This window comes from Varroa destructor, unplaced genomic scaffold, assembly GCF_002443255.2.
Source record: "Varroa destructor unplaced genomic scaffold, Vdes_3.0 BEIS01000004.1, whole genome shotgun sequence".
In the NCBI taxonomy this organism is placed as follows: domain Eukaryota; kingdom Metazoa; phylum Arthropoda; class Arachnida; order Mesostigmata; family Varroidae; genus Varroa; species Varroa destructor.
This window is the reverse complement of record NW_019211457.1, coordinates 47,338,029-47,443,945: the sequence shown is the minus strand read 5'-3', so window position 1 is coordinate 47,443,945 and position 105,917 is coordinate 47,338,029. Positions and strand designations below refer to the sequence as shown.

The window sequence follows — 105,917 nt, the reverse complement described above, 5'->3', positions numbered from 1 at the left end:
TTCGCCGTTGTTGTCGCCGTTGTCGTTGTTGTTGCGGTTGTTGTTGTTGTCGTTGTCGTCGCCCTTGTTGTCGCCGTTGTCGTTGTCGTCGTCGTCATTATCAAGTGATCGTGTGTGAACGCCGTGGCCCTTGCCGTCCTGAACGAACTTCCTGTTGCCGATACGAATGTTGCCGCCATCATCAATAGAGATCGTTGTCTACGCCTAGCCGCTGATATTTTCTAGTACGTTTAGCTCCATTCAAGAAAAGTTAGTCTACTGGCAATCAACTGTTGTAGTACGAAAATGAGTAACTGTCGCCTGCGCGCAGGGCGGCCATCAGGCCCACAGCCACTGCGATATGGAGAACGACGTAAACCTAAAAAAAAAACTGATGACCGAGACATTTTCATTGCGTACTATTTCCTCCCTGTACGACTGACTCAATGTCCGCGTGTCCGCAGTTACACCGTTGTGTGCGCGAACACTCTGCTGCTGCTGCGTTGCTTTACACCAGTATGGATAGACAACATATCTCCTTTCACAGAACTGGATGGAATGTCCGATAGGACGTTAAGCGTCGGCGGAAACATAACAGCTAGAGCAATACGTCTTGCAGAAAAGAAAGTTGTACCAAACATTGTATAAACTCTCACACAGACACGCCCACACACACATAAACACAAACACTTATACAAAGATCAATTGCACTCAGTACTTGCGTTTTTTTTTCTGAAATAGTTGTAACAGCAAATAGTTGCTAATAAATTATTTGCTCTGTACAACGTAATAATAATACATAACTGTAATACGTATTAGAATAACAGCAGGATTTTTCAATGGTTTATCTCTTAGAGTATCAAGAAAGCAATCCATGTGATTTTCGTCTTCCACTTTCAAATTATACTAACACAAAAACAAAAGAAAAGAAAGACTGTAGAAGTGTTGGATGGATAACCATGTTTCGTTAGCAGAGGTCTATCGATAGACCCTCCGCTTGCCAAGGACTGGAATACCCTATCGATGCAATACGGTTGGCTTTAACGACAGGCCAAACGTATGATACGTTCATACACACACAGTATATAACTCTTATCTTTACTTTTGTAACTTAGCGCCATCGGCTACTCTGTGCGGCAATTCGTTATATGCGCCCTGATGCTAATGTAACAAGGTGCTGGCCTAGGGAAGCCGCTGCAGAGGATTGAGATTGAAGAGGGAGACGAGCAGCGGGAAGCATTACTCTGCTGCGATTCAATTGCAGCGTGATAACGCCTTGTTGGCAGAGGCATCGTTGTCGTAACTAGCATTATCCTGTGGAGAATAGCTAAGTAAAAATGTCCCTTTACATGCTGCTACCGTATTTATTCTATGTTTTCTGAGGTAGGGGTGTGGAATGAGGTATTAGAATAAGATGTTTTGATTACTTGTGTTCTCAGCGTTCTGCGGTTTTGGAAATCTCGTATATATACACGTATATATCGTGTATATATCGTGATATATATACACGACTTACCCGATAGCAGTGTTAGTTTAATGTAGCAGTCTGATATTGGAATTGTTCAAGTTAAGATGATGAGTTGAAGTCATCTAAAGTGAAGTTCACTAACGAGTTTTACTAACCATTGTCTTCTGTATAACGTATGTGTAATCGAAACCCGTAAAAAACTTAGCCAGTCTACGTGAGGACATGAAAGGACAACCAACCGGCCGATAGTGGCTTGAAGGTTAACGCAAAACGAACTATTCATTGGTAGATATAAAAATTTCTTCGTAAAACAAAAGTATCTTAACCATGTTATCTGTGTAGTTGATATAAATGTTCGATACGAAGTAAACATCATACACAAATTTCAGTAGCCCTAACGCTGTCATATCAAAATATTTGCCTACCTACATAACCACAATTTCACTATTTGTGATTATTGATAACATGCGCCTGAAATGTACACGAATGGAGAACTATCGGCGCAGCGTATAAGTGTATTCCAACTATTAGATTGTAGAAATCAAAGAATTCATTCGATTCACGTGTTGCAAGCGCCAACAAGTTTTAAAATAAATAGCTCGAGTCCGTCACTGATACTTTGCGAGTGATACGAGTGACACCCCAAAGAGAAACTATGGACCTTAAGTCGGCGTGTTTCTCCCTGTATACGCTGGCCTAGGTGGCTGTCCTTATACATGTATTCACCCTTCTCTGGACAATTCTACAGAACAACAAAATAATAATCGACGACGGCATGGTCTAATTTTTGCCCTTCACAGAGACAGCTAGCTTGACTCAGGGGGATAATCCAAGCCCAATCCGAATGCCGAAGGATTTCCCTGAGCAAATACGAGGGCTGAGAAAATCAGTCGACGTCATGTTGTGTGTTGACGATTTAGTGATATACAGACTGAACAGGCTCCGAGCCCAGCAAGCTCTAGTCCAGCTCCACGCGGCAGTATATGAGACTGATCGTAAACCTAACGAGGACGGAGACGATGAAGTTTAGAAGGAGAGACAAAACAGAGGCCATTGGCTTTCTGTACCTCACCAGATTGCCTCTTGCAACGTGAGCCGGTTTCCGTACTTGGGGTTGCTGTTTTTCACGAATGGCAAAGATTTCGCTACCTTTTTTACTAAAAGAGGCGGGAAGATAGAGTTGGCCGCATAAGCGATCAGATCACCTCATCGCTTCTCTCTTGCAAGCGCTCTCAGCTTATTCGGTTTCAGAGTAGCTCCAATTGCAACGTACAGGACGCACGTTCTTTAAAAAGGTCTTATAGCGGAGAAGCTCGAATAGTCAGGTTGCGTCAAAGCCTCCTTATTCAAAAGAGTGCCGAGTTTACACGTAATGATCCGAAATCGTCTGACGTATTTTCTGGCCAATTCGTTTCTTCTGTGCGAGGGTTTACGTCGTAGCTTGAAACTTCCAGAACTGGAAGCCTTTAAAACGAACCATAAAAACCGAATGAAGAAATTCGTCAATATTAATGGCGGTTTCTTTGCTTCGGGTGCGATGAAAAATCACGGGTGTCAAGGGGCAAAATGGCTAGACAGACATGTACTTACTCGCCCTGCCGTGCATGGCCTCCACGAACCAGGTGATACATGTAAGTGTTCCAGATGCAAAGGAAATTGTGATAGTTATTATGCCGCGCATTGCCTTTTGGCATCATCTTATTATTAGGAGATCTGGCAGGTCCTTCAAATTAGTTTTATAAACACGGTAAAACTCGCATAATCCATATGACGCAAGTGTTTTAAATCGCTTTCTTTCTGATATTATATGTTGACCTGTATTTGTGATGCTTTTGGGTATTACTAACGAAGGTGAATAAATAAAATTTGATTAATTGTTCCTTTTATATACGCTCCTTGAGTAAAAAGCTTTCTCGCTGCCGATGGTAATAATAACAGTGTATTTGATTAACAGGAACACGCGCACAGATTTCTATGCTTGAGGCAGAGTTTCAACTGGACACCTTAGACTGCCAAGTGTCAGGGTCTTCTGCCGCTTAAGTTATCTCACTGAGCCCGTTTGTCCATTGCTGTATCTTTCGAGCGTCGAACTTTAGTCTGTTAGTGTCTTACGTTGGTACTAAAAGCTTGCCATCTATTACCATTTCATATTTCTCGTTTTATATTAAAGATAAGAACAACTCACATGACACAAGCTTGGTGAAGATCGTGCTTTTTACGATGGTCCTTAATTATCAAAAAAATGGATGAGCACTACAGACTTAGACTGCGGCGCCCTATCAATAGCGAAAGCTGATTATAGGCCTCGACTACAACATGAATCGATTCTCCTAGAATATATCTGGGAATCACGATCAATAAGTTGGTAGGTTTAGAGAAGTTAGTTCGGAGAGAAGGTGACATTCGTTAACAGAGCCAATGACGTCGTTGACAATACGCCGTAACACCACTTCTGCATCCGTTCACATGAGCGAGCAGTTACAAGCAGTCATTTTTTGAAAAATCACCTGCTCACGTAGTAAACACGACGCCAGTGTACATGTCGTGTACGGTTACGTACACCTTCAATATATCAGTGCAGTATTGTTCCGCTTATTCGGCCTGTTCAATCGCTGATTGTCATAGGGTGTGCCCTCGTCGGTTTACAATCGAACTCGTTATTTGACTGTTGACAAAGCGCGAAATGCGCTCTTCTATAGATACATTGAGGAGAAGATCGCTCACCCGTGTCGTTTACCTGTAGTCTCTATTCTGTTTCCACATCTAGCCTTGGCCTCTCCAAGCTATAGGTCCGCATTCTAGCGTACGCCTCCCAAAAGGTTCAACTCGGGTGCGGTAGGCCCAGTAGAACAGCCAGAACGAATGTTTCCGTTGATCAAAACCAATAGTGAAGATTAACTATACGAGACATCCGCAAAAATAATGCCAATAAATAATAGTAAGATCAATTAAAGCAGTGCAGATTTATTGAATTGAACTTGCAAAAGTTAGTCTGGTTGATTGACAAAAACGTTTAATTACACCCACTGAAATGTAGCATACCGAATCTGCCAGCCAAACGTATCGTAGAGGATGTAAAATAGAGTGGGGCCAAAGCCTCTTGACGAACTGGAAAAAACTAACTAAGTAGTTGAACCTTTATTTTACTGTTCTTTTTTTACTACATTTTTTCCCCTTCTGCGATTCTGAAGGAAACAAGTAGAGGAGTTCAGAAGCTTTTCATCCACCCTGTATATTTAGGAGGCATGCGCCGATCCTCGGTGTCCTGTTAGTCGGATTCCGTTGGCCGATTTCGCCGGGCAAAATCCTATAAATTCACATGAGTCGACCTCAGACAAAATCCATTGGTTGAATTAATGCGTTCGTCTTTAGCTGTTGACGTGCCGGTAGTCGGTCGAATGTCAGAACGCCGGCGCGAAAAGAGTATTCGGTCGTCGTCATGTCGGGTCAACCTGAAAACCACCTGCTTTCCCCCGCTAGTGGCCGCTCACACGGTGCGATCCTGCCTGTCACTGTGTTAGAAGTGCAGTAATATTTCAGCCCTTTGTAGCACAGGCAAATGATGACGTTGTTTATTTAAGTCATCAAACGATCCCTCACTTCAGAAACGCCCTTCAGACGACTTACAAATAACTGAACGCAATCCTTAACTTCGTGATTTAGTGCGTGTAGGAGTCCAAGGAGAATAGAAGTACTTGGCTCGATTATTTAAATGACGTAATGCGCGAATTTTCCTTTAGGTTGAACATATATCGATTATTGCATTTTCATTTCATAACAGTGTTCGCTATACACGAAATCCATCCATAATTAGTGTTGTCCCGTTCAGTGTAGGGCAGTTGGTGGAAACCATCGATTTTAAACCGAAGAAAAAGCTTCACATCATATGTATAGATCTGACATTAGGAGTGAACGCCCTTCGCCGGAGCATCCTTATCATGCGTTTCTTACTAGATAAATTAATAAAAATAAGAGCTTATTACACCAGTGCGCTGGGCTTCAGTTATTCGATGACTTAATAGATAAGTCAATAAGTCTCGTTTTAAGGACTTACTTAATCTTTTCGTTTATCGCCTCTAGTCATCCTTATACTTTATGAAATAGAACTATTGCTCGTTATCTTTCCCGTAAGAATTATCTTTCGCATTCAGTTATTTGTAGTTATCGCCCGGTGTACTTTGATACGTCTACAGACCAGAAGAGACGTAGCAAATAACCCGGACCTATGAACTTCACTCGTTTTAATACACACGAGCGAAAATATGCGCTCCCACAGGCACACTAGAGTCGGAAAGGTCTTAAAAATCCCACACCCATTCTGCCACAGCGTTGCGACTCTAATGGCGTACTCCAACCCGTCATTTTCTAAGCATACCAATGGCGTAGAGCGCATTACACCATATATTATTACGGCAAGGCGATGATGCTGATCATGTTTACGCTATAAAACTCCACTGAAACACTTTCGGTTCGACCCAATAGATTGCGGTGACTTGCGATTGATTTTAATCGTCCGATTTTATCTACGCAGACCAACCAACAGGCTGCATTTTGTAGTGGGACCTATCCTCCATGTTGTCCTATCCTATCCTATCCTATCTCGATCAAGTCGGGCTGAGTCCGTAGTTATAGAATGGATAACAAATTTGCGGATGGATAAAATGGGTGTTTTTTTATACACCCACACAGATACACTACTAGACAACTACTCTCATACTCACTTCCAGATTCCCTCTAGACCAGGAAAACAGTTCGTGAGTGGCTGACTGTCGTTACGAGTGTCCGGTACTACTCATGGCTTGTTCCCAAGCTTAACAACCTTTCCCTTCAAACCCCCTATCGGCCATAGGCCTTAACAGTAAAGTGTGACCGCAGGAGGCAGGCAGCCAGGCACATTACTCAAATCTACGATCAGGGTCACATCCTTCTGGAGCTAAAGGCGCGATATTGTCTATTACAAGTGGCTGCCCATGGATACTTGTAAAAAACACGCTCTCACCGTAATGGAAACGCACACTTTCACATATACACAGATAGTAACACTTAGTGACACACGTTCACACATGACAGTGACATGGAGACGAATTTCGCCTATGTTAATCCCTGGCAAGCAGCGGGCATCACAGCAGCGCTGCAAAAACTAGTGCAACGGAAGCGGCCGGTTTTTTTTCAATCAGTGCAAAAATTCTTGACCATTGGCGTACGAGACGACTGGCGCCTGCGGCATCCGTAAGAGTTCGATGGCCATTCGTAGCGCGCGCTCTTGATGCGACCTTTCCGTGTCATCAGTTTGGTAGAGTCTCCGTGGATGTGTGTGCTCGCATGTTTCTATGTGCGCGAATAGTACAGTGACCACGAGGGGGCAGAGACTCGAGTGACCTACCGAGTGAATCCACATTGCACCGGATGCAACAGTTTTGAGTAAGACGAAAGATGTCGAAGTCGACAAGGGTATAGAAAATAAAACGTGTGGTTCACGGGGAGGTTGTTTCCACTGGCAATGTTTATGTGCGTATGTTTCACGCAAAAGTGCTTAGGCAAAAAAAAAGTTATCAGAGATACCGATACGATTATATAGGTATAACAAAGCATGCGTATGTATATCAATGCCTGAAAATATTAAATTAGTCAAGAGATAAGAACACTCTTGTACGAGTTACCTGTTAAACACTCAAAGCAACTTTAAAACGATTGCGTAATAGGAGGCGCCATTGTTAATTCCACAGCGCGTCCCTAAAATAAATTGCTGTAGTTTTTTTCTTTGTTTCTTTTTCGTACATGCACGTTTTAGGCGAGAGACTGGGGGAAAAAATCATAGGTGAAATCCCTATCGTAAAAATTTACTCTTGTTTGTATGGATGCTGGTGCGTGTGGGTGTTTCTAGCGTGCACAAGAGTAACCAAGAAGGCACAGTGGCTTTCGAGCGGTATGCACAATTATTGCTTTCTGCTAGTATTTCTCACCTTGTCGATCGCTTGTTTGATTCGATGATTTAAAAGTAGGTCGGAGCCAGTTGGAAGTGTCCTCACCACAAGGATAGCTTCGTGCTGTGCCTGCAAGCGGGGGTGTCCACCGCCAGGATGACTGCTATATCATTATTAACCTTTGATCAGCCATCATCTGTAGTGTGCGCGAGCTGGGTGCCAAGGATAGAAATCTAAACAGCATTCACGGTACCGCTAATGTTTATAGAACAGACAAATTTGAATCGCTTCCGTTCCTGGCTTGGCATAAAGCTCAATGGAGCTAACCAGTGCTTCTTGTAATTTCGTAGGGTACTTGATTTTCACGTAGGTCGGCATGAAACGGCCAGTGTTTGCTGGGAAAGACGTAGATTATCAGGTGGCAGCCGCTTAGGCCGCAACTCGATAAATATTTTGTTACCAGGCGTCCGTTTTCTAGAATTCAATATAATCTAGTTTATTGTTTTGTCCTTCAATCAGTATGCGACACACATAGCCGTACACAGTTCAGGCAGTGGTCCCAGTTAATCAAGGATAATTATTTATAGATAGATCCTTGAAGAGTGATCACAAGCGAGATTAGAGGGTATTACTTTTACGTAAGTATTACGTTGTTCTCTAAATCCCCGCCAAGCTAAGAGCAGCTGCAAAAGACTTCGACCCTGTATTTTTATGTCGGAATTTATATTACTATTTTGACAACCACTAGATACACCTGACGTCCATATACCTTTCATACCGGCTAAGAATTGTAATAGTAAACTGAAATCTTTGGGGACAAGTTTCTTCTTAATATAATTATTCTCTGTCCTGTGTTGCAGACCAATGCAAAAGTGTTATGGTTAGGAATAAGATTTATATTGACGATCGCAGTAATTCTAGCGATCTTTCGGCCATTAGTCTGGGTACTCCTGAAAATGGTGCGCAGCTAACCCGGTTAGCGACAGGTTCGACTAGATCTATAGTGACGCGTCAATTAATTTTTACTCATTATTTTTATTATTATTTCTATTAGGTCTGTTTTGCGTTGCCCCGTAACGTCAGCCGGCTGATGTAACGCTAACGTAGTTCGAGTTTGAACACTGAAAACGTTTATCCGTATTAGGGCACGGGAAGTGGGCCTAAGAAGTTCGCAGCTTACCATGGGGATCTATTGCCACTATAAGTGGTATAAGGCCAAGAGGCTAAAATTGTAGTGTAAGCACATTGCCAGTTTTCAGCTATGTCACCGTTCTACCCCCTGTTAAGGCCTCCACTAAAATAGGAAACGTCAAGCTATTAGCCCATTATAATATTCCTACTTTTTTGCAACAAATGATCGTGCATTATATTAATTTATATTCTTACTTTTAGTAGTGATATTTAATTAACGAATTACGTTGCGAGTAGCATATATTGATAGTAGAAACTGTGAATGGTATGGCAGGGACATTGATTGGCGCTTGCACTTACCTCGTGGCAAGCTCCTTTTAGCCAAGATGGCGAACGCCTCTCTTCAATTTAGTTCTCACGGCTCTTTGCAGCGTTGCCTCAAAGCTGCGGAACGAGACTGTACACCGTGCATTACCAGAACAAGACACTGTGTACTACCCTAGTGATGACCGGAGTTGACATTTGGCAAATATTTTCTGAATCGCTTTTTTCTCGTTATCCGTATGCTAGCAAACATTATCGCAACTACCGAAAACGAGTTCGACGAACAGCTGCTACTATACCATCGAAACACAGCGGCAGCAGAAGCATACGGAACGTTATCATCAAAAAATGCTCTTGTTCTTTGCTGTTTGACATCTCATAGAAACAGCGACCCCGACGTTGAGAGTCGACGCCTGCACGATGCCAAGGGCTTCCAGGGACGCATCCAGAAAACCAGCGATTGTCAGTCATCGCCCGTAAGAATTCAGTGGCAATTTCCCTTGATCGGGATGGCTTCAGTATTTGACAGAATGTTTGCAATGGCCTCGAGTCCTGTGGGAAGAAATTTCACAGTTTATGGGTATTACAGGTTCAAGGACAACGATAGAACATTTGGCTAGCTCACTGCAGACTCGGCAAGCAAGATTTTCTCATTGCTTCTTCAGCATCTCGATTAAGGGTACTGTTTATGGCATAGCTTGTTGCTCTCACAGCATAGCTGGCGAATAAGATCATTGTCCAATAAACATTGGGATGTAGTAAAACGTGAAATAACGGATTACCGCATATAAAGGTTACAGGTCCACATGCCCACGTATCTGCTGAAGCGCAGGGGGCTTTATAAAGCTATGTTAAGGCTCTGGAGTGGTTTGAGGCGGCTCTTTCATTAACAGACATTGCGCCCATCTAAACTTTGAGCTTTCTGAACTATCATAAAGAATAACAGTCAAACAGAGACGCTATGCGAGGCGTATGAGTTAAAAACCAAAACTCAGAAAATTACCTAGGATCAAATACACTTCGGCTACTCTTAGGTAGAACGCTTACAAGTCGCTTAAGAACAGGCGGTGTATCTGAACCCGCAAAAATGCGGAAGCACTCTCGAGATCATCTACAAAACTATGCTACCAGAGAGAAAAAAAAAGCCTTCGAAGGTCAGTTTTTCAGCACGAAATTCAATGAGTGGTATATTTCCATATAGTTAACAAAATATATGAAAATCACTTTTATATAGGCGTATATATATATATATAAAGGTACATTTAATCGTGATGCATATGTGGTACAAAGCCGTTTAACTGATGAGTTGTGTTAACGGCAAGAGCATACCACGTGAAATGGGGATTTCGGACATGATTTATTATTAAGTGTGTCTATTTAGTGAAATATAATCAGTTAAAAAAATGAAACACTAATTTACATGATGATGACATACCAATATCTAGTCACCTGTACGCTCTTCTATGTACTCTTGAACCATGGCAGCATCGCTGAAGTGCACTTTCTACGTTGGGCATTATTCTATGCAAGACCCTGTGCTACATCGTACGATACATAAAGAGGTCTAATCTTTAAAGTTAATCGTTTTGAAATGCTCTAAACTACGTAATAATCTTACGTTTCAGTTTAACTTCGCTTACAGCAGGTATAGTGTCGCGTACGGTTTCGAACGCAGGCCCGCTATTTAGCTCTGGTTCATTCTTATTGGTGCGTTCAGCTCTCTCAAGAAAAACAAAAGGCCACTGCTGCGAAGTTTCAAGCAACAAGTGATTCCATGCTGCAGGACAATAACGATAAAGCTGACAACGACCAAAGAACTCGAATGTTATCTACGCCGATTTGATAACACACGCGACATGAGTGAACGGGATCCAGGAGAAGAGTAATGTATGACAGTGGAAAGGACGGCCACTTTAGCAGCAGTATCTATTTATCAGCGAACCGAACCCTACCGAACATAGGTATATCGTATATGGCATGAAGTTAAAGCCTAGCATTTGATTATTTAGGTAATAAGCGAATAGTAACAAAGATATAATAGCAAACATTTGAATGGAGTCCGCAAGCCTCGCCGAAAAATCAACTTTGACCAATTTCGCAGCTATACTTTGTCAGATGTTGCAGAGTAACTTCGTCCCAAGTGGTTTTTGTTCGTTTTCATCAATAATTTCGAACGACGACTTAAAAGAGGGTTGGCAATGCCATTTTTCCTAATTCTTTTTCTGGTTGTAGTAGCAGTGCATAGCTGACGGCAGGATTCCGCGCTGGCCAATGCGGTTCCTTTCACAAAAGGTCATAGGAATTCTCCTATCATTTATAGGATAAAAGCGGTTGATGTTCCTTTTAAAGCTAACGTTACAGTACATGTGACGGTGATTCGTAGAAACACAAACGTTGGTCAGGTTATTATTTTTTTAAGATAGCTAACATCTCTTATGTTGATTCTTTTGCTTAGGGTCAGACTCCAAAAGAATCAAAGTTTGCGTGAAGCGCCTTCCGACAGTAGTTTCGATTCCTGGAGCTCCTTGATTTGTTGGAATATTTATTCGATAACTAGCCTGCTTGACGGAGTCCAAGAAACCGCCAGGATGAGCTGTGGTACTCAATTGCGGACTTCTTCGCGGTTCAGAGATTCTCCTGGTACTAGAACTGAAGGCCATTGAAATGGCAGTAGCAGAAACAGATTCTTCTTTTCCGTGAACAAATACTCAGTTCGTTGCGGGCATAAAAGGTGTTTTTTGAAGCTTGTTCACAGTTAGAATGTCGTAGTAATTAATCCTTGTGTTATTCTCACTTCTTCCGCTCAAGGCTTTCGGCCAGGCCCCATCAGGATAACGAAATAAATAGCTTTAAGGATTACAATACTAACAGTCTATTTAAAAGATTTGCTACATACTAACACATCGATCGATGTGCGGTTGGCCTGATTCTTAATGCAGCCGGCCGACCCATGATTAGAAATACCATGAATCCCGCTCCGACCATTTCTGGCCGATTGAAATAGATCATGTGGATAGTAAAACATACTATCCTAAACTTAAAAATAAGTTAGTAGCAAAAATATTTAAAGCTGCGTCCACCTTGTCCATGTTTCTTATAAGTCCTTCACTATTAAACTGTGCATTGAATCAGATTAAGTCCAACAGCAGTTCCTCGTGTTATACACCAGGTCTAAGAATATTTTTAATGTACTTGATTAATATTACCTTCGATGCGATGTGAGCAAACACGGCGAAGAGCATGCCCTGTCATCCTACCTTTTAATTTCGTTCATGTTCTGTTTTTTTTTTTTTGTATGTAAAAAAAACTGCTTACCGTTTAGTTATTGTTCATTACAACTTCGATTTCTACCAACAACGTATGCTCACTGCAAAGATTTTTAATTTATACTGATTCATGTATACTGATCTCGTCAAACGATCGCCGCAGTAATAAGCCTTCTTGTGTTGATTACATCCCATATGTTGGCCTATCTAAAAGACGACTTATGTCCTTATTCATTCCGTCGTGGCATGCGTAACATATATTAGTTTGTATACCAACATACCGTGACATTTTCTGCCGTATCGAATTTTTCGTCTTGTGGCGACGATTCAAAGCTGGATCGGTTTCCGGCAAAAGCCTATCGTACTGTCACTGCTATCTTCGAGTTAGTTTTTTTTTTCTTTTGAAGAGTCAATTGAACGAGACAGACAGCTTTCCGCCATGGGGTATGGTGTTAAAAATGGGTTGGTTCACCATCAGCCCTGTAACTACCATTCTTATCAAGCTCACACTTCATGCAGATCAGTCGAGCATTCTTTTTTACCTCTAGTCATAAAATTATATAGCGAAAGCTTCCTCTTGGTTTTTCCATGTCAGGGTTTTCGCCTGCGCTGTCCCATCTCGGTCTGGCCCCGTGACCAACAATCGTTTCTGCGTAAACGATTTGGGCTAAATGCATATCAATGGTGATGGGATTGTCCCTGTGATGCATTATAAAATCATTATTATATTAAGAACATGGCATAAATGATTAATTTACTGACTGATACAGGTAGATTAAGGTAGGCGCTACCATTAAATGTGATGCACGCATCGAGATACATGGATCGCTTTTGTGGTAATCGATACGGATCAGCTTGTGGCGGATAATTGAGTCTCATACGCATTGTGAATCTCAACGTTTAATGAGGGGGTTCTTAAAACGTGCGAACTACGACAATTCAGGGTACTGAAAGATGCTAGCAGAGAGAAGAATTATTCTTGAACGAGTACTACCCCAGAAATTCGTGATAACGGTGAGTCGTCTAACGTGATTAAACTCTACTCATTGATCATTATAACGAATAAAATAATAATTAATTTTACCTAATTAAATTTAGGCTAATTACTGTTGACATCTACATAAAAATCTGCTTTTATTGGTGCACAAAAGTGGTGAGAACTTTTTTATTTTAATTTAAAAAGCTCTAGACTACAACCAAAACATGCCTGGGATTTTACATGTGGCAAGGACGCGCGGCACCTTCGCGAGCAGGTACGGCTTCTTTAGAATTACCTTACCACTGTCGTGACCAATCACCGATGGCGAAGGAGGCTGTCGAAGGATACCGTATAGGAGACTCACTTCAAGGAATGAGGTTGTAATTGGTTACGCGCTCTCTTGTCTACCAGTCGAATGTAGACATACTTCGAAAATATATTTGGCGAGTATGAACATTAATCATAGGCCTCGAGCTACTAAGTTGATGATTAGGGGAAAATCAGTGGCTAAATGTATCGAATACTAGTGCATACAGCCTTGTAGGGGAAAACCACCTCGTTCTATCGTTATTACCACATATTCTTCCCTATATTCTTTACTTACCACTGCGGTGATGCCTGTGTTAGGAGAAACAATGAGATTAATGTGCCTTATAGATATTCTTTATACCTGAAAATGATAAAATCTAGATGACGAGCTTTATTAAGTACGCGCGTCCGTCGAATTAATGAATACGCTGGCGTCTTCAATGTAAACTGCTGCCTGGCCATCTACAAAGCTAACGAAATGAAACTTACATATTTATTCGGATACCGAACGCCCAAATACGGATATATCAAAACGTGGAAGCTCATAGATAATAAGTAACAAAGGAATGGAAAAAGCGCCCCATTAATACGATCGATCCAAATTTCCTCTTCTATCCTCATATGTTTCCTACATTCAAACGATATCGAAATTCAAATACAGCAGTAAATGCTTATTTTTTCTCCAGAGTGAATTCGTTATTCTATGTATGACCGCGTGCCTTCTCAGATCTTCTGGCGTAGAACGGCCATGTGCAAAAACGTCTAAAGTGGCCAAAAAATCATTGTCATTATCAGTGTTTCTTGATCCGCCCTTCGTCCATCATTGTCGCTAGTTGTTTTCCTCCAATGCCCTTAAATAGCGCATATATGAAAAGGGTTGCTGCTAAAATCGTTCTCTGCGACAAGCGTGCCCTGAGGTAAGCCCCACCGTGCGCCAGTTGCTCAGTGATTTTGACGGCCGTCCTGCTTACCACTGACTCAGTAACTGATTGGCCACAGCGGACTCATTTGTTGCGAAGCAGATGATCCGGCGAACAGAGGCCGGTCGTGCTATGGCTTCTGAAGCTACTGCAATGGTGTCGGCGGTAGTTGCTATAATATTAAACAATTGGTCGTTTGGTGGAGCATATTTGCAGTTTGCCGACGCTTTTCGAACGCTTTTAGAGACGCTAAATTTCAGCGATTCGTCAACTGACAAACATGCTTTCTTCACATCGTATTAGAATGTCGGCAGCGATGTTGGCGTCTTGATTGCAGTAAAAAAAAAATCCTGCGCATTACGTACGGAACTTTCCACATTATAATCGCACATCGAGGATACACACATAGCCATACACTCATTCAGTGCTTTTGCAGTGCCCGCCAAAGGAAGCTGCCAGCGTAACAGTGCAATAGCTCACAGACACGCTCAAATAAGCCCATACAAAATCATACGTAGATAGAATCTTCTCATACAATCACGATTCTCCGCCTTAATTTTCCGACGCACTTGTTCTTCTCCTTTGGTGTCGTTACTTGTCTCAGTGAATTTTTTTCCACCGTTCATCTGAATCAGATACTTTAGCAAATAGTGAGCATCATCCAGTGTCACAGAAACATCAGCAGCAGACGCGCACTTGCTACACCGCTGCCCTTACGGTCAGTCGTTGACGAAAGCGAAGACGTAAGCATTATAGACATACAACGGCCATTTAAGGTACTTGGCTGGGTGAGAACGAAAAAATGGCGACTTCAATAAAGGAACAGCAGGTTAGAACGGCGAGGAGAGGCTGTTTCTCTTCTTTATTTATCCCGTTCTCCCACTTTATCTATGTATATCTCAATCACTCCTCTCACATTATCAATGATGCGATTGGAACAGTTTTATCCGCCGACGAAAGACGCCAGCGGTTGATTCTATGAACGGAGATCATAAAAGTCTCCGTAAAGTGCTGGCTATAAAATTTACTGACCACTAATGATACGCATGGCCGACCAGCGGTTTGGCTCATCATCGAATCCCCCTGTTGAAACGGCTGGTCCCGTTCGCTGATCTGGTCATCTGGCAGCCATCTATCCGTTCGTTCAACTAGTAGCTGCCGGCTAAGAGCTCTGGAAAAATCTATCGACGACATTATTGTTAACCAAATTGGTAAACTGACGCCAAATGCTCTTGCAAGCCCTGCATGTAAAATACGTTTTGCAGTCCGTTTCCCTTTCGAACGACAATTGCATGAACTGCGAGAGAGAGGCATCAAAAATCGTCGATGCATCAGACAGTCATTATTATCATCAGCGCGAGCTTTACAAAGGAATATTATGATAGTCTTCTTGAGTAACTCCTTCGATAGAGAAGAAAAAAAGGATAATTTTAAATCGACCTCGCAAATTCACCATTATTTGTGTAGGTCTTCTTTTTTCTAATAGGTGATACTACGGCATCAAGTATGCTGAAGAAGCGAGTGTGCATACCCTAGCATATGTCTAATCAATTTATTGTTTCCGTAGACTGTTATCACTTGGGGTAGTAGCAAATCCATCAGACTGCAATTGGCCATTCAGTAGCTTTTTTAAATTGATGACAATTTGTCGGTAAGTGTTTTTTCGGATGACGACATAAGAGAACCGTTATCCTGTGTTGTTAGTCTAAAGAGGATTGTCTTTCCGGAGCGCCTCTCGAACAAATCAATTGTGTTAGATAAGTAATGTGTCTTTTTTTTTTCAATTTTTATACAACGGGGTCTTGAGTTGAAACACGGAGGATAGAACTTCATTCGCATTTATTACAAAATACAAAGCGAACAAATATATATATATATATATAGAGAAATGACAATAAAACGCAAAATTTAGAACCATGTTTTTATAATTAACGCAAAGAGATTCGCTGCAATTTACGACTGTTAGGCTCTAATTAGCAAGAGCTTATTCCTATATAATAGTATGTAACAACAACACAAACCAAAACATTATATAACATAAGCATTACCATATAATCCACCTACTGCATGATTTATGAATGAGTTTCATATTTTGAATCTCGACCTCAATTAAAATATACTCTAGACTTTTGCATCTATGCATATATGTGCTTTTATACTGGATTAAATAACTTTCGGTGCGATGAACCTGTGTGGCGTTTCAATGAAATCAGTGAATCTTCCTTAAATAAGCAACAACAGCCCAAGTGGATTCCATGAGGAAATGCATGTACATGGAACATCTTAGGCATGTTAATGCAGTAGCAAAGCAGCAGTCGCAGTATTAGGTCCGGTGCTACGGAATACCTCCGATTTAGGTTCTTCCGATCACCATACCGCGTTGATGCTAGTTGCTCTCCAGAATGCTGAATATACCCACCACCCCCTATCCGTTCGTATCAGATCTCGGACAGTCGAACCAAATAGTTCAGAATGAACGCGAGCAGAATAACTACACCAGCGGCGTGGCTAGTCTCGCCTGCTTCTCCAGCGTTGCTCTGAGCTGGTTGGATGGCGACTTTGCCCGTGAGAACGTCTGTACTAAACTACCGGCATCACGCATCGTGTAAAGACGGAGTCCGCAGCCGACAAGCCAACAACAGCTTTTCAAGCAAACCTTTCCGCTGACCGCGGGGAGGGAGCTGGCCGCATTTTTTACTTCTCCCGAATTAAATCGCTCTCAGCTCTATAACTTCGACGACGAGGTCGAACAGCAGATCGGACCCGTCACACGCTTTTCCTCGCCCTCGCCACAAAGATCCGACGATCTGACTGATGGAGCAACGTCGTGTCGCTTTAAACGACGCAAGCCTACACACTCCATAACGACAATGCGCAGTACCGGCATCCGAGATCATGAGAATCATCATCATCGCCGTCGCCATCATCATCATCATCGGATAGTAAACAAAAAAAAAAGAGAACCATGTTCCTGGTCACCGCCGACCGCTGCTGGCGTTACATTCACCGCCACTCAACGGTACGTAGAACGTACACGCTGCATCCGACTCTGCCCAGTGCTGAAGTCGGATCGTAGAAAAGAAAGTCCAGTTAGCAGAGCTCCACCACAATCTGTGGCTATAGTGAACCGGGAATTCTCTCGAACGTGGGCCCGAGCAGAAGAGCACGATTAAATGTCCGCGGTGACGGCGGCGTTCTCGTAGTAGCACTCTAAAAATGTAGATAAACACAATTAAAAATTTATTTACTCATAGAATTAAAGGCCTGTTCGTTTATTTAGAATCATAACATGCTGATAGGCGGACGATGGTAGTCAACTCTGCTTCTGGAACATCGAGTGTAAAATGTGTGGTGTTTTATAATGCCTGAAAAATAGCTTGCTTCTTTAATAGTCGTGGCTTTTTGGGGAAGCTTCTTTCCATCATTCGATACAAAAAAAAAGCCCTAGAAAATCACGTATTTCTACATTGTATTACAATGTTACGAATGCTGCAGGGTTTTGATATCGTGTGAAGAAAGCTAACTACGACTATCTAAGCACTGGATGGGAAATATTTAGTTGAATATGACGGGTGCCTATATTATGTTTGTGACAGAGAATGTTACCAAGCGCGCCTTAAACTTCTAGACGCGAATCAGACTCCTGAGTAGAAGACAAGGTATCGGAGCGTTGAACGCATCTTTCATGTGAGCGTGTATAGTGTCTGTGATGGCCGGATAATTCAAGCTAGTGTTCAAGATATGTCTACGGATTACTGTCAAAAATTGTCATCGAACATTCGCCGACATGACGAGAAAGCAACGGAACATACATCCATGTAGATTGTGCAATTAAAGTTTTAAGTTTACTTTTTCATATAAAAGTAAACTAAAAAGTTTCACTAATCATATATCATTCTTTAAAGGCCAAGTACGCTTGTTATACTTAATGATAACTGTTATTATTATTGGTAGTTTGCTTCTTTCTTCTTCTAGCGCTAATAATCGACACACAAACAGTAGCCGTATTACGTTAAGTGGATTGGATAATCTTCGTTTGGCGTGTATTTCCGCTGAACATTATAAAACATTACAGCCGGGATCGTGTCGCGTGTCCTTTATAGGGCGCAAACAAAGGACGCGTACCTTCATTTACAGGTGAATATCATATACCTGACTTCGATAAATCTACAGAGCGAGATAAATAGGACGGCCTGGAAAAGTTTCAGCTGCAGTAGCAACAACAATCATTGCTTTAATGCCATCGTTTTCAGCCGAACCAACGGTATTCGACAAGATAGAGCATAATGCGTATCGTAGTACTTGACCAACTGAAGAAACGAACGGCTATTGGCAATATTGAAGTCACTCTTTTGCGCATCACTTAAGAGGAAAACTCTGCGTTCCCCGTTGGTTGCGTAGCTTTTCGTCGATGGAACCGTTAGGAGTATCTAAGTCAACCACTCAGATGTTAGGACCATGAGTACAGGAAGAAGAGAAACGGATTACTGAAGAGACACCGATCTGTCTGTTTAGTCCTTTGCTATTGACGTGTTTTAATAACAGATTAACGTAAGTTGATCATTTTGAACGGATGGTCGTTCCTGAAGACTCTCGAGGCAGGCAGACACCGAAGGGAGGAGCGAAATAAGCACAATAAAAAAACTAAGTCGATAAACGTTGGTCGCATGGCGGCTCATATCACTTCTTAAACGAAGTCGTGAGTGAAACACGAACGACTTTGCTCATCACCGGTGGTTCTCTGTTTGAAGTATTATTATTACAATAACGTGCGAAGATGAAGTACCTAGAAGGATATGTGCGATTAAGTTGTGTAAATTTCAAAGTTATATCTCTGATATTAACTTGTATTTTTATTTTTTTTTCGGTATTCGTTTTACAGATGCGAACTTGGACAAGTTAGTTTTGCGTCCGTCACCCGCCGAATAGATCATCTCGGCGCATCTACTATAATCTATGTATATCGATGCCGTTCTTCGAAAACACGTCAATGTTCATAATACTGAGACATCAGTCGAGTAAAATGCTCTGCTCGCGTAAGAAGGCATAGACGATCGAAACGGGTAGTAAATATTTGTCGCGCTTCACAACATTAATGGTGGACGCTGATGTATCTCCGAGCCGAGCGCAGAACTCGTGATGAAGCCGCGGAAACAAAATCCTGCCCGGCTTGACTTTGTCGTTAATTTCCTCTGTAGACGCGGTGAGACGCTCCAAATAGAGGCCGGAGCTGAATTAATAGAAAATAGGTGAATACAAGTTGACCCGTGGGAAACTCATCTACCGTTAAGTTTGTTCTATTTAATCACACATTCAGCTTCTATGAAAGCTGGTGGCAACTCGGTCTGTCCTAGGTTGGGGAATATGAGGTCCAGTTTGAGGAACTAGTCGTCCAGCCATTTGGTATGTGCTATAAATTGCAACTTGCGAGGCTTTTTATGTACCACAATCTAACGTTGTTGAATTTGTTTATAAATGGTTTTAGACATTCGACCCATGTGACGATAACGTCGAAAGTGATAATCTTCGTCAATAACCCCAAAATGGACACAAGCCGTGGGGTTCATAGAACAGATTATGGATTTTTTTATTTTTCAACATAGAAATGTCTTTTGTCCGGCGAAAAAAAAGTTGTGCTTCAGTGTTCTTATTAAGTTCTTTTACAGCGAATGCATGGTACATCTACAGATAAGGTAACCAGTAGGTTGCCACTAAGCGCGTCGTTTATTATGTCTATTATTACGATCTTATATTTCCTACCGATGACTTAGCGATATCAATCAAACTAATTATAAATAATCGTACCAGGTAATTATCGTTTGCAAATGACTACTGCCATTGTCTATTCTCGTGCATCGAAATTTTGGCCGATGACTGACTTAACTTGAATGGGTTTGGCTAAACGAGGTAGGATTGACGTTTTACCTACAGTAGAATGGCGCATATCCGGCGAGCACGGAACGAGAACTATATTCATTTATACAGCTGAGCGCATAGGACAACCGCTAGCTTCTCTTAGACATTGGGCAGTGAAACACGGTGTCGCCATACTGGACGTGTATCGGAACGGTTCTGTTTCCTGATAGCAAGCTGTTTGAAAAAAACGTTCATGCTTCATGTGTACCAGTGAAGATTCCTCTGGACTTGGCTGAACCCGAACGACTATATCGTAATGCAGACGACAGAGTGTGTGTTGATGTCTACTGCATTTTGAAGCATGGCGCCTTGTGATTGCCCCTCTCGCCTTTTCCGTACAAAACCTGTCCTAAGGAAATTGTCCATGCACTAAAGGCGCCGCTTGATGAAACTTTGTCAGAGTAACCGACAACGACATAACACAAAATTGCTGAACTAAGCAGGTCAACACGCGAGTCGATCATTTGTAACGCAGTTTGTACCTGACAGCGTCACCGAGTAGAGGCAAACAAGAGGCCATACGTTGGGTAAATATGTGTATGTGTATGTGTATGTGTATGTACGAATTGAATAGGGAGTTCCACTCCAGAAAGCACGCTGCATTGTACTTCATTATAGAAGGAGACAGGTTCTGAGGTTTTTGTGCAATGTGGATCGTACGACGAGATCAGGTTCAAGGATAGGAACGAGGCCGCGTGCGCCATCCATCGCTCGCGTGCACTTAAATGCGTGACAAGAGTCCATTCTGCCTACAGGTATATGGTGAGTACCTCGTTTTCGCTATCTAAAAATTTCGGCGTTAAATCGTGAGGCCTGCACGATCAGCTTCAGTAGTCGATTCGGGAATATTATAGGTTTTGTATGCATATTTCTACTTATTTTTACTCTTGTCCTCTTCTCTTGGGGGAAGCTTTTTAGATCCAGGGCATTATTATGTATCACGTAGTTTATTATTATCGATATTACTAGACAGAGAAACCGTGTCTGACGCGATACATAAAAGGAAATATTAGCGTGTATAGCTTATATTCGACAATTTCGAGCTCGTTTTCTATCTTGGTTATATTTAGCGAGAGATCGTTATTGCTTTGACAAATGTTACAAAGCGCCTGTACACTTAGCAGGTCTACTCGTTAAACCCTAGTCATGACCTTTATATGGTGAATAGTAAAAAATCAATAAAAACGGTTTCGCTATATATACATTCACCTTATCGAAATCATATTTTGTATGAAAAGAAAAATGTTTTTCTATGTATTGTATATATATATATATCTATTCATAGGAGAGATTGGAGTAACTCTAAAAATAGGATAAGTCTTCCTTGCTCCTCTAGCCTCGCCGTTTCACCATTCTGTCAAGTTTGCCTTTTTAATACATAGGTATTGCGACAAACAGGTATATCGACAAGCAACATTACCGATTGCTGGATGATACTAACTAACTACGTAACGATACGGCACTTTTTCGCTCATGCTATTTTCATTTTTCTCCTTTTTTTTTCCAGTTCGAATACTACCATCATTCAAGATAATTATTATTGTATCTAAAGATGAATTGTAGGGCAAATAGCTCGAGATATTTTGTCCATTGCTTCTATGGGTCGACGTTTACCTCCGCGTTAGACGAGCATAGTCAACTGCTGGTATGAGTGTGTAAATATGTTTGTTTACGTAAATCTGTTTGTGTGTTTGTTATTGACTGAAATCGATTTGGCTTTGTCGCTTCAAGCTATTCGCGTCAGACTGCAAAGGTAAACAGCGGCAGTGGGCACAGGCAAACAAAACCGAATATGCAATGCCAAATCCATCTCTTGCCTGCAAGTTTGCCCGATATTGCTGTGGACTTAAACGAAGAACGGCAGCGATAGCAACGGCGGCGGCGGCGACCCAAAGAAATTATGAATGACTTTGCGACGCGGCCAGATCAAGATTAATGACTTGCTTCATTTATCAACCTTATACGGGCGCACCCGAGTAAACCATTCCCCAATCGGTTTCCCGCTTGAGTCAATCTTCCCGAAATGAAATAGCAAAGGGAAGAAGACCCAGAACACGAAGACGGCAATGAGAAATGAAAATTGACGAAAATCGATAACGTAGCAATGACGAAAAAAAAAAAAAAACAACAGCATCAGCAGAGTAATAAGCAGGTAACGAAAAATTGTACAGGTTGATTCACTGGCCTGCAGTGTCTCAGATCGTTTATACCTGTATGCTCTATCGTAGTGGAACGGATGGATGTCGTCATTGTGATGATCGTGTGTCGTATGTGCAGGGGTCGCACGTCCCGTACTCGTTATACTATCGTAACTGATTGGTGAACATATGATCTTTACACCGAATACGCTGTTTTATTATTAAAAAATACGTATAGGGGGACTATACGACGGATTGGACGGAGCATCAGTGAAGTGGTGGCATCTGGTGTGGCCATCGATAGGTGGATTATGGGCCGTATAGCTTCGAAATGAAATAGTATTTTATGTCAATGAAGTTCTGTAATGTTATGAAGACCCATATTCGTAAGCAGTGAATCGGAAAAGGTTATTCATGAGGTTGAGCATCATAAACAGTGAGCACAAAGGACCACTAAACATTTGGCGCTGAGGCGGCCTAGGTTTGAATCCGAACACATATTTCACCAGCAAGAATTAGGAAACTCGTAGAAAAAGCAATAAAAAAAAGTGCGCTCTTTTCGTGCTTAGTGCCTCTTGGTCGCTTATAGTTAGCCCCTGAGACACTCTGAGACAATGCTAAGGCAGCGGTACTAAAGTCCATCTTACGCTGTCGCCAGCAACACGTCATGCGTGAATCGCATATAGAATAAAAGTGTTTACTTTGATTTAATTGTTGATGCAGTTTATAAATTGTTAGATTTATTTCTATAGAGAGAAATAACAAATACGTATAGTACGAGACATAGGCATCAAAAGTCGGCCTTGGTTCACGTGTGATTTCCTATGATTTGAGCCATAGGTAGGCCCTTACAGCTCGTACATTATTCAAATAGACAACACTTGGATAATATACGAATGAATTTGCCTGTTCAATTTTACCCCTGAGCACTCAATACGCCTCAACTTTTACGCATCCTTTACACGTATTTTTTTCTATTACTGCCAAATTGTGCCAAGTCCTAAAACACCAAAACCGGCTTACCTACGAACCCGGTTTCTTAAATCGATGTATGGTATGGTTATCTCATATTCTCGTTTTATAAATTTTAATATTCGTTACGTCGTCACGTACTGATAGATACAAAATCACCAGATCCGTGTGTCTTATAGGCCCCACCAGTACCATTTTATCATACTGACATCTTGCGTCATTCCGAATTGATGCTTAGGAAGTTAGTGGCCTTTCTGAGAATTCAGGCAGGCAGGCAGGCAGGCAGGCAGACAGGCAGGCATCGTCTTTGGATAACCTATAGTCTTTTTGAATTCGACTTGATCATTGATGTGTCGTTCACGTCATCCCGTTCTTAGTCAAACCTACATAAGTGATATTGCTGCTGCTATTGCGGCCCCTGCTATAGCTTCTGTTCAAATTTTCAGCACTGGTTTAGCGAATCGTCAAATGTAGAACGTTGCAGTCGTTGGTCGGCTTACTTTTACAGTTCCGCTAGCACGAGCCCATAGCGATCCCCTATCGTATTCCCGCCATCCTACGAAGTGGCGTCTTTAATGGTGATAGTGATAACCGTTTTTGAGGATTTTTCCTTTTCTTCTATCAGATTATCATCCCGTACTACGATCAAAAGTCTGATGGCTTTCATCGCCACCAACATCACCTTGTTGCCCTTTTCCGATAGGCGACAGGTGGGGTTGGAGTTGCTGTGACACCTCGCCAACCCCATCTCGAAAATATATCCCATTTTTTCGCGCCATTTCGCCGCGTCATCTTTTTGCTTTCTTTTAGTTTTGTCAAGCTGAGCAGAGCGAGACAGGCGAGGATGATGCTGTACCAAAGACTCGGGTGAATTACCAAGGGCTTTCAGGGCCGGCAGCGTGGGCCGTGAACAGTGTCCTTTTGGCTTCATTTTTGTTGTGTCCTGCATATTCAGTACCGTTTCACCTACCCGCGTGACGACTATAGAGCCCACAGAGAGTCAATAGCTTATCTCCAATATACGGCGTGTAACAGCCGCTAGTGAGGATGGCGATCATGTCGAAAACGGTGGAACGTGATCGGGTATATGACGAACTCCGCTTTGCGGTCTACGTTTTACATTGCTTAATTATTGGAAAGGAACGAAGCACACGAAGAAGATAGAAAAAAAAACCGTCGGTAGTCAAAGGGTTATTGTTTTTCTTGCAGCTTCAGTGCTGTTTCCCCGAAGTGAACGCAATGAATTTGCGCTTGGGCATATCGGGAACAACTTTCGAATGGCCGTAAATGTGACCGCGTTGAAGACTACAATCCTGTTAATCACAAAAATTATGATGACGGCTGACTATGCGAAACCGTTGCAAATAACAGCTGTACGGATGATTATCCGACATTGGTTTCAACTAAGAAGAGAGTCGATCAAATAGCGACTAACGCCTTCGTCTTGAGAGCTAGATATGACGTTCACAATGCGAATACGTTTAACTCGTAGAAATCGCGTCACTGTTAAATTAGGAAATGGAATTAGGAAGGAAAAAGGATGAAATTTTCGACATTGCTTTCTTGTGGGTTCCTAATGCTAATGAGCTATGTTTCCCTGTTCCGTAGACGATGGCGCTAACGCTTAGCGCAGAAACGCATTTTAACCAATGAATACTCACTAGTTGCGCCACGAACGGTTTACGTGGCCAAAATTCAAAGGCGTGACTATTTTCTACGCTGTTAAGTACCAGTATACTGATATATGCGAGCGATTGACTCATGGCAAGCCCTCATGTGATGCGCTTGACATTGCCGCTCTTCTTATACATCGTTAAAGCTTTGTCAGAATTCGGTATAAAGCTCCAGAGGGCACCGCCAGAAATGTGGGTCGCAAACGTCAAATTGTCAACATTGATACCGCATCAGGGCACAGAACGAACGCTCGGCAAGGATCCTGGCCTTTCTTTACCATCGTTATAGAACATAAATTTACGAGAAAACGAATAAGCATGATTTTTAAGATATTTCAAAAAATTGAACTGATTCAGAGATAAGCGACCACATAAAAATATCGATGTAGACTTCGGTGTTTTTCATACATCTGTTAAATGCTTCCGCCTGTCTTACATCAGGCTAAAAGATAACGGCAAAACACAGAATATGCAGTCTCATATCGCGTCAGGTCGAATGAGTAGTTCGTCGGGAAGTTGTTCAGAAACTTAATCAGTATTTATCTGAAAATAACAGTAATAACGTGTTAGTTATAGCAGTATATTAAGTGTGAATTGATAAATTTGAGTGATCCACTCGAAGCTAAGAAGATCGATGGGATAAATCCTTACAATGAATGACAGATCCTATCAGGGGTCGATCAATTTCGAAAAGATCGCCGAAATAAGATAGAAACTTCTCATTGGCGCACTTTGATCTTTTGGTTGATTTTAGGACAACTTTAGCTTCGTTTTTTGATTCTCTACAAATGAGAAGATGCACCCACAGTCTGTAGATTCGTATGTAAATATGTTGGATAGACGTAGGAACATTTGTAATCTGTGTCGCTGTTCAATGGTTATTAACTTATATGGATGTATTTTGCATGCCAGAAGCGCAAATGCGAAGCTCAACAAGGTAGAATTTCCTTTAACCTTGTAGGATCAGTCCAGTTGGGATATGGTTAATTTCTGTACGAAATGTATTTAATCATTACTTTATACTGTTGCCTGTTGATTAGGAAGCCTGCAGATAAGCCATATAACAAATCGACAGTTTCTTTGAATTCTTGACGTATACTTTCTTAAAATTCCCAAAAAGTGTGGCAAGGATCAATCGTGCAGTTTTTTTCTTATATATATAAGATGTCGCCAAATTTTATCTAATTTTTTGAATATTGGTGTTCGCGCTATACAACTACTAGAGACCGTAAGCCTCTATTATCCGATGTTCGCACGCCCTTTCGTGTAGGGTTGACAGCATGAGAGCTAGCCAGACCCGTTTTTCTGGGCAGTCTCATAGAGTTATTCGTGTAGGTATTATTTCGGTTTCCTTCGCAATTTTAACGCCATCCGCCACTGCTAAAATATCGAGCGACGATAAAGCACCAGCCGCACTAGATTGTAGTCGCTGATCGTAATGGAATCCTGTACGAAGAAAACACCCACAGAGTTCTCGCGAGAGAGTTGTTGCCGGAGTCGAAGCCTTAGAGTCACTTGCACGCGTAAGAGATAGTAACTAGGAGGAATGCCAGTACTCTAACAAGTGAGAGAAAGATGAGTTAGACGGGTTTTTCAAGGGAACAACGGCTTTCTTGAAAATGAAAAACGATATACAAGATGGCTAAAAGAGTGGTTGCGCCTCCAACCTTCATTTCTGTACACTACCCCCGGCAATGATCATTTATCCGACTTGTGCCGCGCGACGTCAAACAACGTTTGAAGTCCATTGTTAAAGGCCAACGCAGTAATGTTGTGAAAATCTTGACTGCTACCGATTAGTTGTGTAACACTAAACAAGGACTGCAACACACACACACACACAGGGGACTGGCTCTTTGTACAGCCGGTTATATGGATATAAGATTGGGAAATAATCAAGTTTTCTTAATAATCGGCGATACTTGCTCTGGGTATTGCGGCTTAGTGTCGCCGTCATGATGTCATGAGTGCGGACCGTGATCCGCGAATTCAGTAAAGCACCGGTAGCAATGAGCCAGACGCGTCCGAGTAGCAGAAATTCGACGACGTTAGGGCGTGTTATTAATCGAGCAAATAAGGCACTTCGGTACGGTATCGATGTAGGTTTCCCTGTGTGTGTGTGAGACAACCGTGTATTGAAGAATCTCTCTTGTCCTGTAGGTGACTGACACGTTCATCAACGCAGGATACCGGCTCTGTCGAGAAAGACTTTTGATTCCCACGACGTCTCACTGCTACCGCGATCCCGATGGAAAGATAGACCATTGATGAAGATTGGCCAGACCAGCCCTCTACGCAATCCTGTTTTTCATTTTTGCTTCTTTTTTTTATTGGTCAATTTTCGATGCCGATAGCCATCGGTGCGCCAATGTTAATGCGGAACCATAGTTGCCTAAGCAATTAATGAAATTTGACCCTTTATTAACATTTTGTGAGTTACTGTAAACCGCCGATTGCTGGGTAAGGCATCGATGTTTCTGTGTTTATTGACAGTATAAATGATAAAGACGTTTACACGAACACTTGAAATCGATCGGAATATATGCCATATGCATATATTTATACTTGGAAAATTAACTAGATAAAGTCAAACGACTCGAATTAATCTAAAATTTCAATCCTTAAACTGAAATAATAGACCATCAAAAAAAAGACGGTTAGCTCTATCTTATTATTAAGTTGAATAAAGAAAATCGTCTCATCGATTAAAATATAAGTAAGAAATACTGAGCTAAATAAACGTCAGACGTTTCAGTTTCTCTCGACGCGCGAACGAAGTAATTCTATGTTTGTTTTCTATTCGAAGTATAAACGAAGCAAGAGATAATTTAAAAAATACGGAATTTTTTGATAGACATTAACGTTTCCGGACACGGAGAACGTCCGAGGCGGAGTTCTTCAAAATGCTTTTGCGAGTCTGACGTTTTTGGATCCTCTTCGGCGAATAGCTCCGTGGAGCTTTCAGTCGTTTAGCTGTTCATTTTTTCTTTAAATTTGGTTAGTTTTCACACAGACGTTCACTACAAGACAACGTAACGCAACACCTACCATGCACAGATAAACTTTCACTAACAGGATCCCGGGCTTGGCGACTAGGGCGCTCATACAATGACGCGGTTGCTGGTTCGAAACTGCTTTAGAAAAAACGACACTACTACAGGTACTTTTCGATAGCTATAGTAGTGTCGTAACGTAAACAAAAAATCACGCTGTTTCGGATAGTTACTTAAAAGTTAATTTTCCATACAAGCTAAATATTCCGTTTATAAATCGAACGTTTGGTTATCGTTTCAACAAGGGTCATGTTAAGTTATTTGACATTCGCTACGAAATCCTACACGGACATCTACGATAGCAATTAAAGAATAAGACGCTCGTTTCGAAATTATAATAGATGCATGCGTTCCACCAGCCTCTTCGCCAATTCATCAAGCATCGATCATCATCATCATCATAACAGAATGATATCAAACCGCGTTCGCACGGCGACGGCTACCAGCAGTCAGTGCCGCCATGAAATTTCGTCAGTCTCACCGGCGAAGAATCCTTCCGATGAGGAATTTCCCCAGTAATGACATGTATGAAGGCATAAATGTATCTGGCGACTGATTGTCGAAACAGTGCACCGTATAACGTTTTAATTACACGCACATTGCCACTCTAGGCAAACAACGACGGTCGGCATTATTACGCTGACGAAAAACTAGCCACTTTATGTACGCTGATAAAAGTTCTACGACCACAGTTGAATTCGTATTCGACGCAGTTAAACGCCTCATGGGAGAAGGGATTGTGTAGTAGTGATTGTTAAGGAGAATTCATTAAAAAAGTAGCCGTTTGCTCTGACCGTGATAAGCGAGCCGAAGACGGACCAATAGCTATCCGCGTTGCCTTTATCCGTTGATAGCTTGTGTTTGGAAGCGATAACCATTGGCTAGAGAGGAAGGATTGAGGCCGATAGAGTAATGACTGTTGGAACGTTCTTCGAAACAGAGGGAGTAGACATAATTGAGTCCGAATCGAGTTTGCTTTATGTGTAAATGTAGCGTATCATGAGGAATTGTATGCTAAGCAACCTAGCAAAGATTATAGAGAAGACTGTTCGCGATACCGATGAATAGGAATCATCACTCATTTACGTATTGTGCATACCGGTGCAGTTATCGGGTACTGGCATTAGTTCTAAGATTATTTGATTGCCAATTCTGAACGGGGTCTGAGCGGTCTCGTTTAAATTAATAGTTAAGTCAAGAGTTTTGTTCGTTATTTTTTAGTATAGGACATAAACATACTGCGTAATCTACGTATATTGCAAACACGAGGAGAAAAGCTACGCATGTTTGGACAAACACGCGTGTGGATATGTTCTCTGCACGTCTGGAGGGGTCCCCACAATGACATCTGAGGAAGAACGAAATCCTACCCCGGCCCGCCCTGCTGTCGCTGTGCAATTTGAAATAGTTATAGTTCAACTAAATAGGATCTGCCAATCAGGACACAGAGAGATCTTTTACGACTCGAAGTCGGCGCGATGCGGCACTTATCATCAACGGCAGACATTCAGCCCACGCCGGATACAAATTCCACAAGGCGCTCGATTGACGCTGATAGAATCAATACGATGGCAATATTGCAGTGAATTTTAGCGCACATGGAGAAACAGGTTTGAGCTAACAGGTCAATCGGGCACACGAAATTTCTCAAGAAGAAGTTCACCTGAACACGCTAGTTAAATCTAATTGTTTTCATGAAGCTTAGTGGTGAAGACTCGCACCTTTCTTCGAGCTCAGTTTGTATCCAAAATTACCAGAATTGGATATGACTGATGCGACAGCGGTACGCCTTTACTGGAAACAAAAACATGCCGACCATAAAGAAGCCTACCAGGTCGTTCAATATAGTTGATATTATAGTCTTCTACTTAACAACAAATGATCATAGCAAAAATGTCCCATACCGGGTAGCTGGGAGCTTCCACCTGCATAGAATTCACCTGAGAATAACGGTATTGGACTTCAGTGACTGGGGCATTTATGTACATTGTCTGTACTCAGCTATGGATCTTCGGCGCCGTCATGGTAGTACCCGGCGTCTTTGCTAATTAAACCAAGAGACATTGTTGTATAGGCCCTTATCTCCTATACGTATAGGCACATATATTCGTATGTAACACTTCTAAAGCAGGAAGCTTCTCTTGGTTCATTATCTTCCCCGTCTCGAAGACATGGGCACAGTACGAGTATTGCCGCTTATCGGGTACCAGATGCGTAAAGCAATAGCTGTAAATGGCGGTGGCAGAAGCATTTATCAATGTGACTGCCGAATTCAAGTGAAACTGGAATACAAGTGACGTTATTTCAGTATCTACCAGACCCCGATCTGTGATTAGTGGGATCATCGCACTGTGTGATGTTGTGTGTGTCTGTCTGTCTGTCTGAGAACGTGTGCTCATTCTAGCATCGGCCAAGCCGGCCGGGGCGGTCAGAGACGCAGATTAAGTCTAGTTCATTTCGTCTCTAGGCAACGTTCGGGTCCAGCGTTCGGAAGAGGCAGACAGAAACGCCGCACGCGATGCCGGAGAGGCCAACGTGCCCATATAGCTGGCCTGTAATATTAATAATAGCAGTAATCAACAAGTTCAATATAGTTCTCCGTAGTGTTTTGGCGTTTTTACTAGTAAATTGTAGTCTATTATCGCGTTGCGTTTTATAGCAACGAAATTAGACGGGAAATGTGGCTGCCAGTTCCACATCTGTTACGTGTATATCTTTTGGTATTCCCTCTTGTTTGTTTCGTGTTTTTATCTATCTAGGTATGTATGTGTGTGTGTGTGTGTGTGTATGTGTGTTTGAGTTATGTGATCAAAATCAGGAAAACGTGAAAGGGGCTGACCGGACGGGCAGTAGAAGAAGCAGCAGCATGTAAACGGGTAAATGCACCTGTGACTTCCCACCAACTATAACAGTTTTGACATATCAATGTGCAACAGTGCTTCTTACTATCGATATATTCAAATATATCAATCTATTACTATTATATGATTGTCGTTGATTGGTGTTCTTGTAGTTATTGTTACAATGGGTATATTCGATAGATTGGCACGAGAGTAGTCGTGAGCTGAGAATTTATCTTAGTTCTATCGACGCTCGCTGGTATAGGATATGACGAGCTATAACAAAAACTCTGGCTGTGCATAAATGCGCTTATTTATGGGCTGTGATTATCTAGTCAGTGGCTACGGTCAGGAGTCTGCTTCGTCACCGGCTACCAGTTAATTATAGTGGTTGTCAGTGGTGCAATTTTCTTAAGGATGAATCAAAGGAATGCAACAGCATGATCAAATTAGGGTATACGGACTGCATTTATGCTGTATTTTTATTGGCCGCCTAGAAGGTTCGCCTCGTAGACCATAAACTTGAAATATGATTAAAAAAAAAACCCAGAATATTCATGTAAAGCGCCGACTTGCAACGGTGAATATTAAAGCGACCCAGAATGAAGGAATCTGTGAAATTGATGAAAGCGAATTATTCGCTGCTGTTTGAATCATATTTAGTAAAGAGTGCCGTTGTAGTTGATTTGTGTTTGGAGATCAGAGTGCTACTTGATTAATTGTCTGAAAGACCCGATAGATTTGAATATTTTCTTTACCCTAATGATCGGGCTGCTCGGGAAGGGCATAGGCCTTTTTCAGCTTTTAGGTAACCCAGTGCCCATGACTTTGACTCAGGTCGATTTGACTGACTGTTTACTTTCATTGGCAAACTTCAAACCGCTTGATAAACCGTTTCAATTTGGTAAATTATTCATAGGAATATTTATTTTCTTTAGTTTTCGTCAGCTTCCTCTGTTATTAATAGTTTGATTATTATTAACAGACCCGTGGTCGCATTGTTTGACAACCCAGACCATTACGGCAAAATCGTTTGACATGAGCATATAGATCTTCGTCTTGAGATAGTAAATCTAGAGAAAAATCCGAAGAAGGCGAAGAAAGTTCACTAGCTGAGTGTCGTTTGTGTCGACATCAGTAGCAGGCATAGGAAATAATTGGGGCACCCAACCGTCGGGGTTTATCCATCTACACTGTCACGGTAGACATAGTAGATGTTTCATCGTTTGCTTGATTTCTCCAGGCCATTAATCAGCATTTCTAAATATAATTATCAGTAATTCTCTTATTTTACACCAGTGTTGGCATGGGCAACATCGTCCGACAGGCCGACCTAACTTCCAGATTCCAGTAGCTGCTCTCACAAACCGGTCGTTACAAGGCCGGCTTTCCTGCTAATGATGAGCAGAGCATCACTATTTCAGCTCGAGTGCCGTTAGCATGCCACATATCGGCGACTCACATCTGGGGGCCAGACTAGAGGTGACATGCTGACGTATGATGTACGGTTCAACGGTCGCAAGTGACACAGTCGTACCCGCGTTGACAGTATGGTTATCATTGAACGACACGTCGATAAGCAAAAACTTGTGACCGTGATGCATTGGCGTGGATAATGTGTTGCTATCATGGCGTACAAAATGGCGGGCCTGCCCCGTACAGCAAATAATTGGTAAAGTCGTCGCCAACTATTTGACTAAACGAATCAGCTGAATGTGTTCGACTTTACATTTTCTCTTAGGCTCACATTGGCTAAATAGAACGTCGTTACACGATTACATACTTAATACCGCGCTATGGCAGTGTAGTTTACTAATTTGCTCAGTATTTGTAGTGCTACTAGGAATACGGTTCCAGTCACTATGTACACGAAGACCTGGCTGTCTGTATTTATCTACCGATATATATATATATATACACCTTACTCGTTCTTGTTTTCATCTTCACTCCCGACTCAAGTTCTTCTGCAAGGACCGGCTACTGCAAGTATCATCTTATAGGTGCTCAATAATCGCTCATTGTCGATTTGAAGCTAGTGTTACAAAGGCCTCCCATAGAGACACGCATCTAAAGACAATCAAAAACATAGGCCCGCTCTTACATAGACCCATATGCACAATTCCCATTTACACACACGTACAGATATATTAGAAAGTACACACAATTGCGGAATGGATTCAGTGTAAAAAGCAAGTAGTTAAGAGTGACCGTTTTTTTTTGTCAAATATTTTTCACGTATTAGTTGTAGCAAAGATATCAGTCTGTTATGCAGTTGTCCACTCATCGCTAGAAGGCTCTCTTTCTCCACTTCATAAATGGCAAACGATGTTATCTCGTCTAAGTAACGAGTGAACAGCAGCGATGGATCAAGAAAATCTCAAGGGACATCATAGACAACAAACGTACATATTATATACACAGACGCACACAATTTTACCCGAAGGAAAATATGTAACCAAACGGCAAAAGCCAATGGCACCACTTCTACCAGGGAGGAGAAAAACCGTGAAGAGCGCACGTCACAGTACAGCGAAGTTCGTGTGTGTATGCGTGTGTTTGTTATTGAACAAATGACATTGCCCCATCTCACTATTTTGCCGCCCAGTCAAACTCCATCCTTAAAAGCAGCAGACTCTCAAGCTGGCCCGCTATTCATGTAATTACAGGTAACGGGTCGTAGATGCCGAGGACGGCCATATATATATATATATATATATATATATATATGTACATGACTGATTCTTACTTACTCGTCAAGTGTACACTTTTCGTTGTGCAATTTTGATCGGCCAATGCGATATTTAGTTGTTCTTCTTTTTCGTAAATTTAAGAGGCGGACCCCCGAAAAAGAGAGCACCTATTGGAGAAATAAAAAGTAAGTGACGTTCCTGCTAGAATTATTATTAAGGACAAAGCAATAACAGCCTTATGGTGGACAGCAACAATTTAATCTTAATTTTTTGCGAGCAGACAAAAAATAGATAATTTTAAGGTGTACAATAAGCTACTGTGATGATTATGGGAGAAGTTTCGGCCAGGTGACATCTATTGGTAGCTATAATTGAATTCTTTCGTACACAATTTAACTTTTTTTTTTGCCAGAAGCCCATTATTCATTGAGGATTTTGTCAAATTGCGAGAATCGTGTGAGCCCCAGACGTAGTCGTAGTAGGCTAAATGGATCTTCGTAATGAACAAATAGATGTTATAAAATACGAACAGGATGAATGATTCCAACGATTAAATAAACTGAGCAATTATAACCGCGTATCGTTGGGTATCTAATAAATCATTATCTAGATGTTCATTTTGAAGCACAGAATGTTTTTATGAAGCGAACGGTATCCCAGGGAGAATTCGTTTCGGTCGCGGTGAAAAGCTATAAGAAGTATAGATCTATTTGTAAATATTTACCCTCGATGTGCATTTGAGTCGAGCAACGGGTGATGTGAACATCCGCGTCGCGCGTGGCATTGTTCCCGACGTAAGGCGTCTGCATGGGAACCCTGACGTTGTTATCTACTCCGCCCTCATGTAATTTTCAATTGTGTGCATTATACCTGCACTTATGGATACTATATCCGTTGTTCTTAAGATCTAACGATCTAATGAAGTTGTGCCTCATAAAGACAGCGAAGATCCCAGAAAAACAACCCCAGCTCAGATTTTTACTTCCGCTTTTTCGTTGCTAGAATCTCTCATACGACCATAAACATTGTGTACGACCTTCACTTTCGAAAACCAAAGGTACGTGACTGATAGTGCATAAAAAGAGTTTCTGCACAGTGGCTGATGAAGCAGATTTCTAAGTAGTGATTTTATGAAATTAATTCTTATCGTGTCATTTTTAGAACAGCAGAATGTTTGGGCTAACTTCAAACAAATAACTTTTAATAAACATTTAAAGAAGATGTTTCTTTGTCCCTAAAGCTACAAGATTAATTAGATACATCAGCGTCACTTACGCATAGCATCTGGCCAGGTAGATCCATGGGCATAGCTTCACTCCGAACTCAAAATATGATCCGTAGCTATGGGTGATTGTGTTTTTATTATTTCAAAGTGGAGATACATACATACACCTTGTTTGCATGAATAAAAGTGGTATTCAATTAGCAAGTTGTCACTGTCAGGTAGCTAAAAATGGGTAGGGTCACCAGGCAAAATTACCGGAACCTGTCTGAACGTTTCTTTAGGCAACTAACGTGGCCGTTCGCCATGTTGCCTGTGCCATCCGCTTCTTCGTCGCTCACGGCCCTGTGCAAGCCAATAACAACCTGCATTTAACGCAACAGCAAGCAGAACTTTTTTCCAAAGGATTCGGCAGAATGTATTGAATCATCATCTTAATGACGCCAGAACTTTGTTGTTTGTTTGTTTGTCTTTGTGTGTTCTCTACACTGAGCTTCGGCATCGTCTACTGTGCCGACTTATGTTATTATGGATAATTTGCTAACACAGAATAAGGCGGTATGGTAAAAAAAAAAACGTTCGCCGCCTTTGTGACAAACAAAAGCTCATTCTTTTTTCTTTATTTTTAAAGCTTTCCTCTTGCTTTTAACGTCAATATATTTATTCTGTACACTCTTTTGATCAACAGCATTACGGCCTAGAGAGACATGTCACAAACAGTCGTCTACTGTGAAGCCAACCATGTACAGTTTGCCCCTTTATCTTGTGCTTGCCCCGTTTGGAATCCTCGCACCCAGATGTACGGCAGCGATTCAAAAGCATAAATCAAGTGTCTACAAAATATCCGATAGCCGACGAGCTCGCGCTGGCGAAAAAGTGGTGGTCAACATTTACATTGCGGGCCCCCCGAGAATGTCAAGGCTAAAAGCTAAACGGAATACGGAGAGAAACGAACAGTGGATAGCAGTCGAGAACACACACGCAGGAACTTTAAATCGGACACCATCAAGGCCCGAAAATCGACGAAGACAGCAGCGGTAAAGAAAAACCGAAAGTAAACGTCGGAGACTGCGCCATGCGTCTCGCCAAGGCCCCCTGTACCCCCTTTCCCGAACGCTTCCGCGAAGAACGGCTGCATTTGAAGTTTTCTGTGCCAAGGTCTCCAGATCAATCCACAGGTCAGTTTTACATATGCACATTGGTAAGACAACATTCTCTCACTGGCCCGATAGGTGGCACACATGCAGTGAAATTAAAATCAGAGTCATCACATTATATTACAGATCTAAAACTGAAAAAAAGAAGATCGGCTTTTTTAACGTCGACCTAATTAGTAAAAGCTAATAATAGCCAATTGCTATTCTGTAATAACGGATGTCGTTCTAACTTCGACCAGTTTTTTTCTGGAACGTTCACAAGATCTAGGAAGTTAATCGTATTAGTATTTGACACATCTTGATTCCAAAGTCCTGTTTCAATTAAAATCCTATCATGAAGTACGGGTGTCTGTGTTCTTCAACGTCACTCTATACCAGCGCTTCTTAGTTAGCGATCTTACTTATTAACAGTAATGTTTTCAATAGAGTGCAATTAACAAGTTCCATTACAATAGCTTACCACGCTTTTCGAAAAATCACCCATTCTTCTGACGTCCAACTACAGCTTGTAATACTGAGAAGAAAGTAAAAAAATCAGCCTGTAGAGATGATACCAATCACAGGATTCAACTATGAGTACAACGTCTTATACGTTAAAGATGCCGAGTTGCTGTACTCCTCTGTGGAACAGAGCTGACTACTAAGTGTACGCGGATATGTAGGCAAATGCGCGTGGTAAACTGAGCTAAAGTAAGACAATGAGGTGTGCCGGTTCGAAGGGTACAAAGGTGGCATAGTTAACTGCATAGCTCGAAATGGAAGCGACAATTGGTTGCGGTCCCGATTGTTGTTTTCTTTGCAATGGCGGGCGAAGGAGAAAAATCGCCCTTCGATTACCTGTTCGAATTTTGTAGCCATCTGCAATAGACATGACTGCCTTTTGTGGCCATACGATATCGCCAGGGACAACGGTAATCAGGTAGCCGCGAGAGCCGGTGAAGTCCAGCAGAGTAATTTTCTACTTTGTGAAGCCCGGGGCAGCGTCTCCTCCAACCCCTCCCCCCTTGTCGGTAGACTGTAGCACGAAGAATCATTCGTAGGCTGAGGGTGACTGGCTAGGAAAACGCGTACAACGTTACTGCCGTGTCGTTCCAATGAACAAATATCTATGGATATAACTGTGTCCTTTATGGCGCCAATGGCGTCTTCAATGGCGACGCTGGCGGCAGCTACGATACCGTAGAAAGCCGAGGAGAGCCCCACTCCTCCGAGCTCGGGTGGCTCATGGCGATCACGAGTGATGATGATTCGATGCTTCGTGCTGGCACATCCGCTCTGGACGTCTTGCATGTATATATCTCTGTACGAATATCTATGCGTGGCGCCAAACCCTTATAAGTTTGAAAAATGAAGCACGTCGTTCATCTATATTGAACGACTACGACGATGCCGCGCTGCCTTGGCTTGCTGGTCGCTCGTCGCTGGTCCAACTTTAGATTATGGTCACTCGCATTGTTAACAGACGTCCGTAGTCTACCAATGGCTAGTCAAATTGGTGAAATATGGCAACATGAATGTGACATTGCCTGTTGTTGCTGCTGATGCCATTGAGGAATTAACGATGAAGTTCAACCGAGGAGGATTCAGAGGCGGGCAAAATCTTCATCTTCTCAGATGGTTCGAATCGCACGCTCATTCAAAATCACTGGCAGCGTGATGGAGCCGCCATGGCGATGTTACTGAAATAACGACATGGAATACGAAATTATCGAAGGAAATGACATCAAATAATGTTATATCGGGGCTAGTAGCGCGGGTGAAGTTCAGGGATGGAGATTCAATGAGGACATTGGCCAACCTTGTTGCTTCTGTCAGGTCTGTTATCTCATACGGTTCTAGTTCCATTCTAGTCAGATCAAACATCGAAGCCCAAGTGAACCGAGATAAAAAAAAATTACCACAATTATAGGACTGGTTAATAGTTTCAATGCACAGCCGAAATCCGGGAAGCGACTCACGAAGGCATGACCTCGAACAGGCCTCAGTATGACTGCGAGCTCGTTGGGTTAAAATGAACAGTTGTATTGAGTCGTTCCAGGGTACTCCGTTAATGATAAAATGAGAATAACCAGAAGATGGCTACGATCGAAACATTTAGTTATTAAATTTGTAATAACAAAAAAACCGCTAGCATGGCTTTGGTGTCATGATTTTGTGTGTGCAAAATCGTGAAAACTTCCTATCAGGTTGGGAAGAAAACGATCGAAGACATCGCTTCCGGGACACCCCACGATTGTGATACAAATATGACTAAGGTGGTAAAATAGATCTTTGCTAAAATGGACAGTGATCAAGCATCCTTACCGCTAATGAGCTCAGCGTATTTAGAGGTGTGAAGTGCAAGGATATTTTTTTAGCTTACGGTGATTTGTTTTTTTGCCAAGAACGTTCAGGGAGTCATTAGCGAGCGATTCGAAGCTGAGATTAGACAAGGCCGATCTACAATTAGCCAAAGAATAAAAGAATTATATACGTCGATCATCCTGTAATCGATCTCCGCTCTGAACACTATAGGGCTGTTTGCTCAACTAACTACCGAAAACTGAGAGGGGCATGAGATGGAAGCGTAAAACGATATAGAGGGGCACTCCGCTTCGACTGAGTATTACTACATTGACATTATTGATATTTCCATATAAAATAGTAAAACTTACCTGTCTCAGAGATAGTAGATAATTATATTTGTACCATTGGCCTTCACAGATCAGGAGCTTATCGTCCCCCCTTAATTCTGTCCAACCGATAAAATTTTTCATTTCGGTCGAACTTCAAGCAGAGATTCAGATACTTATGAGTGCACTGTATAAATTCAGCTAAAAGACATGGAATCGGAATAACCAGTGATTGTGACTAATGCATAGATCACTTAAACACAGGACAGATATAGAAAATAATTATAATATTGTTTATTTGAATTTTTTTGAGAACGATCGAATTTAGGGAAAAAACAATCTGTTACCAGCCTAAAGAGATTAATATGGAAAATAATTACGCTTATTAGTGCGGCTACATTTGTTAATGGGTCAGTGTTTTTAAGGTTTCGATACGAACCTTTTACTCGGTACTTTTGTTAATATAATGTGGTTATGGCCATTTTCATGTTTAAGTAAATGTCAACAGAAATCATAATCTTCATTGGCGTTTCAATAGAAGTTAAAGAGCGGCAGACCAAACATGTTCTTCTATCCACTATCCATATTCTTCCACTAGGAAACATATTGTTACCACTGCTTGTTAGTTAAGCATGTAAGGCGTTATTGAACTAGTCCTAATGAAAGTTATACTTCTAACTTGTTATTAGGATCACACACTGGTCAAGAATATCAACTTCAATCGAAAAAAAGGACGAGAGCATTTACGAGATTCTTTCAACGCAAGAAGAAGCGACTGTTGCTTTTGAAAATAGTAATACTTGAAATCAAATTGTAGACCACAATAGACAAAGCAAAGGTAAAGGTCCTTTGACTTTGTTTGATGGAAATCTCACCGTTCACAAACGAATGCAGTAAAATTATGCAATTATTAACCCAGAATTATAGCATCTACGTAGTAGTTTCGCCGAGCGAGCTGGCAAAAAGCATGCCAAGGATAGTTTTCTCGGTAAGATCCTTACCAGTGTGTCGCCTCTTGAAGAAATGGGCAGAAAAAAAATTCAAAACAGCCTGCAAAAATTCTAGGCATGGCAAACACCTTTCACGACGGTGATACACAACCTCCGGATGCTTCGGGCACATGTCACATTCGAATATAACAGTCTTGATGTGCGCGTCTCTATTTACAATGTAGCTAAATCATTTGTATAAGGATTTTCTCCCTGTTGCTTCTTTCCGGTCGCTCGCTGTTTAGCGTCGCCTGACAACACCTGACCCGGTAGCAGCACGCAATCACATATCCACCTGTTCGTGCTGATTCTTTTTCATCGTCTTCGACATCCGTCGACGCCGCACGATCAAAATGTCCGACGCGGCACCGCGTTACGCTAGGGTCGCGCTAAGTGCTCACTTGCCTTTGGATCCTGTCGTTGCATATACTTTAACACGCACTTTTCAGAAACCTAATCTGAGCTAGCAAGCTTTGTGCATATGTAGTCCTTTGGTCGAGCTACTCCAGCTCATCGTACCTAGGCCAACTTCGTGCTTACGAGGCAAGCTACGCGCAGGCCGCACTTCGATACCGGGAAGGCTGTTGGTGATGGCACGTTGTCGTGCAGTAGTCAGCCATCAAAAAGACAACGTACGGGCAGTCGTTGTACAGTAAGATCCTGCTGGACGTCCGAAATATCGTTTGGATCTGGGTTCTTTACGAAAAATGCACAGAACGTAAACCCATTTAGCGGTGTGACCGATGAGACCACCTGGGCAATCGAGATCTGAATATATTAGTGTATGAAAACTACCTACAAATGCCGAATATGTATGTATATAAAATTTTTGCTTTGCTTTTTTAATAAGTAACTATTAGTTGGTAGGTAATGATGAACATTTTACGTTGCCATGAAGCCTAGTTCGGTAGTTACAAATTTACCAATATAACGCTATTAATAGTATACGATGTTTACTACTGTGAGCATGTCATATTGTATCAAATGAACGTACTACAAACTCATTGGTCCATTAAACATTGAATATCGAATTCTTTAAATTCACATTTGGGCCCTCTGACTGATCTCGGTGCCGGAGACGTCGCTTGTACTCGAACCGTTTACTATCTCTACCCATTTTAGGGACATTGTTACAATTTATGAGCGTGCGTAAATGCTCTAAGAACATTATTGAAAAAATCACTTTCATGGACACTAGTTAGTTCTACAAACGTTTCAATTTTTTCCTTTTTCAATAATTTGCTTTAGCTTTTCTATAATTTTTGACATATATCAGGTACTTCGAAATTTTCGAAGTAAATATATGTGAGGAAACACCATATGTACATCCATCTGTCATTTATTTATAGTAAAACGCTACAAAATCGGCGAAGATTCGGGCCAGTCGATTGTCTCGTCCTTGATTTCCGACCGTGGGAACTAACGGCAGCCGTAGCAGCAGCACCGCTTGGGTGATCGACCACTCCGGCGATTCCGTCTGAGCTCCGGCATCTCCGATCATCACTGGCATTACTGCGGGCACAATAGCGTCAGCCAGACCCAGGGAGTGGCGATTCTTTCACAGTCGGCGCCTGTAGGCAGAGCGGTAAGCTGATGGTTGCACATGGTAACACGTTACCGTTTGCAATAGCGCCGACAGAATTGAATAGCGTGAATCTGGAGTACCTAGAAGATGACCATCATGAACAGGTTGTATAACGTGCAACGATCGTACCCTAGGACACAGGCGGACGCGGATGAAGATGCCGATGCAACGGGTTACTGCAACGAATGCAATATGTTGCGCGCAAGCGTACCCTGCAAATAGCATCCAAGCGGTAGCGAATTTTTAACAGCGGCCGGATATTCTTTCGTTGCCAAGTCCTCCACATGGACAGGATAGCTCGACGATCGCCACCGCGACTACTTCTTGGATTGATTTCGTCGCGGCAAAGATGTAGTTTCCCTTATCTGTGGCAATTCACATTGCCCCGCATTTTCGTTGTTCGTGTTACTATCATTGACTAATCTTAACCCTATTGCTACATCAACTTGCTCATATGTAGAGCTCATAGGTGGGCAAATATAGAGACGACAAGAGAAGCGTTGCGAAAGCATTGTGAGTCCTCGTCATCCGCAGTAGTGAAGTATCGGAAAAAACCAATGGCGTCAGCTCTGCGGTTACTGAACAAGATGGTGACGGTATCGCTGATGCTATTGACAGAAGTGATTATGAGGATAACTGCACCCAACATAACTATTCAGTGGGCTTTTATGCTTCATTCTCGAAGGATCTATTTGGGCCTGTGGCTGATTTGCCTCCTGGACTGCCCCGTGCTCTGACTTTCAGTTGCTACTTTCCGCGATGATTTATGGATTAAAAAATCACATGGTAACAACAACAACAATAGCGACGGTCACAATAACCTATGCTGTGGTGGTTTTCATGTCGAGGACAAATGTCGAGAGGGATCAAACGTAGGTAGGCAAGGAAAACACAAGAAATAGTGCTTGCGGTTGTTATTGGTTTACTGCTGAAGCTGCGATCGCCGGATCGATCATCAATCGTCTGTTGATGCAGAACGCGATTTTCGTTTGATTTGAACTAGCGTAGGTTAATGCCGCCGGATGAAACGGTAATTAAGAGATCGGCTGCTAGCCGCAAAGATCATTTTCGTCGTAATAGCTATCGTCACTATGATGACCATTGTTACCACTGATGCACTAATACACTAATAACAGTAACAATTATAATAAGCACAAAAACATAAATAATTACAATATTATTTACTACGATTTTGGTGCGTCTGAGCGTGTTATTTCAGAATTCAACTATTCCTATAATCGAAAATGCATTTTTCCTGGCCATTGTCAATGACAGCGGCCTGTTTATGTATCTGTCTTCGTGCTTGTTACCTGTAGTAGATGTTATACATCTTTCAAGCACCTACATAGATATTTTGGATCCTTTACTGATCGTTCCTGAAGTCTTTATTGCGACAAAAGTAACGGCCACCACTATATTTGTTGTTTAAGGCACACGCCTTCTCTGCATCCACGTGTTGGCCATACATGTTATGGTGGTCAATATATTTCTGGACTAACATGCAGTGAACAGCTACATAATACTCGTGGAGGCCATATCAATATAGCAGCATTATTTAGTCATCTCCATCTATTTAGTACAAAGTAATTTAGTTAAATGCCCAAAACCACGCAAGAGGTGGTATTTACTTCCGAAGGTCGCCAAGGATATGAACTGGCAGCCGTCATGGACAGCACATTTAAAGGGCTCATATAGAGGCGTCTTTAACCTCGAAAACTTGGTAAACTATACGAAATACCAGTAGAGGATGCTACGTTGGGAAAAAAAATCACCGCGAGACCTTGGAAAGAGATTGGAGGCATTCATGTTTCAATGACAACGATTAATCTGTTTATGCTTGAAGGTGCCAAACCAGTATGCTATGTTCACACAGGAGACGAGTGTGTCGTTTGTGAGGAATTGAGCTAACCGATTGTTCCTACTTTTCCAGCGTGCCCTTGCCAACTAAATCTCGATAATAGTATCTCTAATTCAGCTTGAAAACCTATATCGTCCTAATAGCAAACTCTGACAGCGGATCATTCTCATCGACTATGGTGGAAGTAAGCTCAAATGAAGCCTATCTCGACGAAATTTGTCGACAAATCGCCGACAATATGTCTGCCTACAGAATCATTTTGCTTTACGTAAAGCTATTTAGCTGGCCAGGCGCAATGATGCGATCTATTCGACTTCAGAGTGATCTAACACAGCCATATAGAACATCGCTTGATACGAAGCCGTACCAGCCAATGGCCGGTCTCCTCTAATTCAATTCTGTCCATGGTCCATCAAGTATCGCTGCGATGATGTGTATACCTTCCTGACTTTGTCTGGCCGTCTGCATAAACATGAGCGTGTACCGTAAGAACTCAGCTGGCCTGATTGTCTTTTCCCATTGCTAGAATGACACCGCTTCACCAAATACCGAAAATTATATTTCACACGGCGGAACACAAACACGTCAGCCTAGCAGAAACACAGTAATTCTCCCTCAGTGTAGCACGTCTCTATACAAGATTGAGAAGCAAAAAAGCTACGACGACAAATATATACATATAGATTCACACACAAACAGACCAATTTCGAACGTGCGCCAGCCTGAGATGTGAGTCGATCATAATAGCCGTACAATTATCTTCTGTTCGTTTTCCTTTCTTCACGACTTGGTAATATTGATCGACGCACGGAGACGCAGAAGCCAGCAATGGCTGCTACGTACTACTACTACTACTACTACTACTACTACTACTACTACTACTGCTACTACTACTACGGTCAATTATCGCAGTAGTACTGACATCGGCCAAACGGTGACAGTCGCGGAAACAGCCAAAGTGATCACAGCTTCAGGGAGCCACGGCCGTAATTTCGGTAGCACATAGCCATTTTGATCATCACCAGAATCATCATTCTAATACAAGTACAATATTGTTGGTACTTAGCAATTGTACCAAACATTCGGAAGCAACGGCAGTAGCAGCCACGGCTAAGTCAATCTAATCTTCATATTAATATATGACGATGTGATACAATAAGTGTGCAATAATATTTCTACGTAATGGGAATAATAACAACGATGACCCTAGCAATAATAGTAGTAATGATGACAAGAAAAAGAAGGCAAAAAATTCCTCATCATCTTCAGAAGACACAGGTCCGTTTATACCGTCCGAGCGGTGAGAATGGGGATGAATTGACGAGTTGCTGCCAATCAATGGATTTACTGAAAACCACAAGTGAAAAGCAAACTTTTGGGGGTCGTATTGAGTAATTGTTATATAGTTGTGAAAGATTTCAGTGCGACGAGACCATGAGTCATGATATTCTGATTGCTGACAACTGAAGTCTGCTAAATTAGGGGGCGTGAATGGTATCGCTATAAAGATGTCGGCAGACAGCTGTGGTTGGCTGTTCGTTTAGATCGCTAAGTAACTGTTCTATTCAACTTTAAAGTCGCCTAATTAAGTTGAGAATGATACACATTAGACAGATTTGATCGATCGAAAATTTTGAATAGAATGCAGCTAAATACCGCCGCCACCGCTCCGTTCTCTTCCCCACTTGAATGCCGCCAGCTAAGGAACTACTTAAATGAAGAACGTTTATCAGTTACGGTCTCAGCATTATAGAGTTTGTGAATCCGATTGTAGCGGAGAACAATTCGTTCCTTACAGCCGTTATCAACCCACGCAATAGACGGTAATTTTCGGTACGTGGGTAGTGAGATTGAATTGAGGTAACTGATCTATTGGCATGGATTTGTCATCTCACGCATTTATGTATAGAATCATTTTAATGCCGACTCTGTTGCTCTGCAGGTCAACGGCAAAACGAGCGAAAAAAAAAACGCTCCCTTACGGGCGGCCATTTTATACTACCTGGCTAATACGAAGTTTGCCTTCCGTTATCTGCACTGACCGTCGTTATACAGGCTACAACTGACGTAATAGGACGACTCCAGCATGGCCACTCCGCGCTCACGACTATCGGTTGGCCTAAAAATTTATCGACGTAGACAAGCGCCCAGTGGTGACTGTCATTGGCATTATATCGATGAATATAGTCCTGGCTATCGCTACCGCTGTCCTACTGGAATAGTCGTTATTTTGCTATGTGGTGTTATCCAGGATATTATTGATGAGCAGCGTGTTCGGTTAGTCAAAATTTGAACTTGTTTGGAGATAGTAGTCACTGAGTAATTTTTTATCTAAATTTGGGTCAGTCAGGACCTGTTGGCCGGTCATCGGACAAATAAATGAGAAATTGTACTAGTCGTCTACCTATATCCGATGCGTTTTTCTTTGCAAAAGCGTTTTCTGTGCATCAGGCACAGTCTGGATCAACAGGCCAAATCGCAGTAGTGTTTGTAGGAACACATTTTTTAAGACCTTTGACAACAGTTGAACAAATTTTAAGCCAAGTGGGATTGGCCTGTGGACTTATTTTTTTAAAGAAACTTTATAAGGCTCGTAGCCGCATCCAGGTGTCAATGGGGCAAATGGAGGGTAACAAAGTTGTATTAAGTTTGAGTTCTATGTTATTCTTTTACAATTTCATTTTCATTAGTTATCCTTCTGTCGCTAACGTTCTATAGGAGCTATTACGGGGTCAAGTAACGCATTTGCCTTTTCACGTTAGACACACATTGTGGTCCAAACTCGAATTCGGATACTGATACTCTTTGCATCGTGCTGGGAGCCAACCGCCTGTTGGCACGTCTAACGGCGATGATGCCGGACGTAAATCTCGAAACATAGGGAAGTTATTATAAAATTTAAGTCTCTTTGGACATAGGCGAATATCAGCTGGAGTAATGTGGCTGAAGGTTTACTGGGTACAATAACGAGGCCTCTACCCCCAAATAGCTTGAACCAGCACGTAATACAAGACCATCCAAAATATCAGGATTTGTTCTAATAGCCCTAAGTTGTTAACCACAGCTGTCCTGCGTTGTCCAGGACAAATATGGACGTGCAGCGATACAAATGAAACACATGCGATGGAATTATTTCTTAGCCGGCCTTTGATAACAGTGTTGGTAAACAGGATACGTTGCTAATGAAACGCAACTGAAAAGCCTTTAGATACTAGACCCGTAATTTCTGCGCACCTGTTATGGGAGCATGGGATGTTATAGGACTATGCGAACGTTTCAGACGGTTCGTAGTAAGTCGGAATGAAGCCGATTAGATAAGCCACTCTTGATTCAACTTCAGAATGCCCTTTTGATACCAAATTAAGCAGAGGTGATCACATTCTCCTTAGCTAGAAATGGATCAATAAAAACGGTACGAAACGATGTTATTACTATATATCAATATGAAAAAGCATAGTAATTCAACGGGCCATCATACAGAAAGGATATATCTGAGTTCCTTTTTTTGCCCTTGGCTCTAGCAGTAGTTAAATGTTGGTAAGCCGTGCTAATGGCTTATCTTTGTTGGGACAACTTTCTTTGACAAAGGTCGCAATAGGCAACATTCGAAACTACTCTCACGGCGACGAAATCAGGTTATATGTGTGATCGATTTCAGGCTTGCAGAATTGATTAAATTCAACTTTTGTTGCTTTTTTTTCTTTCATCATGGATTGTTACAGGGTGTATGGAAGGAGCATATAGCTTCTCTTAGAAAGAAAGTTTTATTGGGAAACGCCTATATCAAAACGTTTTTGTACCTAATTATGTTAAATAGTCGGTCTTAAGCTATCATTTTGGTATATTCAACATGTGTTTCCTGTACCAGTGGTTCTTCAGCATGCAGAAGTTTAAGCTGAATAAGCCGCACTGTTACAGTTCAAAGTAAAAACATTGTAAAGTAAAAACAACAATACACGTAAGAGAAATTTTTTTTTTCACAGTTTCCTCTATTCAGCAAACGCATTGATCAGCGGACATTTGCCACTTCATCGTTGTTTCTACATACATATTGCCGGCAAACAATATTCAACATTCGAACTCAGGGATCAATAGAGATTAATATAGAAATATACGTCATAATTCAAAAATTCAGCACGGACAAAACAGGCCGAAATAGAACACTATTTTTCAGGATTCGAAAGTGACTATTAATATGAAGCCAACTAATTAAGACGAACTCAAGAGGGCGTGACGTAAAATGAAGACATGCAATTATCCACCGTTGTATGCCACTTCGGTAGCACTTAGCAAGTGTCTACCAAACGTAGGTTTCTCTTTAAGTTCTGCAATTAAGTTAGATACGAAATGGGATGAAGCTAAAGTACTGCAACAATATTAAGCATATTAAAGAATAACAGTGCATCATAAACAACGAAAGTTATCTAGTTGACCGGCTCACTTTCTCTCGCAGGCCGCTAAATGTTGTGCCAATATGGGTGACGCGAACATCGAACTAATTTTTCCTCTCCACACCCTTCTTCTATTCCGCTCCATGCAACAATGCAGCTCGGCCTTACTCAAAAAAAATTCGCCTTTTTTAGCGTGCACTTTGTACGTGCCCTTGAGCTATACTGACAGTGAGTGCAGGTATTTTTTGCACGGCTGAAATCCATCACGTCTGCCCTTATACAGCATCCTAAATACATCTAGCGGGATACCGAACGCGATTCAAGGCCGCTGGAATTGTATAACATATAATCGCTTTAGAAGCATGCAATGCATCAGATAAACTGACCGGTTGAGGAACTTCTGCTTATTTCTTTTAAAATATTGAAAAATGAAAGAGATTTCATTTATACGCCTGTCTGTATCAAGCAAAACCACAAATGCTCTCATATGACATTTTCGAACTAGATTCTGATACGATCCGCGCACAACTGATGGGTCTCATGGGTCTCATCTCCGTTTAGGCATTTCGCTTCAAACGTACCACTAAAAAGCGTTGCTTGCCGCATCCTCTTATGCGCTGGCCATCTATCTATGTTTGAGAACGTACCTAAGCACGCAAACTAACTAGTGCTACATTCAATTTTGTTCACCTACCGACAATACTATGCGATTATATATATATAGATGCAGAGGAGATAAGCGAACGGATGGTTAGTCCAAGTATGGCATCTCTTAAGCTTCGGTCGCTGCTTCAGAACGAGTCCAAACTGCCGCGGATGTTTTCTGGTCAGCATTGATCGTCTCACCGTTGACCGTTCGACGGTTCGGTGTAAAAATCCTATCGAGGCGCGCCAGCTAGCCTCAACAAAGGCTCTATGTGCCGAAACATTGGTCAGGTTTTGTTGAGAATGAAAGCGAACGACGGTGCGATTAGCAACAACAACCGAGGGGAAAAGTCTCTGCGCCGTCCAGGACGATAACGACTGATCAGATGTCAGGCCCTTTCAACCGCTCCGCCATTTAGGGTCAGAAATCGGTGGCATTGAAGGAGCAAACTGGCGCCGGGGCATTCTTAGAGAGCGGTTGCTACGGGGCATCACTCAAGGACGGATAGCATTACAAACGCTGCCCATTTACTCTTAGTGAACGTAATCTGTTTAGCTGAGTTTCACTTTCTTCCATCTAAGCAAGCAGTTATTGAGATTAGGTAATTAGAAATAGTTATCGGCCAAAGCTAGAGATGCTTAATAACAACTCAGAGCAGCACCACAGGGCCCTTCAAGATATCGTATAAATCATAATGGTGTTCATGCTAAAAGTAATCATTTCAGGCGTTTTGGACAAGAAGATCTTACGACCGACATGACTTCGTAAGGCTGAACCACAGTGCCGGTGCCCGTACCCGTGGCAGGTGGCGTGTACAGCAAATTACCGAGAGGAACAGCGTTACAAAAAAAAACAACGAAAGCGATGCTAGAGTAACACTGCCTATGTAGATTATTTTTTTGCATTCATTGCACTATAACTGGGGTTGCTGTGGGGTCACCCCGTCAGCGACAAGAAAACACCCCCGTTCATATAGAAACAAAGAGGATTTCTAGGTACTCTTGAAACATCTAGGCGAAATACTAATAACACATTCCCAGAAATAGGATCCTTCAACATTAGGTTGCCATAATGCGATTATTGCTACATTTGCGAATTATCCTTAGCCATGAGCATTGCGAAGGAGTACAACTCCTTCTAGGAGTCACGTCAACTAACTCAATGACTTGAATCATAACTGATAGAAACAAGAGGTTCCGTTGTTTGTGTAGTTTAGAAAAAAAAAATCACTCGATGATATGAATTGTCGGGCAGATATAGCTATGCAGAAGAAGCACAGTCGATGTACGGATGCTAATTACGAAAGGGAACGACTGCTATAATAATTAATCAGCAGTTAAATAATAACATAGACATTCAGTATATAACTTTTAGTACAAGTTTATTTCTCAGTCTAGTTCAACAGTAACGTAACTTCGAATATGTTAGCTGGCGTAGCTGATCCAACCAATAAATTTTTCTCAAATGCAAGCTTGCGCTTCCTTTCGGAAAATATAATGTATCGCAAGATAGTTCTACTAATTATAGACAGCACGTTCTGCGGAACGTCTTATGAATCTAGTACGCCTGTTGCAGTCGGCCATTTCTATGATGCTATGCCTTCACGCACACCTCTAGGAACTCATCCTAAAATATCATACTAGCCTGGAGTATCCAGGTCGACATCGAAGCCTGTTCCCTCCGCTTCTCTATGGTGCTCAACAAGCCTACGGTCTGAGCTGTAATCTGCTCCTTTGAAGGCCCCCACTGCTGGTCCTATCACAGTGGCTGATGTCATATTTTCTGCCTTACACATCTTATTCAGTCGCTGAGCACCGTTCGACTGCCACTGCTATCTGTTGAACAGATCTTCACGGATTTCTAAGGCTTTCGTTCCACTCATCGGCTGGATATTCGTTGAAAGGTTAAGATCGTCATGGCTGCTGTGGCGTGGCCCACAGCGGCAGCACCATCAAGTCAATAGCAATTTACCGGGGTACTACTTCCAGGAATCTAGCCAATGTGTTGTTTGTTGGTTTGTATAGCTTCTGATGTTTCGCTCTTTATCGGCGGCGGTCGACCTGTGTGCCGGCTTCAGCCATCTATTATATACCGCCTAACTCGAACTATTTGGTCGGGTGGACTACGAACTCCATGTTGGGTCAGGTCGCCGTCCAGCCGTCGCTCGCTGTTGCTTCTGCTGCTGCTGCTGCTGCTGCCGCCGCCGCCGCCGCCGCCGCCGCCGCCGCCGCCGCCGCCGCTGTTGTTGTCGTTGTTGCTTTTGGTGGTGATGGTGGTATCTCGTGCAGATACCGCCCATGGAACCGTGTTATAAACTCGACGAAGGGCCGAGAAGAGTACGTCCACGCAAAACCAACGTCACGCACAGCTCTGGCAGTAAGACCAACAGCAACAGTAGTATCAATAAAGGCAACACGGGCAAGCAAGACTCGATGAACCTTTTCCTCCTTCGACGACAGGTCTAACTGGCTTCCCTGAGATGAATCAGGACTGAGAGGCCGAGGTAATGCGTCTGAACGCCGACATACGCTGGTCAACTGGTGAACATTTCTCGTGCCTGGTCTTTCTTGTTGCCGCCGCCGCCGCCGCCGCCTTACTGAGAGTGGTGTCAATAACACGCCGCCGAAAGCAGTGATGATAATGAGACGGGAAAACAGCCATTGAACAGTGTCGGCTATGGCTTTAGTTTCCTGAGGCCCGTATGGCTGGCTATAAGCGCGAGAAGGAAGCGAGTTTATTTTGAGAAATTACGAATAAAAAGGCCTAGATCAATTTAAAAGTGACGAACGGTTCTGCTTCACAACTTTGGAGCGTAGTGCTGGGGGCTACCGGTTTTCTCTGCGAAGGATAGCGGCATTTCGCAATATCTTAATGATCATAAGCTATCTGATCAAATTGTCTGTTTGAACGACGCTAAACACCTTACGTTCAGCCTATAATTCATTTTACTGAGATAGAGACCTTTAAAAATGTTTATTCTTTTTATATAGTCGGTAATTATTTTGGGGCGCTAGATTGCTACAGCCTCTTGTTACAGAAAAACTGCGCCCTATAGAAATGACCTGTTCAATTTAAGGTGGAAATTATTTCGATCTTTTCCGGTGCATAGAGCGTCGAGCAGGTTTAAGTAGACCTCGTGTTTGTTTGCACTCTTACGATCGTGCTACCTTCGGCAAGGGTGTAAAGACGTATCAAATTCGTATAACCTAATAGGTAAGATAATTAGCCTAAGAACAGGCCAGCCTAAAGTTCATTGTCAGAAGCACTTGTCTGAAAAATTGATTTCAAGCAAACCAAGTAATCAGTCTAGATAAACGCACAAGATCTGCTATCTGTTTGTAGCAGAATAAGAATAGCAGAATAGGGGATACTATACTTGGTTTAAGGTTAAGAAATGATTTAGGCGTGTTAAGTGGGAGATTCGCTAGTTTAAAAAAAGTAGGACCCTAATCCGACCTCTATTGCAGAAGGATCGCGAACACGATACGGTACGCAACTTATGGTTTAGTTACTTTATTTTCGAGTCTGCAAATTGTTACAGTAGATCTCTGTGATGTTGACCTATTCAACTTAGGGGCAAATATGCTCGTTTAGGTTCGACTTCGGACAAATACAGTCCGATTCGCGTTTTTGCCATCCTCTGTGTTTCGCGTTTTACGTCCAGTGTCGCCGTCAGACCTAATGCTCAGTGAAGTGGACCTGTTTTCTAGATCGCTGCAACACGTGCAATTAACAACCTTCGGCAGAGAAAGACTTTTAATAGGAACCGTCGTTCGGTGGATAACAAACAACGTACGCCGGATCAGATAGATGAAATGAATAGCCACTGTCAACATAGATAAGCTTACTACTAAGGCAGTTGAAAAGGTGATCTGATATTGTTACTCGGGCTACGGTCACGTCTGCTTCACGATTGATTAGCGACCGACGCACTGAAGAATTGTTATTAGCGGCGAAAACAGGCACAACAACGGCAATAGACGATCCGATACCCCCCCCCCCCCCCCACCCGCTAGCCGCATTCTCTTTTTCCGCAAATTTTATATCATTCAACGTTCCGTGCTCAAACGTGCATACAGAATGCGCACGAATCCTACACTCTCCTTGAAAACTATGTCGAATCATAAAATTTCAATTAGCTGATAGAGATGGTTTGGTGTTTTTATTTTTCGGTTGACATATATTTCTTCTATGGGAATCGGTTTAAAGTGAGTTTGTCTAAATGGCTGAAAAGTTAAAACAGCTGAAAGATCTTATGCACCCCGTGTGTTTCTATCAAGGCAATATACCGTCGGCTTAGCAAGGAATGTGCCGTCTCGTACGCGCTGTCAATTCACTAGATCTGCGGCCGCGGTGCTCGCATACACGTAACGATTTTACGTTGCCGTCTGCGTATTCGGTCATCTTCATCATCGTCATCACCCCACCACTTCCCTCCCTCAATGTTTCGTTTGCAGCTGAGCCTATATATTTCCATTCGTTCAGCTGGGGTGTCCATCAGAAAGCCATAGATCACATTGTCAATAGCGGCCAAATCGCAGTCACTGTAAATCGCCAGCCGACACGTATACGCTCCTGAAAATGATACCAAAATCACGACGAAGAATCGAAATACGAAGGGCCCACATTACACCAGCGGCTCGAAGAACAACGTTGAGCAACATCGACAGCGCCACATGAGCTCGTGTTTAATCTTTGCGTGTATGTAGGTAGGGACAAACCTGGCAGATGCGTGTGTCTGTGCGTTGTTATGGACGTTCGTTAGCCTGGTGTATCGGTACGCCATTCGACCTGCGCCGTCAGATCTTCAAGGCGCTAACTCTTGCCGTCAAACTGACCACTCGAAGTAGTTTCGATCTACGCTTAAGAAATGGGCGATTTAAATGTCAATGCTCTCTATCGACCTTATTAACCCGCGTCGTTGGGTCCCAATAGCGGTATCTGTATAGATACGAGCCATTGCCGTATGAAGCACATCATCCCATAGCGGAAATTTCTACAATCAACTATGTCGTTATAGCGGTAATTATCTGAAGGTGATGGCTATTGCTGCATTTTAGCTTAAGATTAATATATAGGATAGCAAGTAACGACTGACGTTTAAATTCACGATTACAATTAGGTTAACCAGTGACTTTTGGGATATTCCAATTAGTGTAGTATGTATCTGTAGTTCCGCGGCTGAGGCGCTCCTTCTATTGGAATTCTGATTCAAATTAAAGCGCTCCCGTATAATGCAACGTGAACCGTGTTGCGTTTAGCTTGGCATGGCATCCTCAGGGTGAAGGTGACAGGAACTGAAATCGAAAAAATCATCTTCGATGCGCTCAACACGTTACGTATCTTAAAATCGAATGTTCCCTTGAAAAGAGAACTGAACAGGATGAGCTATCACGTCGGTTGGAAGGTTAGACCTATTTGAAAGATACTTCCTCACAAGGCGATCCTATCCAAATAACAGTCTAGCGATTTTTCAACGCTTTAGACAATATGCCTTACCCTTATCTTTATCTTGTATCGATGTGACCGCTTTCCGTGCGTATCGTCCATGCTCGATAACAAATGCGATATGACAATTGTTGTCAGTCCCGTGCATTTATGTAGAACTGTACGGTTGTAGGATCCCTTTTTGGTAGCTTCTATCCCTGTTAGTCACAACAATGCCGAAATATTTTAGTGGCACCATATTAGTATGTGTTTCTGAAAGCGCCAGCCGTAAGGGAAAAAAACATAGACTTCCATGCAGGCCTGCCACAAGCTTTTTGGGACTATCGAACGAAAACCTGTTACAGAGTGGACGACAGAGAGACCCTATGATCGAGACTAATTGAATTGTTTAGCAGCGTCGGAGATGTCGAGGTCGCCGCTATAATCTGTTGATCTTATTTCCTTTTCAAGCCAAACGTGCGTTCGGGTTTTTTACTCAAGTAGAAGAAACCGATCTCTCCCACGCATGCCATACATTCCGAAGGTGTCCCAAATCAGAATATCGTCCCAATCACACAAGTTCAGCTCTTGAATCACTGAGGGCCGGCTATAGCGGCACAATGGTCTCTGGCTCAAAGGCGGTCGCAATAGGTGACAACGTAACTTAATGATTGTAGTGGAAACGGAACTGGGTCTTCCTTCCTCGAACAAAAAGAAAGGCGAAGCCTTGAATGGAAAGCAACGGCCATCGCCAAAAATGGCGGAATTCGGTGTAAACTTTTATTAACAAGGATCCTACGGCCGTTTGCAATCCCATGCGATAAATTGGCCTAGAAGCGTCGTGCTCAAAAAGCAAGCTATATATATATATATATATATATATATGTGTGTGTGTTGGGAAACGAAAGGTCGCGTTATTGCGTCCATAACAACACAAGTGGATGTAATCATATGGGGGCGATGAACAATGATTGTAAACATGACAATATAAGGGTCCAGATGGGGAAAATATTACATGAGAAAGATAGTTAAATGGCTAAGAAGAAAACTACACGTGTATTAGATACGGGTGTACAATAAGTCGAAATACATTTTCTGAAAGAGCGTTACGTCCTCGGTCTTCACCTCGATTCATTCAAGATAGGGTAAAATTTAAATCTCATTCTGCTGTTTGAAATCTAGGTTCGTAAGCAGCGTCTTTGGCCGCACAGTGGCGAAGCTGCTATCAGTCGCCATTCATTGGCGTAGCAGTAACGTTCAAGCAAAAGTCATTCCAACCCGGCTATTTCGCTCTCGTTTCGTAGTGTGCGCTTGCTTCCGTGTACTCCCGTTCAACTTCTCAGTTTCAGCTGAGTGTTAGCTACGCAATAGTCGGCCTTCATCACGATCAGTCGCGACCTGAGCCGGCTAGCGTACGAAGGGATTTTCACGGCGTAACAAACAGATCCGCTCCTCCGAAGATCTCAATCATTTCCACTATGTACCGACAAACAGCGCGCAGTGAATCGAACGAATAACTGTGAGAAAGCACTTGAGATTTGTCTCGATGTGTTTTTGTGAGGAATATATCTATGAACAAGGCCGAGATAGGTTTGTTGATCGCTCGTTCCGCGCATCATCTTTATCAGCGAGCCCGTTTTTTTACTTGACCTCTCGCTTGATCGTCTCCACGGCATTCGCAGCTTCTCTAGCTGTTCGCCTGTCTGCCCGCTTTCGAGGCGGTGGCGGCAGCAGCGGCGGCGGCGGCGACGGCTCTGCTGCTGGGCATTTAAACTTTCGCGCCGCCATCTTTAAAGACTCCCGGAATCGGCCGGAGCCAATCACTACCTAAGCCGCCTTAGCTGGAGGATCACCTCTTTCGTTCAGTCGGCAGAAAAGCCACATCTATGTTTGCTACGGTTGCTCAGGCCAGTCAAAGTAGCGAAAATCTTTTGTCGATCGCATTGCTGAAGTCGCTTAAACAGACTGTCGCCGCATAGTAACTCAAACAGATGGTGAACGCTGATGCCGTTGCTGGCGGAGTTTATTGTTGTCGTTATTGTGAGGAAAAAAAGAAAACTAAGATAAGAACGCACAGATCAAAATGATTCTGGGAATCTTCCATAGAAATGTGCTGGCATCGCTTTTTTCAATATTCCACGTGTCGACGTGTCGAGCCTCGTGCGTATGGGAGCGCTAGCTAGCAATGGCACGTTCGGAACTGGGTGAACCTTTTAGCAATTTGCTTTTGAAAGCAATAGGAAATATCGAACCACATGGTCAACGAATTGTGTCATTTCAACAGACTTATACTATAGAATTTTTTCTGCTAGCTTTACTGCCATTAAGCATAGGTCTACTTACATAAGCATAGAACTACTCCCAGCATGAAGCAAAGTGCCTTTACGCCCTCAAACCTCTATGTTTCAAATTATACACCCGGCATCGCTTTTAGGTGTTCTAACAGACCTGACAGCTCTCAGCGCGAAACGAATCGTATGTCTATGCCCGGCTTCGAACCTAAACCACAACACGTCCCTAACATTAGTAGGCCAATATGTTACCCACTATGTTCGCGCGGGGACTAAGCGATCAAATCTAGATTAGCTCACATATTCCTAATTTTAGTAGAAAACACATTACGACCTCGGCACATTACTGTGCACTATAGAGACCTCAAGAACTTTAAATTTGTTTTGCAATTCGGTCTCTTCAACTTCATTGGAGTTGCTTCCACAGTTCACTATGTTTTATATCTATATAGAAATGTTGTATACGAGTTTACCGTTAAAAGTCGTTCATATACACACTGTCGAGTTTGGGCGACAGTCGTTGCTAGAACGGGTTCCTGCGCAGAATGAACTTATTGTAGACGCTTCACAGAAGGCGCTTTCTGTTATTGAAGAGCATATCTCTATAGTCTGTGCTGGGCAGTTGTGATTACTAAGCTATCTTGTGTGCGTTCCATCTGTCCTGTTAGAGAGGGAAGTTTGCCTTCCCACCCATTGTTGTCTCCCAGTGCCCCAATGTGTGATAGCGGCATCTGTTAGGGGAATTCTGCCCCACCAGTACGAGCAAGTCTTGCGGGGTTCGGTTTGGGCAGCTTATTCCTACTGCTAGCATCCAAGTTCGATCTCTTCAACTAACACTAAGAACGAAGGTACACGAAGGGCAGAAGTTATCTAGAGAAACTTAGGCGCAGTGGATCAGTAGAAGCTAGTCTGTTACGCGGGTAAACTTATACGCCTTCATTTTCTAGCTTTGCGATGGCCCACCGCCGTTGATTTAACGATCAGCCGCTCTCAGTGACCTGTCCCTTCATCGCTCCTGTCAACGGACGGTCTAAAGCAAATTAAAATATTCAGAACTCAACCACGCACCGTGTGTATTCTGCTATACTTTCGACTTTCTTACTCTCAATAAAGGAGCATACATTGGTCAGCCGATACGGTGATCTGTCGCGGGTCCATGACTTCTTACTATTATGGGGATTACGGTAACGGCGCAGTCATAGCCTCTATCGAATACTACCTTCATGAACAGTACGTCGTACATGAAAGGTGAACTTAATACCCTCTTATTATTAAAACTGTAATATTGTTATTATTAACATGAAAAATTCTTGAGATCGGGCTTTTGTCTCGGGTTAAGGTTAAAATTAAGGTACGAGTTTGGAGACAACGATGGCGGATTACTAGTTGGTCTGAATTCTATAAGAATTCTATAAGATCGAAGTAAGCCGCATATGGCAATTAAATCTCTGAGTTAGATAACACATTATCCCGCTGTCGTTCGGGTATCAAAGGCCACCTTGTAACAAGGCAGACGCAAGTCGATGGAAAGCTCGTGAAGGACATTGTTTCATCTTCTCTTACGAAATGCAATCTTGTCGAATTGTGATACTGACGTAAATCCTGAGAGACCAAATAAATCTATAAACACTCTACACTTCAGTGTATTAGGGTGACCGAGGAACAAGGTAGAATTCGACAATGTATAAGAACGGAGCGGTACGATACGGCTGTTGCGATCACACGTTTTCCATCACAAATTCAGATGATGATTGATCGTAAGCGATAGATTTAGTGAAGTAGTCTCACCTTCAGGTTTTTGCCAATGTCTCGGTTTATCAAGTTAATGTAGAAAAATAGCTATAGTACAAACTAAATTTCAAAGGCCGTTAATCAAGCTCGAAGCTAGTCAACTTGAAATGTCTTTTTCTTATAAAGCAGGTCCTTCCCTTACCGCGCATCATTAACCGAACGTTTTTTTTTTGTTAATTATCTACGAAACAATCTAGAATATTTCACCAGAGCCTTTAACGTGATTCAACAGTATACACTTAAAGACAATATCAATGCTTATTTGGCTTAGCTGAAACGCAGCAATTCTAATCAGTACCAAAGACAATTATGCTGACTTTAAAAAATGAACAATCTGTAAATCAGCTCTGTCTGGTAAAGAAAATACGCTGTCCTTAGTCACTGCTCGCGTTAGCTACCGAACGTGGCTTATGTCTCCGTTTGTACGTGCGTATGCTTGGTTTTTTCTGCCTTTCTTTCATTTACCGTGAACGTCGGTTGACCATGACCAATGGTGTGCCACCGTCATCTCGCCAAAACTACTATCATCATTATCTATTTAGCTTGTGGGACGTTCGAAGCCGTTTAACGTATAGATGTCGGCGGTTAAAATACGTCACCAGCCAGCAGAACGCACAATCCAGGGTTTTAAGTGAATTGCTTGAGGTTCAAGAAGATACGTATGTAAAGTCGATGACGGCAGCGGAAACAACGACGGCATTGAGGTACAGTAACGCTGAGGTGCTGACCGGTCGAACTTTAGTCGGCACTGATTGAGAGGGAAGAAGTGTAGAGCTCAGATGGAGAACACTGGCAGTTCTCATGATAAAGTGCTTATCTTGAGAAGAAGTTACAGGTCAGCTTTTTCGCAAGCTGCCAGCAGCCGTAAGTACTAATACATCTAAGCAATTTTCGGCGTTCCGCGGAATGCCATCGCATCAGCTGTACGTCAATTGGAAGCGGGACCGAAAACGCCGGCAGCCGAAGGAACATTGGCTACCGAAAATAACACAGTTGGTTGACGTTGAAACGGCGAACAATGACGGGTCGGCCAGTAACCCGGTAACGTTCATCGAGATCAGGAACTGGTCAAGTAGGCCGTCCGTCACGTGCCTATGCCAGCTTCATTAGGTTACCTCATCGTACATGGTAAATGTGCATGAGGTATGAGCGTATGGGTTATCTGTGTCAACTAGGGGTGCTTGAATTCTGCCCGTAGTGAAATGTACCGTAACGACAACAACGAATCAACAAAGTCAAACGGTTTTCATAAAGAGGCCGATGTGGAGCATTTACTTGCAATACCAGATGATTATGTTGTTTTTTTTTTTGTCGTCCATTGTCCATTATACAGTTTGCTTCACGTTGCACCCCAGTTCAGCTATACCATTAACGCGAGCGTATCCAAATCAACGTTTTAATAGTAACTATATACTAGATTAAGTAACGTAATAGGGTGCGCGACAATACACGGCTGAATTTGTGTCACATAATCAGTATAATTAGAAACAGGACCGCCGGCCATTTTGCCCAGCTCGCTCGATTTATAGCGGCGCGTCTCACAAAGCTTGTATATTCGTATATACGTTTTCGTTGTAACAATATGGAGCATCTATATCCGGGTAACGTCCGCAATATACGTTTAGAAAAAATTATCTTGTGGGAAATCTTTTTCAAAGCTTTAGCCAGCATAACCGCTATCAGCACCTGTAACATCGATATTAAACTAACTTGATATAGCTTTATCTATTAACAGATGAACTAAACGAAATCTTTTTTTTTTTCTTGATTTACTACCCGATCACGAACGTTCCTCAATGGAAATTTATGTGGCGATAACAACTTTACGATTTTCATAATAAATAATAATAACATTATTAAGGACAATTCACATGGCCAGTGGATACGTGCCTATGAGCTCTTTATACGGTACGTATATATTCAACGTAAGGATGAAAAACCTTATTTCTATGTTGTTGGATCACACTAAATCGTGTTTTTTTTTTTTTTTTTTTTTGGGAGTGGCTGCATGCTGTGCTGTCAAACTCGCGATTAAAAAATAATTTATCCCGGGAATGAATTGACTTACTATGTTTGGCCTATTAACGCTATGCAATGTCACATTGAAAAAAAGGGGACCTAGTAACTTCGAATGGTTCGCTGAACATTTTAACACCATTTTTTGCCTGTTGCAATCGACCGACCTCGTAGTCCGACCGACACAGTTCCAGGCCAATGGTCCTAGAGTTTAGCGCAGTTCACATACATTCTGAAGTTAACGGCTACTATAGCTGTCAGCCCCATATCCGTTCGCCCCCGGAAGTCAACAAAAACATCTGCTTTTCATCTATTTTTGCTACTGGTTTATTTAGCTAAGGTGAATTACATAGGGTGGACGCCCTGATCTGTTCTTTGGCTGTAGCTTACTGGTGAAGTTTCTGGCTGGGACTGTTTGTTCTTTTCAGCGGGTAGTTTCTTGCTAGTTCTGGTTAATTCGACTGGTAATATTTGAAGGGTCCATTTTGTAACTAGATTGCTTTTTTAGCTCTGTTAAGTAGAAACAGCGATCAATATTTAATTAAAATGTTTTGTGTGTTTGCTACGGAACAAAAAGATAGTTTTTCTATTAGAAATGGCTGACAGTTTGTGGATTACGTCAAAGCATAAAAAGGAAGACAATAAATCGCGACTGGAAAATTCGATCCCTGAGTAACAGGACGGCTGGAACAGATTTACTGCGACGGGACAATTAGTCACCCACACCTGGCTCGAGTTAACCTTACTTTCGTGTATTACGCACTAACTAGGGTAAAAATGGCCTATTATTATAGCATTGTCAAACGACTGCCCATTAGACTTAATCGTGTCATTATCGAAAATTACAACCGCAAGGTGGGCCTATATATGCCCCTACAGGATTCGTATCTACAGAGATCCAGGGGATATGATCAACATTGATCCTACTTCACTGCGAACAGTTCTACCTTTAGCTGATTAACTTTTTAAGATCACTCGGTATCCATGCAGCTTTTTCTCATTCAGCCTTCAAGATATTAGGATGCCGCCACGCTACGTACGAAGTTCACATATAAAGAATCAGTCATATCATTGTTGTTCTATAAATGGGCAGTTGCTGTTGTTACTTCGCTGGCATAGACGCAGCTCAAATTATTATGCCGGTTAGGCCACTCCCCCACATTTTTGATAGACTTTCCGAGTGGATCGACGGCAACGCAGCTGAGCAGCTCCCGCGAATTGTTTTTTTTTTTTTTTTTTTTTTTTTTCTCTTTTTTTTTCTATATAGAACACATCTCGGTTAGTGGACAAAAACGTAGCAAAAGCATTCTGCGCACCTAGGGGACCGACTAATAGATTCTATTCTTTCCTTGGTTATTACTTAACATTGCTAGATGTGCGCGCCATCTTGTTAGGGCAACAGAAAGATACCAGCGATATGAGCCTACAACAAAATCAGTGTACAGGAACACACGGGCGGAACTCGGCTGCATTTTCACTATAGAATGATACGAATTTGAAAAAACCGGAATCCAACGGAGATCGTCCAAGGGTAGCGAATAAAAAATACCATGAAGCGCCAATGACCGAAACTAATGTATAACGCTTTATACTAAATAATATAGGGTCCTAATATTTATAGTGAGTTGATTAGGACCCACAAATAGTGCTAATGGCGTCGCATCGCTAAAACAAACCATGTTTTATTAAACGAGAACTGCCGACCTGGACGTTATTAAATCGACTCGATAATTCACAACCCGTCGCAAACAGCTGCCATCGCCAAGCATGTAAATTTTTTTTACCATCCGGAAAAGCCGCATTTTAAAATTCCGGATCAATGACGATATTGACGATGACCGTTTTTCTATAGTCCAGATGGCCATTGTTAGCTTCATGCTGGGTCTTGCCACCGCTTGTCGACTACTGACAGCACCTGCCGGCGAAAAATTAAACCCAAGACTAGATCTCTATTTTGTTTTAGGGAAAAAGAGATTAAGTGGCAACTATATTTGCTCTACAGTGCGCGCAAAAAGCTATCTCTCCAAGCCGGCTCTATGAAGAGTTGGGAATTGGGTGTTATTTTTTCTCTATATTTCAACGATAATGGCTGGACCAGACTATAGACTTATATGAGCTTTTTCTTGGCTGGATGAAGGTTCCGTGATAGAGTGCGATCGATGATGGGACCCATTAGATGGACGTGCAGAAAAGGCTATGACAGAATTAACGTCTTCGTGATTGCGGTTGTCTTCGATATCGTCGAGTGAGTGGTTGAGCTATTAATGAACGACCGGATCGGTGAACGCGGAACGGCAGGTCGGGTGGTGTTACCAGGTTGTGGGATGGGATCTTAGCGATTTTCCCGTTCAAAGGGCTAATTCTACGAGCACGAAGTCAACTATTTGTACCTAGCGAATCAAACACTTCGTTGTTATGCCCAACGCGCGAATGCAATAGGCAGGCCAAAAGGAGGGTCAGGTCAGATGTGAGATGACCATACACATTATACAAATCGATCAGTGCACCAATATGTGCCGCCCGCAACACGTACGACCTACGCAGAGTTCGGCTCAGAAATGTTTCGATAATTTCTTAGAAAAAAAGAAAAACAGATCCGTTATTATTGATGAGAGCCGCTTTCCCATGCTAAACGGCGTAATTATCGTCATAACTTATGTTAAAATTATTTCCGAAGGTCTTATTCAACACTTCACCGAGATAATACTAATACTCAGTAAACGAAATTTCCACTTCTAACTTACTGAGCCACACGCTATATTAATAATATTTTTAACCAAATGACTAGATGGTAAGCGTATATATGAAGTAAGTAACGACATTACCAGAGAAGTAAATGCTTTGATTACGCGGATCTTTACTATGACTTGAAAAAACTACAAATTAGGTAACTTCAACTTAAAATACATGGCTCTATGCTAGACTTTGTTGTAATGAGTTCTGAAACAGTCTGATATGGATGTTCGTATGGATTATAGCCACCTACCATTTAAATGCAACGACCCAGAGACGAAGATCGATTGAAACCTTACGGGGAGACCTGCTCGGTGTTCTATTCATCTAGCAGAGAGTCATTATCTGCTAGCTTTTCGTGACCGTTTTCCTGTCATTCAGAAAAGGGAAATACTCTTTATATTAATCGAGTCGTTCGCACTTTGATTACGTCATGATAATTATATTAAACGCTATAATTACCCGTATATATTGATAACAAAATAATATTACTAAACATTGTCTTATATGAGCAGATTCGCTATAGGAAATGTACACTGGCCGGCTACTACTGATGACGCGAAAGAGATACAAAGATCGTATGGCTTATATTGTTTATGAAATTATTTTTATACATGTCTCAGTCATATGGATTGCCAAGGCTTCGAAACGAGACGATAAGGCTTGCTTTATCGTCCGCTGTTGTACATACGTTTACGAATAAACCCATCACCTACTACGCCTCAATTCGAATAATCGTTTACTTAGTCTCCTTCGAATTGCATTAAAGACACGCCAAAGTGATATTTACGCCTTTAGTTATTATGTAGAGGAATTAGGTGTTTTTACCTTTTATCTTCGCTCTTACTGGTCGCTTTTGAAATTGCCGTACCCAGATGACATATGAAGAACATATGCCTGCACGAAAAACATTGTCTGCCTGTGCTAATTAGTAAATAGTCGCTCTTATATACCAGCCCAAGCTCTGTCAATCAAAATTAATGAACCAGCCCACGAAGCCTCTCATTCAATCCAGCGAAATGGTAGTATTGAATAGGACTACCGCGATCCTCATGTCCGTATTCCTGCTGTGAGAACCTCATTGAGACATCGTTCACAAACGGCAGCTATGGTCTCGCTTCTTTTTTCCTCACGATCTGAATGAGCAGCACAGGTTGGTACAGAACTGACGTGATACGCGGCAGACAATAAATTTGGCCGATATATATATATATATATTGGACTTCTGATTTTTACGGGTTGGATTCAGGCGTTAATATTCGTATAGTGAGCAACCTACATTTAGGTAGATTTCGACCACTCAGATGAAAATCGAAGTATTTGAATGAAAGACGCATCTTTAAAAAATCCTCTTTCGCTTTTCCGTTAACGTTTTTTTCTTCAAGTTTCAGACTGACCCGCTGATGTAGTCGACGTAATCGAGATATAGACACTTCCGCAATGACCAGCGACAGCGATAATATATTGTATTATTGTTTAAAAAAAGTCGGACGCCTCTAATTAGCTACATACCGCTGCTCGATATTCATCACTCACGTATTATTATTATCGGGACGTTGCTAAAAAGGTATACGACTCCAGCCTTCGATTTTAATCTCTCTAAAAAAAATATGGCTTTCGCCTAAAGGCCATAGAAGAGATCCGATCTTACCCTATTCTACTACAAATTTGTTTTCAAGATAGGGTACTCGAAGGGTTTTATAATTGCCTTGTTTGTTATTGGTCCTCGTCGTTGATCTGACCGTTTAAACACCCATACCCGTTATCCTTCACGAAGCATGCTTCTATTGAGCCCACGCTGTCCCTAAGTTTAAGTGAACTAAATGGGGAAAAGACTCCTGAAACTTGCGGAGATTGTTACCGTACTCCGTTTATGCTTGTTACAATGCCGTATCTCAGGTATCTATGGCGCATTTTCAAAGTGTTTTAGGCAATATCATCCATGAAATGCGGCCATGAAAATTCCGAACGTAGCGTAAGGGCCTTAAAGGTTCGAAGTGTCTCGAAACAAACAAACAAACGTCCTAATTTTAGGGATATATTAGATTTTAGAGCATGCGTTTCATTATCGACCATAGCTTGCCATTAGAAACAAAGATGCCGGCTGGCGAGAATGGAACGTGTTATTATTTCCAAATATTCGAATGAAATCGATGGAACAAACTGATTTTGCCTTGGCTACGTCCAGATAGTAAACGTCTGATAAAAACATGTACGTGTTGCATCGTTCTCACCTTCGTAAATATCAATCGGCACCATTGAAAATTATCTTTGAGAGGCAGAAGATGGAGGCGAGGACAAGGGTTTCCCACGTTCTGAACATCAGCAGCCTTTTGACGCCATTCGTATAAAGCGTAAAATTCGAACAAACAGCGAAAGAAGGCCCGTCAGTACACGCGTCTTGAATGACTGTTGTTCTTACGGTGCGGCTGTCTGACGACCGGCGTCAGCCTTCCACCGTCCGGGTCGGTTCGATTGGATCTGATCAAAGTGGAAAACGTATCGGGACGAAAAAATATCAGGGTGCGACCCAGCGAGTACGAAAGGAGAAAAAAAGGGTTGGGTTTCCTTCGATCGGCTCCAATTACGGCTCTGCCGACGAACAAATGACTGACAAACCACTTCGCTAACTTCACAGGAACGCATTGTAGTGGCCATCAATGGCCCCGAATAAACTGTCGACAACAGAAGAATTGCTGAAAATGACGGTAGAAAAGCGAAAGGCAAAGAAAGAGTAGGGAAATTAAAGGAGCAGCCATATGAACGCTAGATAATCGTGGCTTTAATTTAAAGCCATTACAATAAGACTGTGCTAAGCTATCGGCGATAACATCAATAGCAATAACCTAGTTAACGCTTGCTTTCAGTTTGCAAGAGTAACAATGTTCTGGACCGGTTCGACATTTTCGATAGCAGCTTTGCCTGAAATCCGTAAGTAAATCGAACCATAGCACGACGCGGATTATCACGTTTGACGGAAGTGACTAATGACCACGCTTTATTTCCACGCGGTTTCCATTGTTTCGTATCATCACTTCCAGGCAGAAAATATAGCGATTGTTTCGTGGTCACGTGCTATAGCAAATCGTGTAGATCTATATAGCATCAAGTCTTGCCCTTTTTATTCATACGAGACCCTATCTAAAATCGGAACGATCGGTAAGTATGAATTACCGAGACAAAATATTACCAATAAGGAACATCAATTTTTCGTAGATTCGTTTAATTAAAGACTGATATTGCGGTAGTTGTTATTGTCGTCAAAGGGACATTAAACTTTGTCAAATATCCAATTTTATGGGCTTCCTGATGCTGTTAATTATGAAACTATGTTGAACGTATCATTTTATTAGAATGTAAAACTTTATTAGAATGTAAGACTGACACCCCCTAGTATATCAGACAAGCATAAAGCATGCCCCTGAGCTTATAGCATGTTCGTTTGACACAAGTCCTTTGTATGATGGCATCGATATGATGGATCGATGCCGATGACGCGTAACAAAGGATAGCCAAATAGACTCCTGTTTCACCGGGCAATCTATCTGCATTTACTAGGTGCAGATAGACGGAGCAGTGCCGCAGTGGTGCCTGTTTACTCGACTGGATAAAAAAAATTATGTAGGATACACGTTAGACTGTTTCCAGAATTGTCCATTTATATCATCGAGTAATGATTACTATTCATTGTAACACTATAACAGTTATATGAAATAAGTTAAGCCATTCGGCGCTGCTGTGTACGCGTCGATCAGCTAATCCTATTAACAAACTGTGGCCACAACAACGTCATCACCGTCAACTGACAGGGCAGCTATGGAACTGGAAAAGAAAAGATGCCTATTACTTTCTTCTTCTATCGCTGCTGGTACTATTCTTCGCTCAGATTCAATAGTTCTTCTCAGATCGCTTCTTTCCTTCGCATGTCCCCACTCCTCCCGTCTTCCGTACAGAGTTATCGTCTACATCTAACCGCTCTTAACCACAGAATACGATCTTTCATTGCGTGCTACATTCACTAACGAGCCGGACATGCGGCACTCGGTGCATTTGACAGTCTATCGAATAAAAGGAAGACTTGAATTCGAGATTTATTAGTGGTTGTTTCGTCGTCATCACGCGGCCATCAGCACCTTACGGACGAGAAGGCGACCGACCGGCCGAGCGCCTCGTGGCTTACCAACTTCATTTTGTCATAGCTACAGCATTTATTACTACCACGCTGCCTCCCGTGAGCTAGACTATGCGGCCCGTTCCAGCATCATATCCGTCTGAGGGTCTCTGTCGTTACTCGTATACGAGGATATGCGCATATGGGCGTATTCTATGCGAGAAAAAGTCAATGCTAACATTTCTCAATGTCGTCACATCCAGTGTGTACGCAACTGTCGGCGACCGCAGCATTTGCCTGCACGCTAAAAAGCGTCAGAGATCAACGTGGACACACACACATACACAGATGCGAGGAAAACGCAAATAGCAAAAAAAAAAACAGGGAGATAGACATCTTTCGGGGACGAGGCAAAAACGATGATGTTTCTGCTATGAGGCTGTTTTTTGCTGCGTCTATCGATAGGCGGCAGACAAAAAAATCGCGGTTGGAGAAAATGCCGTTCAGGCAGCGCGGCGCACCGTCAAACCGCTTCATTAACAGGTACGTTTTGCGTTGAATTTCTCGTTGGGAGCCGCGTTCGGCCAGCAGCACCAACAGCAGCCACGTGGAACACAGACCTGTCCTCACTCTGAATTGGTTAGAGATGTAAGTCGATGTGATGGTCGCCGTTGACGGCTCAGGGTCTTAGCCACGGCGGCAAGAGCTTCCTGCTAATGAATTGCGAGTAAGACAGTTCTGTACGTTTTTCCGTCGAGCGATGCGGGGTAACTGTATTACACCATTGACAGGCCATAGCTAACTGAGAGAAAACAGATAGCTCCGTGAGCACTGACTCTATCTGACGTGTTAAAGGCATGCCATTAGTACGTTTTTCAGTATAAAACGGTTGAGAATCATAGCATTCGTCGGACGGTCGAGCAGTTTGCCAGTACTGAGTGAACAGCTAACGAGAAGCGGTTCAGTTTTGTCTTTAGATCGACGTCTGAGCTTCAACACAGGCTTGGTAGGGATAAGCGTAACTTTATATACGCAGTACATAGAAGTTCCGGCGCGTAACTTGCAGGCAAATGCAATAAATCAGACCTTAATTCAAACCAGAAATTCGCCAAAAAAAACTGCACTATCAATAATAATGAACCCATCGGCACAATAACGTACTTGGAACTGTTTAATATAAGCTTATTTAGTTAATTCGAGTAGATGGCCAATAAAAATTTCCACCAAATCATACGCTATAAGACATTTTTGGACCTTTCCGTCGTCCATAATTCTTCACATTTTCCCAGTCTTAGGATAGACTTCATGTACGGTTAACGTTACTCCAACGTCAATCGTACATGAAGTCCGTTCTTAACGTTCACAGCAACGCATATTTTTTGTTGCTTTTTGTAATAGTTTAGTCGTAGCTGATGATGTTTATATCTTCGAAATAAAAACTTACCCCCTTTGACATTCGACTTTTTCTCTACCGGAAATGCTTGTACAAAGTCTACTTATGCATTGTCCTATCGCATTGGCTACTTGGTTTGTTACTGATGTATTAGCATGGCCTCAGGTACTTAGGTATGAGTAAATAGAATTGCTGAAGGAAGTCCAGGTCAGCCTCCCATGAAGGAACATCGAGGCGTACGGTAGCATATTTGAAGCAAGCGGAAACTCAGTTTTATATGCGTCCACGTCTGATGAACCCGGATCGAAAAATGAAAAGACGGAACTTGTGTACACAGCTTCGTCCTTCCCTCCTCTCTTCGTACGTTACGTGCGGGACGTGATGTCATGACGTGGCTATGAAGGTAGCTACAACGAAGTAGGTACGCGATGCACCATAACTATTCCGGTCGAAACCTGTAAACGTTAATCAGGAAGAGAATAAGTGGTAAGATAGATTCTATTCATCAGGTCAAGGTGAGCTTGAGGAGCCAATGACGCTAACGTTCTCTGTAGGTCGACTCTTAGATTGAAATTCCCAGGAGAACAATTAAAATAGGTGCTGGGCACAAACGTGCGCATGCACCTACATGCTGTGTGGATGACAATTATGTTCAAATGGCTTCCTTGCTTGGACTAGCCTATTAATGCATACTATAAGTGTGGGTACGATCATCTAAACATGCTGTGAATACAGGAAGGCTAAAAGTACCAGCTATACTTTACCTGGCTTATGTGTATTATTCCGACAACCCTAAGATGGACCGTGACCAGTGCTTATTGCAATACAAGTATTCAGCGAAGCAGATGAAAATCAGGGAGACGATCAGTCTGTTCTGGGGGGCTGTTTGTACATGCACATCGAAATTGCACTCAAAGGGTACAAAAAATAAGGCTGGCCTTAAATTAGGGAATTGAGCTTCCGTGGGTGCTCTTGAGGGCGCAATAGCTTTATGCTCGCCACTGAAGCAGCGCTTTCGTCAGTCAGGTGAGAGGTAGAGCCATTTTATTGGTGATGACGTTGAGCTCATTAAAAAAAGCTATGAATTCTAATTTTAGGTCCTTCGTGCTATCTTTGTTATTCTTGATGATTTTCTGTGTGAAGTCGAGCGTCTCATGGGACGACCGACTTAGCGACCGGTACAATCGAAGCTTCCAACACAATATGAGGAAACAATATAAATATCTGGCGGCTGAAACATAGCTTTCGATGAATTATGTAAAGTGAGTTCTGGCAAAATTAGACCCACCTTGAGTTGTATGATGTCACACAATAAGCTAGAAGAACATCGCATTTTCAGGATTCTATTTTAAACTTTATACGGTATTCTGCCGGAGGAATCGACTCTAAGTTCGGGAAAAGTTACTTAATCATTTCAACATACTTTGCCAAACAAATTGGCTGAAATGATGTTCCACGATCAGCACAACTCGACCCGATTAAATTTACCACCCTTCGATAGAGTTGGATATTTTCGTAATTCGTTTCATTGGTAAAATAATTGGAAAAAAATTACCCAATCGTTTCTATTTACATAAACATTTAACTATAATTCGTATATTGCTTTCGGCCCAATCTGTCAGACGACTGAAATGTCAGTGGGAGCTGAGGCTGACGTTGGCATTTAATCGTGTCCAGCTTAAACGCACCTCCACGTAAGTATCAGTTTCCTCATGTCGTCTATAATAGTGATACAAACTTCTCCTGTTCTATGGGCAGGATGCAGACAACTTTCAGACAAGTTCTAAGCGGGTCTTGAGCAATTTAAGTTATCTAGAAATGGGATTACTCCTTTACAAGTTTCGAGTTTTACGTCAAGCACTGCTTTAGATAGTTTGTGTGTGTGTGCGTGCCATCGAGCCTGGACCACGTGTCTCTAAGTTTAGTGGATAAACACGTTATCACTGCATTGTCACGAGGACTCATATACTGTTAAGTAATTTTGTCCATTAGAATTTTTTGCTCTCGATGTATGCGTCAATCTTCTAATATAGGCTTTTGATGGTCTTCGATGGCCTGCTAAACTTAGTGGACTCACACAACTTTGAAACGGACGGCCGGTTTAAGAACAGCTCTGTAATGAGCTGATTTCTTACTGAACTTTTCTAGTTTTGTTTTTCTCGTTCACTACAGCCATTGGCAGAGTCTCTCTTGTTTGCTTGGTTGACTTCGCGTCAAACCGCATTTTTGGTCTCACTTACGAGTTTTGGCGCGTATACGGCAAGTCTGGCGGACGTGGCCACTCACGCGAATAACCGGAGTGGGGGACTACCGTATACCGCCTTAAGCCGAGTCGTGGCAAGTGTGCTTCTAAGCCTCTAGACAGTCGACCTCAACCCGGGCCTGGGATGGGACGGGATGGGGGGGGGGGGGGGCTAGAGAATTCGCACTACATGGCTTCTACCTGGTGCATGCTGAGTTTTAACAACCTACACACGGAAAAGAAACGACGTTGATTTTGTTATGTACGAGAAGTGGGCGCTCAACGAGCGAAACACCAAGGATCTGCTGCAGTGAGCACCAACGTACATTAGAAATGAATGAGCACCCATGCAGAGTTGGCGAAAGCGGTGACCCGAGTCCAGGGGGTCCCAAACCCGGAACCTCGGAGTGTCCGACCGTTGAAAGAAGCCAATGATACTCCACTATATTCGCTGCAACGCTCGAAAATGGTGTTTACTGCACAAACCTGGAAAATGTCTTGTGAAAAAGTTGACGGGATATATAACAATATCCGATCATGAACCTTTAACAACGCTGTACACAAAGCAGAATTAAATCTCCAAGTGCCCTCTACATTAGGCAGAACCAAGAAACAGCGTTGAAACCTTGAGTACATTTTTTCGTTTCCCCTATTTTATAGAGTGTAGTTACTGTTTATTTTATATGAATAAAGTAAATTTAAGACAATTCTTTTTTTGGTGGTTACATTTGAATTCAAAGAGAATACCTCGATCATTTTGGATGGGGTTCGCTTTTGAAAACAAGCAAACCTGATCAGCCAGCCGGCGGATTACGCCAACAAACCACAACAGACAGACTGATCAAATCCTGCGCATGAGCTGCCGTTGTCTACTTTATTAAAACGACATGAAAACAGAATCTTCCCTGGGTAGAACTACGTTCGCCCCCACCTCTAATGCGTGGGAAGGTATGCCTTTATAGTTCGGTTCAATGGCTTCATCAGCATCATGCTACTGCCCCCTTCGCGGTCTATAGTACACTATTCATCGCGTAACAGACGAAAGGTTCTCCCGTAGAAAGGTTTGCTCAGTCTGTTTACAGCCTGCCGCTTCGCACGCCCATATCTTGCTATGTTTTTCCTTTGGTGCATCGCTCCTTTGTACGAATGCGCCTATAGAAGATTTCGTCGATTTACCTGTTTTTTTTTTTGTTTCAAAATGTACTTTAACTTAAAAGCTCTAGAAACAATATACGGTGTTAGCTCCTATCGACTTCAGCGTTCTGCATCAACGTCGCTTATAGAAATTCGAAATACCGAGTGTGGATGTGTGCTTCATACACGTCAATTTTATAGTGAAAAGGCTTAAGATTGAAAGTATCTATACGATGGGGTGAAAATAGACAACAATCACGTTTCCAGCGCGAGACAAACTTCTCCGACGGCGATGATTTAGCAGCGATACGCCTAGTCTACGTGTTTGCTACGTTTTTCGCTAATTGCAGTTGGCTAACGAGTAATAAATAAAACATAAGCGGCTATAGAATACCGGGGGCTAAATTACATAGAGCGCTGTTAATTCGATGAGCTTGTTTCTCCATTGCGTAAATCTTACCAGGTAAAGGCGAAATAGAATATCTGTCGTTTCAATCTTTGCAGTTTCCAATAATAACTGTCGACCTCGATTGAACACCCGTTGACATCAAAGGATCTACAATATTGAAGTGCCCATTTAGAAACTTCAATGCACACAAATTAACCAGATGCAACAGGTGATGTCGAGTCCTGCTATTCACGAATATTCGAAGGTTATTTATAGTCATTATCACGGACCATATCAAAATGTCCATTAATACGCCTAATATGAAGAGGTTTGGTGGATATCTTCGCTGATTGCATATGACCACATTAGGTTCATTACCTATTTTATGCCGTTGAAGTGTTTCAAAATAGCGACCAAGGATCGTCTCATTCTGTCAAGCAATTTTCGTAGGAAGAAAAAGAAATCATCACGTAAAAACTTGCCAGCAGGCAAAAGGTGTACGGTCACAACATCACTGTGACGGGCAAGCTCATCGCGTCTGCGCATCGCAATTTATTATCGGATCAATTAATGACACTTAAACCAAATAAAGACTTTAATAAAATACGAGCATTCGGAGACCACCAGCGTCGGGTTTTTTGTCCAACACCGGCGCGGATAGAAGGTAACTAAGTCTCGCACGAGGCCTCGCAGACGTCTAGAGGATGTGCGCCACAGGGCATAGCGCGGCTGACTAGCAATCCTAACGATGTCGAAAATGAACTAAAACAGAAAAGCACCGTTTCAACCTTTTCATTCAGCCTACGCTACACAATCACACCTTGTTAAGAAACGCTATTTTTCAATCAGCCGATACAGCCAGTCAGTATTGCTACTGCCGCCGCCGCCGCCGCCGCAGCCGCCGCCGTCGTCGTCGTCGTCGTCGCGCTTCCGTTAGTGGTCATTTAAAAAACCGCGAGCGTTTAAAGCCAGATGCGCGCGTTGCATACGCCTGGCGTTTGTGAACGTGGGAAGGCCTAGCGTGTTGTGTATACCTTTTAAAATGACGTATACAAGGTGTTTCGAAAAATCAGGCCACCGTACGAAAGTTCATCAAAAAGTAGAATCTGTCATCAATTCGCGTAAGGTTTATTATTAGAATGTGCGTTTAATTGTATAAATATGCATTAACAATACCCACGTGTCCTTTGCGTAGGGAAGTGGATTGGACCATTTTTTAATTAGTATCGATGTTAAATCGTGGTTGGGTAACTTCTGCAACATCCTGTAAATGAACGTGTTCTTTGTGAGTATCCCATCTACTAACTCTGCTTTTAAGATTTCCGATACAATCGTTTCTTTTGTTATGGCGTGCTAGCTATCTTTCTCTATTTGGCACTAATAGAATACGTCAGTATTTTCATGTTACTTGCCCTATATGTAATAGCCGATCAGTGCTGCCCATAGCGAGCGGACATCGTCATCATAAACATGGCCATTACCGTGTCTTTTCCGCTTACCTTTTTCAGTTATTTTTCGCTGTGTATGTAAGTGACCCAAATAATTCGTCAATTTGTTGTGTTTGTTCCCCGGCCCTCTCGTTATTGCCATTAATCAAAACTAGTTGTACGTATCATAAATTGTGTTTGTTATCGGTGTTATTTTGGTGCTGTTGCATCAGCGGCTGTTAGTGTTAGTAATGGCCGGGGTACCTCGGTTCGTCACAACGAGGGCGGCAGCAACGAGAGGCAGCCAACATACCGAGTGCTAGGCACTGACGGCGTCGGCAGCCAACGATATTACGGGGGGCCCTGAGTAAAGCCCAAAAGACACCGAGCGACATAAGCTACGAACAGAAGCCGATTGATACCAGGAGACAATTCTGGCGCTCCAAACGCTATCGACGAACGACATTGGAATATGTTAATGGCCAATGACTCAAGGCATGCTTCATTGAATTTTGCTTGTCAAAAACCATCCGAGATAGTACGATACGATAGCGCTCTGAGTAATCCATCACAACGGCGTCCTTAACTAACATAGGTTCCAATAGGTCCATTCCAAATGTGAAAACGTTCACTTCAACGACATGCGTTGTCCTAAAAGGCCACGGTACGCAAAAGACAACTTGATAGCTACGTCTATCATCTATAACTTGTACGGATTATCTTGGACCTATAGTGTAGGTGTATATTGGCACTTGTACGTCATTTAAGAAAATGGATTTCCGGAGAAAGTAACAACGATTTTCCAGAGGCAACATGGAGAGTACTGTTTAACAGGTGCGGCTCGCAAGGTTTGTTGCAACAGGGTTAAACAGTCGTCGTGAATTCGTTTCCCTCTCACGTAAACAAATAGAAATATCTACGATAGTTCGATCCGTACAATAGGTTCTATTTATCTCGACACATCGGCAAATAGTACAGGAAAGCGTCGATAGCAGCATCGACAATGGGAAACCGGTGATGACTTTTTCTCTAAACGTCTTTACGTTTGCCTAAGCTAGAGGTTACGTTCGTATTGGCCTGTCGCGAAGATGTTATGAAAAAAGACCTCATTCTTGAGAACATTAAAGCACTTCGGCCGCTCGAACCGTCGCGAGAGAGCTGCTATCCGCTAATTATAGTCTTCATGTTTGAGGTTTCCACAAGCCAATGACCTTTTTGCGCAGCGCTTCGAGATGTGACGAATCCTGCAATAGATATTGTATCTCGCGCCTATGGTTGAAAAAGTATTTACTTCAAATTTCCAGTCCTGTTACTTCGAATCTCGTAATTATAATTGTGGTTGGGTTTATTTTTAGCTCTGTTTTTGACAAACTGAGCAAACGATTGGGACTAGTGGTAGTAGTTAACCAAAGACGGCCACTAGATACTTACAAATTGGTAACATTAGACAACTTAGGAAAATGTAAGTTATGACCACATAATTAGCAGAGCGGCAGTCGGCACATAGAGCTCATGAAACCTGCGAGCGTTTGCCTTACATTTCAAACAATCCACGGTCTATTACTAGCGTAAATCAGCCCCTAACACTTTGATTAGAGAGAGACATATCGCATACAATGGACACATTGTTTAAAGTCGCCACGTGCATTCATTTAGCTGAAATTCGTTTATTTCAAAGAATACAGACAAATAGTAACCACTTATGGCGGGGCAATAAAGCTTTTCGTGACTGATCACATTACAAACCTGTTCTTTCAACTTGTCTTCGTGACAATTTCAAAATAAAGAACGACTAAAGTAAAAGCCACTGCAGTGAACGTCGACTACTGAAGTTATCTTTCTTTTGTGCCGACATGAGGTCGACTTAGGCCAGGTGTGGCGTATCAATTATCTCGACCTTTCCACTCTCTCTCTCTCTCATCGTATTGTTTAATATATGCTTCACCTAGACATCACCTGGGCAAATGCACTTCCTGTCGCTGAACGCTGCTGCTTTCCCCCAGCCTACACATTACAATGAGCCCTGACAACTACGGTGACAGGGGCAATAAGTAGAAATTGCATCAAGATATAAATCAGAACGGTTGACGTATAACAGACGTCTAAGCGACGCGCTAACCGAAAGTACGTAGGACATTTTACATGCAGCGGTCGCAAGTTAGTGTACATTGTACCAAACGGATCAACATTCACCGACGGCGTCTATAGTGGCAACATCAACAACAACAACAACAACAATAGACAGTTGTCACAGCAACGACAAAATGGACACGCAAAGCGGAGACAAATACTAAACACACTTTACTGATCTTCATCCTCACTATTTGATTTATGGCGCCAAGTAATGAATATAACGAATCGTGAGCGAAGCGATAGAATTGAACCTAAGACGTAAATGTACCTAGACCGACCGTACATTTGCGTTGATTGAACCCAGCCGAATAGTTAGGTCAAAAGCCTAGGCAACGAAAACGTAAATTGGATAATATTACCATCTTCAACTATATTATTTACCAGCCGTGCGGTCATATCCAATAAGCTGCAATACTTATAGCGTACTTAGATGAGCATTATTTTCGCGACAGCGTACTGCTTAAAGCTCACCTTACATATGCAAGTGGCATTTCGTCTGACTTTTGACATAAATGGAAAACAAATCGCTTATAGATAACATAACATTTCCGGTAACTTCGGTAGCCTTCAGACATTTTAGCCGTAGTAGGACTACACGTGCAATCAGTGTTGTCCTTTGTTGGTTGTGCGAAATGTGTGCAGCAATAGACATCATGGCCACGCTAAATCGTACGAGCGAATCGCGTCATGCACAATACTCATCACTGTTTGGGGTCGTTGATTTCACCGCGACGCTTCACCCTGTTACAGCATGTCGACAGGACAAAAAACAACTACGACGGAACATCTTTGGACGACGGAGCATCGCCCCCATGCAATAGCGAGTTCGTTTCGGCAACACCCGGTTACAGTCCCCCCCACCCCCAACCAATCCTCAGGTTGTCTGACCTATTCAAGGTCAGACTGGGCAATTACCCACCATAGAAAGATGATCGGTTGCTGCAACAATATTGTGGCCAGCATTGCTTGGGACGTGCACCACATCGAAGAATCGTCTCGCGAATGAGCTTTACGCAAAAATACATCGGGTTACACTAGCGTGCCTCTTTTCGCCTGGGCACGTTGTGGGAACCTCCTGTCATGCATAAGACGACACACGGGAGGGTTCTGCCACAATTTATCGTATCCGCTATCAGAAGCTATCGCGTGCATCGAGCATGCGATATATAGATAGGTAGCACCTTGTACAATGGGCCAACGAAGTTATCTCACAGGACTGCTGGGCCTGGCGTCGGCCACTAAACGAGCGGCGCATGTCTTTTTGAACGGTACTCATATGTTGAATATGTGTGAATGCTGGGTAACTCGATGCAGTGTAGCTAACAATAGGTTTTCCTGCTGCGGCCCACTTCTGTAATAATGGTGCTGAAGTTTTTAATGGGAAAATACCCCGTCCAATACATTTTTTGCGAATTACACGATTTGTGGGAAATGTTGGCATACTTCGATGTGCTAGAACTCTACTTACGCCTTGAATATCGTGCGTTGGTCCTCACTGATCCGACTGAGGTGTCGGCGACCTATCCTAGAAACGATGTTGACTACGGTCATCGGTGATGACGCAACGGTGAGGGCAATAACAAACTACTTTGCCGGCGCCCTCGGAGCTTTCGCACGCATCAGTCTTGTCGTCTATCAGGAGTGATGTAGAAAACGTTGAATCCTTCAGATGACGTGGTGGCGTGTGCCCAGTTTACTTCGGTAGAGTGTAAATAAAAATCAGCTTCTCGGCCTTCGCCAGCTTATAAATATTACGTTATACTTAGCCTATAAAATAAAACAAATCAAGATCACCAAGTATACTGTACTATACTGTGATTCCGGTACATTATTGATTATAAGATGTTTATTACACTATGGCATATAAAAACAAAAAGCCTGATTTTCACCGCTACGCTTACCACAAGAACGTTATGAGTAAACCCTTCGCCAGCTTTTTTTCTTATAGATGTCCCTTACAGATAGAAGAATTAAGACATTTTCTATAAGCTATAAACACATGCCATCATAAACCCAATCAAGATATCAACGTCTTTAAATTTCGTGTAAAAACTAGCCATGTAATAAAGCGCAAGAAGACAATACTGAGATAAAGAATAATCCGAATTAGTAAAGGGTTTGTACGTTCCCCTGAACGAAGACAAAATCTATTATCGAAAGGCACGCATCATATACACGCTGCTCTCTAACCAGTGCAGCCTACGCTACCAAACTGCAATGATAGTATTCTGGGATCAATACGGGCCGTTCCCACCTGCAGAACCCCAACATTGATTTCAAAGTGACCAAATCATTTTACAACAGGCTTGCGCGCCTATGTCGAGGCAGCTACGCTTACAGGTATAGGAGTTATGCCAATATCCTACCTACTATATACAGCAGGCAAAATGCTCCTTAGATTTAGAGTGATGCGTGACGATGCGCCGACAAGGAACGACATTTACTCGTTTGTGCAGACGTTACAGTGAAGAGAGAACATTGAGGTGAGTACGTGTCGACGGAGAAGAGCTACAATCGTTCGCTGATGGATTCCTCCTTTAGCAGGCAATAACCCACATACGCGTACCATGTATACGTAAGGGGCTGATTGTAATAGAACTCGGTGAGGTTTTCGTTACTTTTGCATTGAAAGTAGACGAGATGCAGGTTTTACCAATCGGGAGTTTATCAGGGAAGTGGTTCGTTCAGCAGTGTCCATGCTGGATTATGATAGCAGCGTACTAATCGTCGTGTGGGTTCGACAACGATGCCACCTTGCTTGCTCGTATATGGACGAAACGTAAGAGTACAGGATCTTCGTTTGACGGTTACTATCCATTTGCCATCTGCTTGCTGCCTGTCTTCGCTATGACGAAGACTGTTTCACTAGCTGGATTGATATCCCGACTGTTGGCCTTAATTCAGTAATTAACGTATGCGAAAAGGTGGTTAAATATAAACTGTACTATTCTGTAACACATTAGCTACGTATAGTAGAAAATATCAATATTCTATGGTTGCTATTTTCAATTAAATCCAGTCAGCGATGATAGTATACTTCATAGAGTTGCATTCGTTTTTTCGTTGTGCTCTATAGCCACCATGTATACATACATGATTTTCCATCTGAACGAAGTGACTATTTAACAGGTGTTGCTGTTAGGCTATTTGCGGGGTGGTCTCTTTTCGTTGCTTATTTACAGATCGTGACCACGATAAATTAAAAAATAAATGATCATAATTAAAGTCTATCTTTATATAGGTGCCTACCTCGACAGCGACAGCACCATTGAATCTACTAATCGCGTTATGCTACCATTGGTTTTCTAAGTGAAATTTTCATCTAAAAGACGAAAGGTGGTCGGGGGGGAAGGCCAGGGGGGGCTCGAGGGGTGGAAAGCAGAGCCTGAGATTTAGTCCGTTGTCTTGTTACCAGCGGCATCTTTGACCAACAGCTCAGCTGTGTCGGCGGAAAGCGTGACACGTGATTTCGGTAGCTAATTAGCTCCCTCGTTACTCTAAACGAACGCAGAAGCAAATATAGCGAACGAAACTTGACAATGAGCAAAAGAGGAACTATTCTTGACAAACACTAAAACGCTCCACCGCAGCAGAGCAAAGAGAGCTACCGCAAGATCTATATATGTATGTATGTATATATAAATTGACCGTGATATAAACGTCTGTGTATGGAAGGAAGAACTGCAGAGGAGATATGCGTTGGGAGCAGACACCGAAGATGAACAAAATTTTATGCGTCCGCCGTACTAGCTGGTTTGGCGGTGTTTCTATTAAGGGCTCCGCTTAAATGTTATTTTTATTATCATCATCCCTCCCTCGGGCTGGTCTTGTTCTCACGATTGGGTTGCCCGCTTTTAACAACCAGAACCACTCTGACCAATCGTACTGCTTATACGAGCGTACTCCTCTATGGTGAATCGAATGCAGAATTTAAGGGAGACGACACACTGTTGATCTGGCTATCCCTCGTTGGCTTTGCGACGTCTAGCCCGCATCGACGTTTAGTTCAATGTTGTTATCAAGTTCGATGACGGTTGAATATCGCTGTATACGGCGGCGAATTGTCTAGCAAATTTTTTCTACAGTAACGATTTTAACGGCGCACCTACTTTTAAAGGGTTCGTCTCACCGGGGACCGTATATCGACGCCGCTAAATAAATGGCTGCCGGTGGCCCGTGGACAGCCGATATTTTTTGTGTCATTGCCGCTGAATCGCGGATCCCTCTGCCCGTTTCGATCCTGCATGCTATCCTGTCAGATTCGAGTCTTGACGATTTTAGCAAATACGGCAATGCTAGCGTGCGCTGAGGAGATTTGGCCATGAAGCGGGTCACAGGTTATACGGTGTCATCCGCTGAGACACGACGGGACGGCAGAACAATCGAGAACCGTTAGAAGCGCCGATGTAGTGGAGAACAGATTTCTCAAGAGTCTGTTTTGCACGTCTGGTTTATCTGGACAATAGCTGGAAGTAATATGGGGCCGCAGAAGTTGAAATAAATCTTCGAGAGAAATAAAGATTCTAGCATGGGTTAAATTATCATTTGACTCGTGCTCATTAGTTCCGCGAATCTCTTGCTTTGCATATTAACGAGTACCTCGCGTTTAGATCCATCATTAGGGTTCGATTGTACCGACATCATTGACATTTCAGATTAATTACGGCGCAAACCCAAGCGGGGTGTAAAATTGTCAAGCATCAGAACTGGAACTTAATTGAAGCGGGCGGCCCTTTAATTTCGCAGATTTATTTTTCGTCCTACCTAGCTCTCTCCTGTCATTTAGTCCCAACGACAAGGTCGAGTGGGGCATGTTACCGTGAAGCGATTTCTTATTATCGTACAACTTTCATCGTAGTTAGGACGGTATTTACGCAACTGTCTGTTACCGCCCGGGGAGTGCCTTCGACGCTACTGTAGCATGTGTTTGCGCGTCCCAAGCTGGCGAGAATGAAGAGGTGGAGACGGAATCAATGAGCTAGAAGTGTTATTTTGCCAAATTTAGTAGAACTGCTCCATTATCGACATTTTGGCTTTGGCCAGGCCGCCTTAGTTGTCCTAGAGCGCCATAGCGTCGTGGCCATCATTCCCGACAGAGGCGGCTACTAGTATCTGGCCGAATTTGGCTATCTCAGTAGCCTTCTCGTACGGAGTAGTACTTCATAGGTCGGAACTGTGTCATTGCTTCGATTGCCGCTGCTACCGTAATAACCTTTAGGATGTTGTTGTCTGTTTTTTTTTAGTAGTCGTCAGCGTCAGAGAGTGTTGTTGTCGAGCTCCGACCCAATCCTGATCATTCTCGCACATTAGCTTCGGCGCTGCGGTGTCTGGCCTTTGAAGGCGGGTTTCTAGTCGTCACTACCTTATCTTAGAAAGTGGGAGCAGCCAGGTCGCTAAATGGCTAGACTACGATGATTCTAGCAGCACTGAAAATGGCGTTATGTTATGCTACAAGCAGTGGGTCAGGTAGCAACTCACGAGCTTTCTGGCGCTGCCTAGCCATAGAATAGATACTCCGTGCATACACACACAGATGGACATAGGTATTTGATCGCTGTTGCTGAACGAGCGTCTTCTCAGCCGACAAACCGGTCAAATCGACGGCGCAGTGAGGTGGCCGCCCGGGCTTCGTTCACTTCAACTTTACAGAATGGCATTGGTACTGATGTTGGAGGTTCCTAAGTGAAATACGCTGTGACTGCTATTTTGATCCCGTCATCGAAAACGTCGAAATCAGGATTCGATGGTTCCTGTCGAGAAAAAAGTAGACGATTTTTACCTTATTCTCACATAGAAAAAAAGAAATATTTTATGTTTGTGTGCGTTTGTGTATGTTATTCATTGGTTATGGGCCGCGCTACCTGGAACTATTGTATAATACTAACCTGGCAGCCGCTGCAGGCGCTTCGGCTCAGGCTTTTGCTATAGGGTCAGCGACGGCCAGTTAGATTTTTCTTTCATGCACAAAAGATAGGGTGATCGACGAAGGACCTTGGTAAAGGTTTACTTTTTTCAACACCACCGTCATTACCATCATGCCAACAGCAGCAACAACCGTAGGCATTTTAGTCAACCTTTTCTCTGCCTGTTTTCCGCTGAGAAGAGGTGCGAAGGGCGGCTTGAACCGACTGAGGCTTGGTCGCGAGGCGAATCGTGAACGGATAATGTCATACGTTCCTGCCGTTAGTTCGGTGGCCGGTAGCCAGGCTAGTTTCTGACGGCGTACGTAAGTGTCCTCTGTGGCAGGGTCGTAATGGCTGCGACGACATTTGTGGGGCGTGCGAATAGGCGCCTGAAGTTGGCCAACTGGCTGTATACATAGATCTTAACACATACGGAGGTCAGTGCTACCGATGCTGCGGGTGCAGTCGCCGCGTTGAAGGTCGTCTTCAGCTTCCTTAACATTCCGTTCGTTCGTAACTGGTTAGCCCCTAAGTGTCAGCACAAGAAAAGAACCTATGCGCCTTGAACAAGCTGTTCCCTCTCCTTCCCGGCCTCTGAGCGCCAGGAACGTTGAAAATAAAGGTAACCAGCTTTTTGTCGTGCCTGTTTTTAACGTCACCGTAACCAGGACAGACCACGATTCTGGGGATTCCATAGCATTTCTTTAACCCATCTCGCTACTTCTCGCTCGCGAAACTATGATAGCAATGAGGTCCGTTTAGGAAAAGACGGCGTCGCCGTTTAAAGGACCCTTTAGCTTTTTTTCGCCTTCGAGCCTCGAAAGCGGATACATGAGCTTCAACCGGAACTAATATGATCTGTAGATTTGGCTGCTAGCTATCTGCGCAGGTATATCTAATCAATTTGAGTACACATGACATATATGTATAATGTGCATTTCCTTTTGAGTAAGTGTAGATATTTACAATCTTCAAAGCGGCGCTGGGAGTAAATTCATTGGGGAACCGGGAAACAAATAAGTACACTGGTTCTTCTAAGGTCATGGCTGGCATAGCAAACATATCATAAGCGTTTGTTTTTAAAGTACCCACATATTCGATATTATACGCTGAAGTCGTTTACTATGAGAAGTGTGTGGGATATAAACTTCAGTTCAATTCCAGTTCTCTGATCCGCTCACTGTAGCTGCGTAAAAGTGGTGAATTAGTTATCAATATCTAGGAATGACATCGCATAACATTACAATTTCAACATGGCACATTAAACCAAAAAAAAAAGAATCTCTCAATTATTGCTTGATAATTTATATTTCAGACGATGCTGAGGAATAGCACCCGCTAGTGATCAGTTACGACGCGGCATTTAGTGACGAAGACGGTCATCAAGCGCAGAATCTATATGGAACAATCTCGCAGGTGTGACCGTATCTTATTGTAATTATTTTCAATAATAACGTCCCTTATTGTCGCCAGGGTCAATGATGGCGGCACATACAGATGTGAAACGTATATCTAGTGTTTGCACACAAGCAATGTGATGACCAGCTATATCATCCGGGGTGGTCTGACAAAAAACCGCTCATCATCAAATGACTTTTCGTCCGAGAGAGGGGTTTCTGCTCTGTAAATCATAACGTAGAAGAAAACAAAAAAGAATCTAGTCATAATTGTGTCGAATTGTATGTTCGTTCAGTGGCAGTGAAAATAAGCGGCAGAAATAGTCGCATGCTGTGGGGTTGTAGAATGCCACCAGGCAAATGGGGTTGCAGCGTGTTTTTATAACTTCAGTTTTGCTATTTTCGAACTGTATGTCTGTTCATTTGAAAATGCCGAGATGATTGATCATTAGCGTCACAATCGACTTGCGATGAGAGCAGCCGGGAGAGTCACAGACGGCGGCGGGGGGGAGGGCGGGGGGTCGTCAGGACACAGGCACGCAATGCGGCTGGCGTATTTCACCGATGGATTTTGTCCTTTTAACTGCCATTTAACAAGAAATATATAGGAAATAATAGGTAGAGCAAACGATCATTTTGCACGAATGCTGAAGTGCTGCTAGCGATATCACGTTTAAACGACTTCGCATATCTTCAAAAACGAGGCTTAAGTCTTACACACCGTTTTGCTATAACGAATAAGAAATGACAAATACAACCAAATGTGCTTTATGCCGGGCACTGCTCGTATTGGAAACGAGAATATAGAACCTGTTTCTTTTATGGGCTACAGGTATTTTCAAATCTTCTTAGATGACATCTTTTCATAAAGGTGTTTGTGTCGAAACTAATCGGCCTACATAAACGCGGTAAATCTTTGACAGGATGCCCCTTAGAGAGTTGCTGTCCTTACTTTAAGGTTTCTCCGTGTTAAAAGATAAAACATCATTAAGTGAGCTAAGAAGTTGACAAGTAATATATATATAGTGTCGAGTTCGTAAGAAAAAGAGTCTGCAAGTTTACGCACGAGTGGTTTGTCGAAAATTCGTTTAAACAAGTCTTTTGATTATTGAGTTATATCGACGAAAGGGTTTTCCTATATATATATATATATATATATATATATTTGAAGTGTTCTTTGTTATTTTTCGAAAGCTTTCCCATGTGACTCGATCATACATAACGTTAAATGTCAAGAACTTATCTTCATTTCAAGTTCTACCTATCATACTATTCTCCATCCTGCCGTACCTGTTGTATTTACTATTTTTATGCATGTGTTTGGAATTCACTATTAGCGGGATGAGTTAATTACGGCACTGCTGAACAAAATGTCTCACTATTGGTTATTATAGATTTCTTGTTTCTTAACAGTCATTAGATAACCACGTACGATGACCGTCGCTTATTACAGACTGATACCTCTTTACCGACCTAGTAAAACGTCTTAGTTAACTGTGTCAAGTGTGCGTGTACATAAAACGTTTTACTGAAAGTCGTTTACTATGCATGGGGTCCGAAATTGTCACAGTCGCTGGGCGTTTAATAGACTACCAGCTTTCGTCCATCGTAGTCAAGTCCTGTAACAACAAACTCTATGTTAGTTACACCAGATATCAAACGATCCCGACACACATTTCAGACTACTCTGACGTACATAATCGAGTGATTTACCGATTTACTCATGTACTCTGTCTGATTCCAGTGCTTCAGGTGGTTCCCACAGAACTCCAATAATGTGACGGAACAATCCCGTTAAACCTGCTACGGCAATTAAACTTCATCGTTTTCTTCGACGGCGATGTCGAACACGGTCGTCTGTGCTTTACGGGCAAAGCGACACTGGTAACGAACACGTCAGCATCGCAGGACTACGGTCGACCGAGACTATTCGATTTTGCCCTGAGAAGCCGCCGAAATCGGAGTCACAGTACGGAAGGAAGGTAAAGGCCCACAGCTGTCGTGTTTTTTTGCGCGCTGCTTCTCTCTCCAATCGGTTCGCCGTCCGCAATCCGGCGAAGTCGGCCGGCGAAGCATTCTAATTCACTTCTCAAATGCACTCTTCACTAATTTGAACCGCATTGGAGACGTAACCACTCCTTAATACCAAGATATCATCAACAACAGCGGTATTTATCGTTGTACCATCATCTTCAACGGCGACAGTGCGTTCATTTACCTCTTCGAAGAATTCTCATTCCTATATATACATATATATATATATATATATATATAGAGCAGGACACCTAATCCAGAGATTTTTTTTTATTTGTTTAGAAGGCTGTATCTAAACAAAGACATTTGTTTCAGCAAACCTTCTACATGTGCTAAAAGTGTCGTTTTTTCAATATAACTACCATTTACTGCGATTACAACTTCAATTAGAGATCTAAACAGCTCAGCTATTTCTATAATATTATTAGCCGTATTACTAATAATACCGATAAGTATTTCTAAGTGTAAACTCGTTAAAGTATCACTTAAATATGCTAAATATAGAAAAATCCATCTGAATTATATTTTGTGCTTAAAGCACCCCCGAAAACTGTAAGAGTTCAAATTGGCTTAAAAGTCCAAAAGGTGTAAAAGGGCACCGAAAATCTTGAGTATACGATCCGGTTAGCAATGGCGATGTCCTGCTGTTCAAAACTCCTAACAATTTTTGTGCAAAAAGGGTCCAGATGTACCAAGACTGGCCCTTTCAATCATTTTGATGCGTTTTCCAGCCCTGTAAATCTAAACCTTATTGAGAGCTTGCATGAAAATTCTTTCTGACTTTTTTGCAAACTGCGTGAAAACTAGCAATGACGCAGACCATCGCTTTTTGGCAAAAAAAAAAGTTTTTAATCCTCACGGAGGACTCGTGCTGTGTGAAGACACTGCATAATAGCTAATTTTCGTTCAAATTCAGGGACAAGTCATATATGCTGTCGCTGTTTTTTTTCTTTAGGTGATAATGTGCCATAAAAATCTACATCCTGAAACCCTCGACAGCTTAAATTACAGCCCTATTTCCGAATAAATCGGACTGCCTGTATAACAATGTTGCAATGAGTAGTTGTTAGAGGGGGAACAAATCTTGCAGTGAAACCGATGAATGGTGCTAGTGTCAGATCGGCTGATCGTATCCGCTTAAAACTACTCAAGGCGGACCCTTCTCTAGATGGAACTCATTCGTCGAAGTCAGAAAATTAACAGAAAAAAGACTTGAATTAATAATGGGCGACGCGAAGTAATACTAGGGTATGACAGCGTTACCCCGTACATTGCCTTGTGGATCCAGCGAGCACTAACATATTCCAGTGGGCAACTCTGCCTAGGCGTCACCTATTTCGACCGATGCGGCATAACTAATAGGGCAAACTAATAGGGTCCTTCGCAGAGCACATCAACTGGAAAAATATTAGGCGGAAGCCGTAGAAAGCAAAGGGACATCGCATTGACCTAAGCCTGTTCACTTGCTCAAAGATTATTAAACCGCTACAGGTGAATAGGGCGGACTTTGAAATTAAATAACCCTATACGCGCCACTAGGGGCAAAGTGTGGCTGGTAAATGTTCCAGCCGCTCGACCACTTTTGGGGAAAATCAGTCAACTTACGTGTATTGAGTTCAAAAGAAAAAAAAAACATTTTTTTAGTCTCTAAAAGTGTAAGCCAGGTTCATTTCTCGAAGGCCACAGCGCTGTGGAAATTCATCAGAGATAGAAGGTCAAAGACGGTTGTCTTCAGTAAAAGCACAGTACATGAATGCTGGAAACGTTTCAAGAACGGATATTGGAGCGCTGAAAGGTAGCCAGATGTCAGAACCCGAAGTACACAGGTACCATTTCTGCACTCAGAGGCTTTTACGAAAGCAGAGATAATAACCCCGCGGACCAAAACAAATATTTCATATGCAACCTGTTACCAAACTAAAGATCGAACATTGAAAATGCACGAACTAAAAAAGAGGTGGATTACTCGTCAGCTTGCTTAAGAATAGCTAGCAACGCGTTAGATCTATTCCGGATGCAATTTTAGTCAACAAAAAGCCGCTTGGAGCACACAGTTACCATAGGCTGCGCACGATTCGACCTTCACCGCCAGCCTGAGAGGGACCATGTGAGAAAATGACATCGCTTAGGAGAGAGATTGAATTTCGTGCAAATGTCGAGTAGGTCCGGGCATAAGGTGATGCTAATACTTATAGAGGATATCCAGGGGCATCTACAATCATGAGATACTCATCGAAAATAAAACAACGAATCCAATCCGCTATCTTGAATACCTCAAAAGACTCACGGACCGTTGCCATGGCAATCGGAGACACGAAGTCTGGATACTTAATGATTACTACAAATCTCGTCGCTGTCTCTTAATCACTTCCTGAGTCGAGTGAAGGTATATCCAACTCGCTTGTTCTTCCGATTACGTCTACGTGATTACAGGGCATTCCATGCTCTAAAAAGGGGCAACTGGCATATTTCGCTATTGATATACTTCGAGAATCCACAAGTAAAAAAGTTACGTATAGGGATGTAAATGTTTGGTATATAGCTCTCCAGAAATTGCTAGACTGCTGGGGTAGGTATGTAAAAAGACAAGAGAGTATCCCTAACGCGTTGGAAGATCATCGTTCTGCCCGGACTAGTTCAAAAGTAATTCAGTTTCGAATTCCGCCAAATTCGCTTGTAACAGCGTCGTGTAATAAATGAAAGTGGTTACAAAAACAGCGGGAATTTTCTTTTCAAGCTCGTACTAATACTGGCACCTTGTTATGTTCTTATTTTAGGTGTTATTAGAGTGTGTCAATTCTGCGAAGCTGGCGGCAGAGGTGTTCCACCACACGATACAGAGCACTCTAGTTGGATTATATTACTACTACCAATGCTTCTGGAACGGGTCTGTTCTAGCTCCACTTTAAACAGTAATTGAGCCATACGCGCAGATAGACCCAACGCAGAACCGTTTGCTCATTCTCCGAAGAACAAAAGACGAATGATCCTTTGCAGAAAGACGGTCTGTCGCCCGTTTCTCTATAGCTTCACCCGGCGCTCACGGAAAGATCGGAGCGGGTGACGTCGCCGCACTACCAGTCAGTAACATGCGACGAAATGTTTAGTGGGATGTTTTCCATTGAGCGTCTAGTGTCATGTTATTTTTTCCAGGTAACGCAGACGAATGCAACTGATGAACAAACGACCACAAGAGGGAGCTGCGTAATATTGGCACCTTTGCTAAGCGAGTCCGCAATATAACGAAGAAATAAACGCGCAACCGAATAAGTGATCTGGCCGAACGGAGATGCTTTTCAAATGGCACGACACAAAGGCCGTTGTTTCATGGTAGGCGTGAAACAGGACCGAGCCGTCTGCTGAATACAATAGATATATTCATAGGGACACCACAGCTATGATGGCTACATATGGTTACTTTAAATGGCATAGGCGTGTCTCTGAGTGTGTTCATTCAAAAAGTGTCGTTTAGAGAATACGAGTCGATTGAAGAACAAAACATGACGCTGGGTACTTATGATAATCAGAATTATTGAGGGCAATGTATGTCATTTTTAGGCAGAAAACTGCATGTAGATACGTAACGATCATTAGATGCTTGAAGTACTTCAATCGAGCGTTGCTGAAGGCGGTTGGTTTTCAGCCGGTGTCCAGGAGACAAAGCCTTGCAATCGAATGATCGGGACAGATTTCTCTGAAAAGGAGGGCGTTACGCGCTTCATTTCTAAATGCTTTCCTAAAACGATGTTAAGCTATATTGAATTCATTTTCTTGAAGACCCTATATCTATATGGTCAATAGCATACTTGACCCGGTAGTAGATTTATACCAAACACACATACACATAACCCAAATCAGATTCGCTCATGTCCATAAAGACATTACGCCGTGTTTAATATTCCCGAGCACGCATCCTATTAAATTACATTCGTTCTTCTTACTATTTTCCAGTTCTCATAGTCGCATCATTCACGTCTCCTGCATACTGAAAGTCGTCTCGACGTACCCAGGAAGGCCGCAGTCAGCCGCGTCAGTAATTAATCGGTAGCACGTTTCCTCATGATAAGAGGGTTCAATTTCGAAATACGACAGCAGCGCCACTTACCGTTGTCTTACTAGTGGGCCAACATATTTGTGCTTCTGCTATACACTCTTCAACTCGTACAATTTCGTGATTGCCATCAATACGCTTCAAAGCGATTACATGATGCTTTAGAAAAAGATGCTTCTCACGTTGATGAGATTGAGTTCGAAAATGATGGCGGTATCGATGACGCTTATATGACGGCTCTTCTCGTCGATACTCTATTTCATATTCTTGTTTTTACACGACCCTTACGCACTTCCTCGCTTAATAGAATCGTTTACACGTCGATCTGGGCCGCTGGCCACACTGATTAAGCCATCAGCCTCATCGATAGCAAAACAGGCAGATAACAGAGAAAAAATCTACAAGATAACAATGAACTTTCGCGACTGCAAGGGTCGTTTAACAAAAATAATTTTAGAACAGTAAAAGGTAGTAATCATCATCATCATCACCGTCATAATCAGTGAGCATTAGCGGGCCATGCCGAGAGGAATTATAATCGACGCCGTACACATAATAATAATAATAATGCTAATGACAAGATTCCTTCCTATAATCTAATCCTTCTGTTCCTCTTCCCCTCTAGTGTGTAACTGATTATCTACGAAGGTCTTCTGCTTCCCTGCGCTTATAACTGCATGCCTTATCCACCACGAACGCCTGTAGCACTATTAGAAACCAAGCTAATTGACCAGCTTGCGGCGAGTGTCTCGGCATCCGTTACAAAACACAGCTAAGTTATCTAAACGAAGGACTCATTCTAGGACGGGCGTGCCTCCGAATACTGAATGTTGCACCTGTGTACAGATGTTAAAATACGGGGGAGGAGAATAAAGCGAACTGAGGGAAAGCGACGACAAGTAGCATCTTTTTCAGCTGTGGCCTGCTGCGGCCGCAGACTCCAGGCCATAGCAGGCCACAGCTGCAGCCGAATCATTGAGCAAATTACGTCCAATGATGTCTCAATCAGTGTAACTATACAATTGAATGGCTCGACCAAGGTGACAAGTCAGTGTAGTGGTCCGTAAGCGTGATATTAGTATAATGACGGGTCGGTCGGTTGGTTGCCTATACTTTCCCTACGTTTTTTACAAGCCGTCGTATTTCGTTGGCGTCGTTCGCCGAAGCTGTAGTGTGTTCTTTTTTTTCCAATATTACCGATTTCTTCGATTTGCTTGCCGCTGCTCGCTCATTTAGCTTGGCCTCAGCGTCGTCCCATACCCTTCCTATCCATCAATGGAACACAAATGCTGCGCTCCGTGGTGATGGAGCAGCATTCTATATGTGACGTATAGAAGTCCGGAAACAAATTGACTGTGAGATTGACAAATTCGGTGAATCGTTGTACCGTTTGTGGTTACTATTTGGCCTCCTTCGTATCGCATGGTCGGTAGGACGCATCAGCATCCGACGTTGAGGTTGAACAAGCTCGTTCCTTTTTCTTTTTCCTTTCTATTTTTCTTTTTAGCAACCCTTATTCGAATGACTAGCTATTAGGTTTCGCAGGAAGCTGATGACATTATGGATGTTGATATGAATAGTGATGGAAATCTAAAGGCTCTGTAAGAATATCGGGATACGAAGTTGTTGCAGCGGCATGAACTAGGGATGGTGGTTGTACTGTTGCGCTAGCACCTTTCACTGTTAATGATTACATGGCGGTATTTCCTCGTTCTCGTAATACTAAGGACATGACAATGTGCCTAACTAAGGATTATAAATAGCGATATTTCAATAAAATAATGGTTGTGACATTATATTTCAGACGTACTCAAGAACGCAGTTCGAGTTCGTGATGATCATGCTTATTCATGGAAAACTGCATTAACAATGGATGATGAACTTAATGAAGACACCTTGCCTTTAAGCAAGGTAAACTGACCTAATTAAATGGGCCATACTACAAAATACCCGGGTGCTAACTAAGCCAAAATGGGCATGAAAAATGCATGAGGAGGCAAAAAAGTCGCAATCTGGACGACATAATTAACATTACTAGCTAAACTTTGGTTAGGCCCTTCGAAAGGTCTGTGCCATAACTGAAGAAAAAGAAAAAAATCCCACATTAGTTTGTGTAGTCTACTCGGAATGTCTGTGTAGTCTAGCGGAAATGGGCAGAAGAAACATGTTTTTCTTGTATGTACAATTTAATTTTTCCATAAAAAAAAAACTCGAAAAAATGCACTTGGAAACATGTGCAAAAGATCAACTAAATAGTATCGATGGTATACAACTTTAAATCCAAAAAAAATTAACAATTGTATGGAGAAGTCAATTTTGAAAGAACAAATTACTTAAGAATTGGGTTTGATTTTAGTGTGATTTATTGCATACTTTATAAGCATAAATAGATAAACTTTATGACTAATATGACCATGTAATGAATAATGTAAGTTACATCTCGCAATAACTACGAGCAACATGAAATACGCGGGTGAACATATATGTGTATCGTTTAGATGAAGTACGTATTGCACTTAATGGCAGCGGCTGAATTAGCTTCACTATGACAACGGTTCGATCTGTACAATTCGACAAAAGATGCTTTTATTTTTGTGTGGAAAATCTGTCGCACTAGAGCCGTGAGGACGTAGATCTCATCCATCACCTGACGTTGGTTGCAATGGCAGCGGCTGAATTAGCTTCACTATGACAACGGTTCGATCTGTACAATTCGACAAAAATGCTTTTATTTTTGTGTGGAAAATCTGTCGCACTAGAGCCGTGAGGACGTAGATCTCATCCATCACCTGACGTTGGTTGCAATGGCAGCTTTGAAACATTTGGCTCTTAGTTCCGTCGTAACGAACCTCACCAATTTCTATGAATGTCAGTAGTTGTTATGAAGTTAAAAACGAGGCGGTTAGATGTTGAAATAAATAATTCTACTTGAAAGCAGAACTTGAATGAATATTGCTATTATGCAAGAATCCTGTTGGAGGTAAGTTATAGCAATTTTCCTTGTATAATATTTTTTTTTCGCTTAGAGAATTCCCTAGAAACTGAAAGGGGAGTCTATTTCTACTCAAATAATATGAATACGTCATTCCAAATAATTACATGTCAATTTTGAAAAGAAACTATTCACTCTTAGCTGCAGATGATGTCCTTTACTAGACATTTGCTCTGATATAATTCAGCCCTATTTTTTTCATAGTAATTCCAACATCTAGTTACAAAGATCACCTGTCGCTCCGTAAAGTCGCACGCAAAAAAACTCAGATTTTCAAACAGAAAGTTGTGGAGGCAAACGATACATTCGATAACAGAAGGGATAACGGTGGCGCCTATTTATGACAAACCGAACTTCAACTGTACTTTTACGTGACTCCGTCATAGTTCGGTTGGCCAAGGGAAAGAGAGAAGTTATGATGCTAAGTTAGTATAAGAGAAGTTTCCAATTTCCTAAATTGCGATCGAAAAGGAATCGATAATGACCTGAGTAGATCTCAGTATATACCAATATAATGTTAGTAAATTCAACTTCCGTACATACGCTATTTATATGCAGGAGTCCATTCAGCCGTTTTACAGTACACCTGACTACGCCTACCTGGATTTCATCAAAATGCTGTCTTTTAGCATGGAATAAAAAATAAAACGTCTACGTCCGGATTCGAATTTAAATTATCACCTGTCTCTTAGATCAGCGGGCAAACGCTTTATTCACTACGCTATCGCAGTGACATCTGTACACTTTTCACTATTGGATACCCAGGTAGCGTCGTGCGAGGACCACATGTCGCTGGAATTACTTGCGCAACAAAATTATTCTCTATTGGATGATGAATGTAGTATGAAATGGTAAATGGTTTAGGCAGAAAATGTAGCATTAGAAATGAAATGTTAACAAGATGTCGTAGTTGTGGCTTTAACTGGCCTCAAGGGCGCATTCGACAATGTATTTTGCCATATCCACATGTTAAGCTGCGTTTAAATTTTTCGAAACTATTATCGGACAGATTTAATGAAAAATTATGGTGGAAATATATGTTTAGAGACTTTTCTGAGCTACATTACATAACGGCTTCTCCGATAACGCGTTGCATGCACACCACTCAAAATAATATCTTCTTAAATTAAATAGTCAGCTACAACAGTTCTCGGCACGGCTTAAGTCAGTACTCACAATACAAGGTATAAAACGCGACTGAATTTAAGCAAACGTCAGCGAGCGCTGTGTGCAAAATACCCACGTTCATACGTCTATATATTTTGTACTTGTTTAGTCTTGATGGAAGTCTAATTGTACCCTCAATCACTTATGCATTAAACCTTGAACATCAGTCTAAAATTTGTCCAAAAATTCAGTGAGATGTATCCTTTTAACCAAACTACGCGTAACATTTACTGAATTGCCTGGGTTTTGGGCGTTTCGTATCGTCCACTAGGAGTAATACCTAAGACCGACAGGGCGTAATTTAGCACTGCGTTTCAACCGATTTTGCTGCAAAGATTTTCACTAAGCCTAACTTCAAAGTTTCCTATACAAGAGATGAAGCTTCAGCTTTTAATTCTACACTTTCGTTTTTTTTTCAAAAAATGTCTCGTTCGTACTTTCGCTGACTTGTTTACTTTCGATACAGCGCTCGAAGACGCTTTTCCTGCTTTATCAGTACCGTTTAACTTTATTGTGTTGTGAGTACAATTCAACCTAGAAGAACTCAAAAATGTACGTTGTCAACATCTTCTGCCCTACGCATTTCGTCGGAACCAAAACGCTGCGAAAAAAAAAACTAGAGACTTGTTTCATGTACTATAATGACGCTATAGCTAAAAAGGCTACTTACGAGTGTTTAGGCATGTTGAAAATAGCATCTGACACTTAGAAGATGCCCTTGTTCTGGTCGACCATTTGAGTTTGATGACAATCGCGTGAAAGCACTTGTCAAAAAAGACGGCCAACAAGTAATTCGGGAATTAGCCGAGAAGATAGACTGTAGTCTTCTGACCGTCGTTGATTATTTTGAGTGCCCGGAGTTCACACAAACACTTGGTACTTGAGTACCCCATGAATCTCCGCCAAGGAATTACGGCACTTCAAAATTTTATCTTTTATTATATATTATTGTTATTATATTATATTATATATTTTATTTTAAAATCGAGCGGCATCGATGCCACAATGATTCATTTTTGCAAAGAATCGTGTGGAGGAGCGGTGTCTTACTTGCTGTGGTATCGAAATGGGTGGCTCCAATAGAGAAGCCAAGACAAACGTCGCTTGTTCGATGAAGATCTGGTTGATCTTGATCGGCACTGCGAGGGCCTGATTCACTCAGAATTATTTTCTATGAACCAGAATTGACCGACACATTATTTAGCTTAGTTATATCAAATCAATTATGCTATTTAAAAAAAGGAACCCGAGAAACGAGCTCACTTCAGGCAACGACGCCACACCTGAACGTCGTCGGAGCTGTCCCCTTGTACTTTGAATGCAAGATTTCATTGCATCCTCCACACTCATCAGGTCCTGCGTTTACAGGTTCTCCTCACCTTTTCCGTGCATTAAGAAGCCACCCTCATGGTTTTATATTTGATGTTAATAAAAGACCCAAAATGTGACGAAGTCTCAGGCGACACAGCATACAAAACTAATATACAACTTTTTATTTCTTACAAAATATTTCCTTATTGTTACTGTAATAAAGAATATTGTGTCTTCTATTCAATAAAAATGCGCCGGGGCTTTTTTTTCAATCAAATATTTCTGGAAACTTGACGTGACGATTTCTTAAGCCGTTTCCGTCTGCCGGAATTTATTTTACTATAGTTACATTTTTCTACCTAGACCTTTATAATTTAGAATCACCTCAATATAATGATTAATTACTGATTCCTAGCAAGAGTTAAACAGTCGAGTATCGTGTTCAAAAGCCAGCTGAATCGTCCGCATTGACAGGGGGCCATGCGAGATGGTATATATGTATGGTGTATATTACATATATATATATATATATACATATATATGATATATATAATATACACCATACATATGTTCATCATTTTACTTTTACAATGCTGCGAAAACTTACGCTTGGGCACTCTTGTATCCGCGTTCAATAACAGGCTATAGAAATGTATTGGTGTTCAAGTATCATGTTTATATCTCGGATAGAGATAAACATGATGCTGTTTTCTGTAAGTTATCGTCCTATCGTTACAAACTCTATTTCATCAAGTCACGGCCATAGTTTTTTTCAATATCGCCCCATTGCTGACATCTTCGATGGCCGATTATTGTGCTTTCGTTGATAGCCATTAATGTGTTGTTTTTGTTGTCAAACTGGATGTAATCACATGTTCTCCACATCACAAATAACACTCATATTTGTGTTGTTAGTTCTCCAAGGATTTACAAACACAGATATATGTGACGGTTGTGATCATATAACTGTACATTGTGATAGCAGTAGTATTGCGTACGATTTCTGTTAAAACATTTGCACACAACTCCACCATGTCCTCATACTTTCGCCATCGGGCTAGGTGACGGAAGGCGGGGGATCGTACCTATCGCAGGATTATTCACAGATTTAATTGATTTCGAGAAAGCCCATGGTAGTACATAGCACGTGAGGAAAACCACAGACCGTATACTGTGTAATTAGTTTTTCCGCATATAATCCTTTGTTGTTCCTGTGTTATTTTAATTAGTTGCTATTGCATGAAGACAACACTGCTCGAACGGTTGAAAACTAATGCGTGTTTCAAAGTTCCTACAAGGATGGAATCGATTTAGCTTTTTGTGTTCAGGTTTTGCAATATTACATAGATTCCATATGCCGCTACTGGGATGACGTTAAGGTTGTAGAAATGTCCTTCCCGCACCCTCCACCCCTGCTCGTTATGAGGATACAGCCATTATACGGTATAAAAAGCCTCACATATGGACTTGTTCACCGTTGTTGACTGTAAACTAAGGTTATCTTGAACATCAAGCCTTGCTTTTGTGCTTCCGTATTTGTGAGCTTCACTGTGAAACTAACCAATGGAAAGAGCACCTTGAAAGCGAATCGCTTTGCATGGAATTGGTCAAAAGCTATTTTTACCGACGGACCATAACCCACCGAAGAACTAATCTTTTGAATGATTTGGGGTATCCATTTATAAAAAAAGGTTCAACTTTTAACCCGCTTATATTGGACATTCTGTTAATCGAGATCCTCTATGTAGTATAATTACTCAAATGTATTTTTAGCTGTATAGTGAAGGGTAATCCGTTTTGGGAAGTTGACGGAAGGATTTTCTATGTGCAACAGTGACAATCTTCACTTTTAGTTGACATAGCCTTTATTGAACTTGATTATAGCTCCAGTCACAGGGTTTATCACAGGCTCGTTTCAGTTTCTCTTTGTAGCTGTGAAGCTTTGGTAAACCGGATGAGAAGATCACGCCCACTAAAATTTGCCAAAAACTCGTAATCTCACCGTTTTGCTTTGTAAAATTAGAAAACTTGAAAATAGTTACATTGTTGGACGATTGTCTCTTCCACGAAACAATTGAAGTAATTCTCTTAGCAAATGACAAGATGCTATTAATTATCGTTACCGGCAATTGGCCTTGATCAGTATAACAAGGAATACGTGATTTACCATTGCGTATTGCCTACCTTAAGTTCTATAATACTGAGGAGTTACTTTTTACACCGGCAATTACATTCCTAGTTTATAGCAGGGCTTCCGGAAAACCAGCTCGAGATGGCGGGCTTGCTTGTGCCTTTCGAGTTTCCGATAGCTGCGATAGTAGAAACTGCATTCAATAGAACTATCGTAACTTGCTACTACTTACTGTCCTTAGTCCTTGACTAACTTAAATACAGGGCTTATTACTACAAAGCTCGAAAGAATCGACGCTTGTAAATCTTTCGACACACAATGTCTACTAGAGTTAGCTAGAAGAAGCTCCAGCTCCAAGTCGGGGTAACATGCCTACCACCGTTTTTCCTATCTTAAAATTGTTCAACCTACATCGCAGGACGTCCCTGAGTCGTAGTTTCCCACGTGTGCATATAGTTCACGATTTCCACTGCAATCTTAGTTCACTTATCTGTACGGTTTATCACTTGTCACAATTTTATACAATTTCGTACAATTGAACGACGCCGTCGCAACGCGGGCGTTAACTCCTGTTGTTTTTTTCCAGTGTATATTTTGCCATGCGGTCGCAACCCGCCAGTATATACAGATCTGCAGAATTAGCCCGATTACTCCGTACTAATGTTTTTCTTCCCAAAAACGCAGTTCTCCGAATCCACGTTATTTCGTCAATTACTAACAATCAATTCAATTTCGTGTCTCGCAAACAAACGGTTCTAAAGGTGAAAGTTTCCGTCTTGACTCCAGCGGCCATTTGATTTACAATATCTGTCGCCTATGTTTTGTGTTTCCCCGACGAGAGATGCTTAAACAAGCACTTCATCCGAGCGTCCCTCAGTATACTCGAAGCTTAGGGTTTCACACGAACTTGAAACCCAGTAAGCCTGTTTTATGCGTTAGTTAGACTAGCCAACGTCTGGAGTATGTCTATTTAATAATACCAATGAGAAGGGCTTTATATTTTCAGTACGACGTATCACCGTGAAGTCTGTGCTTAAAGCAAAATTTGCCTTAAGCAGAGAACGCGAACGCCTCCAACCCAGAGTTCATACCATGTCTAGAATGTGTGTTATTTATTAAATGTGAGCGCACAAGTGAGCAATGAGCTAATTGAAATGAAGTCTTCATAGCGGTTTTTGATCTTATTACGTTGTAATCAGTAGAGCAGTTACCATACTGCGATCTAATGAGGCTTGTTCTCGTATTGGGCGTTTGCTGTTTGCGATAAAAAAAAATTTAAAAAACGTTTATTTTTTAATTTAACTATGTGCCATAACCATAACCATAACAACTGAAAATAAAGCGGCAAAGGCCTGATTTTTGCACAGTCTTATTAATACATAAAATAGTGATGACTTCTCATCGATATCATTGAGCAAATTTAGATACCTTACAATTTTATTGGTTGAAAGCCGATTTCCGGCCCAATTCGTCTGTCTATTCGGACTACGCGCATGCGTTGGTACGTACGTTGAATCAACGAAGGCTCCTCATCTCTTCTCTGGGATTTTGCAACCCCTGTGTTGTTAACACCCAGTTCATAAGCAACCCCCGGTCCATTGCTGCAAGCAGGCCAGTTGGCGATAGACGTTGAAACAACACAAGTGAGCTAGTGAATTCGTTTCATTCTTTTATATCGATCGAACATGATGCTTGAATGAAGCCACGCGAACAAGATCGATACTGCCAAAACAGCTAACGATATGATTAGACGGTTTGAGTTCAGCATATGTCGCTCGTCGCTGGGTGACCCACATTCAGCGCCTTCCTCAACGGTCGTATCTTTAAATGAGGCAAAAAGTGACTCTCTCTGCTGGAACAAAACGTACAGCGGTTATAAACTATACTAGCTTGATAAATCTCTTTGCGAGAGAGATCCGTGTCTTACCACCCAAGCCTGACCCCAGCTGCTCTTTATACACTAGCAAGAGGTTCCACGTCGAAAGTCTCTACATCGTGTGAAACTCAGGCCCACTTTTGTTTAATTGAGATGTTCTAACACGAAAGCACTGCCTGATTAACCCGAGTGATAGGTAAGAACACTTTCCGTCCGTGGACACAACCTTATGGCTTGTGGCCACCTATGGCCAAATACACCTGCAATCACAGCCTAATGTTTGAGATGTGTGCGAACGGATGCACTACTCCCCGATATCGAGCTAAATGGATTGAGACATATTATCTATGGCGAACAGAAGTTTTGAATGATTGCGCATAAGTTTCCTATACGAGTTGTTCAGTCAAACTTGTCGTTAAAGCGATAATTAACAAATCCAGTGATATATCATTTGTATTACCAATAAAGGCTACCAAAGAATGTAATGCAGATAAATCAATGGCCATCGGTAGGATACTAAGTAAACGATAATATGAGCACGACGATCGCGGTAAAATCAATCCGATCTAAAATTAATGAACTATTATTGATAGCTTTGCCCGTTATTGACCGCCAAAAACGGGTCTTAAGTGGGTTAAGCGTTCTATGCACTACCATCACAACCATATAGTTCAAGTAACATACCTTTCGAGCTCCCACGCTCTAGAAATGATACAAACAGAAAATGTATTTTGTAAGCTTTATGGCCGGCTGGTATTCCGACGTATCTATTTTCATCGTTTTCCTGTGTGTACTTTTCTTCCATCAATCGCAAGCATTGCCTCTTAACAACCATCATTTTTACGACATGAATGAATGAATGAAGCAAGGTGTTGATTACTCGCGGTGTTGTGCACAATTGTGTGATTTATTGGGCTGAAGCTGGGCGACGTAGACCTGGGCGACGCAGACCTGGGCGACGCAGACCAGTTCAACACGAGACCAACAACAAACTGCTACACGCTGGTTCATCTACTACGCGCTACTGTTCAAATTAATAACGAATGAATGAAAAAGTTCTCCCCTTTTTGTATATTTACATTTTTAACACATTTTCGGTACGCGGACACCGTCTGTTGTTTACGACGGACACTCTCACGAAGCTTCATTTTTTGTTAGCTGTTTATAGTCTATTTTTAAAAATCCACCCTGGAAGTGCGCAAGACTGAATTGAAAGTTTTCATCTCTAGCTATAGTCACAAGTGACAAGAGTTATAATGGTTTAATTGTACAAAAGCTTAGTTTGTTGGGTGGATGAGCCAGACCATCAGATAAGACAACTGTGACTAAAGTTCCGCCCCTACTCACACAGATCTTATTACTAATAATAAAAGACTATACTCGTTAATACAAACCTTTTTTTGGCCAATTACACTCTGAAACATTCGAAAACAGGCCCATTAGTTCCCAGAAAGATTCTTTTTTAAGAGTTGTGACATATGTCATACCAGCAAAATGTTCACTTTTACAGTGCAACAGCATTAACGAGACCTTCCTGGTTCGTCTTAATTTTAAGTTCGTAAGACTTTTCTAACGATATACGTTTCGGCGAACGACATCTGCATCTCGGTTTATTTTCCAGTTATTTTAATAACAATTGTGTTATTTATCTATTTTACGTACCTTTCTTCTGCCAGCCACGCTCTGCAATACCCAAATGGAAAGTAATTAGGTATTCCACAATACAGTTCCTTCACTATTAGTTAGAACAGTTACAAAAAAAAAGTTAAGGTTCAATTGCAATTCTCCTTATTGTTAGGCTGTATAACTGCTGGCGAAGTAGAACGATCGTGTCACATGTTAGCGAGAAATACTTGTCCTCAACGTTGAACCTCCATACAGTTTTAATGGAATTGTAGCACGTACCATTCGCGACGCAGCACGGCTCTGTATAGGGAAAATAATAAGCCGTTATCAACGATTGTACTGTCAGTCGCCTTCAATGGCTTTAATCAGACAAAACAGAGCTAGGATAGGTTGCATATTGTTTGCTATCGTCTTTGACGGGCAAGTATCTAAGAAAAGGTTTATGCGGCAAAGGCGCGCAACCTGGATGGCTGCCTTACACCGAATTTTCTTTAGTCTTGTAAAAAACACTTTATTAAATAGAGCAAAACTGAATATTCACGTCCTAAATTATCATCTATCGCGTTTTTCATTCAGATTTCCTGCAGGCGATCAAATAGGGAGGGAATACTAGCCAACTTGCCGAATGTCCTATCGTCTCCACAATTAAGTTGGACATACCTTTTGTGCTTGACTCTTCCGGGTACCTCCGCCCTTCGGTTGCATAGTTTTCGGACGCTTACCGGCTTTTGTGGCCTTCGATGTTTTCGATTTGGGAGATTTCGGTCGTCGTGCTTTTTTTGACTATACCGGACAGATCGCCAATGCAATAATGAGTTAATGGAATAAAGCGTGACGTTGTAAAATACAAAAAGTTGATCTACTTCCCACCACTGTTGTACTTGAAAAATTGCCAGGAGCTACACAAATTGTGCTTTTTGAAACAAGGAATTTACAAGCTACCTTGGTGTAGTTAGGAAGAGCGCTGTAGGATGCTTTTCGTTCCGATAGGACTTCTATGAATCCTCAGTTCTAGAACAGGCCAGTGAAAAACGACATTCAATTCAATACTAGCAGGTGCTTGTAATAGGTACTACAAGCAACTGCTAAGACTTCTTTCTGAGACTGCCAGTAAACCGAAATCACCTATTTAACAAGCTTCATCAAGCGCTAGCTGCCCGAGGATATGACTTCCCCTAAGACTCCTTGTTGTTTAGCGTTGCCCTAACGCTGAGCCACGTCCGTCATTTTCAATTGTAGACGTATGAAATGCCGAACCTATTAAGCTTCGTCGATTAAGGCTGTCAAAACCAAAGTTGCCGAAAATGCCATTTCCTTCAATTGGTAAATATACTCCGTTCTAAGAGTGCTATATTTATTCTCGGCTTATATATTGTATAATTCGACCCCAGAATGCTGTGATGCACCGCGCCATCTTGGCGAGCACCTTAATACTAACCTACTGATCAGAACCGTATCGTTTCGAATCTGAAATAAGGCAGCAGTTTTTCGCAGAGCATTACAACGACCAGTTGAAAGCATTTCATGCCTTCTCAAGTTAGGCTATTGAATACGCTTAGTCCGCAATTAGTACAATGGCCGCCTGTTTTGCTAAGATGCACGACAGGTGTTGAAAGAAATCCGAAAATCTGTTGCAACCGGCGCACTGCAAGGTCAGAGGCACTGATCCCTTTAAATATATTTCTGCCCACCGCGATGGAATAGAAGATCTAGTGTCTTCAAATCACGAGAGGTTCACTAACGTGTAACAACATAGACTGCCTCAGTCGCACGCCAGTCACTGTTCAATAGAGCGGGCATATTTAATTGTTTCATTTTCCTGATTTGTGAATGGGACAAAAGTTAAGGCTACGAGAACGATAAACGCGGCCGGAAGGCCTTCGAACAACTGACGTCTGTCACTTGGTTAGTAAAAGCCTTATCTGTCGATGATTTCTCCGATCACTGGGGCCCTTAGACAGACATCTTCAGAATCGAAAATAGTGCGTATGTGAATTTCTCTGTATATATTCTAGGCTATGTATTAGCTGGAGCACAGGCGAACGCTGGCGTTCGTATACGAAGACACTGGAGTGTTCGTTCCGAAAGAAGAGTGCCGAAAGGGACCTTGTCGCTTTAACTACGGCTACTTTATTTATATGAAACACACACACAAACACATTGCCTATGTACTATGCAATCTCATAGGAATACTCAATTTGATACTTACGTTTTCCATGATAACTTGCAATGTTATAGCTTCGTTTTTACGCCAGTATTGGATTGATCTTGAGGAACTCGTCGACCCTATATAGATTGACGATATAGTCATATGGCTAGGTAAATGAGATTTCCTACACGGAACATGGTTGGCTTATTGACATTTACAACTTCAACACTACAAATGTTGCAAGTGCAATTGTGTCTAATTAGATAAACATCTACGACCCTAATATTTGGGCTGCTAAAAAACGGCGTCGTCGTATAAATCGTTTCAATTTCAACTGATGCAAGCAGGCGCTGAAGGTTCATGTATACACCGAAACGCGTGACTATCCCTATTTAGTTGTTAGATGTTGACTAGTTATATATATGTTTTTTTTTTTTTTTTTTTAGGTTCTGCTTTTAAAAAAATTACTTGTCGAACAAATGTCGTTGCTAGTTCGCGAATTGAATTTTTCTACAATCTTCCACTGTTTTAGCATATCAATAATAGACATGTTAAAATAGTTTGGAAAAAAAAGTAGAAGTTAACCGTTATAGATTACGTTCATTTTGCTATTTGGCCAGCGTCTGGACGGCAATTGCTGCGACAGGAATCGCAGTGAGCACGTGTCGTATCATGCCCCCTTTGAATAGAGCCAGTTAGCATCTATCTGAAAACAACTTCCTGAGAAATAAGACACAGTCCGTGACGACTTAACCATTATGTCATGGCAGTTTCGTTTCATATACAATAGCTATCGTGATAAAAAGCTAATCGTGTTCAACGTATATTCGGTTTACGTGCCGTGGGCGCTTGGGCACCTTTTTATTTGATGGACGCTAAGGAGCAGAAACGGCGGTCGAGTCCATTAAACATCATCTACATCAGCTTCATTCTTTTTATGGACAACGGAAAAAAAAAACAGGCTTACTCCTGTTAAATCCTTACTAGCCTCCTACTATCGTAGAACACATCCAGTATCCAGACATGCTATATGCGTACCATAATTCAAGCCCAGAATTCCATCTCTGACTATATATGAGGTATGGACGAAGTCACTAATTTAACAGAAGTGCAACGAGGACCACATTCAAGTGTTGCTATGCTTGGATTCAATCGCTAACAAGTTAGCTTACATTTTGCCTTCGTTATCAAAACGACAAGAAGTTAATTCATATCATTGCTGACGAATTGTCTCGAAGTTAGCAAATTCGAGTGTTTTGCGCAAAAGTTAGGCCAGGAATAACTTTTTACAACATAATTCAGGTGAGGACTTTCATGAAGGGATTAATGTAATCAGTCTTTCGGCACGAGTATCAGGGCGAGATTCATGACACATTTCTTCCATGATTTTTTTGCAGCGTCCGAAGGAGGCCTTGGCTTTGGTCGGCTGTTCATAGGTTTGCTATATAAGCCAGCGGGGAGATAAAGGATAATGGAAACATGCGAAGTTCTATGGTTACTTCGCCCTTTCGTCTCACAGTTCCTTTGCAATTCCCGGCACACACATCTAGCTCAGATTAGTAGGGAAGTTTGGTCTCAGCTGCTTTAGCATTTAAGGTGAAAGACGTACTAGGCATAATCTCGGCACGTTACTTCAAGCCTGCAATATTCTACCTTTGTTCGAGATGGACTAGCAATATTTGGTCTATATAGGTACTCTAGCGTTGAAGCTGTGATGGAGACATTCTCTGTCTCTGTTGAAGCTGTGGCGGCGTCATTCAACTTTAGCTCGAGTTAATGATTCCAAAGAGCGTCGCTAGTTGTCGTTGTTGTGAACAATTTTTTTGCTAAGTTTGATTTTCGGCGGGACAATTAACACCGAAACTCGTCTCATTTTCCCCACTGACTTTTTGTAAATCAGTTAAATCTTATCCATTCACGTTTGTACGATACAGTAGCTAACACAGGCCAACAGCACAGTCTAACAATGATGACTGGTTTTTTGCAGCGCCTTCAAGGTTAAACGAAATTCAGCAAAAAAAAGCTGGTAAGTGATATCGTTTTCGGAGCTAATTTTCAAAAAGTTAGACGCCATTTTTCTTAACTACGCGTCCCAATGACCAAACTAGGGACGGTTATAAATTCGGTAGCTAATTTTTTCTCGCAAGGAACAAAGGCCAAAGCAACAATGTCTCATTTTAGAGGCTGGCGCTAAAAATTTTTAGTGTTATTGAAATATACATAACAGTTAATTTACCGGGGTAGGATAACGGGTGTTAGTATCCTATAATTAGTATTTCGTTTGTGATATAGAGAAGTTGAGGATATGAGCGGCGTTAGCTGGAAATACCTAAAACAAGCGACGGCTAGCTACGTTTTTCGGGACGAGTGAAGTCAAGCATCAAGCATGAACCTTTCAGCATTGCTATCGTGCGTGTATTGTTTTCCATTTTTATTGAATTTATGCATCCTAAAGACAAATGAACGGAAGGACAAATGGAAAAAAAAATGAAGGACAAATTATCACATACCTAAAAAAAGAGCAGAATGTTTATACATGTCAAAGGGCATTTGGTTAGAATGGTTCGGTACATCTTGACTTTCGAATAATTTCACCTTTTTCTCTACTTAGTGATACTTTTCGCGCTATTGTAGCTCCTTCTTAGAAATTGAATGTATACCAACTGTACAATCCTATGATTTTACTAAGAAAAACAACTACGATTTATTGAAACATGTAGCAATATGCGCGCTAACTCGTGAGAGCAAGTCGTTTAGCATACAGACAAATAAAAAAAGTACTCCCTTTTCCACAAGTGGATTACAATTCCACATGGCGTTGTGATCATTCGAAGGCTCGAAGCATTTCGCCTGTAAAATTTATCAGGCTAACATAAATAGAAAGGTCAAACTACTCATTCTACATATCTGTTATTTGTAACAACTCTCTAGCCATCTATGTACGTTAACTCCCTAAAAATAAGGGTAATTCGGTTCGATCCGTTTGGTAGACTTCAGCGCACTCGTTCGATAACAGTATATAATTCGGGCGCTTCCGAAGGCTAGCCTGAACATCGCCTGCTTGCGTATTGTCCTATGCCTTAATTATATTACAATCGGTATTTAAGATCCGTTCCCATCTAGAATCGTTAAGTTGTTCGATGGTGTTTCAGTCCTTTCATCTATCCAAAACCATAGTGCGCCAAAATTGTCATTCAGCGTTCTAGAGAGAGTCCCACCCAGCAGTATATATAGGATCGTTATCATTTTGAATTGATGACAGCAGAGCTTTGAGCCCTTATCTATCTACTATACTGTTTTCAGGAACAATGTCAAAGCTGACATTGTTAATTTTAATAGGTATAACGCTCTCGGTTGGATGCATTGGGCATGAAGTACTATTTGAGGGGGGGGGGGGGGAGACTTCGAAAAAAGATACTATTTACGTAAATATAAATTTAGAAAAATTTCATTAATCGTATTCGATTGTCAAGTATGCTTGTATACTTTTTAAGATTATATAACTTTTTTTTTTTGTACTTTCTTTAACTACTAGATTTTACTAACTAAAGATAAAGAGAACCTTGGTGTACACAAAGCACACCATATCTAGAAGGACTGACGTGTACAGATGGTCAAATTCGGAATAATGAACGTTGCCGTATGTATATTGAATGAATTAATGTTTAAAAAAAAAATGATACAATTCGTTGAAATTTTCTATTTGCTTTTCTCAAGGGTTGTTTAGTCGGCCCTCATCTCTGGCAACTTCTCATAGCAAACACGGACGAAGACGTGACAAACAAATAACTATTCTACATGGAGAATCGTTGTCAAGGAACTTGCATCCAAGTTAGACCAGTTATATCGGGCTATATTGAGGTATAATTTGCTTCTAGCAAAGATTACGCCAAAGGATCTTGGCTCCGACCAAATGCAGACCTGCCAACAACGGTCTCAGACAAATCCTAGCGTAACTGAAACTGAACCGGATTTCGGCATTGCAAAGCAAAAATGGCCTGAGTGTCGCCTTAAAAATAAGTCCAGATTAAAAAGAAAAAACTGCACGATAAGTAAAAAGTCCAAGTAAGAAAACAAGCTTCTACGTGCCGTTTTGTTTGTTATTGGAAACGCGTGCACCATGCAGATCTTACTTTTTACCAAGTAAGACAT

At 42.0% G+C, this 105,917-nt stretch overlaps 1 protein-coding gene and 2 long non-coding RNA genes across 13 annotated transcripts; 2 read left to right on the top strand and 1 right to left on the bottom strand.

Moving 5' to 3' along the window:
- The first annotated feature begins 6,747 nt into the window (after positions 1-6,747).
- On the top strand, positions 6,748-13,508 carry LOC147756294 (uncharacterized). The gene is made up of 4 exons (XR_015327020.1): positions 6,748-6,868; positions 9,209-10,787; positions 12,863-13,106; positions 13,322-13,508. It is a non-coding gene; the product is annotated as an uncharacterized LOC147756294 (long non-coding RNA).
- Positions 13,509-19,188: 5,680 nt separating this feature from the next.
- On the top strand, positions 19,189-94,153 carry LOC111249569 (uncharacterized). 7 transcript variants are annotated; one of them, XR_015326556.1, is made up of 9 exons: positions 19,189-20,978; positions 33,559-33,767; positions 35,493-35,982; positions 82,347-82,447; positions 84,173-84,632; positions 87,240-87,349; positions 87,616-87,792; positions 88,414-88,506; positions 90,318-94,153. It is a non-coding gene; the product is annotated as an uncharacterized LOC111249569 (long non-coding RNA). The 7 variants fall into 7 exon arrangements; XR_015326554.1 differs by having other exon boundaries at positions 87,240-87,542; XR_015326552.1 differs by having other exon boundaries at positions 87,240-87,792; positions 90,318-90,424; positions 91,131-94,153.
- A 3,366-nt stretch (positions 94,154-97,519) lies between these two features.
- Positions 97,520-102,137, bottom strand: LOC111250231 (uncharacterized). Of its 5 annotated transcripts, none has more exons than XM_022805124.2 (7): positions 101,826-102,129; positions 100,277-100,399; positions 99,896-99,916; positions 99,653-99,673; positions 99,385-99,405; positions 98,675-98,692; positions 97,520-97,966 (listed from the first exon to the last, which is right to left on the bottom strand). In XM_022805124.2, exons 1-7 carry the CDS (start codon positions 101,925-101,927, stop codon positions 97,763-97,765), a joined length of 510 nt encoding a protein of 169 aa, XP_022660859.1. In that variant the 5' UTR covers positions 101,928-102,129; the 3' UTR covers positions 97,520-97,762. The 5 variants fall into 5 exon arrangements, with proteins under 5 accessions (XP_022660859.1, XP_022660860.1, XP_022660861.1 ...); XM_022805125.2 differs by having other exon boundaries at positions 97,520-97,963; positions 101,826-102,123; XM_022805126.2 differs by lacking the exon at positions 101,826-102,129 and adding an exon at positions 101,055-101,727.
- Positions 102,138-105,917: the final 3,780 nt, after the last annotated feature.

Excerpts from the sequence above, each read along its gene's own strand:
- LOC111250231 (XM_022805124.2), bottom strand. The coding sequence starts at position 101,927 with ATGACTATATCGTCAATCTATATAGGGTCGACGAGTTCCTCAAGATCA. Across the intron at positions 100,400-101,825 it reads TGCAAGTTATCATGGAAAAC|TCAAAAAAAGCACGACGACC; the intron begins GTAAGTATCAAA and ends TGTCCGGTATAG. Across the intron at positions 99,917-100,276 it reads GGAAGAGTCAAGCACAAAAG|AGCCGTGCTGCGTCGCGAAT; the intron begins GTATGTCCAACT and ends TTCCCTATACAG.